The sequence below is a fragment of the Psittacula echo genome (genome assembly GCF_963264785.1).
Source record: "Psittacula echo genome assembly, chromosome: Z".
NCBI lineage: Eukaryota > Metazoa > Chordata > Aves > Psittaciformes > Psittacidae > Psittacula > Psittacula echo.
In genome coordinates, this window is record NC_137742.1 from 17,267,687 (window position 1) to 17,411,865 (window position 144,179).

A 144,179-nucleotide genomic window follows, 5' to 3' on the forward strand; every position below is an offset into this window, starting at 1 on the left:
TTAGACCATACCAAGCCTTTTTCCACAAAGGAATCTGCTATCTGTTGCCTGAAGCTGGTTTGCGGCAGCCTGATGGATTCACACATAGTTACAGATTTAGAGCAATGTTTGGGAATCATTTATTTATAATGCCTATTATGATTGTCTACTGGAAATTTTGCACATTAGTCAAGAGTGTGTAGGTGTTAGCAAAGAAGTTAGAGCTGCAGATCAAGGTGATTTTATTCATTGGGCCACAGGTTGTGCCAATGTCATAAACTCAAGCTACAGGAAAAAAAAATCTAGCAGGTCCAGTCTCTAGTTCTGATTCATCTCACATTTGTAATCAGACATACATACGCATGTGAGGAGAAAGTGCTCTGAAGAAGTATCTAAGGTTTCTTGATCAAAAAGTGCCTTCTTAATGTTGTTGGGAATTAATATAAGCGGTAAATTTTTCTTGTATTCCTGACAGGCTATGTAAATGTAACTAGGATTATACAGGCATCAGTTTGCTGATTTAAATAAAAGACATCTACTTGGTGCATCTCCAGATGAATTAAGGTAGGGTCTTCAGACCTTCTGACATTTAATGTGGGATTCATCTTGCAGATTGAGACATCTGCCTTTAAGTGGTCACATATAGGTGTGCACATATAAACTGTGTATTTACACTTGTATGACAACCAATGGGGCTCTAGATAACCTAAAGCATACCCTAGCTGACTCTCAGCAATTCAAGACACCGTATAACTGATACTCTGGAAATATCTCTTAATAGATTCCTCACTTCTCTTCCAATTTCAGTTCACATTCCAAACATTTTCCTAAGGCTCATCTCAGGCCATGAACCTGGACACAGTAAATATGCTATGGAAATGAAGAAACATATATGGAGGTTTTGATTTATTAAAGATTAGTGGTTCTTCTAGGCTTGCTTTCTTATTTCTTGTTCTTTCAAACTTTTTTTTTTTGACAGAATGTTAGTTTAAATCATGTAAATTTGAGACAACTAGATGGATAGCTAAGACCACAACTACTTTGGATTATGTCTTATTTTTCCTGTATGCTATCCATAATATTTTATCAGAGGTTGAATTTGCTCTTACACAATGGAAAAGCTTTGTGGTACCAATGAGAATCATTAGAAGCAGCAGATTTGTAAGCAGCTAAAGCTTTTACAGAAACTGCTATAGTATCCTTTCTTATTTGATTAAATGTAAAGTTAAATATGCTTGACTGGAGCATATATGCTTTGACTATAGTGCTTGAACCACATTGCAAGGGCAGAATTGAAACCATACGTTAATGGAATGCGGATATGGATGACAGGAAAGATGTTCTCATAAACAAAGCATTGGAAGCCATATCTCCCTCCTCCTGCTTGTTTCCATCTGCTGGTCAAGTGCATCCTAAGACTTAATCTGTGTTAGTTACTGGAAATAAGTGTAAGAGTACAGTGGACCACAAGAAAGGTAACTACTTAAGCACAGCAGCAGCAATGATGGTGAAATTATTAGCACAATTGTGAATTTGAACAGATGGGTCTCTCCTGTGTAAGTGTAACCCACTATTTTCAAGGTAAAAAACTTTTTTGTGTCAATACACATATTTTTCTGATGTTGCATTTTGTTATGGACAACAAGTACACAGGAAAGCATTCTGTGTCAAGCAGTTAATCTGTCTTCATATAGGTGGAGGAATAGCTGTATAATGTACATTTGATTGGTTCAAGACAAGCCTCATCTGAAAGTAAGAAAATGGTTACTGTGAAATGAACTCTGAGAAAAAATGTTTTACTCCTGACAGTGCAAACAGATGCTTTTTCAAGATGTACTTACCTCCTTATATTATATACAAAGGAGACTGGCATCTATTTTACTGCAACTCTGTCATTACAGGCAATGGAATTATTTCGCAGGAAAACTTTTATTCATTAGAAAAGACTAAAGAGGCCTGGTACATACATACTGTATATGTATGTATGTACATATGTACATATATGTACATATGTACATACATATATACATACATACATTAAACATTATATAAGATTCTTCACCATTTTAGAAACCTTGCTTGAAAGATTTTTCATCTCTGTGGCCCATAACTGCTGATTGACTGTCCTGCGAAATTGACAGTGCTTTAGACTCTTGTGGAGGAAGCGTTATGAGGACCTTTAGCATAAAGTAATTACATGAAATACCGTTTTTCATGTTAAAGAAGAGGCAATCAACGAAATATCCTCATCATATTTAGATAAGCTTTATCTACCATTTGCTAGTAGGTGAGTCTTAACCTTAAGGATAGCTAATAGTTGGGCAGTGATGTGGGTTTGTGTGAACCTAAGTTAATTGTATTTGTAAGTCTATTATCAGATCAAAATGGAAATGGTGGGGCTGGAGGAACTGTAAGGATAGAGAACTGAGCCTTAGATTCAGTTTTTCCAGGTAAGAGGAATGTTTGACATTCTCAGGTGACCTCAGCTCTATATTAATCTCTTGGGAATGGGACGTTATAAAAAATAAAGGTAGAATACAAACACTTCTTAAAAAAAGGTGATGATTAAGTAGCATTTATTTCTAAAGAATTACTTTAAATATTTGAAGGACATACTAATAAAAATGTTCAGACTAATGCATAAGCAGTGTGCCTCTCAGAATAGATTAACAAAATTTATGGATGAGATAATTTTATTTGATTTTGCTTTTAGTTTAATGCAAGTATATTCTGCTTTTCTCAAGGAAGTTTTACTCTTTCTCCAGGCAGTTCTTAATAGAATTAATTTTTTTTTGGATGTCAAAAACCAGATTGGTCCAGTGAGAATACTGGAGGTGAAAAACAAAATTAATAAATGAAGTCTTCTGTGTTTAATGAGCAAAGACCTTTGTGGAAAATTCTGACATCCTAGTCACATATAGCAGGATGGGGGCATGTTTTAGGAAACTCTTTAGAAGGAAGAAAAAGAGCAATTTTGCCAAGAAATGCAGTACAGCAAGAGAAATAACACTGACAATGAGCTGGATTTGGCTAGAACTTTTCCAGATTCTTCCTTGATATCATGTCCATTTCACTTTCTTTCATATGCTTTCTGTTCTGCATTCAGTAAGCTGAAAAAATTCCTAAAGGTAGAATTTTTATTCTTTTCTTTGAAAGTAAGCAAAACCAAGCAGTTATGTTGATTCACAGCCCCAACAGTTGCCCAGATAGCAGAAATATTTCCCAGAAATGGCTGTTGCATTAAGATTAAAAAAGTCATTATAAGCACATCTTTCTATGAACAAACATAACTGCTCATTGCTACCATGTAAAGCAAAACTACATGAAATAACTCAAGCATTTCCTTCATTGAACATAGCTGAGATTCCTGCCTGGGTACTTTGTGTAGAAAGGATCAGAGGCTGTGTCTTCTGTGTCTCCACCGCCACCTCTCCAAAAAAAAAAAAAAAAGAAATAAGACACTAAAACCCCCATGAAACTCAGGAGGTTGCATGGAACAGCTGGCACACACCAAACTGGAGAAGTTTGCTTGCATGGGGGAACCATAATCTGCTTAGTTTTTGGAGCTGAACAGTAGATAATTCCTCTAATGTCTTTAGTTCACCCTCAAAACACAAACAAGTTTTCAGCTGATTTGTAAACATGAATGCAGAAGACCCAGCTGTGGGAGGAAATGACTAATAAGCAATGCATGACAACTTGACTTACTGTTGACTTTTTGAGTGACCAGTTCAAATAGCCAGAGGATGTGTTAACTAAACCAACAACCAGATTCCAGTGGGTGGAGGTTATGACAACATTTGTCTTTCCAATCCCATGCCTGCTGACACAGACACAGGGCAGATTTTTGCTGTTTCTGAAGACTCTCTGACACATAGAGCAGCTCTGAAGTTTGTATAGCTCATTTTATCTTTGGATTGTAAGAAGAAAAAGAGTAAGAGTAAGGGAGAGTAAGTGAGCTAAACAAGTGAATAGTAAATAGCTCTAAAACTAGACAAATTTTACCTATTTCATTTTAATTTAGAATAGATTTTACATTTTGGCGCTCACCTAGCAGGTTAGAAGGAGAAGGCTTTATTTGTGCTAAGTCATTAAGTCAAGAATTCCAGACAAGTTGATGCAAAGCATTAAAAGGAAGTATCATGATTCTTCTCTGGTCTTCCCAACAAGACCAGCTCTTTCTTACTGGAGTATTGCAAAAGGACCTAATTTGCAGGCTCAGAGATGATTATGGCTCTAAGAGACTTGTGCCGTGTTTTAACGGGGTCACACTGGTTATGGATTTTTTAATGGCAGAAGGCATAGCAATCACTTTGAGGACTCCTGTTTTAGTCACTTGTCTCTTGGTTTAGAAGACTAATTAAAAAAAAAAGCTCTGTCATCATGACATGCCAGCATGCTATTGATACATAGCCACAGTTTTAACCCCTTGCAAAATAATGACCATTGTATCCTTTCACTTTAATGGCAAAACAAAGTCTATAGCCCTCAGTTTTGTGGTGTTATAATGTTTCATGTGAATAAATTTTATCTTCAGAAAGCTTCTTAGGAATTTGGAGATGTTGCCTCATTTTTCTTTTTTGGTGAAATTTGAGGCAAGTGTTGTGAGAAAACAGCCTTTGGTTATGTGGAAAGTCTGAATTAGAAATTACGTTCAGGTCACTCAAGTGCCAGAATGCAAGGAAATCATCCTTCCTATTGTGTTATTCTTTGTAATTTTTATTTGCATTTTTTTTCATTTACTGAAATAACAGATTCTGGGTGATCATGAAATTAAGGCCAAGAGCTTTTAATTTCCTTCTGAAGTAGGTTAATATCATTCTGTCTTCAGTCACATAACTTTGAAACTTAGCATTTAACTTTCAAAATCATAAGGAAATTGCTTTTGGCAGGGATATAGAACTCAACTTCCTTGCATATTCTGGTTATTGCTTTTCCTTTCAAAAAAACATTTGGAATACAGAACAGTTACATGGATGCATAGAGTCGTATCATAGAATCATAGAATGGTTTGGGTTGGAAGGGACCTTAAAGATCATCTTCCTCCAATGTACCTGCCATAGGCAGGGCCACTTTCTATCAGACCAAGCTGCTTAGTCCCATCCAACCAGGCCTTGAACTTTTCCAGCAATGAGGCATCTGCCATCTCTGTGGGCAACCTCTTCCAGTGTCTCACTATTCTCACGCTAAAGAATTCCTTCCTAGCATCTCCCCTTTGCCAGTTTAAATCCGTTCCGCCTTGTACTGACACTGCATGCCCTTGTAAAAATTCCCTCTCCAGATTTCTTGTGGCCACTTTGGGTACCGGAAGCTGCTCTAAGGTATCCTTGGAGCCTTCTCTTCCCCAGGCTGAACAAGCCCAGCCTGTCTTCCTAGAAGAGGTGATCTAGCCCTTTGATCATCTTCAGGGCCTTCTCTGGACTCACTCCAACAGGTCCACACCCCTCTTATGCTGTTGTCCCCAGAGCAGAAGGCAATACTTCAGGTGGGAGAGCATCACCACCCTCAACTTGCTGGTCACGCTTGTTTTGATATAGCCCAGGATCCTTGACTCTGAATATTCATTTCAAAATGGCACCTTCAGCTGCCTTAGCAGGAGCTTGAGTCACTTCAGAGGAGCAAAAATACAGCTGCTGTTTCACTTGGATTTCTGCTTCATTACCCTGGACACAATTAATGCAATAATCTGATATGAAATATCTTTCAGACACTGAAAACTCCATTTTATTTCCACCTTTTCCTGATACCTCTGTCAAAATCAAGTCTGTCTCACTAAAATATATGATTATCTTGAAATTCGTAAGATGTAATAAAAGGCCTTCTGGGATTGTGTGTCTGCTGTTTGCGGTTTTCTGACTTCAGGTTTTCAAGGTTTTTCTGCAAAGATATAAATGCTAAAATAAACCTTATTCTTAAAGAAAAACAAAGTTATCTCCTATTCCCATGACACCCCTACCTGGCTCCGTGCCTAAGGAAGTGACAACTAATACTGTAAACCAAATAATAAACTCTGATTTGGATGTATTCTGGAGTTCCCTAGTAAAATTGCAATTTTTAATATAACTTTAAACCGGTATTTGCATATATAAATGAAAACTATACAAAACAGGTAATGATGACCAAATCCTTGTTTGTTTTTTATTATATAGTTGACAATACAGAATATAAACTGCCAATGAATTTAAGCCAAAATATCAGTACTTTTAAAACCAAAAATTATCTTAGTATTTTCCAGCACAAATCATTAGAGTAGCATTTTCTGTTGCTATTATCCATTAGTGAAGTTGCAGGCTTTTCTTTTGGTAGGTTTCATATAAACTTGCATATTGCTCATTAAATTTTTGTGCCTTTTCCTTAAAAACTGTTTATGTATCAGAGCTGCCCCTGTTTGCCAATTTCATTGTTGTTAGTTGACTGGCTAGCTAGTGATAGTCCATATCACTAGAATCTATACCATGTACAATTAACTTTAATCTCTCCCTTTTTTAATGTTTGTTCACAGTACTGTCATACCTTGCTTCTAAACTAAAATAGATGGACAAACCACAGGAATGTGTCTGACAGTCTTTTTTTGCTACTTCATCATGTAGTTTAAAATTGCCCTTTTTTAAAAGCTTTATATAAAAAGTGATGTGTGGTTCTCTTAACTTTGTTATGTGCCCAGCAGTGGATACACAGGCTGAAGCATTTTCAATTGTCTCAGCAAAAAGGAACTTACAAACTTGACAAAGTTGACCAACTTTAGGGTGCCCAATGGGCAGGTCTGTGGTCGATGCGCCCTGGTGGAGGTCCTCCTGCAGCAGGTGGCTGAGCTGCGGAATGCTGTTAATAGACTGAAAGATGTCAGGGAAGCTGAGAGAAAGCAGGACTGCTTGCTCCAGGCCCAAACTGTGCAGGGGCCTCAAGAGTCTGCTGTAGATCATGGAGGAAAGAAGGAGGCCGCTAACACAGGAAGCTGGGAAATAGTAACAAAAAAAGCCAACAAAAAAAGGAGGAAGAGAACAATTAATTGCAAGGGGCTTCCTCCCAAATCTAATGTCCCTACCCAGAACCACTTTGCTGTTCTGCAGGGGGCTAATGAGGAAATGCACTCGCACCATGAGCAACCGGCTGAGGTACTGGTAAAGAAGATCGCTGCCAGGAAAAAGAGGTGGATCATAGCAGTAGGAGACTACTTTGAAAGGAACAGAGGCACCCATCTGTTGGCCTGACCCACTCTCAAGGGAGATGTGTTGCCTTCCAGGGGGTCGGATCAGGGATGTTGCAGAGAGGCTGCCTAGTCTAGTAAGTCACACTGACTCTAGCGCTCCATGTGGGTGCTAGTGATATAGATAGCAGTAGCCTGGAGAACATAAAGAAGGACTGCAGAGCTCTGGGAGAGGTGGTTAGGGTCTCTGGAGCTCAGATTGTCTGTTTGTCAATTCTCTTGGATAAAGGGGAGGACCTTAAAGAGGCTAGGAGGATTGGCCAGGTTACTAAATGGTTAGAATGGAGGTGCCATAGTCAAGGGTTTGGGCATTTAGAACGTGGAACCCAATTTAGGAGGCCAGGTCTACTGGAGGCTGTTGGAGCTGGTCTGACAACGAAGGTGAAGAGCTTTTGGTAGGAGGCTTGCCAGACTGGTCAAGGAAGCTTTAAACTAGATGTGTTGGGGGAGGGGGGCATCATTCCATCCCAATACTCCCAGTCAGTTGCCAGCACCTATAATTAATGCTTGGAGCAATGTAAAGATATTCCAGCTGCTCCAGCCAATGAGCTGGTTTCATTTGGAGCTGGGCTCACATGCCTCTATGCAAATGCCCATAGCATGGGGAACAAACAAGAGGAATTAGAGATGTGTGCACGTCTATGGGGATATGATATAATCAGTATCACAGAAACACGGTGGGATGGCTCCTATGACTGGAGTGTTGGAATGGAAAGTTACAGGCTCTTTAGAAAAGACAGGCCTGGCAAACTGGGAAGAGGAGTTGCTATTTATGTTAAGGATAGGCTGGAAAGTATGGAAATCTGTCTGACTCTGACTCTGTGGATGAAGCACTCTATAAACAGATAGGAACATCCTCACGCTCGCAGGCTCTTGTCCTCATGGAGGACTTCGGCCACCCTGATATCTGTTGGAGGGATGGTATGGCCTGGCATAAGCAATCCAGAAGGTTCCTCAATTGTGTGGAAGACAATTTCCTTCTGCAAGTAATAGAGGAGCCAACAAGGAGAGGTGCCATGCTTGACCTCATGCTCACAAACAGGGAAGGGCTGGTTAGAAATGTGACACTCCAGGGCACCCTTGGTTGTAGTAATCATGAGATGGTTGAGTTTGAGATCCTTGAGACAGTGAGAAGAGCGTGCAGCAAGCTCACTGCCCTGGAGTTCAAGAGAGCGGACTTTGGCCTCTTCAGGAACCTGCTTAGTAAGGTTCCATGGGATACAGCCCTAGAGGGCAGGGGGGCCCAAGGCTGTTGGTTGATATTCAAGGATCACCTGCTACAAGCTCAGGAGTGTTGCATCCCAACTGACGGAAGTGCAGCAGGAGGGCCAGGAGACCTCCTTGGATGCATAAGGAGCTGCTGAGGAAACTTTGAAGGAAGAAAGAGGTTTATAAAAGGTGGAAGCAAGGACAGGTGGCCTGGGAAGAATACAGGGATGAAGCTAGGGACCAGGTTAGGAAAGCTAAGGCACAGTTAGAGTTAGACTTGTCTAGGGATATGAAAGATAACAGGAAAGGCCAATCCCAGGCACAGCTACAGCTTAAGCAGAGAAGAGATTCGGAGCAGCCCTGCAGAGAAGGACTTGGGGGTGTTGGTCGATGAGAAAATGGACATGATTCAGCAGTGTGTGCTCCCAGCCCAGAAAGCCAACCGTATCCTGGGCTGCATCACAAACAGTGTGACCAGCAGGTCAAAGGAGGTGATCCTGCCCCTCTACTTTGCTCTCATGAGACCTCACTTGGAGTATTGTGTGCAGTTATGGTGTCCTCAGCATAAAAAGGACATGGAACTATCGGAACAAGTCCAGAGGAGAGCCATGAGGATGATCAGGGGACAGGAGCACCTCGCCTATGAAGATAGGCTGAGGAAGCTGGGGCTGTTCAGCCTGGAGAAGAGAAGGCTGCGTGGAGACCTTATAGCAGCCTTCCAGTATCTGAAGGGGGCCTACAAGGATGCTGGGAAGGGACTATTCACTGGGGACTGTAGTGATAGGACAAGGGATAACGGGTTAAAACTTAAACAGGGGAAGTTTAGATTGGATATAAGTAGGAACTTCTTCATTGGATATAAGGAAGAAATTCTTTACTGTAAGGATGGTGAGGCACTGGAATGGGTTGCCCAAGGAAGTTTTGAATCCTCCATCCCTGGCAGTGTTCAAGGCCAGGTTGGACAAAGCCTTGGGTGACATGGTTTAGTGTGAAGTGTCTCTGCCCATGCCAGGGGGGTTGGAACTAGATGATCTTAAGGTCCTTTCTAACCTTAACTATTCTATGATTCTATTATTCTATGACTATCAGCACTTTTAAAATATAGTCTAATTTCCTTAATAAAATGTCAAAAATTGTCATGGTCTTAGTCCATAATCATTTCAGTGGTTCTGTTACTGGAAATCCAGATAATGGATGTTCACCTAATCTGTTCTGGGGCAGTCCACAGGGAATCAGCACCCTCTTCCACTGTCTTTGCACAGCCACAGGGAAAATAACGTAATACCCTGAGATCACAATTTATTGCCTCATTGCTGAAAGGGAAAAAGGAAAAAAAGTTGGGCCTGCCCATTAAATTGGCACTGTCCGTTAGAATTCCTTTCATCTTTTCTTTCTATTATATTGGCTTTTCTTAAGTAGATTAATAGTAGTTCCTATTTGAGCCTGAAAGGAAAACTCCCTTATCAACTTCCCAGCTAAGAAAGAAAATTATCCTTCAGTACAAAGAACACAGCAAAGAAGAATTAAAGGTAGAATCTGTCCTCTTATGTAAGTTACACAAGGCATGAATCTTAGAAGATATAAGGAGTGGTCTGCAAATAGAAAAAAACATCTAACTATAGAACTCAGCAGTTTTTATTTCCAGGAAAGGTTGGAACGGATGATCCTTGAGGCCTTTTCCAATCTAGTATTCTATGATTCTTAAGCATCCACACAAGTCATTGTGATTTTATTAATGACTGTAATTGTGTTAGGAGAATAGAAAATACTTTCATGTTCACTGATAGAATATAACACTAATGTAAACAAGGCTGGTTTGCATATACAGAGCCATTTACAGGCATTTAAAGTAGAATTTGGCCACTATTAATCAGTGAAATTCTGACTTGGAGATTTGTTGATTTATTCTAGTTGAGGACTATAGTTGTTAAAATGTAAATCCTTTTTTTTTTTTTCCTGAATTGTTACTTTTTTAGTATCTGATAAGTAAGCTACAACTGGCATATCAGTGGCTTTTGACATGGCTGTATAGTTTATATGCAGAGGCATGACATATAACATACATGTACGTACTCTTCGAGAGTAAGCTCTTAAAAGCATGATTACAGCACTGGGCTGGGAGTCAGGACACTCAAGGGTGTTTGCCATACTTATGAATGAATGAAAACAAAAGCTAGAATATTGCAGGTAGTTATTGCAGCACTACTTTCACTTTCATTTTACTTTCTAACGAAGTCTATCCACAAAACTCAGCTTTTTAACTTGTAAAGACAAAAGACAGACAATCTTGTGTTTACAATACCAGGGGATATATTTAATTTTAAAAATATACCTGAGGGATGTATTTAGAGTTTAAAACACCTGGGATCCCATAGTGATTAACAGAGAATGAATACCTAAAATAACAAAAGGGCTTGTGCATTCTGAAGTTTTTGTATTTTCTGATTAAAGCTAAAGCTAAACTGGAAAAATATTAAAATCAGATGTGCTAATAGATCACAGGGAAATAAGTTATTTTTGTCTGTCTGTCCAGAAATAAAGACATGCAAAACCTTTGGAGAATGCATGTCTTCATGTGATTTTTACAATGAGACCTAAGAAGGAAATGAAATTTAGAAATATACAACAATAAAAAACAGATTAGCAAGCCTGTCACCAAAACCTCTTAAGGTTTGAAAAAGTTCATATTTAAGGTGGCAGTTTGGATTTATTGCTGCTTTATCTGATCTGAGCTGCCATTTCCAGAGGAGTGAGTACATAGTATATATTTGTTTATTTATAATTTTTATGTTTCTCTAATATTTAGAACAGCTATGCAACAAGAACTGGAAAAGAACAAAGTTTTTTTAAATGTGTAAACAGGGCAAAAAATATCCTCTGTTTTTTTGGTTGTTTTTTGGTTGGTTTTTTTTTTTTTTTTTTTTTGTATGGAAAACCGAAGTCATGTATAACCCACAGCAATGACTTTGTATTCCTTTTATTTATATTTTATCTCTTCTCTCATTTTTTTTTTACTTTTTTCTTATTTTTTATTTGATGACTTTTGCTTTCTTTTGCCTTATCACCATCAAATAAAAGTAAACAGTCATCATCAATTCATATTTAATCCTGATTATATGCTTGTACACGACTTTATATATAAATTGTCAGAAAGCCTGTAAAAATCAGTAAAGATTTTATAATGTTTTATAATAGAACCAGGCACAGTAAAAAATGACTGTGGAAACTGATCTGGTTTTGACGTCGGTATGGTGAAACATAACAGATCAAAACTATGGTGTGATCTAACAACCATCACAGAACTCTCTGGCTTGTAGTTTAAATGCAAGACACTTTTCTTTGTCCTTGACTTTTCAAGTGCAAACCAGAGGTATATGCGTGTGCAATATATGTTAACACAAAAACAATTCCAAACCCAAACTGTCCACTCTGCCTACAGTTCAGCTAGAACACCTGAGACCTTCAAGTGTTGATTCTTATTGTGTGGCTAAAAGATCATAGATGCTCACATATAGCACTGAGGGGTTTGACCAGACAATCTTCTGGTATTTATCAGGAGTATAATAGTTTAGGTTATGCCTGTTTTCTGCTTGTGAGATATGCGGTGTCCTTCATGTCCTTTGAGACCATGGCAGCTCACAGTTAAATAAAGAGTCCTTCCATCATTTTACAAACCACAAAGTACTGGACTTGCTGACATTGGTTACTGTCTATACCATCAAGAATTGCTGATGAGTACTGAACGCTCCCTGTATGCAGACGCAATGATGGTTACAAACTTAACTTGCATGTATCTTAACCTTTTGTGTTCCTGTGTGGACTCACCAAATCCTGTGGAAGTGTGAATCATCCAACATGCGCTCAGCTGAGTGATGTTCTTTTTAGCTTTATGCTCTATGGAAGAATGACCCCAAATGCAGGGATTCCAGTCGTCTTTCATCTATGTCTCTTGTGGGTCAGCTGTCAGCTGTCACTTCTGCAGGGTTATAATATGAAGACCATAGGTAAATAGAAGGAAAAAGGATATTCAATCTGTAAAGCAAAGACTAGCTTGCTTATGGGCTGTCTTTTAGTACATGCATGTTTTTGGTAGTAAACAATTGCTATAATCTGGTGTGATCTTGATCCACAAATGTTCAGAGTGTCCTCCTCAACTGATAATATTACAACTTCACTGGAATGGCTGTGAGACATTTGCACCTTACAGCATAACTGCAACTTTGCAAGCAGCTCCATAAGGTAGAGTGTGTGAGGAAGTACGCAATCTGAGTTTAATTTGGTTGCAGTAAGGACTAAAAGTAAGATCAAAGGGAGGAAATTAAGGTCCTCATATGTAAGAATAGAAACGTTGAAAAATGAGAATAAGAATTTGATATAATGAAACTGCCTGAAGTGGAATGGCAGTAACGGAGAAGAAGGATAAGGACAGAAATGAGAAATAGATACATTTTATAGGAATTATTATTGACTGTCAGTTGGTTCTGCTTAATTTCTAATAGAAAGAGAGCCTTTGAATAGGAATGGCCTAAATGGGGGGGGGGGGGGGGGGGGGGGGAGAGAGGGAAATGTGGAAAAGGTAAAAAAAGAAGAAAAATAGGAAGACAAGCAAAAAAAATATCAAATGTTCCATTCTTAAAGTGCTGAACAAAACTGCCTTAAGACATGATAGGAGTATAAAATAAAACAATCCCAAAGTCAAAAACTCTTTTCTATTCCTCTATACAGTTCCATAAGCCATAATGGGATCCTAAGATATTTGCTGTTTTGCATACTCAAGCCGTGCTGGTGCTCTAGGCATGAGTACAGTAATGTAAAGCAGAGTAGAACCACTTTAAAACCTGAGCTTATTTTCCACTCAGTAATAAGACTTTTGATATCTTTCAAAGAATTAAAATGTGATTGTAAAAATGTTTCCCCAGTGTGACACTTAGGTATTTAATCCAGCAGCATATTTATTTTCATAACAACATATTGGGGAAACCTGTTCTATTCTTTTTCAAATTACAGTAGTCCAGATGAATGAACACAAATAAAACTAAAAAGAAAAACCAAACATCCCCCCCCCCCCCAAAAAAAAATACCATCACCACCCGAAAAAAAACCCAGCAAAAACACAACAAAAACCCCAAAACCCAAAGAAGTTTCTGAATTTCAGATGTTCTTCCATACTTGTCTAACTCAAACATTGCACAGTTTTTTGAGATGTAATTTTGCAAGTCCTCCCAATCCACTCTGTAGTGGTACTTTTGACCACTAGGGGAAATAAGCATTTTGAAATAGCTAAATGCATCATTTTAGAAACACTGTTACTGCGCATGTTTAGCCACAACATACCCAACCAAAAATGTCACACAGTTTTAAAACTAGAATATGTGGAATCTGCAATGAGACATGTAATAATAAGCCACAATAAGGGTGCACGTTATAGGTTGTAGGTATACTCCTTGGATGTGTTGTGAGCCTGGAGACCAAAGGCTGAGAGATTTCAGAAGTGGGTTAATAGCACACTGCTGTACATCTTGACATACTTAATTTATCTTAAATACAGTTTGTTGCTGTGATATTTCATTGAACTCTTTAGTTTCATATACTTTATCTTTTCACTATGAACAATAAAGAACAGTAGAAAAATAAGAGAAAAGTTTTTAATAATTTCTCATTTTTTTACAATTTTTCTTTTCATCCATCTTGGCTTATTTAGTTCCTTTTGATGAATTCTTTTTGCCAGTGAAGCTGGCCTGTTGTTTTAATAGTAGTTCAAGATGGAACAGCTATTCTAAAAACTATCAAGAGCCAATTCTGAATATTGAAGAGATCTGCTTCAGGTTTTGCTTGCGCAAATTTAACTGTCTATTAATGCTAACTCTTATTATGGACCTGACATATTTTGGTGTAATTTCCACATGACAGAGATTTAAAACTGCCTTATTCTTAAGGCTCTGCAAATGTTTCAGGTAGATTTAGCTTGCTGAAACAAGTACAGCAAATTCAAATGCCATGTGCCTCTTCATGAGAAGAACAGAACTACCTTTAGCTCTCCAGTTCTTAAGACTGTACATAAGAAGTAGTAGGACAAAGATTTTAGTTTTCAGAATAGATATATGCTTAGAAATTACTTCCACAGGGGTATGCAGACTGAAAACATATCAGAGGTATGGTCCTTTACCCATTCTGCCTGTGTCCAAAGAATGTGTATCAATATATCTGAAAATACACATTTCATTTTGTTGGAAAACTAAGGGTGAGATTTTTCTCTTAGTCTGAGTTACTCCTCCTGATGGTCAATGGAAGGAAGTTGTCACCTCTGGAGAGTGACTCATACCATCTTCAAATATAACTTTGTATACTGAATAAGGAGGGGTCCCAGTTGCCATTTAGATGGCTAAAGATAAATCAGATGACCCTGTATCTAAAAATCTATTCATATAATCTGAAAGATCTGGTTGAAAAATATACTTTAAAAAAGAGTTTTCTACATAGAATATTTTTTATTTAATTAAAATGTAGGAAACCCAAAAATATAACATCTCTGAAAAGCAAGTAGAAACTGCAAATGTAGCTGATAATGAGATAGAACCACGTTGAAAGATGAAAGTAAAGTTTAACTATTTACATCTTTGCAGCTTGACAGACTGTCCATTGTAATTAAAGTAAAATAAAACTACAATTTTACAGTATCATTCCTATAGAAGTGGATACCATTTTTCCAGATGTCATATGCAAATGATAGACAGACTAATATCAGTTTATGTGACAAGGTGCAATATTTGTATGCTGCTTTTCCAGTAGTGTGAAATTACACTAATGAGTGGCATTGCAATGGTACTCCTAAATGGCTGAAGAAATGGCTTGATCTTAAGGTCCTTTCCAACCCTAACTATTCAATGATTCTATGAAAAGTATGCATGTGCTCTCTAATTGTAATTAATTTTTAGCAGAGTACAAACAAAATAAAGAATTTATTTTAAGGTGTCATAATCTACTAAACTAATGTCTAAAAAACATCTTGTGGTCTGCCAGCCTAACTTCAAATCCTTTGTAAGGGTGTGAGTTTTCCTTTCGCCATCTACCTCTGAAAGCACAGCTACATACGGGTTGGTGTGAGCTTGTCACAAAGAATTTTTCATTATGTTTTTGGAATGAAGAATCAAAATCTTCTAAAAGTTGTTTGGTTTATGTAACTTTAAATCTGTGCTGGCTTCATTTTCGTGAATTGCATTTTGACCTTTTTGACCTTTGCACCTTCTTGTGTGCAAAGACAACATCCATTTTTCTTTGGGTGAGGCTAGAAGACAAAGCACATAGTTTCTCACACAGAGATGCCTTTTTTGATACATTCATTTTGTGGCTTTCATTGTGTGGGAGAGCTCAACACAGATTCAGATTCTGTCTTGAAGTTAACAGAGACACACTGAAAGAGATTATAAACAGGTATAAATCAGCATAGATGCCACTAAAGCAAGTGGAACAGTACCTCATGTAGGAGAAGGGCCTGGTCAAAGGTTTCTCTCTGCATTCTTTTAGAACTGAAATCAAAAGCAAGCTTGCTAAAAAATATCCAAACAGAAAACAAATTCAAACAACTTTCATTCTGTTAATCAGGATGAATTCAGCAGGAGTGGCTAACACAACTGTAGACCCATGATCCATGAACATGGCCTTTTGCCGTGCACACATTTCCAGATGGGGGGAGAAGCTGTGCTTCTGAATTGCCGACAGCAACTTTGTGGCTATGTGCAGCCCTGGTACTAATAAGAAAATAAAAAAGAAAATGGTAGGAATGACAGTTGGTGGTTTTTCCTCCTTTTTTTTTTTTTTTTTTTTTTTTTGGCGATGGGGGGGAAGGGAGTGTTTGGATTTTGTTTGGTTGGTTTTTTTTTTTTTTTTTTTTTTTTGTGGGGGTGGGGCTGGTTTTTTCTTTTTTTGTCAATGAGTCAAATGTCAGTATTTTGAAATCACGCTGGCAAAACTAAAATGTTGCCAAGAAAGTCAAACTATGGGTTCTATAAGAAACGATGTTGGCTTCTTCCTCTACTTGTGATCCAAAAGTTAGCGGTGTTGAATCTAATATTAACTCAGTAGCACACCTTTCCAGAGTAGCAAGAAAAGTGATTGTTTATTAAACACAGTGTTTGAGCTGTAATGTTGTCTGTAGCACTCAGTGAAATGAAAGATAGCATTTCTTAAGATACATTCTTACTTTTGAACGTAAAGCATCATAAAGTTTTGCAGAATCCATGTGGATTATTGTTCCTCATTTACTTTCCTAATAAAAATCACTTATAAAACTAAGAAAATTGTCAGCCTACAATCTACAAAAAAGGAAGTCGAGTCTCCTGGATGATTTTTTTTAGGGAGTAAACATTTTTAATAAATGAAAATAAGGTATTTTACAGCTATCCCTTTTTACCATTTTCAACTTTAGCTGGATATTTCTGATCAAATGCTTTCCAGAATTTTCTTTAGAAACTCCAGGGACCTTTGAATCATACCTTTCAGAGAGTGGGCGATTACACTGTACACTGGCTTGCTACAGTGTAGGTAGTAGTTACAATTTTTAGAAGATATTTATTGTCCAAATGTTTTTCTTTATGTTGAAATATGAAACTATTCTTGCACAAGCTACAAAAACAACAGTTTACTGTCAGCTGGTAAGCTTTGGCTGTCATTTCATTTCATATGACTGTGCTGAGCCAGTTTCATTTCATCTTAAAATATTTTATTGATATGTGAAATAAATGGGACATGGTTTCTGCATATAATTTTGGTCAGTATTAGATAGAGAGTATAAATAATTGGAATCTGAGTATACCACTAAGTAGAATATAGGAAGGTTTGTCCATCAGATCATTTGGTTAATTTTTCTGAAGAACTTTCAGCACAGTATTTCCAGGAGTTTCATGTTAGGATGTGGTCTCAATGGGCGACATACTTAAATGTCCTACTGTTGGCTTCTCTGTAACCTGCCCTTTGTTTTAAAAGGGTTTTTCTGTTGCTGATCCTGTTTCTAGATCTAGGTATCATGCAGTAGAGCAGAAAATCCTCTACCTTTGGAGTTGTTTGTAACTTACAGACCCAGAGCCAACAAGGTAAAAAAGATGTAATTTGTCTGGAGTTGTTTCTCAGATATCTCAGATGAAACCACTTTTGATACACTTATTAACTGGAGATTATTTTAGAGTAAGTAAAGAATGCAAACAAGAAAGAATAATTGTATTAGCAAAATCAGAACATCTTGAAATAGCATTCTAAGATGCAAAGCCTGTACTTCTGAAAAGTAGTTCCTAAAAGTAACTACAGTAAATAAGTATTTGTGCCTTTGTGTTCTTTGTGATATATTGTAAGAATCCAGGGGTATCATAATTAACTGCTACTTGCCAATATTTTCCAGCACTGTGTAAAGTTAACTGCACATATAAAACATATTGTCTCCTGCTGCTGACTTTTTATTGTCCTGTGTCTGTATTAAATGCTAGACTGGTATGCTTAAGGATATAATTTTGTGCAGGAAACCACAATAAGGTCTGGGAATAATTGCAACACAAGATCAAGATTAAAAGATACAATTTTGTAAAAATAGTTTGACACTTTTATCGAAAGGGTTTCTCTGCAAACCAATGATCTGTCCATGTATAAAGATAAATGTTAGCGAGAGTAACTGATGTTTAATGTTGCCACACACCAAAACAGTTACATAAGGCTTGATCAAGTCATGACATTACCTTGTCATCTGGTTCAACACTCTGCTTGAAAAACAGTTCATTGTAATATTTTACAATCTTTCTAGGTACGAACAGTTTGATTTTAAAGAGTATGTTAGAGACAGAGTTTGGCTCAGCCTTCCACTGATGTTGGTAAAGCTATTCTCAAGGCCAATTGCCACTTCTGGAGATCTATACAAGACATGGTTGAACGTAGTCTGCCTTCCGTTAGGGCTTGTTCTAATGGGGATTTTCTTTCTGATATATGAGGTCAGGAGAAAAAAAATTGTTTTATTCAGGCTGCTTCCTCTTTGTTTTATTTAGAAAGCCCTCTATCCTTGATGCAAAGTCACCCTAGCTTCCCTGACCCTTGACATTTTGCACAAAATTCCCCTTGAAGTATTTTTTCTTTTCTTTGAGAGGGAGAAAAGTTGATTTATGGTTCCAATGTTTCACAGACAATTCAAACCAAGTCTGCAGCAACAGAACAAGCAACACTGTAATCCATACAGCATGTGCCATCTGCAGAGGATGTAATTGCAACAGTGTTATAACCTCTTCTCTGTCGGCCAAACATGTGGAACATTCTCAAGATGCTATGCTCGGCTGAAAATGTTTAATGTCATGGTATTTTGAATTGGGATGAACATCCAGTAACAATGTTCTATTCCTAAGCATTCAACAACTGTATTAAACATAGCATTTGAAGACGGGCTTGTAAAAGACAAGGGCTTATAAACCCTATACAGACCTCCTTGGGGTCATAACGGAGGAGCTGCACTTTAGAGCTGTAGTATGAGATTAATGAATTATGTTTAACTGTGTTTTGGTAAACTAATCTCATCTTGATCTGAGGACTTAACTCATGCCAGTGGTTCCATTTGGACCAAAATAAAAAGAAATTAGCAGGTACTTTCTTTTTGGAGTGGGCGAAGAATAGAAAACGTGCATCAGTGCTTTTTGCTATTAAAATGGATTGCTAAAAATAATGTGTAAACTTAAAGAAGTCATATTAAGAATGCCTTAATTACTATTTGTTGCCACAGAAGCTTCTATCAAGGTTACAGACATTTTGTGGAAGGAAATGGCACATAATAAAGTCAGTACTTTTCCTGAAGACATAAAAGTCTTAAGATGGTATGGTCCACCTTTAGCAGCAGGAAAGTTAGTATCTAGTCCAAGCTGGATTCCTAGGCTTCTCTTGTAGCTAATGTGGTGATAGCTGACTTCTCAGGACACACACTACAGGCTCGGATAAATTCCTGCAGAGTTTAGTGTTAACCTGTATGGAGGTAACCTCCTGGGAGTTTATTCTTGGAAATCCTAAAAACATTGATTCCATACAAAATGTGTTGTTTGGTTTTTGTTTTGTTTTGTTTTGTTTTTTCTGTTTTGTTGGTTTTTTGTTTGTTTGTTTGTTTGTTTTTATGTGAAGGGTAATAAACCAAAACAAGCTTGAACATGGGTTTTCCTCTTCCTTGACACATGATATAACCTGTAGTTTAGTCTAAGCAGCAAGTTAATCACCAAATGGGCCTACATGGGTCAAGGGCACTGTAGAATTTATATACTAGCTAGAGGCAGGCAACTACTGTGAAGTACCAGAAGCAGAAATTTACAACCAGCTGTTACTCTCAATTTAACCAATTAAATTAAAAATACTTAGTTGCTTCCTTAGTAATTGCAACTACAATATGATGGACAGAGAAAGTGAGTTTGTTCCACAAAGGTAAATGGATTCTTGAAGAGGTCATACTTATCAACATTCTGACAACACTGCTCTAAGTGACAGATAGAAAAAAAGCCTGGCCAGTCACTGTGTTGTGGAAGACAGCACCCATAATTTTTTGTTGATTTTGTTTTGCTGACATGAGATCAGTTGCCGAAATCCTCAGCTCCCAGTAATAGCTCACAGAGAAGAAAATCATGCTTAGGAGGGAGCTTGAAACTGACATGGTGGATCAGAATAAGAGGTAAAACACATTCAATGTAAGGAATCTTGACCAAAAAGAGAAAAATGCCAACACAGTTCAAGCAACAACCAAGTGAAGGCTGTTAGATTATAATTTTTGATGCAGGCAGCTATCATCTGCCACAGACGTACTTCTGAATCTTTATTTTAGCCATTTTTACTTATATCTGCCTCTGCATGCCAAGGTCATATATAGCCACTCTGGCAGCTGAGATTTGAGATCAGAATTCAAGTCCAGTGCCTTACCCACAAGATTAACTTTATGCTTAGACACTAGAGGCATCTTTGAAAAGTTTGGTCTGTGGTTAATATTGCAAACAGATTTCCTGTCTTCTATAGTGAACATTTCAAAGAGGGATAGCTTTTGGTTTGAGGTGACATGAGGATCTAGCACTCAACAGCCGCCCTTCAGAAGTGGAGCATAAGGCTGTAATAATACTTTTAATATGGGTTTTCACATGTTCTCCCCAGCTTAGGCTGGAAAGGTAAATTCAGTCTGTCAAAGCCAAATAAAATAGATTTTTCATACTATTTTACCTTTTTTCCTTATCTGAGGTTCCTTAGAGCTGTGGTGCTCATATGACTCTAAGAGCATGCTGAAAACAAATTGAAATACATGCTTTTTGAGGCAGTAGATTCACTATTAAATGGTTGCAAACCTAACTAGTCATTTTATAATTAAAGATATACATTTAAATCACATCAGGTCACCAGCCTTGGCATATTAGTTTCAGCATCAAGCAGGTTTCAGTAAAGCACTGTTTATATTCAGCAACTCGCTCTTAGCATGCACCATAGCATCAAAGCCTCTCTAGATCTCTAATCTCAAAGATAAGCTAATCTTCATACTGCTCGTTTATCACCAAAACACAATCCAATGTGTTTTAAAGATCTGTCTTACTCCCAATCCCTCCTGTTACCCTGTATCATGAGTATCTTAAGCTTTTGCTCTACTGGAACATTGGCATAGAAAACATCCCAGGCAGTCTGTAGTGGAAATGTGAGCAGGTATATTTAAAATGTTTTCTAAAACATGTCTTGCAAAATTGGAGTCTGCTTTCTTTTTATTTATAAATCTTCAAAAATTAAACAGCTTGCAGCTGATGGTTTACTGTTTTTATTCAATCAGTTAACTGAATCTCCCAAGTATATTTTTAGAGTAAAAAGGAATAGTCTATCACTAAGCAACAGACAATGAAGACATCCCCCATCCCATTTTTGTCAGAAATAATATTTCTTTTGTTTATTTCCAAGGCAAATGGATACACATATACTGATGTCATGGTTTAAGCCCCGGCTGTAAATTAGAACCACGCAGTCTACTTCCCTCCCCACCCCCCAAAGGGATGGGGAGGAGAATTGAAAGAATGTAACTCCCACGGGTTGAGATAAAAACAGTCCAGTAACTAAGGTACAACACAAATCACTACTGCTGCCACCAATAATAATAATGATAAGAGAAATAACAAGGGAAGAGAATACGATACCGCCCGCCGGAAAAGAGAGCCCAACAGAAAGAGGACGTGCCCTTCCGGGTACCTCCCAGTTACATCCCCTGGCATGACATGCTGTGATATGGAATACCTCTTTGGCTAGTTTGGGTCAGGTGTCCTGTCCCCGCTTCCTCCCGGCTCCCCCTCCTCCCTGGCAGAGCATGAGACTCACAAAGTCCTTGGTCAGTCTAAACATTGGTGTTATCAGCTTTGTTCCCAGGCCAAAAGTCAAAACCACAGTGCTGCAACAGCTACTAAGAAGGAGAAAAACTGACTGCTACTGCTGAACCCAGGACAACTGGCAAGAACAAAGAAAGTAAAAGTGGAAGACAACAACATGGATATTGTAGAGGCGTAGCTGCGCCTTTATGAACTTTAGAAGTTCATAGCTGTGCCTATGAACCATGCGAAACCTACGTTCATCATATTTGAAAAATCATGGCAGTCAGGTGAAGTTCCTGATGACTGGAAAAAGGGGAATATAACCATAATTTCAAGAAGGCAAAAATGGAAGCCCCAGGAAATCGCAGACCAGTCAGTCTCACTGCTGTGCCTGTCAGGATCATAGAAAAGACTGTCCTGCAAAGCATGCTAAGGCACATAAAAAACAATAAGGTGGTTGGTGGCAGTCAACATGGCTGCATTAAGGACAAATCATGCCTGTCCAGTCTGGTGGTCATCTATGATGGGGCTACAGAACTGATGAACAGGGGCAAAGCAGTTGACATCATCCAGCTGGAGACCAGTAACAAGTGGTGTCCCTCAGGGGTCAGTGTAGGGACAGACCCTGTTCAACATCTTTGCAGGTGACATGGACAGTGGGATTGAGTGCGCCCTCAGCAAGTTTGCTGATGACACCAAGCTGTGTGGTTCGGTTGATACACTGGAGGGAAGGGATGCCATCCAGAGGGACCTTGACACGCTTGTGAGGTGGCCAATGCCAACCTCATGAAGCAAACGAAGCCAAGTGCAAGGTCCTACACCTTGGTCAGGGCAATCCCAGGCACAGTTACAGGTTGGGCAGAGAAGGGATTCAGAGCAGCCCTGCAGAGAAGGACTTGGGGGTGTTGGTTGATGAGAAATAACACGAGCCGGCTTCAGTGTGTGCTCACAGCCTAGCTTGGAAAAGAGAAGGCTGCATGGAGACCTCATAGCAGCCTTCTGGTATCACAATGGTGCCTACAAAGATGCTGGAGAGGGACTATTCATCAGGGACAGTAGTGATAGGGGAAGGTGCAATGGGTTTAAACTTAAACAAGGGAAGTTCAGGTTAGATGTAAGGAAGAAGTTCTTTACTGTGAGGATGGTGAGGCACTGGAACGGGTTGCCCAGAGAAGTTGTGAATGCTCCATCCCTGACAGTGTTCAAGGCCAGGTTGGATGAGGCCTTGGGTGACATGGTTTAGCATGGGGTGTCCCTGCCCGTGGCAGTGGGGTTGGAATTAGATGATCTTAAGGTTCTTTCCAACCCAAACCATTCTGTGATTTGATGATTCTGTGTATAATGTGATATAACTGATGCACAGTATTCATGTGATATGATATACCTGTGTTTCCAAAAAAAAGGACTTTTTTTTTTTTTTTTTCTGACCGTTTACAGTGATTTCTTTGCTCTTGAGTTACTTTATTTCACCTTGAAATTTCTCATATTTTTCATGAGATCAATATGGAATTATTGCTAGATTTGTTTTGTCCAGTGATTTGTGTTTTCTTATTAAACATAATAACAACCATGGGCACACTCACTAGCTGTATAGGGTGCATTTCATAGATATGCTGCATCCTGATCCTTTCTGTCCTAAGGCAGAGAAGCAAAATATAAAAGACTTTCTAGTGCTTACCTCAATTAATTTGCTGCTCACAACCATGGCAGATGTTACTGGTTTTTTTCTGGAAGTAACATTCACAAAATGGCCTGTTACAGAAGACAGGCTAGCTACCTATTTCCAGAAATTTAAACCATGATATCTGGGATTGTAGGATGCTTTAGATTATTATAGTGGCAGTTAGCTGTCTTACAGACACTCAGGCTTGGCAAATGTTAGAATAAAGTAAACTTGTTACATGTGTTACATGTTAGAGTACGCTAACTAAAGTAAACACTTGCCTAAATAAGGTTTATATGAACACCCAGCCAATTTAGCTTGACTCTTACTTTCTGGATCTCAAGAAGCAGACCTGTTAACTGAATTGTTAGAGCAGTAGCAGGTAGATAGGAGGTAGATAGGAGTCTGTAGAGTAAGGTTGGAGGGCAGGGAAAGAAGATTCTTAGTTTGTATGAATTTTGGCTCTTGATGGGAATTATCAGAGTGTGGGTTAATATTTATCTGCACTAGTTGGATGCTTTCCCTGCATTCCTCTGTTCCATGATCAAGCAAGTTAGAAGCGTATGGTCTCAGTGAAAGCGATATAAAGTGAGGTCACATATGGTAGGAATCCATCTTACCTATTGTTCACTGACTACATGAATAGGATTGGCTGGGCAAATGCAAGAAACAAGCTTGGGACACAGGTGCAAGGGAATGTTCACTTATAAAAGAGGTAAATGCCATTCCAGAAGGTTAGTAAATGCAAGCTTGTTAGATTTAGAATGTCTTTATTTTGTGCTGCCTGTTATTGTTGAGCACTTTTTGAGGAGGGGATACTTTTTCTGAAAGACACAGAACTGGAGATAACTTATCATAAATAATATGGATTATAAGATGTTTAGAAAACATGAACTCCAAAGCAAGTGTGAAATAATTTAATTTGTTTAGTCTGGAAAACAAAAGATTGAAGAAGGATATGATGACAGCCTTCAAATGCATAAAAGGTCATTGCAAACAAGGTGGTGATCAAGTGTTCAAGTGTTTTTATCCCTGCTAAAGGTAGAACATGAGTTAGTTAGATTAATTTGTAGCAAAGACCATTTATATTAGATACTAAGAATCTAAAGCAGGCTACTTGAAGAAGCAGTAGAATTTCCACAACTAAATATGTGGAAAGTGTTGGATGAACTTCTGTCTGGGGTGGTTTAGGTAAAGGATTATACATTAGAAAAAAGGTCTGGAACAGAAAACCATCGGTTTTCTATCTCCAGATCACTGATAAAAGTAATAAGTACTAGGCAAAAATAAAATTAATTGTAAATATTCAAGGAGATTCAGTAATTCATTGCTTGATTATTTTGCTGGATAAGATGGCAAAATTCCTGTGTGACTCATTATTAATGATTCATAATCAACAAAACCAGCATTTTCTTCTTTCTTCTTTGTTATGCTCCTACCGCAAGCCATTGTCTTAATGATTAGGTGAATAGCCTTCAGCCCATTTGCAGATTCAATGGAAATGGAGATGTGAACCTCTGTTCAGCAAATTAGGCATTTTGATGATATGTTTGGTTTTCATAATCCTTTGGGATCTGTCTACACAGAGTAAATTTAAAGCTATTGAATTAAATCAAATTCCTTACACATAGCATACATAATTATAATTAGCATCGGAAAAGCATGTGGGATAACCCAGGGGTATAGAAGCCAGCCAGCATTATATAATTCCTTCTATGGAATTTGTGAACCCGAGAATGAAAACATAGTAATAGCTAATAGGCTTGGATGGAAATTTAGACCTTATGAAGTAAATTAGATTTTCTTTACTAAGATAACAAGTTTGATAAATAAAATTGTGTAGATATACTAAGTTTTATAAACTTTCCATTACGCATCATATTGCAGTTACAAAAATCAGCATTATGAAATAACAATAAAATACATGCTAAATGATATACCAAGTGGCAAAAAGTAGCAATCAGAGAAAAAACAACCAAATAAAGGGTTTAGACAGAAGTTCCAGAAGTGAGCATATTAGGCCTGATGCTATTTAGGATTTTAATCAATGACCTGGCCATAAACATAGATTTCTTACATATCTATACAAAACAAGTTCATAAGAAAGCATTCTGTGGCAAAAGGTGAACTAGTCTCATCCTCAGACTTATAAGTAGGGGCAATAAAACTAGAATTTTTTATTTTGCTTCTGCATAATGGGATACTGTAGGCACTATGGATGCTGCTACATCACGAAGAGTCTTAAACATCAGAGGAAGAGCAATGTGCTTTATGATGAGCAGCTGAGAGTTCTGTCTATTTAGAAATTTTGAGAGTGAATTGATTGTTGTCCTTCACAGAGAGTAAAACATTGGATATCACTGCTTTTTAGCTCCAGTGCAAAAAGATAGAATTGAAAATGAGATTCATGTTAAAGCCAGACAAGCACAAATTTTAATTAAAGTACGTCACTGAGATAAAACTGGACTCACTCTTCAGATACTCCTGTCAAGATAAGGTCACCCACCAAGAAGAGATGCCTTAGTCAAATACAAATTAGGCTGTAATTAGTGACAAACTGATTGAGCTGAATAGAAACACAATGTGAAGATGAAATTATATTCCCTTCTAGCTTTGTGTTTTCAGGGTACATGAGAGAAAGATGAACAAGTTAATTGTTTTGTTTGCAAAAGCGATTACTGAAAAGGTCTATATCTGAATATATGTGTAAAAATATTGGTAAAATGTTGTGCCAAATTAACAAAAGCAGAACAGTCATGGGAATATGGAAGCAGTCATTCATTAAATAAAGTGTTTGCAGTGAAGAACTAGATAATTTATTGAACTGATGGTGTTCTCTTGGTCACTGCAGACAGTATGTTTAAGTACAGATAATTGCACCAACCCAGGTCTGCCAGCTCACCGTGCAGCCAGTTTCCTGCATTTTTTACTTCAGCCTTTTTCCTCTTGTGTCTTGACTTCATTATTTTTTTCGATCTTTTCTCTTTTCTTTCTTATATTGTTCTTTGTAGGAAAAAATGGTTATAGTGGGGTCATTACCTGAATATGTCATATACAACGTTGACTACATCAACTGTACTTGCCCTGGTTCCACTGTGTAAACTACTTTCGTTCTTCCTTTATGTTGCTGTTCTTTCAAAGAGTGTGATCTTCAGTGGCAACTAAAAACAGCTGCTATGTGAAGAACTTCTTCACTAATGGATTTTCTAAAATCAGTGTTAGAGATCTGTTTTACCACGCATGCTAAACTGCTTCAGTATCTCCTATAGAAGCTCCTGGGTTGGTATGGGCTGCATATCAGAAGTCTGGGTTAACACAGACTGCTGCTTAGTCCTACAGTCAGCGCTGTGGCTCTGTACAGTACCAGCTATGTGCGTCTGCAGGGAAGAGTAAGAGTGAGAGTATGTCTTGTTCATTTCTACCTAGGTGGCAAGAAGTCTGTTGTGGATTTCATGCTCAATAAAAAAAGACAGGAAATGGCACAAGATTTCTATGTATTGCAATAGTGTTGCCAGCTGTCCTCTGTTTAATTAGGGCTGTACGTGTCACATGGTGCTTGTTTTAAATGTGATATGGCTCAAGTTAAGAAAATTCTCTGTGTTTACATAAAACACAATAATGTTGCCAGTAAAATGTTTACAACATGTACAATCTGAGAAGGACTGAAACAAACAGAAATCATGTTTAATTTAATAATTACAATCAAATAGCAACTTTCTTCTAGGACTGGATTTGAAGAAAATTTGAACTTTTCCCTAAGGTTCAGGCACTGCTCAAAACTTGAATATTTTCTAGGAGGTTCTACAGAGCTAATTTAAGTCATTCTTCCCAATACCCCTTTTTACCACTGCTGTGCTTTTTGGTGTGTAGCCACACTTAAATTCTTCTGTTGCTTTTGTGATATGAGGCCTGTCCTTGCCCAGCAGTTTTTTGCAGTGATCCTTTATACATAGAACTCCTCATATTACCTTGTGGCACTTAGGGCACTGGTTGCCGCAGGTTACTTAAACTGTTGCTGGTCACTTTCTGGCAGTAAGTACAATTTGCATCACATTCTGCATCTGGACGTGTAATCCAGTCAAGTTTGTTGTGACTTAAATCTGAAGAACGGTTAAGACACTAGAGCAGCCAGGGGATCAGAGGGGCTATGACGGCTTCTGGAGAACTGGCTTTTTCAACTCTGGAGGCCTAGGCATTCATCTACAACTCAATGGTGTCTTTCGGTATAGGTGAACCTTGCTGCAGCAAGCTCCACCTCCCAATTGACACAGAAATGTAACAATTGTGGCTATTCACAAGACTTTTCTCTCACACGATATCGTTCACCTCAGAGCATTTAAGAAGCAATCAGTTAAACAGATGAATGGATTAAATCTTATCCATCTTTGTCAGGCAAAGGATACAGTGCTCATTTAATAGGATAAGCAGAACCATATCTCTTCTTCCAAAGCTGGAATCTTTTAGCTTAATCTATATTTAAGTGAACATAAACTGTGTGCTATATCAGTAGCACTCAGTAAGTCAAATTGGCTGACCATAAGGAAGAGAAAGAGGGTGACCCCTCTTTTACAAGATTGCTGATATCTCTGTTCTATTTCATCACTGAAATAAGATCCAGTCAAAGACCACCACAGGTCATGTATTGGCTACCAATGAACAAAAGCAATGAAGATTTTAAATAACAATAACATATCCTTTCCTTCTATTTCCATTTCCTTGACTGAACCATGGAAAGGTAAAGAAGGGAAAAAAAAAAAAAAAAAAGAAATTTGCAATGTATCTTGTGCACAGATTGTTATAACATTCAAGCAAGCTATTCTCACAATGCATATTCAACTTCTGAACCTAATATGCATGTTTGCTAGTAAGTGTATGGGTAGTTTGAAGGCAGTCAAGGAGTAACAAGACACTACAGTGTCACTGGATCTCTGTGTCATGTTCTACATGGAACCAGAAATGAGTCTTAAGTTTGTAGACTTATTGACAGTTTACTGCAGATATCAGTTTTGCAAGCTCCTGAAGTGAAACATTTAAGAATCTTGCTGTTTGGAGGAATGATTACATGTAAGAGAAGGAAGAAATCATAGGACATTACCATAACTGGTTAAGAAATATACGGGTTTAGCGTGTAAAAGAAAAATATATGCATGGGTTTAGCAGTAAAAGAGTACACTTAAAACTATATTTTTCAAAAAGATAAAAATAGAACTGTTTTGAGCTCACATTTTTAGTGCAAATTTAAAAATTTAAGATACATCATGTGAAAAAAATCACAGATCTCTTGGATTGGAAGGGTCCTTAAAGACATTCTAGTTCCAGACTTCTGCCGTGGACAGCAACATCTTCCACTAGACTAGTCTGCTCAAAGCCCTGGTCTTGAACACTTCCAGGGATAGGGCATCCACAACGCCTTGGGGCAACCTCTTCCAGGAGTTGCTTCCATCAGCTTCACAGTAAAGAACTTCCTAATATCTAATCTGACTCTACGCTTTCTGAGTTTAAAACCATTCCTCTTTGTCCTATCCCTACATGCTCTTGTAAAAAGTCCCTCTCCAACATTCTTTTAGGCCCCTTTAGGTACTGGAAGGCTGCTATAAGGTATCCCCAGACCCTTTTATTCACAACTTACGTTGTGATTTTCTTTACACCCAATATGATATTTTTTTCTTTGATTTGTTAGAACCATTGCCTAAAAGGTCTCTATTATCTAGAAGATGCTGAGGTTTTTTTCCAAGATTCTGCTGTTCCTGGACTAGTGCTTCTACAATTTAATATAAATAAAGTTTTTTTTTTTTTTTCCCAGTAGTTATTTGTATCTGAAGTATGCTACTGATCAGTATCCAACTGATATAGATGCCAGAGGACCAAGCTCAAAACCTTTTGATTGTCCTGGATGGATTATTTCAGTACAGTTTGGAAAGAATGTTGAACTGTATGCACAGGGTCCTGATAAGGCAGTTCGTTTTCTGAATGCTGTCTCAATTTGTTAAAAAAACAACCAAACAAAACAAAAACAACCCAAGCCAAAAAAAAAAAAAAAGAAAAAAAAAGAAAGATAAAAGAGAAACCTAAAATGCTCATGCTTTTTTGTCATGTACACTTCTGAAACATGGGGAAGTGAGAGTTCAGGAGTATTTCTAGTGCAAGAAGGTATATAAATTAGCTGGACATCATGCAAAAAATGGCGTGGAGAGATTCCTTTTTTATCCCACTCAGACATACTTCACTGAATAAGGCAAGTTCCTGCATGTCCAATATTGAATGTAATCTGGCTTTTTTCAACTATTTATGGTTAGGAAGAAAAGTGCAGATTCAGGTGTGGACCGGTGTTTGGCCTTTTTCCATACTTCTGTGAAGATGCTAGCAAATGAAAGGTTTAAAAGTTCTTTTAGCAATTAGTAATACAGTTTCATAATCAAAAAATCAGATAACATAATTTAAACCAGGCCACAGGATAGCTTGGATGGTGAGATAGTATATCTGGATCTGCAATGAATGGCTACACCAAAGGTATGCACACTTTATATTTCAGTAACATTAAAGACCCTGTAATGCTTTGATTCTTCTTTTACTACATTATTGCAAGATAAATATAGAGTCTGAGCTTTGATGTGATTATAAACACTGTTTTTTTTCACTGTGGTACATTACCTATATACCAACAGTGCCCTAAATATTTTTTTGAGAACTATACAGTGGAGTATTTTCTGCCATTTTTTTTTAAGATACTGAGATTTTCATAGCTTCATATTTGGACAATGGTCTGATAGGACATGCATTTCTGATGCCATATTCTGATGGATATGTTGGCATATCCATTTATTCAATTTCACGAATTAGTATTTTGAAATATCGTACAGTGACATCAATAAATTTCCTCATCAGAAAAACTGCATTAATTAATTCCTGGCTCAGTGACTGGTGTCACTTCAGAGTGGTTTTTTTTACCGTGGGTCAGTCTACACAGTACCAGGCCTGCTGGTGGCAAGTAGGGTACGCCTGTCCCAAAAGCGGGAAATGGATTCTAGCCCGGAAGCTAGCCGGTCTTATGGAGGGAGCTTTAAACTACGTTCAAAGGGGGAAGAGGATAACACTCAGCTTTCTAGACATAAGCCATGGGGTAGGGTGCTGCTGCTCGAGTCCAGATCCACAGGACAACTTAAATGCATTTATACCTATACCTGCAGCATGAACAACAAACAGGAGGAGCTGGAAGTCATTGTGCAGCACGGAAATTGTCACATAATTGCCATCACTGAAATGTGGTGGAACAATTCACATGATTGGAGTCCTGCAATGGATGGCTACAGCCTCTTCAGAAGGGATAGGCAAGGAAAAAAATGTGGGGTTGCATTGTATGTCAGAGAGTGCATCGACTGCCTTGAATTCAACGTTGTGAGTGAGAAGGCTGGTCTGTGGATGAGATCAGGGGGAAGGGCAACCAAGCTGATATCCTGGTAGGAGTCTGTTATAGACTACCCAGGCATGATGAGGTAACAGATGAAGTGTTCTTCAAACAACTGGGACAAGTTTCACAATTGCTTGCCCTTGTTCTTGTGGGGGACTTCAACCTACCAGATGTCTGGTAGTACAACACAGCAGAGAAGAAACAACCCAGAAGGTTCTTGGAGAGTGTGGAAGGTAACTTGCTGACCCAGCTGGTGACTGAGCCAACTAGGAGAGATGCATGACTTGATTTGCTGTTCCAAACAGAGAGGACTGGCAGGTGATGTGATGCTTGGAGGCCGTTTTGGGCAGAGCAATCGTGAAATGACTGAATTTTCAGTCCTTGGAGAAGTCAGCAAGAAAGTCATCAAAACATCTACCTTAGACTTCCAATTGGCTGACTTTAGCTTGTTGATGATGCTGGTTGGCAGAATTCCTTGGGAAACATTACTGAAGGACAAAGGGGTCCAGGAAGGCTGGACACCCTTAAAGAGTGAAATCCTTAAGGCACAGGAGCAGGCAGTCACTGAGTGCTGAAAATCAAACTGACAGGTTAGAAATCAGCTTTGCTGAATAGGGAGATAGTGCTGGAACTCAGGTAAAAAAGAGAATCTATCACCTGTGGAAGAAGGGAATCACCGCATGAGAAGTAGAAGAATGTTGCTAGGTTATGTAGAGAGAAAGTTAGCAAGGTGAAGGCACAGATGGAACTAAATCTGGCCACTGCCATAAAAGATAATAAAAAGTACTTTCACAAATATATTAGCAGCAAAAGGAGGGCCAAGGAGAGCCACCATCCTTTACAGAATACTGGGGGAAAGCTAGTAACCAAGGATGAGGAAAAGGCTGAGGTACTTATGCTACCTTTGCCTCAGTCTTCAGTAGTCACACCAGCCATTCCCAGGGTACTCAGTTCCATGAGTTGGATGGCAGAGACTGGAGCTGATTGAAGTCCCCATAATTCAGGAAGAAGAGGTTACCAACCTCCTGCTCCAGTTAGACGTACACATGGGGCCAGATGGGTTAAACCCAAGAGTGCTGAAGGAACTGGCAGAGGAGCATGCCAAGCCGTTCTCCATCGTCTATCAGCAGCCCTGGTCTAACGAGCAGGATTTGATGTTGGCCAGTGTGACACCTCTCTACAAAAAGGGCAGGAAAGAAGACCCCAGAAGCTACAGGCCTGTCAGCCTGAGCTCAGTGCTGAGGAAGATCATGGAGCAGATGATTCTAAGTGAGATCACAAACCATGTGAGGGAAAATGGAGGGATCAGACTCAGTTAGCACAGGTTCATGAAGGGCAGGTCCTGCTTGACCAACCTGATCTCCTTCTACAGTAAGGTGACCCATCTGGTTGATGAAGGAAAGGCTGTGGATATTGTGGGTTTGGATTTAAGTAAGTAAAGCATTTGACCCTATCTCTCACAGCGCTCTCCTGGAGAAATTGGCTGCTCGTGGCCTCAATAGGAGGATTCTTCACCAGATTGGAAACTGCCTGGATGGCCAAGCCCAAACAGTGGTGCTAAGTGGCATCACATCTTGTTGGCGAGCTGTCACTAGGGGTGCCCCTCAGGGGTCAATGTTAGGGCCAGTGTTCTTTATATCTTTATTGATGATCTGGATGAGGGGATCAAATGCACCCTCAGTAAATTTGTGGATGATACCAGGTTGGGTGGGAGTGTTGATCTGCTTAAGTATAGGAAGGCTCTGCAGAGAGATCTGGACAGGCTGGATTGATGGGCTGTCACCAATGGAATGAGGTTCAACAAGGATCAGTGCTGAGTCCTGCACTTGGGCCACAACAACCCCATGCAATGCTATGGACTTGGGGCAAAGTGGCTGGAAAGCTGCTTTGCAGAAAAGGACCTGGGGGTGCTGGTTGACAGAGCTGAACATGATCCAGCTTGTGCCCAGGCAACCAAGAAGGCCAACAGTATCCTGGCCTGTATCAGCAACAGTGTGGCCAGCTGGGCCAGGGCAGTGATCATCCCCCTATACTGGGCACTGGTGAGGCTGCACCTCAAATCCTGTGTTAATTTCTGAGCCCCTCACTGCAAGAGAGACATTGAGGTGCTGGAGTGGGTCAGAGAAGGGCAACGGAGCTGGTGAAGAGCCTGGAGCACAAGCATGATGAGGAATGGCTGAGGGACCTGGGGGGGTTTAGTCTGGAGAAGAGAAGGCTCAGGGGGACTTTATTGCTCTCTACAGCTACCTGAAAGGAGGTAGTAGTCAGGTGGGAGTTAGTCTCTTCCCAGTAACAAGCAATAGGACAAGAGGAAACGGCCTCAAGCTGCACCAGGGGAGGTTTATATTGGATATTAGGAAAAATTTCTTCACTGAGAAGGTGATCAGGCATTGGAACAGGCTGCCCAGGGCAGTGGTGGAATTACCATCCCTCAAAGTGTTCAAAAACCATGTGGATGAGGCCCTGAGTGACATGGTTTAGTGGTGGACTTGGAAGTCCTGGGGTTGGACCTGATGATCTTAAAGGTCTTTTCCAACCTAGATGATTCTATGATTCTATGGTTTCTGCTGAGGAATTTCAGGTGTGCAAATTATTCTTATTTATACTGCAGTAGCTTAGAGATCAATGATCCCATATCAATTACTTGAGGCTTAGTCATGGCTCCTTTATTTTGCCTTTCACCAGAGTGTATTTTCTTTACATTGTTGGGCTGGGGAAAAGACATAGATCTTTTTTTCTGGGACTAGTGAGTGAAAAGACATTAATCAGATATCTGAGATTCACCATGCTTTATTAGAAAATCCCCAAAGTTACTCCAAGAAAGTTTCCATATAGTTAAACATGAAATTCAAATATCTGTGGAGGTTAAGCATAACCATAAATCATAATCTGATAGGTTCAAATCTAATTAATTTTCCATATTTGATTTCTTGCTTACAATATGATGGGAAACAACTTTTTTTTTTTTTTTTTTTTTTTTGCATTTGTTACTTGCAGTTGCACCAGCACTGTTTCAATCAATGAGCTTTTTCTGAAAAATATCATCAGTAATCAGATGTTTACTATCTGCAGCAGAATATGTGTTGTGTTGCACTCCCTTTCTCTAATTTAATAGGAAATTAGGAGGATGAATTCTGTCCCACAATCTAACTTAGTAAAGTAAATAATGATACTTGATACTACGAAAGAGGGGCTGTCTTCATGCATTGGTTACAAGATCACTCCTTGAAGCAGTCATGACTGATAGTGTGAATAGAGACAATCGGTTTCAGCAGGGACAGGAATTACAAAATTGTGCTGATACACTGGTATTCTTTTATTACTAAAACTTACTAACCCTTAGTGAACTTTATAACATGAAATGTCTTGAAAAAGTCTTATATAAAATGTAACTCTTTTTCCATGTCTAAAGTTTACTTTAAAAATGTGAGTACATGTTCTTCTTCCTAAACTCCTTCATTCTTTCATCAAATGTACTTGCTTTAAATTCATTGCTTTTTCCACTTTATAAACTAAGTGGATTTGAATACTTACAGGAAGAATCTAAAGCATTTGGTTGTTATTAGTGTGGAGATAGCTGACTCACACATGCAAAAAATTAAAGAAACTCAGAAATGTTCAAGTGATATTTGTTTTGTTTTGGGGCTATACAGCACCAAACCACATCCTGCAGTACAATGGGTATTTTCCCTTTTTATTTTTATTGTGAAGTATCTTTTCAGGTTAATAAAAAAAACAAGGACATTATTTTTATTCTCTATCCCCACACTGATTTTTTTTTTTTTACTATAACATACTATGCATTGTTGCTCAGTGATTTTTGTTTCTCTTTTTAAAATCCCTATCCTTTTTTTTTCTTTTGCTCAGGAGTCTGTTTTGCTGAGGGTGACGTAAAACAGAGCTTATGGTTGAGGATCTGTGATACTCTAGGTAGAGTGTCTGCAGTTTCTTCCCACTACAGTATATCAAACACAAAGGAACCAATGATTCCTTCAAGGTTTTCTTATTTTGGTTAATTTTCAGAAACCACTAATCATGCCACAAATGGTTCTTGATTCACTTTGGAAAAGTGGTAATTCCTGATTTCGTCCTCTGAGCAGCATGGTGTTTCGAGTACTATGATGATATTTATGCATAATCCTTTCCCTGACCAAGTCATTTAGGTAATTCTGTCAAAAGAGAAATTCATTTGTACCCTAAATGTTCTTTAAGTGGTCATCCAATACTGCATTCATCCAAGCTCATATTGAATGTTCTCTGTGGGTGGTCCTTTAGGTCTTGTCAGTTTTAATTAGTGATTACAAATTTAAACAACAGAAACTTGTTTTTATCATGGTAGTTAAGTTTTGCTATGACCAGCAATTACATTTAAGGTCTGAAATTCTTATTTCCCTTTCTACAAAAATCTCATTTGTGAAGAAGAAAGCTGGAGATAAAGTACCATGAAATACAATACCAGTTATCAGCTAAAATGTCTCTCAAAGAATTCTTGGTTTGAAACAGTTGACTTTATATAAGGACAGGAAATACAATCTATTTTGTATTTTATGGAAAAGCTGGGTTTTTTTTTTCTTTTTGCCTTTTTTTTTGAAAAAAAGAACAGCTAATATTTAAATAACAGATTAAGATTGAAGTGCTGGTTAAACATTGATTTAAATAAGTTACAGAAGATTCCAACTACACCAGCCTTTATAGAGGTTAAACATTCTCAAAAAGACACATTAAGCAAGGCTCTCCCTTGTACCAAAATACAGTTTCCAAACAATAAAAATAGAACCAACTTTTTCACAACAAGAAATATTGAAGATAAAACTGCAGCATCCATATAATCTCATACTTATCAGTTAAAGTATTTAGAACAAAATAATATTATACTACTTTTGTTTCTTACTAAAGACACTGGAAAAGGCTTATTGATTTATTTAGTGGAATACAATGTGAAGACAGTGGTAAAAATTGTTTGATGTACTGTTTTCTATTTACCTGCTCTAACAAAATGAATCTCAATATGGTTACATTGGTGAGCTATCCAGAGCTCTCTAAAATTACAGAGTAAAGCAAAACATAAAACATACCTTATGTACCTTTAATTGAACAGACTTCATATTATGCTTAACTTTATTATACTGCAGTTGCTCAAGTTAAGCCATGGGACTAGTAACACTTCATAAAAATGTGCTGGATATTATGTATTTTAAGCCTTCAGTTACTATGATGGATATGAAACAGGCTAAAGCTGGATAACCAGCACAGCTTTTTGGTTGTGTCTCATATATAATATACATGTGAATAATAATCTCTGATAAATGCATGAGTATGACTTTGGATCTCCTGTCCCTCAGTCCTTACTTAGGTATCTTTCCCACTATATGCATGTGATTCTACAAGCTGATAACAAGAACAGATGTGCTGAATGGGTGTATTAGTTGAATAAGGAGTGCAGGACTGTGTGTCCTTTTTACTTATGTTTCAGTGCCAAATTTTACACTTGGGAGTTACTCACTCTTTAACATTTGTAATCTCAGTGACTTTAACACGGCTGTCAACATCTATGTTCCAGCCCAATGCTTGCTGCAGGATATTTCACTGATTGCAATGCGTCAGATCTTCACACTCTTTAATTTTAATATTTGTAATCTCAGTGATTTTAACAGGGCTGTCAACATCTATGCTCCAGCCCAATGCTTGCTGCAGAATATTTCACTGATTGCAATGTGTCGGATCTTAGTTTTAAATTGAAATCAGTCAGATGAATATATACACAGATGCACTGACACCCAAGTACATATGTGGCCCCTTCTCTCTATTTCAAAATAACAGAAAGACCCTTTGAACAAAGCATTTTTTGAAGTTTGCTCTTGAGTGTTGATAACTAAAAAATGTTCTCCTCTCCAACATAAAGACACCCAATACCATAAATGCAAGCACTGCTTGTTTGGTCTTTTTGCTTAAGTGCAAGACAGTTTAGGAAAAAAATGGATTATACATATTAAATTCTGCCTTTAAAGCCTTGTCTACTACCTAGTCTCAGAGTACTTCTGAGGCTTTGACATTTTAATCTCTCAACCTCTGTGTGAAGTACTGAGAAAAAGGGAAAATAACAGAGAAGTAAATGAGGAAAATATTTCAAATCAGAAAGATATTTAACATCCTATTAAATAAATAACTTAAGAGAGAAATAAAAAGAAATGAATTTAGAACATACAAGCAAACCATACTATTCATTTTGTTAGAACAGTTTTATACTGCTTTGCTTATATTCCTTAATTCTATCCATTCTTCCACAAGGCTCCTCCAGAAATGTCATAATTTGTGCATATGATCCAAGTGCTTCCAGTAAATGCGTGTCTAACTGTTCATTGGATCATTAGGCTTGAACGAGCAACTAAGGTCTTTGATATGAGTTAGTATTCCATAAATAACTTTCCCCATGAAGATCATTCAACAGATTGTCTCATGTTCGTTAAGTTCTGTTGCAGAGATAAAATAAAAAAAAAAATAAAATTGTTCACACTGGCAGTAACTTACATCCCCATTGATCCAGCTTATATCTTGATTATAAGATATGACACTGAACTGATTAAAAGTATTTCATATGCCAGTAATGAGTATAAAACCTTCAAATGCTTCTCCTGCTCTCTTTTCAAACAAGCAGATGTCTGCACTATTTCTTTGTATTTACTCTTCAATAAGATTACTGAATATTCTTGACATAAGAGCCTTTGGTTCAACTGTATCAATAGAATAGTTCCTTCATCTATGACATCACTACCATTGGAAGAAAGTGAGCTGAAGTGTTTTTCCTTCTTGTTTTCTGTCCTCTCTTTGTGGCTCCCCTTCCATTCAGGGCCACAAACATTTGCCTTCCGTTGTGTTTCCAATTTAAGGACGCATATGTGTTATATCCATTTTCTTCTATTCTTTCCTTCAATTTGCAGTCACTGTTAAACTCCTTCTGTTAAAAGAAGAAAACAAATACAAATTCAAAATAAACACAATCTGTCAGAGTTGCAGCATAATGAAGGTAAATAGTTTCTAAAAGTGTTTTGGAACATTTCAAGGTTGTGTATGTAACACACTTTTAGGATTTTAGTGTATTTAAAGAAAAATTTCATTGTGTGCATAGCATTTAAAGCAACATTAATTAGACTGTAAAAGGTGAAATCAACATAGGACATCAATTTTTGGGTGCATAATTACAGCAGTGAAATTATATAATTCACTCATAGCTGAAATCAAAACTCTCTGTGTTGGAATATAGGAACAACGTTAAATCATATTCTCAGTTATAAACTCAAAGTATGAGGTAGCAATCTTGGAACCATTAATCATAACAAATACAACTCTTAAATACCTTGAATGAGATTATTGATACCATATGTTAAACAAACATTCATGGCATAGGCTTACTTCTTATTTAAGTAAGATCCTTTACACCACACTGGTGTTTTTGGATGTGTGCAAGCCACTGTTACACTGTTGTTACGATGCATGTGAGGCTTGTTTACTTTGCAGACCTGGAAAAGGGCTTAGCCTAAAGAAGAATCATGTACGGTCCTGTATCTTATTGACTAAATAAACCTGAACGCAATTTTTTTATATGGTGCTAGGGATTAGGTTTTTTGTTTTTAAAGGAGAACCAGTTGACAGTTCGCTAGAAAAAAATAATAAAAAAATACAAGCACATGGAAGCATGTAGGACAAAGACCATTTTTGTCTATAATGTTAAATTCACTTTTACACATATCTTCTCTACAATGAAGCTAAGAATGCTTTGTTTCAACAAACAACTATTTTCTACTTGTTTGTAGGGGGTATAAAATCCCCTAGTTTTATCAAGTTACTTGTATTCCACTTAGAAGGCTTTTGAAAGTGGCACAATTACAACATACTTTAATTACAACCAAAAATTAGCATTCAGAAAATGAGATGTCATTTCACAGCTCAGGCAGAAGCATGTCACAATCTTACAGTGTGATATATTAACTACATGTGGTATTTTTACCCTGTCTATGAACAAGACAATAAATACGTCTCAATAATAAAACAATTTTCATGGCACAGATAAAAAATTTAGGGACATTTTATCTTTTATTATGATCAAAATCCTCAGATATTCAGCTAATAAAGATATAGAAAGTATCCACATTAATAAAAAAGGGTATATTTTAAAAATACATTTTTCATTCCTATTAATTTAAATCAGAATTTTTAAACTGCCAATGATCAGTTTGTTAGATAGACCAAAGATACAGAAGGAACTTTTGGGTCTGTAATTAATATTTCACTTATTTGCTGCTAAGGCCACAGAATGCTTATATTTTTGTAGCAGAATTTTGTATATTCAGACATAATTTGGTTCCCAAAATGTTCTTTGACTTTGGAATTAGTAGTTAGTTGAACAATGTCTGGCACAATCAAGAGAAGACTCTATATGACCCTTGGTACTGCCTGTATTCATAAAGATACATATAGCTGATTCAATATTCATTTACTGCAACATGCCAGCTCTGGTGTCAAGACATTAAGGAGGCAGGTGACCAGCAATCAGTTCTAAACTGCAGTAACTTCTGTCATCTGCCTATTTTGTTAAAGAAACCAAATAGTGAGTCTTCTTTTCCTCTCTCATTCTAACCAAAGTAAGTCAAATGGAAAAGTATTTGATAAACATAGAAAGTCTTACTTAACTTGTTTTCCCAGATGCAGAACTGTACTCAAATCCAAACTTTTATCTCTATTCTTAGATAATAAAGAGAGAACAGATGATGTTGTGATGTGGTTAAGAAGTCTTATTGGCAGGGGTCTGAGTGTCAGCCCAGTACTGCTTTGCTCATTTCAAACAAATTTCAGCATAACTCTACACCAGTGTCTATTGTGCACATGCTCAAGAGTGTTTTTAAAATTGTTATGGGTTCTGGCTTTCATATTCATCTGCAAGCTGCCACACTGTAGTAATACGAGTCTAACTGCAAGTCTTGGGAGGATGGGAAATATAATAACAGAAGGATTCTTGAAATCTCCAAAGTATTATGGAATAGGTTTTGATAAGCCATTCTGTTGTGATTTTATGATGTGAATATTGAAAAATTATCTCAGCTGGAATTAAAAAAAAGGCTTTCCACATTCGTATCCTCCTGTCAACACTATTTCTAATACACTACGAATTACTGAATCTTATGGCAGCGGTTTCCACCTAGATACCTGAAAGCTGCTTTGACTTCTTTTGTGTGCATATAGGGTTGGGATGGATTCTCACCATATACCAGCTGTGGCTAAAACATGGATAGAAAATCTTTTCTCAAGCTTTGGGACGGACCATCACAAATGACTAAATCAAACACTGTAAATTGAGATGTGTCAATTGAAGATGGTGATTTATGCTATCATCTTCACATAAGTACAGATGCATATCCATGATCTTAAGTTACAGAAGGTCACTTTGTCAGCAACTCAGTATATCTTATACCTCCCAGTGGTACAGGACTGAGCATTGATCATCCTGTATTTCTGACTAGTGTAATGCTAGAAATTAAAATACACATTTACAGGAGTTTAAGAAAAATTTCTTTGTTCTAGTCTTTCCTAAATGTGATTTTTCGACAATGTCCAGGAGTTTAGAAAGGAGTGACTAGCTACAGTGCAGATCAAGGAGAACAGTTTATATAGTTTGTATGAACTACACCCAACCTATAGAAATGCTTCCTTAAAACAGAAGACCAAATGACTTTAAGCCCCTGGAGTCTCAGTTGAGACTGGTATTACTTCATTCTTTTCAGCAGAGGTATGAGGCTTAGCTATATTGCCTGAGGATAAAGCCAGCCCCAGTACCTATCTGTGACCTACTCTTTTTAAAGCATATGGGTGTTTGAGTAGTAAGCAATCTGAAGATTGGCTCATAACCTTTGCATATGACTTGAATAAGTTTACATTTATGTGGGCTCATACTCACTGGAACTGGCAAAACCAGCCTAACTATGGCAAAGTTACAAACCAAACCAAATGTAATAACAGAACAATCTGGTATTTGTGTAGTCACATGGATATGTGAGGGTACACTTGAATTTAGTAGTCAGATTTATAGATTATTATATTGGACAATTTTCAAATTATATCCAAATTCTGCTCAGTCAAACCTTATCTGCTCATATATAAGTTCATGTCTGTCTGTACTGGCCATAATCTTGTGTGTTAATTGATACGCTCAATTTGAAGCTGACTACTCTAGAAATCTTCAAAGTTGTAATTTCATATTGGATGCATCTGCTTCAACAGCTGAAGTTTCCAAGATTTCAGGTACACTTTATCCACACATCGCAAATTACTGGTACATGTGACTGCACTGCAGAAAGCCAGAGAAAAACAGCTTTAAAGATTACGTTTTGTAGGATCCTCTCCATTGGCCACTACTTAATAAGAAAACTGACTGAAGCAATAAGCACAATAATTCCCAGCAGCTGCTTTGGTGTGATACAAGTTTAACAAACAAAAGGGAGATTGTGGAGAGTGAGGCTGCTGGTTTACCAGAGGATGAAACAGCTTGTTTCAGCTCTCATCAGTCATAATACACAGACAAGTAGGGTTTTCAATAAGTAAAAAAGAAAACTATGTGGATAACTGAAATCCATTTGGAAGGTTAAAAAGTACTTACAGAGCCGTAGACTTTTCCTTTCTTGTTCATGGCTAAATAATAGTTGCTCTTAATAGATTTAACTGCCACAACTCCAATTTCTACAGATGTTATCTCCAATATGCCTAAAAAATAAAAATTGATCTATTTAATCACTTCATTAGAAGATTTTCTTACTATAGAAAAGTCAATAAACCTGAAGAATATTAAACTTCTACTATTCGGAACCAACTGACCACCAAACTTTTGCAAAATTCTTCTTTAAACCATGGCAAGAATATACACAAACATTGTTTCAATTAATGTTTCCTTTGCTAACCCTGCATTTTAAACCCCACAAATACTGAAACAGCTTCATTCTTCCTAGCATAGATCTTACTAAAATTTATCATAACAGACATCTGAACCACAGCATTAAATTAAATCTGCAGCATATGCCAATAGAAATGTTAGATTTCCCCCAATCTTCAAAACTAGTGGTAAACTATTTATTTCTTATAGGACATTTAGATAAACTAAATCTCTTGGCTGAACTGAGCTGATAAATTCAGTTTTGGCAAGTGTGTTGACATTCTGGGATATAGTAAGACTAGCCCTAACGGCCACACTATCTTTGTCTTTCAGATATCAGAAACATTTTGCTCTGTTTGTAATAAATAAGATTTTTTTTTTTCTTTAATACAAACTCTTTCTGGTATACTGGATGGCTAAAGGGGCCAGTAACAGGAGACACGACTTTTCATCTCTATATTTTCTGCCCAAGAGCATACTGATTTGAGAGTAGTAGAAGTTACTACAACTTGCATATGGACTTTCAGAGATCCCTTTTCAAATATTGCTAGAGTAACTGGATGACTATGCTGTTTTATCATTGAATCCTAATACAGGATAAGTATGTCTCCAACCAAATAACTTCTAAATGGTTTATCCAGGTAGTATGCCTGGCTCCAACAACTCTCCTGATATTAAAATAGTAGTAGTCAGAACAATAATCCATCTAAATCAGTAGTCACTAAGGGTCTATCAATGGGGAAATTACAGGAAGGGCAGAAATGTTTAAGAACTGCAAAGAACATCCTAGACCAAGCAGACCAAGCCAACAAATAATATGACAGATAGATCAGGTGGAAAAACACTGATGAATTGCTACCTGCGTAAACAAAAAGAAAAAAAAAAAAAAAAAGAATCTGCAATAATTTCTTCCTCAAAATATTCTATGTTTTTTTTTTTTGTCTGAGCAAGGTAGTACTGGAAAATCCATATGGTTTTGCATTTACTTAAAAATTCCTTTTGATAACCACAGATCCACTGAACCCAACAGTGTAACTTGGAATTCAGGGCTTTTTCTGGAAATGCTGATTTTCTGTCCCTGAAAACTGAATGCAGTCTGTTCAGAATGTGGAACCATGTGGGCTTTAGTGTGGAGAAGACGTGAGGGAGAAATTCTTTCATTGCAGTATTTTTTTAAATGGCTGCTTTATATACAATGCAAAAACTGTTCTGTATGGGCATTGAACTCAGGAGAGAGGGTGTTTACTTCTTGTCTGACTGGAAGCAGAGACTTCCATGTTAGTTGGGCAGCAGCTGTGAGACAAGCATGAGAAAGCAACAGCTGATTTTTATTGGGAAGGAAACTGATGACACAGTTTATGTGTATGAAGAAGAGAGAGAACATCAAACTAGCCAATCTTATCATGAAAGACCTTTTATTGTCAAGAAGGAGCGGTGGCTTTTCCTGGATGCATTTTTAAATATATATAAAATTCTATATTTATATAAGCTGGATAAGTTTTGCTATTAAGATATATAAATTCTAACGCAATTACCAGAGGCTTTGTTTTTCCTTAGTGAGAAACATTAGGTTGGCAACAGCTACAAGGTCTATAGTCCTTACATATAAGAAAGACTTCCGTGAGAACTGCAAGATAAACAGTAGGTCTAGGACCTATTAAAGCCCTTCAGAAAATGGAACATATTAAACCAGAAATAATGGGAAAAAAAAAAATCTTGATCAACCCTATAATGAGACGAAAGTGGAGGATTCTTTTGTTTAAATATTGGTATAAAAATGCAAATATAAATGTTGACACACATCAATCATGTGCAATTAAAAAAACCTCAATTGATAAAGTCTGCTGCTGCAAGATTTTTATGATATGATTCTTATTTGCAGCATAAAAAACCCCAACATTGCTAAGGATAGAGTTGCATATATAAACTACGAAAACTTTACCGTGAAATATTTGAATATCCACTGAGCTTCTTATAGCTGTGTGAGAGCAATTCTGCACTAATGGCCTCTCAGTCTTGAAACTCAGATTTGAACAAGCAAAGTGAATGCACAGTTACATACAGAGCTGCAAGTCTGCTACTTGTGAGGGAGTAAAAACACTTCCCAAAATCAGCTTATTCCATCCTCAGTGGTACCCAACTCAACAGCAGCAAAGGCCTCTTTGGTAGCTTGAGTTGCTTAACTACTGCCAAGCAGAAAAGATATGGCTGGTTGTCTAGATGAAAACTCTAAACATGACTTCCATTAGTTATATGTAATGTTAACTTGAGAATTAGCACAAGATGCTTAGGTGGAAATACGAGCTACAATTTAGGGGAACTCTGTAATATAAGAAGAGTCAGAAAATGTGAAGAAAGAGTCAGTTAAGACCCATGACCTACTTTTAAGGCTAAATGGTCTACTTTTGCAAAGGAGCCATATATAATTTTTCATACATAAGCTGAAAAGAATAATGCTGTCTAATCTCAAGAGAAGTTGTGAAGGCTCCTTAAATAGGTCTTGATAGTCAGCTCATATATACCAATGTTATGCCGTTGATATAAGCAGATCAGAGAGTTCATACTAGCCAATGCCTATCATGTTTATATTAGTCTTAAATTTACATTTTCATGTTTTCTCATTTTCACGGTAAAGAAAACTCAAACTTGCTTTCCTGATTTTCTCTGAGAGTATTAATAGAGAGCAGTGGACATTAATATTTCTCCCACGTGAGACATAACCTGAAGTATTTGTGCTCAAAATGAAAAAAAGTTAAGTGGGGTGCCTAAAGTTACGTGGATAACAAGCTATCAGACAGTAAGAATGCAGTGCAAACACTACCGCAGTGTTTTGCTGGTTTTTTTTTTCTTTTCTTTTTTTTTTTTTTTTTATATTTTTCATCCAAAAAGTGGTGAGAAGAATTTAGTTAATTCTTTCTACAGAAATTTATTGCTGTATCCTGAACTGTGGCACCAGTATAACTAGGTTGGGTCCATCCATTTCTAACAAGGGCAGCAACCAAAAAAACCCCTACAAAACCTCAAAGATACTGACATAAAATGTGCCATTATTAAGTTTTATGTTGAAATGGATGTTATATTTTGAAACGAAGTTATATTTTGTCATATCATCCATGACAATAACACCATGTTAGACCATTTCAGTTCACTGTTACACTTTAAGCTGAAGGAGGACCATTCTTAAATAAGAAACTTGCACTGAATAAACGCATTTTAAGTGTCTTGCACTTGAATGATGGAAATTATATGTCCTCTTCAGTACAATACCTAAGCTAACACAACAGAAGTATTCATATAATAAAAGATAGTAATTTTTTGTGGTGAAGTTTGTTTGCAATCTTATGTTCCATTATATCCTCAGTGGAGCAGCTGAAAGGAGGTAATGAGGAGTAATGTTACTACATTTACATTTTGTCTTCAGTAACTAGCTTAATTATACCTACTTATTAACTGGAGCCAAATGTAGCTGAATTCTTCAGAACTATTATCAGTTTGATCTCATCACCAGGGTTCCTGGATTTATTCTGAGTGTGTTTTGTGTATTTGGAAGTTGAAAAGTGTATAATTTTCAGTGACAATTTTGCATATTCTAATGTCTGCAGTATTTGGCTGGGAGAAGGGAAAATTTTATTGGGTATTTTTCTTTTAACTTAGTTTAATACTCTTGATCTATTACCATTTAGTAACAGGGACCTAATAATGCTAAAATGGTACTTTTCTACCTCTGTATGTCTCGGACACCCCACTGGAATTACGTGATAGTTACAAGCACAAAAGTAGCTTTTGCCTAGATTGCAAATTATTCAGTATTATTTATAGATTTTCTCTGGAGACTTTCTTATGAGTTTGATACAAAACTATTTAAGACAAAAGGAATCATTTCCTAGGTGCCAGTGATTTAGACAAAAATTTCAAAGGTCAGCATGAGAGCACCAACTCATCTGACATGGATCTACAAGCAGAAGTCATAAAAACTTTTCAGAACCTTGAAATAGACTGGATTGAAATCAAATGCCTTTGACGAAAGGGTGAAAATATGTATTTGATTATTTTTGAGTCATTATTAAGTTCAGCAGGAATGTATAAAAAAAGAAATTGAGACATAACAGTATGAAGTTTAAAACTAGTGTTTTCACCATCTAATGAAACTGACTTCTTTGAGGGCACAACAAATTTTGTATTTTCCTTAAGGTTTATGCAGTAGTCATTGGCTGTGATTAGACTTCTATACTACTGCAATAAAAAATATGATTTCCATGGGCTGTCAAGATTAACTCTCTAAAATTTCATATTTTTCAAGCGCTACAGGCTTGGTGGTAAGAGCCTATGCGTTGTCATAAACAGTATGTCTGAAAGGATGACAGACCACTGTCGGTACTCCCCTGGCCTTAGTTAGGAGAACAATGCTCAACAGATGATTGCTGTCAAGACACCTTCAAAAAATTCAATTCTATGACCTGCCAGGTAAGCTCTTTACTGTCTACATTAGAAAGTGTATTAGAATCCAATCTGCAGGTCAAAGGAGGTGATCCTACTCTACTCTGTTCTTGTGAGACCCCACTTGGAGTACTGTATGCAGTTCTGGTGTCCTCAACATAAGAAGGACATGGAGCTGTTGCAGCAAGTCCAGAGGAGGGCCATGAGGATGATCAGGGGACTGGAGCACCTCCCATATGAAGATAGGCAGAGAAAGTTAGTTCTATTCAGCCTGGAGAAGAGAAGGCTGCATGGAGATCTCATAGCAGCCTTCCAGTATCTGAAGGGGGCCTACAAGGATACAAGAGAGGGACATTTCATCAGGGACTGTAACGACAAGACAAGGGGCAATGGGTTTAAACTGAAACAGGGGAAGTTCAGGTTACATATAAGGAAGAAGTTCCTTACTGTGCAGGTGATGAGGCACTGGAACGGGTTGCCCAGAGAAGCGGTAAATGCTCCATTCCTGGCAGTGTTCAAGGCCAGGCTGGACAGAGCCTCAGGCAACATGGTCTAGTGTGAGGTGTCCCTGCCCATGGCAGGGGGGTTGGAACTAAATCATCTTAAGGTTCTTTCCAACCCTAACTATTCTATATTTCTATGATTCGAAATGGCCTTCTTGTAATTTGAGCCCATTAATTCTTGTTTAAATTCTAAATGAACTTGAAAAAGAGATTTTTTTTTCTTTGCAGAAACCTTTTACATATTCAGTATTTACTATCACACCTACCTAAATAGCTACCGACTTCTGCTCTCTGATCAAGCACAGTTTTTCAATGCTTTCCTTAAAGCCTTCAGGTTTTCTAGACCTTTGGATACTCTTGTGCTTGTGTCCACAGCATGGTCATAGTGCTCTTACTGAAATCTTTCCAGTGTTAATACATGAAGGAACATATCATATTTCCTGCAAAGAATGTATACATGCTCATACGTTTATGCATGCTTACTTTTTCTTTTACATTAATAGGATAATACTGATTCATGTTTAATTTGTGATCCACCACCCTAGATACATGGAATAAATGTAAGCGATTATTCCTCATTCTGTAGTTGTAAGTTTGATTATTTCTGATTAAAAGTCGTGCTTTGAACAGGTCCCAGTTAAATGCCCATTTTTTTATTTCATAGTTCGTCTAATTTGTCAATATCATTTTGAGTTCTTTTTCAGTCCACCAAAATATTTGCAGCTACTATAGGTTTCATATTGCCTGCAACTTCAATAACCATATTTTAATTCCTTCAGTCAAGACATTAATGAATTTTTGATTAGGAGATACCTTGAAGAGAGTCTTGGAACTTGGTGCCTCTGTTCAGGTTTGCAGTCAAAACCTGTTAGTTCCCTAGTATGGTTTGTAAGATTTTGCTTGCTGATCTTAGTTAAGAGGATATCATTAGAGAGATTAGAGTCAAAAATCTTTCTGAAATTTATGGTGTCTACTACTTCTTTCCTATAAATTAAGATCTTTATCTAACCACAGTTGAAAATTAGGTTGCTATGGTATTACTTCTCTTTGATTAATTCTTTTTGGTCAGTAATTTCTTTTATGTTTATAACCGTGTATTTAAAAATTATTTTCCCTGTATTTTTCTCAGGATATGCTGACTTGTCTCTAGGTCTTTGTTTTTCCCTTTTTAAAGAAAGGTATTATATTTGCTGCTTCCTCAGTTATCTGAGGAGTGGGGTTTTTCCCTCAAGTTTTCCAAATGAATCTCTAGACTTTTGGCCAGCCTACTCAATAAAGTGAGGAAATTTTATCAATTTAAAAACAGATAAATCATCTAACTATTTTTCATCTTGTTCTTTTTCTATTCCAACCAATATTCACTTTTCTTTGGAGCTCCTGTTTCTTTGCTGTGAAAACTGAAACAAAAGTGACACTTCAGCATACTATGATGTTTGTTTCTTGTATCCTCTTTTATAACATTGCTTGGGCTCAGGCATATCCATGACTTAAAACTTTAAAATCCAAGAAAATGTGTAAAGTAAAAAATTTCCATGATACAATATGACTTGGAATTAGGTGTGATAATAAAAGCTATCAAAAATCAATATTCTTGGAGGAAAATTCTTGTTATTAGTTACTTATTTCTGGTTCCATGCTTTTTAGGAACTTGGAAAGAAAAATAAAATAATTATAAAAGAAATGCTGTGGCCTCCATTATGGTTTTAAAACAGATAGCACACTATTATTCTACAGCCATAATTCTGTAAATTTCAACAATTACAACTAATCCCCTTTGACCACATCCACTCTAAAAGCATAGCTTTCAATACCCAAACCATTTCCAACTCATTATAATTAGAAACATTTCAAACATCAACTTGAGATGTGCCCTGTAGCTATGCATGTGCTGTCTTTACTGGTCCCAAAGGCTAGAAACATATTCCCAATAGAAACCAAATATATTTAACTTAAATAAACTGTATTTTTATAGTTTATAAAAATGACCATTATATAAATAACAAGGCAAGAGAAAGCTGACTGGCTGTCTTGCTCTGCACAGGGGGACTGTAAAATATACTAGTGAAAAATTGCTCTTACATAATTCTGTACTCTAATTCCAAATGCCCCGTGTTTTTATAAAAATTATAGTAATTTGAAACAAAAAATATCCTAGAAATATGCTAGAATATGAGAAAAAAATATTCTAGAGCTTGAGTGAAACTATTTCAAGTAATTTGATAGGAAAGACATTTGACAGAGAACCAGATGCATTATGAAGGCAGTACTGCAACGGATCCAAACATACCCTGCAATGAGAACCACTTGATCCTGTGACCAAATACAACTTGTCTGCAGTATGAGGCAGTGACCATTTCTCTATAGCTGCATCATTTGTGTAATAAGCTCTTAAAAGCACTTTAAATGTCTGTAACTCTAGTTGAAGTCCTTTAATATAGAGAAACAGGACCACTTTGCATCTTCTTTTCCTTTTCAGAGATTAGTCCATACATGAGGCAATCCACAGGCAGTCCCTCCCTCCCTCCCTTGCCTGAAGAAATACCACAAATAAAGAGTGAATTCAGCTGGATGGAATGTGATGATGACTGAAAGCTTCCAAAACTTTCCAGTTTCCCAAATGGTGACAAGAAGCTGCTGCTCTTGGTGGGCAACTGGAGAGAATGGAACTTGGTAACATTCCTGTGAACTGATTTTTCAGAACTTTGGTTTGTGCACCCTCCAGTGAACTTCTCTGAAGAGGTAGCTTTGACTGGCATTGGTTTGCATCAAACAAAGTTGCTGAAAAGGCAAAACGTTAAAGATTTAGTAGTTCAAAAAGCTCTGTTAGTAGGTAGCTTGAAAAAGAGTGGTTTGAAAACAATAAGAAAATAGGTTGGATGTGGTTCAGGAAAGTGAAGTGCTAAGGAATGAGAGGCCACTGACACTGTTTCCACTCTGTTTCACCGTTGACACCTGTGCAAAGTAAGTTGAAAACATCTCCAAGTGACAAGTTATACTGTTCTTCCTATCTTTTATTTGTTTTGTATAAGAATTACTGACAACAGAAAAACAAAGATGATGGAGTAGAAGATAGGAAACAGAAGATGGGCTAAGAAAGACTTGCCTTTGGAAGTTTTTTCAGCAAGAAAAAGCAGTTCCATTAAAATGTAATCTTACAGATTTTATGGTAGCCTTTGGAAGGCAGCTTAAGATACAAACATGTTACCACGTAAATGATGCCACACTTATGGACATAAATACCAAATAATAACCAATGTGAACCTTAACTTGATCCTTTACTTAAAACTAAAACTTCATTTGCAGATAAAATCCGTTCAGTGCTTTTCTGAAAAAAAAAAAAAAAAAAAAAAATTAATATTTTCTAAGACCTCCACCCTTCCTGCTCTAAATCAGAAGTGGAAGTACTGAAAGATTGCAAAGCAAGTTGCTAACGTGTCATCTTTTGATCAACTATAGCCAAAATTCTAGTGTCCCATGAGGTTTCTAGTCCAATTCCCACATCTGATGCATTTGGATAAGACTGAGATATGCATCCAAACTTCTGGAAGGCTGTGGGAACAGGACCTCTGAGCCTTCCTGCATTAGCACAGTATCAGCATAAGATGTGAAATCTTCATGGTGCATACATACCATGTAAAAGACTAAGTATTAGAGCCTTTTCTCAGACCCGCAAGAGGATTATAGGAAGCTGAAGTGCTTCTCATTTCCTTATCTACTGCTTTTATAGCTTTAATATCATAGCATAACAAGGACCACTTAGCAGTGCTCTGTAGACCAAGTAAATAGAAGGGTGTCAGAAGCAAGAGTACATAGGAAGAGAGAACTTCATTAGCAATGCAATAGTGAGAGCTGTTGATTATCAAATGAGGAGTTTAAGTTTAGCTACAAGAATGACAGGAATCATTTTAGCTAGTATACATCCTGACATGTAACAGAAACAATCCAGGAACAGTCATCCTACATTTTTCCCTCTTGTCAGTGAAAAGAGGCATCTCTAAAGAACAGTTCTAAACACCACCAATCTCTGTAAAATGTCCAAAGTTAGATGAGATAATCCTAAGTAAAGGAAGTTTGGGAAGTGACTCTGGGGACACAACTATGCTGTCAGTTGAGTTCAGATCTGCACTCTACGATACCTTGTCTGTCACTTTCATCACTAACATGTAAGCATGTCATCAGATTTAGCCAAAGTTCTAGAGCTGTCTTGCAGGAGGGAAGAAAAACAGTTTGCTTCCTTCACATGGATTTAATTTATGCAGTGGAGATGGGATGGTTACAGGTAGAGCCAACTGTACTGAGCTCATTAATCAGAGCTCAGATTTCTTGAGCTCTATGATTTGGTGGAGATTAGACATAGACACTGTCAGAATTCATTAGCTGATCTGTTTCTGGGATGGAGGTTTTATAACTTATGACTCATACTGACCGAAGAATGGTAGCAGTTCATACACCAAGAGAAAAAAAAGAACACCCAACCCAGTATATATGGTTGGATGCAGGGTTGTAGTTATCTGATTTGTTAGATTTCTTGACAAAGATGGCTTAAGGACTTCCAGCCCTCCCTTCCCCCAGATGCATTTTCCTGCCTCTGTGCTGAAGTTCACCAACCCTTCAAATATAACTGTTTGTGGAGCAGCACTATAAACAAAATCATTGGAATGATCTGTCTTGGAAATAACTCTCAATAGAAAACAAATCAACCTAAACCCCTAAGGACTAAACAATCCAAGTTTTTTGTAGTCATTCCTAGTAGTATATGTTTTCTAGACCTCCTATTGCTCTCCTTCTGGTATCTTTCCAATTGGCCAATTTTTTAGAAATGAGGTGCCCAAGATTGGACTGATGTTCTAACTAGGGCCTGATGGGTACTGAACTGAACAGAAAGATTACTTCACGTGTTTATAAGGAAACTTGGATCCCAATCCAAATCCTAATCGAAACTTGGCAGTCCATATATGTTTCCATTTAGTAGACAGGACTAGGCACTCAGGATTTCTGCCAAATCTTAAATTTTTAGGTCTCCACAGAACTACACAGGAGAATGAAAAGCGTATAAGAGACTAGTAGGAGACTAGAACTCAGTAAATTTTCTCAGCTGCCTATTTCAGCTTGGGTAGAATCCTGAATTACCTTTCACATTCATGATCATTACATTTACCTCTTGCATTTTATCATTTATTTAAGTTTCAATGTGAATATTTGGCGACTGGAATAAACTGGATAAAGTTAAAGCTGTTCATTGCCCATCCTAAAACACAAGGAAGGGATAATACATAGGTAGTGGCATTGCAGAAGAAACCGTCAAAATGCATGGTGACATCCAGGAGAAGTAGCTGCCATCACCTGCAATCTCAGGGAAGGGAGGTCTTCTCTGTTCAGGCAGTCAGCTGTTGCTCAGTCAGGAGCTTTTAGCAGATACAGTAAATATATTCACAGTTGGGGTACAAATTATAATTAAATGGAGCCAGTTGCTATTTACCACTTGCACGTATTAGTAGGTGGAAGTGAGACAGGGTGTTAAACTGGTCAGAGTATGTATAAACATGAAAAAAAGTATCCCGGTGAGACATATGGAGGTTGTGAGGCTTAAGAAACTAAGTGTGCTGCTGATGGCCTCTGTTACTTGTCTGTCAACAATCTTTATTCCCATTACAGGTTTGTTGCCTCCTACTGAGACTGTCTGACACATATGGTAACTGTTCTAAGGCTGCTCAGCTTCACATCGAAATGAGACAAGTTTCTTTCAGCAGTTATGTTTAATTTTGGGCCTTATTTGTTCTTATGATGAATCTCAACTTGATTCCCCATTGTGCAGAGGAACAGGACTGGAAAAATATAGTCTGTCATTTGCTAGTCTCAAATACTTATCTTCTTGTGAAAGGTAGGAGAGAGAAGGAAATTTACTGCATAACTGTATAACAAAGCTTGGCAATGTGGGTCACACTGTCTGTGGTAGGTAGGATCCTCTCCTAAATCCGTATGGGCTTAATTACCTAATAATAGGGTAAAATAGAAAAATCACAAAGTTCAACAGGCTCCTCTTTAAGAGACTATGAGTAGGTACAGCTCCTAGCAATATCTTGTTGCTGCTATGGTGGTTTTTTTTTTTTTTTTTTTTTTTGGGTGGGGGAGGATGTTTTAGTGTTTTTCCTGCAAATCAGAAATTTTCCAAACACACTAATCCACCACATGAATTAGTTGTTGGTTCTAATGGTTTATGCCTGTCTTTGCCTCATACAGGCAAAAGGAATTCATGGTATTTTAAAATATGGGATCCACATGTTTATAATGCAAGACTACCCTGGACAGCTATAATGATCACTCTTTTTCACATAATTATCTTTGGTGGCAGTTACTCATCAACACTTCAGCAGTTTTCTTCTACAATGCCACAAATATTCCTAATACTGCTTGGTCACAGTAATCACTTTTCTTAAAACAAACTTAATAATGACTCTGAAAACAGAATTAACATCTGAGAAACGTAGATGAGGGTTGTTGCATGGTCTGGGTAATGAGCATTAAGAAAATGACTGCAAAAAATAGTTCAGTATATCTTAAGGTTCTTAACTGTTGCTTGTCCATTGTAGCTTTTTTTTTTTCTTCACAAATTCTTTTCTTAATGGACATGGAGGTGATCAAATTAAAGGCAGGTCTCTGACCCTAATACTCATATTTACATAGTTTGGGTCAATGTTGTATATGATTTTAAGATGCCCAGTCACAGACTGTAAGTATCTCATAACCCTGTGGACACTTTGCAAACAAGCTACTGTCAAAGCCATTTCAGATAAAATATTTCTTGAAAGACACAATTATTATAACAATTGTTATTGGACAATCTTGGAGTAAATAAACAGAGATTAACTGCAAGTTGTTACTATATGAGAAGATGTTAAGGCCCACAGTTTAGCAGCTGAAAAGAATTCAGTGACTTCTGATTACCAGTTCACTGCTTTGTCCATTCATTTTTTTGTTTTCTGTGACACAAATATAATACTTACAACCAATCAGAAGACACCATTTATTAACTGCATTATTCTTGTTATAATGCTGTGTGATCAGCTTCTCATATTTTAATGTGAGGTTTGTACTTTGTCTTACATATTTTGTACTATTCTTTCACCATCAAAGGTATGCTGAAACACCAAAGCAAGTAACAAGGTCTGTTCTCTTACACACATGTAAACTATTGCCTGCTACAGTGTGAGCACCTGATGTATGTCTTTCACAGTGTTTTCATCTTCAATACTTGACTGTCTCCTAACCTGGCTGGACCTGGTATCTTCAGTCCTCTAGTACAAACAGTTTTTTTAAAACTTTGATGAGCAATGATAAGTGCTGTCTTCTTAAACATTCATTCAACACCTCATCGAAAAGCAGGATGACAAAATCGTCAATCTTTCACAGAAACTTAAAAGGCTGATTTGAAAGAGCACAATCACTTCACACCCTTCTGCTTTCATTATCGTCAAGTCTCCTTCTATATTGCTTCCTATCTTCTCTCCTGACATCCTCAGCAGCTAACAAGCGTATTTTGCACACAAGATTGTATGATCTAATTGCACATGGTTGTGCCACATGTCTTGTTCTTTTACTCAAAATCTGATTCTCTAGCCTGGGTTGCTGAAATCTTTTTCGTTTTCCCTTTCCTTGAACTATGTAAATCTCTTGCACAAATACAACACTATGCTTGTGACAGTTAATGGACAATACAATTCAGAAGGCTTGATACATTCTTTCCAGCTTTTTTATTCAACCTTCTGTATTTAAATTGAGGTTTCTGCTCACAGGAGTTAACAGCACAAAATACCACTCAGCCAACCAAACCCAACCAACCATTCAATTGACAGTGAGTGCAGTTTCTGCTGTGATCCCAGTGGAATCCTTGTCAGGGGATGTGTAGAGGGCAGGCAAAGACCCTCCTATCTTTTCCATATACTTTTATGTCAGGCTCAGAGATACTTCTGCTTACACTACTGTCTAACATTGCAAAGAGCACCTGGTCCCTAAACCATTTGGTGAAAACTGGCTGACAATCATATTTGCACCTTCTAGGGTGGTCTGGTGCATCCCTGAGAGTGCTTGGTTAAATTTCCCTCAGACTATTACCTCTAGAGACTTTGCCTATAGTCCTCAGACACGTCTGTGCTTTTTCCATTCTGAGTCTCTGACATATCGTGGACTGTGTGGTAGCCCACCAGTTTGAAGTTTGTATAGTCTGGTGCCAAGGTCAACGCCAAGGTCATATAGACATCCTCTTGCAGGGCCTGGCATGAGAGTGTATAAAATGAAAGAAACCAAGCTTGGCTTGGTCTTGTTCATATTTCTGCTTAGTTTACTTCCCTGCAATTAACTATCCTGAGAATTCCCTGCAGAGAACTATCCTGAAATGCTGAAGTTCATTCCAGAAGGAAAAAGTTCATGCCAAAAAAAAAGCAAAGTGTGAGCCAGCATAGGCAATACGAAAGGTCAGAAGCACTGAATCCAAAAACCACCTGGGGAGCTAAGTTATTTAACAGTGTAGACCTAGTCTTAGACTCTATGGAGATGAGCAGCTGAAGAACAGAGCTGCCATGTTTCTGTCTAGGATTTTGCATGTGGAGACAGATTCTTCCGGGCAATGTCAGGGCAATAGTGTGTGTGCTGCTTCTATAGCCTGGCTACAGAAAATAAATATAAAACTATGTACAATGTCTTATTGCTTGTGCATGACTTGGCTGCACAATTACATTCCAAGAAGCATCAACTTTTCTACACACTCGTTATATAACTGATGCATGTTAACAATAAATAAATAATAGGTTAAAAGTAGGGAACAAAATTAACCATTTTTCTCAGGAAGGTAATCAGCAAACTACTCTGTTTTCTGTGCTCAACATATTCATTAAGGAACAACAGTAATGCCATGACAAACCCTGCTGATTATACAAAACTATTCAGGGTAGTAAATCTGAAGGAACTGGGAGTTAACTGCGGAAGTATCTCAGGATCCAAGCTGACAAGGCAATAAAATACCAGATAAAATTCAGTGTAGGTGAATGTTGTAAAAAGTGTTGCACAGAGGAAAAGTAAAGTTAGGTTTATAAACATGGAATGTGTTACAGAATGGCTTATGGCCCTGATGTCACTTCTTGGTCTTATGATAGGTAGTAAAACAAAAATTAGGAAGGTAGAGGACTGGGCCAGTGAATGTTTAGGAAATGGAAAGTATAGCAACAAAGTTTAAATGCATCTGTGCCTTTATTTTGAACATTCATTCTATTCTAGTCATCTCATAAAAGATTGAACAGAACTGGAAAAGCTACAGGAAAGGACAAGATGCTTGATCAGAAATAAGGATTAACTATTGTTTGAAGAATAACTAAAACCTAGGACTTTACTAGGTAGAGCAGAAATGGTTTGAGGAGGGGGAATCTATAAAATTGTGGACCCACCTTGAGAAAATGAAGAAGCAACTATGCACTGAATCTTAAAAAAAATAATTGGTCAGACATTTAAAACAACAAAGTATTTTTTCACACTTGTTAAATCACAGCAGTCATTGGTGGCCTGTCAGTTTATAAGAACTGAAAATAATCAGAACAATTACTTCAAAAAATTTGTTTCTAGGACAAGTAAATAGATAATGTCATTAGTCTAAATTGCATACCAATGGACACTAAGAAAGTATAATAGGCAGTTACCACTGTATGTTTGTTCTTCCTCCTCTTTAGTCTTCTGCTGATACTGTCAGAAACAGGAAACCAGACTGACCTTTAGTCTGAAGCAGTAGACTTGGCCTTTAATTCTCATGCATACATACCCTCATATGGAGAAATGGAAGAAATCGGGGGAAAAAGCTAACAAAGATTTGCCAAAAGCAAATTCTGTTAAAACTTATTTCATTTTATGACAATGTAATAGGTCGTATAATGAAAAGAGCTATGTAGTTAGGCTTTTGACACTATCACATTACATTATCATAAATACACTAGTTTCATATAAAACTGTATCTTAAGTGGGATGAAAATCAGGCTAGAAAACATTATTTACAGAACCATTCTCAATGATTTACTGCCAAAACAGAACGCATTACTCACAAATGTAATTTGAAGATGAAGAATGAGATAATAGTTTTACAGAAGAGTGTCTGGGTGGCTAGTGCTCCACAATATGAGCTTGAGTGAGCAACATGGAAAGCAAACATATTCCTAGCATGTCTAAACATGAATATAAGTGCATGAAATGCGAAAGAAAATCCTTCCACATACTCCAGCATTTGGAAAGCTTCTTCTGGGCTATGGACTCATTTCAAGATATGTCTAAGGAGGGTAAGCAGCACGGTCATAAGCCTAGAAAATATTATTTACAATGGAAAATTAAATAAATTCATCCTGTTTATCTTAAGAAGATGAGAGTTGGGAAAAGAAATACTTAAAAGAATATCTGGAAAGAGGAATGGCATACTCCATGCAAAAGGCAACAGAAATAATGAGCTCAACGGCACAGAAGAATAAGAGAGGATAGTAAGAATAATAAGATTTTAATAAGGGTAGTAAAAAAAATCTCTGTATTCACTAAACTCTTTTGGAGTGTGTGCAGTCTTTAACAGCAGGTGATAAAGGGGGTTGGAACTAGATGATCTTAAGGTCCTTTCCAACCTTAACTATTCTATGATTCTATGATTCTAAAGGTGTCCAGCAGAGTTGATGACAGGTATTATCCATATGTAAAATGTCAGACATACATGGATGATAGGGATGCACCAAAAGATCTTTTGAGATTTCTTCCAAACCTACGAAACTGTGTTTCCATACACAACAAGTCAATCAAGTGTTTCTGAAAATGTTGGACTTACTACACTACAGAGTAGTAATCTGTACAGTGTTGTCATAGAAAGTCAAAAATTTCTGGAAATGGATGGACTTGCAGTGCACATGGTGTGCAGCAGATGTCCTGAAACATTCAGGATTTTTGGTTACACAGAAACCAGTAAGAACTACTCCATGATATTTCTGATCAATGAGCTGGAATTCAAGAAGAAATGCAAAGGATCATTAAAAAGGTCCAGGCAGCAGAAGAGGTCAGTCCAGATATGTGTTAGATCTAGGTGACAGTAGAAGTGTGATCATTTAGATTTCTCCCACAAAAACTTCAAGACTGTAAATTATTTTATAGTGCATGGTCTTCGTAGATTCTGTATAAACCTTAGAGATCTTGCCCCTGAACTGTGAACTTTATGTCCCTCATACTAATGTTCTTTATTTCCAGGTTTGTACTTACTGATCCTAATTGATATCTGATCAAATGCAACACTAATCGTAATTCCTTTTTGTTTTATTAGAAACCATTCAAACACTGTAGTCAGTGGTGATTAGAAATCAGATACCTATTTATTTTTGTCATGGAAAGCATAATTATGACAACAATACTAGGCCTTTTACACTGAAATCTGAAGGGAATTCTACTTACAAAATAATGAGCTTGCATAGTGATGTATCCTAAAGAACCTGGGATTCAGAATCTGCAAGCCGGACTCCTAACTGCAGTTCCTACAAGTCTTAGAAATTTGTGTGAAACATTTTCACACATCAGGCTCACAGACACCAAATATTCTATAAAGCAAAGCATGAAGATAACAGAACCACTTCTGAAGATGTGATTCTTAATGTTCATTTTACTCTGCCCACTTCAAATTAATTATTTTCTTTATATTCCTAATTTTCCTGTTGCCTCTTTTTCCCCTCAATCCCACACTGTAATCTCTTCCTCTCACCTTGTGGTAGACACTGACAAAAAAACTTGATGGAAAAAGAGTATGTTGAAACATACAACTAAGAATCACAGTGGCTTCCTTTAAACTGTCAGTGTATTTATTTTCTTTATTTATTTTATTGGTTTGAAATCTGTGTGTGCCAAGACCACTCTTTGGGAGCTCCTTGCTGTGTATAAACTAACACAATAATCAACAGTTACAAGTCACTGCTAAATCTATTGTAATGCATCCGCACAATCATAATTCACTTCCATGCAACTACAAAGCAATTGGACTGCTTGACCCCACTCAGTCCCTGCATTGTCAGCTGCTTATGAAAAAATGAAAGCCCTCAGAGGAAAGCAGAAGATAATAAACCAGTCTCTGATAGGAAAAAAGGAAGAAATTTTTGTATCAGGATAAAATTATATTGAAAATATTTCCTTTGTTATGGCTATAGAGTAAAATCAATACATTACTGACACTATTTAGAGGTGATTTTTGATTTCCATGTCTCGTATGTTTCATGTACATACTGAACAACAGCTAGTGTTCTCTAAAATCTTTAAAAGGCCAGTTGGTAAACTACCTTCTCAGTTGTCCAGTATCAAAGTGTAACAGTTCTGGTAAAAGGATTTCTAGCATGCTGCCTGAAGGTACTCAAAGCTGTCAGTGCCACTTCTGCAAAAAGTGGGTCTTGTCACATCACCCACTGACCTCAGAAATCCCTTCTATTTGATCTTCACTTTTTGAATACAATCTCTTATTTCCAATGTAACAATTCTAGTGCTGAGGGACACATAAAAAGGAGATCTATGGCCACATTCCCAAATTAAGGCACACTACCCACAGTAAGGAAGACTAGAAGTTTCCAAAGGCTGACTTAAGTTTATGCCAGATCTACCCTTCCTCCTTAAATCCCATTTCAACAGGAGATATCAGACAAGTCAGTAAGTGACCAGTCTGGCACAGTTCTCAGGTGGTTTACCATTATTTGCTCAAAACCAAGATTTAAGTCCAGTACTCAGATTTTAACAAGCAATACGCTCTAATTTGCGAAGGCTTATCTCGTCTTAGTTAATGTATAACACATAAAGTCAGTGATCAGTACTCTTCGGAAATACACTGTAAGCATCTGCTAATACTTCAGCAACTCCTTATGTCTCAGCTGCTTCTGACAAACTGTACATAGCTCTGAAAACTAACAAAAAATGTTCTTGCAGATCTGTGGCCTGAGGTTGATTAAATCTATCATTTTTCTTAGCGTAAAACTAATAATTTGTCACTTCCCTGATTGCTTGCCTAGTATCTCATAACAGCTATATCTTCGTTTACATGAAAACTCTTGAGCTTTCATTAACAAACTTAAATGAGAATTTCCAGCAAATGCAGAAGTTATTGGGAGATGACAACTACCATAACTACTTAAACATTACTTCTTCAAGAAACCTGGCTTGCCTTTTAGTAACAAGTGGGCTAAAGCAAATCACTGATGGATTTGTTATAGGACCATTCTGTAATGTCTTCCCACTCAGCCCTCATAAAATATTTTTTATCATGTACATTAAAAACAGGCTCTTACTTGTTTACTGTTAACAGATATACTCCTGAATGCCATTTCCACTTTATATTTGTATACATGTTACAATACCCAGAGTGAGTACGACCCTCATTCCAGGACTGTTAGAGCCAGTAAGATAATTTGAGAAGTGAGTAAACAGTGTTGATTCAGGAGATTGATAGCTTTGCAGTAGCAACCTAGCAGAATAATAGCTAAGCTTGAAAGAGGACTCAGCTATCTAAATCCTATGTCAGTGTTTTATCGACTGAGACTACAGTATTTAATGAGAGCAAGCTTTCCTAATTATCTTAAAAGATTTGAATATCAACCAATGATTTCCAGCTTAATATTTCCAGTGTTGTGGGACATAGAAAAGATTTGTAGATGCCTTTTCAATTCAGAAATAATTTATGTTGGAAAAGGCTTTTGGAGGTCATCTGGTCCTAACCCCAGGGACAAATTCAAAGTTTTGTTAAGTTGTTCTGTTTCTTCTTTTTGGTATCTTTGTTAACTCTGATGTGTCTGTTCTGGTAAAAAGTTGACTGACTTCATGTTTGAGAATCATTAGAATTCATCTCCATCAACAATTTCTTCCAAAAGCTAATCTTTCATGTGCTAACCGAAACCTACGTGGAAGTCACTCTAGCAGAACTGGCATCAGATTCAGAATCTGGTCTTGATTCCACTGTAAATGAATTAGAAGCATTAAGCTTGGAGATCATTGACTTTTGACAAGAAGGTGGCTAATAAGGCACTAGAAAACACGCAAGAAGACAGTGACAGCTGATTCTGATTTCTTTTCCAACATGTGGATTATGTTACATCCACCCAAGCATTAAGCTTTCATCTCAAGCAGTTGTGAAGGTGAAGGCTTCTGGGGTCTCATTCTCTAATTATACCTGACTTAGAAATCACTTAACTTAGACTAACATGGATAGGAAGTCAAGTTTTGTTAGCTGTTCCACCTTTCACCTTACCACACATCTGGGAAATATTCAGATCAAGATCATAACCTAGCATTTTGGCATTAGCTACCTAAAAAAACATTAAGATATCACCAACAATTTGCCTTTGACTGGGAAAATTAGAAGCATATTTGAGATGTAAACACTATTGTGGCACTAATTTTACTGGTAATGATTAAAGGCTGCTACTTTAACTATAATAGAATAAAGCAAAACTGACAGTTGTAGTCCATGCCCATTTTCAGTTTAAACAAGATAAGGAAATCCCAGTGGTATATCATATTCTGACTGAAAGGGAAAGCTGGGAATATTTAGAGATGAGTATTTTCAATGAGGTCTACAAATGGAAAGCAGTATGTGTAAAATACTGTAACAAATTTGTGGTTACAAAGCAGAAATGGGGATAGGACCCAGCTCTTTCAGCTCTAACAGGCCTCTCTATCACTTGATCTTAGGAGTTGTCTTTAAATGTAAACAGGGTAGATCAATGCATACCCTAGAGCTGATGCAGTAAAGGGCAGCATTCGACAATTTATATTAATTAGCCAATTTATTAGATATCATTACCATTATTGTTTTACTTCAAGAAAAAGTATCAGAAGTTAGAAGCTGGTAATACAGGAGTTCAAGGGAAAAAGCAGCTGGGGCTATCCAAATGCAGGAATAAGGAGATCCAAATTCCCTTTCCCTTACTGTTTCCAAATCAAAAGTCAGAACTCAAGTCTAAAGTTGGGCCTAGGTTATGAAGGACTTGCTTTTACTATCATATTGGCAAGCCTTGTTCACTTTGAGGATTATTTCTGTGTGGAGGTTTCTGCTCAGAGGTGCAGAAGAGATCAAATTGTAAAAGCTGAAGCCAGGAAAATTCATTAAGGATGAAAGCACTTTAATGAAAAAATTTGATGAGGCTAAAGTACCAGCTATCAAAGCAAAAATGAAGATTGTCTACACCAAGACTAATGCCTGTCTGGGATATAGGATTAGCCAAATATTAGTTATGTTCAAATTGGAAGTTACTATTCTCTCTGCAGTATTCATTGTAGGAAATGAATAGGCTGCAATATATGTTATAAGAGATGCTATTGCTCTTTCGATACAGTTAAGATTTCTAAGATTTGCTGTATATTAGCAATTTGCTATCTATTTATTTTTTATTTTTCTTCTATTTATTTTTATTTTCTTTCTTGGTTTTAGGTCAGAATTGTCATAAAAAAAAAAAATAAAAATCCCTCTCAGAAACAAGTGTTTCCTACTGTATCATATTTTCACATCAATAAGCAGCAAAATAGTAATTCTGTCAAATCATGAAGCTGTATATGCTGCTAAAGATGGTGAAATGAGATACAGCTCAGGTTAAGAAAAGCATCTGTCTTACATGTTTGGTTTCTTAAGCCTTTGATGTTTTTCAAATATCAGTAGAGCCTTTTCCTCATCTTCCCCATTGCAGTCTAAGTTCAAAGAAAATACATCATGAAAAAGCTGGATTGTAACAAAAGTTTCCTAGGAGCTTTGAATAGCCACATACAATTTTAGCCTTTACAAGAAATGCTATAATATCTGACCTGAGATCACTAAACATTTTTTGTTAGTTTGTGACCACTTATCTACCACAGGAAATATAAATGAGGGTGGTGGAAATAAACTATATGTGCTTGGTGACATTAGAAGTATACATACAGGCCATTTACTGGCTACAGGATTTGCTGTGAAAAATTCAGTTCCATAAGCTGTATATGCTTTAATTTAATATCAAATTTAGTGTTTGCTTCTTTGAGATAAGTGTGTCTGATTCTGCCATCTTAACACTTTAAGATTTTCCTCCACTCTCCTTCGGTTGCTTTGCCTGAAACCACAGGATGAATCAGCATTGTAAACAAAGCAGCACATAGAATCATAGAATCATAGAATAGTTAGGGTTGGAAAGGACCTCAAGATCATCTAGTTCCAACCCCCCTGCCATGGGCAGGGACACCCCACACTAAACCATGTCACCCAAGGCCTCATCCAACCTGGCCTTGAACACTGCCAAGGATGGAGCATTCACAACTTACTTGGGCAACCCATTCCAGTGCCTCACCACCCTTACAGTAAAGAATTTCTTCCTTATATCCAATCTAAGCTTCCTCTGTATAAGTTTGAACCCGTTACCCCTTGTCCTGTCACTACAGTCCCTGATGAAAAGCCCCTCCCCAGCATCCTTGTAGGCCCCCTTCAGATACTGGAAGGCTGCTATGAGGTCTCCACGCAGCCTTCTCTTCTCCAGGCTGAACAGCCCCAACTTTCTCAGCCTGTCTTCATACAGGAGGTGCTCCAGTCCAATTACTTCTAGGTACACAAGGCTAAAATAGTGAATACTGACTTAAACTAAACTAACTTTGGCATTTATTTCCTTCAAACAAGCATTGGTTTTGAATACAGTTTTTTGAACATCTGTGACAATAAAATTCTGTCATACATACATATGATGTGCAGAAACAACATGTATAATCACATGTGTAGGTGCTGAAGGTAGAAGTTTTCCTTCTAGAGAGAAATGAAAATACCACAGTATAAACTTAAAACAGCTCTTCTGAAATCCTTGGAATTCATTAGAGTTTGTGACTAGAGAAACTTGTGTAACATCACTTGCCAGAACAATTGAAACAAAACTACAGAGTTTTTGCAACTGTTGATTCAGTACAGAAATTTTTTCAAAAAAGAAACATGATTTGTCTGTTTGTTAAGACAACTCAGCACATGAAAGAGCAGCCCTGCCTCTGTCACAGGCTCCCTCACAGGCTAGGAGCCTGTGCTGATTTATTCAAATAATTTGATTTGAATGGAATGCCTTTAGAGGCATTACACTGTATCTGATAAAAAATAAAACTCAAGCAAATAACACGTTTAATGACATCACTTTTTTCAGAGGAATTTTCACTTATTTTATACTTGCACTGTGTTCAGCATGACAGCATTGGCACCATGGAGTTTAGGTGCTCTACAAGCAATGTTGGCTCCACAGTGATTCAGATTAGTAGCTTGATTGCTGCTAGGTAGTTTAAAGCTAGCTTTAACAGCTCTGCAATACCATAGTGAAGAAATAATTTGTGTCTTCTCCAGGATAAACCTCACCCTTTGTGTTTGACTCATTCTGTTTCTCGGTGCTTAGCCACTGTTTGGCATTTGATGTTATCCTTTTATGGACCACTTGTCCAGTTGACCAGCATTGTTTCCACTTTTTTCCAATCTTCTTGTGTCTTCAGATAGTACTTATAAACTGGCATCTGGTTGTAAAGACTGAGTTGCTGTGAAAAATTCAACATGCTCCTTTACTTAAAAGACATCAGAAAAAACAAATTACCTTTAAGTTCAGCCACAAAACTGAACTGATAGAGGTCAAATCTTTATCTGCACACCTGCCAGCATCCACATTCATCTTGTTCCTACCACATGTAGGAAAAGGTTTATTTCACATGCATTTTTTTGCATAGGTATTAAACATATGTATCACTGTATACACATGTATACCTCACTCTGTCTCTGACGCAAAAATACAGATCCAACCGTATGAATGTTAGCTACTGAAATACTATTTATGAAGACTTCTTATATACAGAGAACATTTCATATATAATTTAGAAATGTATTTCCAAACTCTGAACTACCTGTAACTGGATGTGAAATCCCTGGTATATTTCCTATCAGAAGCCAAATTGCTGCATAGAAATCAAATTGTTCATACACTCAAATTATATTGAACATGAACATGTATAAAGCACACTAGTTATTAATATTTCCGATGCAGAAAATGCTGTAGAAAAAGCGAAGTTACAGGATTCTACATGTAGGCAAAATTATGGTGACCTCTTGTAAATACTTCATGTAATCCAAGGGGAGAGGGTGAATTTGCTTCTCTTAAAATTTGATTTATTTCAGCACAGGCATGAGACACCATTCATCTTCCCTTCTCATATTTCTACCCACAAGACAGATGTCAATGATGTCTAATGGATAGATCTCGTCTAAGCTATTTCCCATCTGGAGGCAGGCCAAACAAAAGAAATAACAGCTAAAACCAGAGAAGGATTCTTTCAGAAAGTATTCCGAGCTTTTCACTAATTATGGATATCTTTTCGGCACAGCTGTGTTTAGCCAGCTTTTAGCAAACATCTGTCAAAAATATGATTTGGTTTTGGTGACATCAGATGATACATATATTTACACTAATATATCCCTAAAGATAATAAATAATATCTACTAGTAATAATCTAGTTGATTAACATTAAGCTCATTAATGCAGGTGTTTGCAACTCACTCCACACCACAGAAATTTCTGCCAGTTGTCCAAATGAATGATTTTTCTGTATAAGTATATTAAAATAAACAGAAACATCATCAAGTTCCTGTAAAAGAAAATAAATACTGAAAAACTGAAATTGATGGACTATATTGCAACGTGCAGTTCTGCACAAGGCTGAAATGTATTCACACAGCATGCTCACAGACTAACTGCAAATGCATCACAAGTGCATCATCAAAAAATTTGTCTGTACAGGGACACTTCATTAATAAAGAAGAGATCGCAATGAAACATTTGGCTGGCTTTGCTGAAAAGAATTGTGAAATGCAATTATGAAATGCAGTGTCCGAAAATGGGTCCACAAAATGGCTGAAGTTTATAGTTTTTCTCCCTGTGAGCCATGACCAGAGCTGGCAAATGCAGTGGTGACAGCAGTTTTGTAGAGATGTGTCAGCTATAGCTAAATCTCAAGTTTGCTCTCTGACTTCTCCACATAAAATACTTTCACTTTACATCCTGGAAGTCTTGCCAACACTGGAAACAATCTACTGCTTGAAAAAAGGCTCAGGTCCCTGAAAACATCATGAATAATAAAAATCAGAGTTTAGTGAATACTGCAGAATCAGTAGATATTGTAGTACACAAGAACATTTACAGTTCATCATACAACAACCAAGGCAACATTATTTTCCTTGCTTATTGCAGTAATATTTTATTTGTGCCAGTAGAGTGGGAAACAAGATAAACGCACAGTGACATTTAAGACTGGCCTAAATCTAAACAGTTCATTCTTGTGCTAAATCTGCTTCCACTAAAATCAATGTTGAATTTCTTTCAACCCTATATGCCACTATCCCTTTATAATATTATGCCTCCTCAGTATCTACTGATGGAGCTTTTGGCTCTCAGATACATGAACAGATATTACTTTGATTGTAGTAAGATGTAGAAAAGTCTAAATAAAACACTGGGTTTTGAACTGGTTTTGACTGGAGTAGAGTTAAATTTCTTCATAGTAGCTAGTGTGGAGCTGTGTTTTGGATTTGTGCTGGAAACAGTGTTGATAATACAGGGACATTTTAACTATTGCTGAGCAGTGCTTACACAAAGCCAAGGCCTTTTCTGCTCCTCACACCACACGACCAGTGAGCAGGCTAAGGGTGCACAAGGAGTTGGGAGGGCACAGCTGGGACAGCTGACCCCAGATGTCCCAAGAATTATCCCACACCATATGGTGTCATGCTCAACAACAAAACTAGGTTGGAGAGTGTATTTGGCTAGGTCTGCCATCACCTGGGGACCGGCTGGGCATTGGTTGATTGGTTAGTGGTGAGCAATTGTGGGGTTTTTTGTGGTTTTTTTTTTTTTTTTTTTTTTTTTTTTTTTTTTTTTTTTTTTTAATCTAGCACTTGTTTTTCTTGGGTTTATTTCTTTTCTTCTTTATTGTTTTCTTTCTTTTTTAACTTTTTAAAATTTTTTAACTTTTTAAATTAGTAAACTGTTTTTCTCTCAACCCATGAGTTTTGTCACTTTTACCCTTCCAATTCTCTCCCTGTTCTATTTGGTAGGGGATTGAGCGCTATATGGAGTTTAGCTGGCTAATGTTAAGCCATGATATTTTTGAATCATGGAAGCTGGTCAAGTAATTATTCCAGGCAATACTACAGCACTCCCCATTACTAAACTGTCTACCCTCTCTTTAGTATATAAATGGCAAAAAACCCCAAATCTATAGCTTTAGATTTAATTAAAAAATAATCAATTATTAAGACTGCTACTATAATCATTATTTTAAATCATGGAATCGTAGAAAGGTTATGGTTGGAAAGTACCTTAAGATCACAAAGTTCCAACATTGGGTAGGGATGCCTCACACTAGATGGTGTTGCCCAAGGCTCTGTCCAACCTGGCCTTGAACACCGCCAAGGATGGAGCATTCACAACTTCCTTGGGCAACCCATTCCAGTGCCTCACCACCCTCACAGTAAAGAATTTTTTCCTTATATCCAATCTAAATCTCTCCTGTTTAAGTTTTAACCCGTTACCCCTTGTCCTGTCACTACAGTCCCTAATGAAGAGTCCCTCTCCAGCATCTTTGTAGGCCCCCTTCAGATACCGGAAGGCTGCTATGAGGTCTCCACGCAGCCTTCTCTTCTCCAGGTTGAACAGCCCCAACTTTCTCAGCCTGTCTTCATACAGGAGGTGCTCCAGCCCCCTGATCATTCTCATGGCCCTCCTCTGGAGTTGCTGCAACAGCTCCGTGTTCTTCTTATGTTGAGGACATCAGAACTGTACACAGTACTCCAAGAAGTATCTCATAAGAGCAGTGTAGAGAGGCAAGATCACCTCTTTTGACCTGCTGGACACGCTTCTTTTGAAGAAGTAGTACACTTGCTGAAGTTAGGTATCAAACACTTGAATTATAAAGCACATGGATGAAACATTCTGTACCAGAGGTTTAGCAGACAAAATTATGATATTTTTTATTATTGTTTATTCATTATGATTTATTCAACTTACGTTAGTAAGTCGTCCATTCAAAGTTAAGAGGTATTAGAAATTTGAAAGATAACGAAATTTGTAACATGAAAGAAATCAATGATTGCTAGTAAGATGTCTGGAGATGAGTTCTACTACTTTTAAAAAGCTGTACAGTAACCAGAAACAACTAGTTTAGTACACTAACTGCATAAACTTCTTTTGCTTAATAATTTAGTTCATACTAAATGCAAAGCATGTTTTGACAAATTGCTCTACGTTTCCAACATAATGTCACTTGGTGTAATTTAACTAACAAAACAATGTTAAACAGTTGGGCTTGAATTTTTTAGTTACATGCTAATTTATTTCCAAATGTGGCTTGACAAAAGCCATATGTAAATTATTATCTTGTAAATGACTAACTTATCACCCACCATTTTCTAGCAATATCAAAAAGGAAAAATTTCAAATCTGAATAACTCTTCATTAAGCCACATAAGCATATACAAATCTGCAGATACTTTGTGGTTAGCAAAGAGGAGTGTTAAATGGTACCGAGCAGTGAGAAACAACAAAATGACTAAGACCAACAAATGCAAAATGATTGTTTTTAAATTAAATATTCCTGTTGGATGCTTTAAATCATGGCAGTATGCAATGGGTTAGTAAAGCTGAGTTACTTGTCGTGTGAAGCAACTGCATCATATATACATTTCATAAACTTATAAACCTTAATGCCTGCTTATTTTTTGTTGAAAGTGCAAGTCAAAAATATCCTGTATGGTAGTGTTAAAAAAATACAAATTCCAGCAACATTTTATAAGGGTCAGCTTTTACCTTTTTCTTCTGCATGAGTATTTTCTTCTATTTTAAACAGTCATCTTGTCTCTTTTCTCTCAGCCTTTTTTTTTGCTTGGTTAAGCAATTTTTTTTTTTTTTTTTTTTTCTTTTCAGACTCGCTGGTAAAGCTGTTTCTCTCCATTGAAGAGCTCTCTGCAGGTTCATATACACCTACCTCAGCTCACATTTCCCATTTTTTCTTGACTAGAATAATGCATTTTATTTCAAATGAGCTCTTAACAGTGCCAGAATGGAACTACAATTACTCCACCTTTGCAGGAACTCTCTAATACAGAACACTAGAGGCATGTGTTGGTATTTTTCATGGCTGCATCACATTAGAAGTTCTTATTCATTCTGTGAGGAAGCTATATGCCAAAAATCCTGCTTTCAGATTAACTGACAGTTGCCTGTAATATATATTCTCGTTACTAGCCTGTAATGATATGTCTTACTTTCAAAACTATCAAATTTCCTCCCCAATCTTATAGAATACTTTCTATATACTGCTATTGCTATATATTTTTGAGATTTCTTACTGTCACATCACCAAATTTAATTTAGTTGTTGTCCAGCTTACTACTGAAAGCACTGAAAATGTATCAATTCTCCTGAGGTTTAGCCAGATAGATGAGATGTCATTTATTTTCTTTGTTGAGAAAAAACACTCATCGAAGAAAGATATCAGATTACTCTGACATTATGCCTTTTAGGAAAATCAATGTTAAAATTTATCCCATTTTGTACTTATTTCCCTGGATTTAAAATGAATATTAAAGAAGAGAATAATTATATCCTATGATTTTAAAATTATCTGGTTTTTAGTTGCGTGGATGAGTCAAAAAGGAAAAAAGAATGGAATGAGCAGAAGGACCTCAAAGCAGTCAGAGTCACTAAGAGCAGTCCTCCTTCTTCCAAATCAGCAGTAGATCCCTACAGAGCTGATTTTTTTTGCCTGATAACAGCCAGTGGCAAAGCATTCCATTTCTTCAATTGATGCCTTGCAGTAAGGAATATGTAATGGACAGATGTGGCCAACTATGTGGGACAGAAATCTCAGGGTACCAGTTTTTTTGCTAAAACCTTCCTTTAAGACCTTATGTCCCTTGAAAAAGAACTCAGAGTGGTGTATCTCGGGGAAAAAAAAAAAAAAAATAGGAAGGGATCTTAAAGATCATTGAGTTCAAACCTCCCTGACATAGGTAGAGATACCTTCCACTACATCAGGTTGCTCAAGGCCCTGTCCAACCTGGTCTTGAACATTTCCAGGGATAGGCATTCACAACTTCTCTTGTCAACATGTTCTGGTGCTTCACTGTTGTCCCACAGTAAAGAATTTCTTCCTTATATCTAGTCTAAATGTACCTTTTTTCAATTCAAAGCCATTCCCCTTGTCCTGTCCCTACATGCCCTTGTAAAATGTCCCTCTCCAGATTTCTTGTAGGCCGCTTTAGGGTACTGGAAGGCTTCTTGAAGTTCTTCCTGAAGCCTTCTTTCTGCAGGCTGAACAACCACAACTCTCTCAGCCTATCTTCACAGGAGAGGTGCTCCAGCCCTATGACAATCTTTGTAGTCTCCTCTGGGCTTGCTTCAACAGCTCCAACATTCTTCTTGTGTTGGGGACCCACAGCTGGCTACAGAACTGCAGGTGGGGTCTCACAAAAGCGGAGTAGAGGGGGAGAATCACCTCCCTCGACCTGATGGTCACATTTCTGGTGTAGCCCAGCATATGGTTGGCTTTCTGGGTTGCAAGCACATATTGTCAGGTCATACTGAGCTTCTCATCAATCAATACCCCCAAGTTCTTTTCCTCAGAGCTACTTTTAATCCATTCTCTGTCATACCGCACATCATCCTATAATAGTGTTAAGAACTACTGTTTTAAAAATAGACTTGTTCTGTGAGTAGGAGATCTCCAATGAGCTCCATGAAATGAGGGAAAGCTCTTAACACACTGATGCCTACAGTCTTCTTAAGCCCCATGAGTTTGATGAAGAGTGGAACAGTGGTACTCCATGAACCTTATAAAAGAAGGAGAGGTAGTTGCCTGCTGTCTCCAGCCACAAGATTTTCCTTTGGACCAGGCTGCAGTGGAAGCCCACAGTGTGCATTAAATGCCTCTTGCACCCTAGGTCTCAAGTGACGGCAGGATATATGAACCATGCCTTACTATTTCCCTTTTCCCCCACAATATAATAATATTTCCTCAAAGGAAGAGAATAAGCTACATTTGCCAAAAAGGCATCTTCTAATTGAGCTCAGATCTTTATCTACTGGACTGGAACCAACAGTCTCCTCAGCCCCTTGGAGCATATTAATAACAAAAGACAAGTACACACGTGGAATTCCTGGATTCAGCTCACAAGCTAACAGGGCAAGATATGTGATGCTCAGTCTGGTTCTGGACAATCTTTATACAATGGAAGACATTTCCAAACTGGTATTTATCAATTTCAGGATGACCCTGTTGCTCTCATGCTTTTGTGCCATGAATTTCAAAGCAGTGCTGACCTCAGAGCACACAAAGATGCCAGAAGTTGACTGCTGTCTGCCCCCTGCTATGTACACAGAGCACTGCAGTGCTCTCATCTACAGGAGTCAGCCAGAGGACTCCGCTTTTGTTGGTTCTTTGCTTTCTGCATGGCTGAGGTTTTCAACCCTTGGAGAGTCACCGATTTGCCTTTAGGCCAGAGTTTGTAATGAAAGTCTGGGTGCCAAGATTTTGTACTTCTATTCTGCCTCTAGTCAGGATGAGGAAACTTTCAAAATAATTATCCAATTTTAAAGACAAAAGTAACAAATGGGTATCCAAGGAGCTGTAAGGTTCAATATAGGCTATTTCCTCATACAGTTAATATCGGCCTACAAACACCAGGCCTAAGTTTAACAGTGATTAAGATTGTAAACAGCAGAGCAAAAGAGAAATAAATCTGTATTGAGGAAATCTGCTGTGGTGGGAAAACTACCCTCTACACATTACCACCCACAAAGTCATATGGGGATTCCACGGATAAACATGTGACTGCTACCGAGAGCTGGGTGGGAAACCATCTCTCTAGCCCAGGAAAAATTTTAAGATTTCAAACGTGTTCCCATTCTGCACCAAGGAGTCTGACCAGGCCACTGCTACCAGAGAAGTGTGTATTTGAGTCCAAAATAAAATATGCTACAGAGCAAAAAAGATAGTGGCAAGATAGTTTTCAAAATCTACAGAATTGGGGAAAAAAAAAACAAATCAGACTTTCTCATCACTGGAGTTTGAGAGTGAAACTAGAATAGGAAAAAACTAATCAAAGCCTTGATTTGTCAGATTCCTGACAAAAATAATGTACAGGAGAATGGACAAAGGCTACAAGAGATACAGGACACTTCCCTTTTCCCTTTTCAAATGTAAATTCTTCAGTTTGAAGCATCTGGTCATTGTATAGTTTAAGACTAGGGTGAGAAAAACCTGAATATCACAGGGCAAATCCAGAGCACCATAATATACCTGGTGGCTGGTGCTCTGCTGCTGCTGCCTTCTTTCTTGATGGCTCTCTGACAGTAGCCACAGCAAAATGTGACTGTTCTTGATGAATACTATTGATCAAATCATAAACACAATTCCATTCTCAGGTCAAAGAGATGGTGATGTGAGGTTCTTCAATGCTTCTCTGCTTTTCACTAACTCTAACCAAATGTTCTCATTATGGATTGACATCTGCATTAGCAGACTGTTCATGAAGTATTTGACACCACATCCTACGATCACTGCCAATGAACAAATTCCATTTCATATTACTTATAAACAACTAGAATGTTTCCCTAACATGAAGACAACCTTCAGAATGACATGAGAAATGAAAACTTTCCATGAGAGCTTCACAGGGCTACTAGGTGTGAAGGGCAAATTCCATTTACATCTGTCATATTCCTATGATTTTTCATTGATATCAGATAGCTCAAGGAAGTCTGGAAGCAGAATAGCCCATAAACTGGGAATGGTGCAAACAGCAGTTATGCTACCAAGTGAGTTTTCTACATTTTGAACAGATATTGATGGCAAAAGCCTGAAATATGGAACACTTCATAAGGAAAAATTATGGCTTCAGTTACCACACTATTATTTCAGCTAATATTCAAGACTATTTCTCATGCAGACATGTAGGCTGATTATGTTATCCCACTACATCAGATTCAAAGCACTACAGGACTTTTATTGCTTCCTGTGCTTCCAGAACATTAATTAGTTTATGTTGCTATAGCTTTGAAAATATGAAGTACAAATTATAAATATTATTCTGTTCAACAGGTTGATTAGTATTACATTTAATTTCACAGCTTTAATATTTCAAACAAAAAACATGTAAAATTCAGGATGAAGAGGTTCTTTGGCTGGTGAATTGTACTTGCTCTGTATTTCTTTGGCACACCTTGTACAGAAAAGAAAACAATACTTTCTTTAAAGTCTCCTGATCTATAAAAATGAAGAACAGACTGAAGAACAGCCTCCTCTAAGGACAAATGACACCTTGGAATGCTGTGTTTGAAGGCAGTGCTGCAGTATCATCTCAGCTAAATGTTCCTCCTGTATATATAGGAAAGAAACCATCAAAGCACATGGATGAACTTGAGTGTCTGATGTATACAATGCAAATATTTTAGTAGCAGTGAAACATTGTCCAGCTGTCTCTTCTAAGCTTTCAATCCAGTTTAGCAGGAAGCCAAATGGTCCTAGGCTGTTACATAAATTTGGTGACATCTGAAAGAAGTGGTGTGCTCAGTTGGACAGACAGGTTTTGCATGGGAATATGTCGTATTAGGAAAGTTATAAAGCAGCTGGAGATTTAATACAGAATCTGTGATGGATAAAATCCAGGGCTACTGGCTGTGCTACTGCCTGCCCTTAGTCACACCATCTCTACTCAACTAACACATGCGACATATTAACAGTGCAATAATTAGTACACATTCCTGTCTGCTACTTAAAACTTCACTCCCAGATGCTGCTTTGGTCTGATCTCAATTTTATTACCTTTGATGATTTCATGCACTTTGTAATGCCAGGCTCCGTTGCTATTCATTAGTCTCAACAGTGGTTAGACAGACACTAGCTGAAGCCAGGTTTCTAACAAGAATGCTCTTGCTTTTATTTCATGTGGCCAACTTTTGTAAATTACTGTAAATCCTTCCTCCAAATCCCCTGCAATGTATGTTCATGTATGTTTGTGCCTAGGCAAAACAACTGCAGCCATGAGAACAAAACCAGGCAGCTAGACAACAAGCCAACTGATTAATTAATAAAAAAACCTAAACCAAGAAGAAAACCAACAAAAAGGCTATTCTGCAGCAAACCACCTTGAGTATGATAACATCTGTTATTTAACTTGTTCTTTTTACACACATACACACACACCTACTCTTTCCAATTCTTATGGTTTCTCTACACACATAACACTATAAAACACATAATACTCTACTACTGCTGGGCAGTCAGACCTAGTCATCTTAATTTCTGCTAGGAAAATGCTCACAATATGTGTTAATGATGACATTTTTTATTTATAATTTTTAATAACCAGATCTCTCATTTTCTTTTCTCATTGTCCCAGGCCTTGTCTCACCTTTCTTATCTACTGACATATCTTTCTGGACAGCAGCTATAAATGGTTGAATGTGCAAGAAATATGCACATTTAGACACTATCAGTGGATACCCAAAGGCTTAGCTTCCAGCATCAAATATTTTGAAGTTTTTTTAATTTAAAATAAATATGGAGGGAAAGATTTCATACAAATACAAGCTATCAAGGTTTAGCTTGACTTGAACCACAGGAAATAATACTTTAAAATACCTTTATCTGCCTCCTTGCTTATTGCTACAGCAAAATATGCTGAGTAAAAGGGAACAAAAGCCCCAATTACCTAGTTCGCAACAACTGGAAATATTCACTGGAAAGACAGAAATTGTGAAGCTTAGCAGACTTTGACTTTAATGAACGTTTTGGGATTGAGTTGTTGCAAGTGTTTATACAAATCATTCAAAAAGGAACAGGGCCGGTATTTTTGTCTGTGTGGAAAACTTTCTACAACTTGAATTTTCTTTCAACATTTTTATTCAGTGAAGCCCAAACTACAAAGCTAATACTTGGAAGAAAGAGCAGTATACATCTAGACTGACAGCACAGGCCCTTTACAGCTGCCGTTGTTAATTTTCAGACAGTTTTATTTCAAACTGGCTTAAATATGTTCTATTCTCTATTTTCAACTTACTTTCTTTTTTCCTAGAATAGCATTTAATTTCACCTTCAAAGTTCAGAGATATCCCTAGCTAGAATTTCAATCCTCCCTCTCTTTTGCTGATTTAATTTAGAACAGTGTCATCTCTCATTGCACAATCAACATGAATTTAAGAATGGTGCAATGGTTTAACTTCTGTTACCCATAATAAGGAATTTTTCAGCATGGCTATTTCACATCATGTTCTGTTTCAGGATGCATCTTACACTGCTCTGCTTACTGATGGGATGGAATAAACAAACAAAATCAACAAGCTACTCAAATTCCTCTGACTTGACAATGACTAATTAAGTGTTAGCATCCAGGAAGGGTGTCAAACCAAACGGACGAATGGAGCTTGTTTGCCACACTCTTGATCAAAAAACTACTTATGAAACATATAACTGGTCATCTTGATAATGGAAAAATAAACAAGAAACATAACTCATTATAGCTGGGGTGTGCAGAATTTGTCCAACTGAAAGCGCCTGGGCAACTTGCAAGCAAACTAAACCTGATCCTGCAAACTCCTGCATCCAAGTGAGATTTAACCTCAAGAAAATTACCCAAGTAGCTACAATACATTTTTGATATAAAGAATGAAATCCTTTAAATGGTACGTGCACTCTAATTTACAAAAGAAAGGAAAAGGCTGCACTCATTCTGAGAACCAAGGTCTTATTTGAGAGAAGACAGTAAGGTGTGCTAATTCTCATGGGCCTCTTCCTACCACTGATTATTTAACTCTAATTTCTTTACTTTTGCTATGAGTTAAAAGACCTTTTTCCCAGTGCATTGTTCTCCCGGGATCAGCATCATCTCACCTGTCCAAAAAGGAAGTTTGCTACATGGACTCTCATTTACATGGAATAAAAGTTCCACTTTAGACTATTCTGTTTTAAAGCAAGCTCTTTCCAAGTTGTCTTCTTAGAAAAACTGCTATTACATAGCAGTTAATTCCTATTTACAGCCATTATATTATCAACATCTTAGTCTGTTTCAATTAATATGAAGTAGAATTCAACTCTCCTTCCACCCACTCTCCCAAATCCGATATTAAATATAAACTCAATTTAACACCACTCTGCCAAAATTTAATAATTTAATTAACTGGACTACCTAACACTTTTATTACACAATATACTACATTATATAAACATAATTTTTGGCACATGTATTTTAATTCAAAATCCGAGTTGGACAACACAATGCAACAATTGGCAAATCACAGTCTTATCTTGGCTTTTGTAGTAATAATGTCTAAACAAAAGTAGACATTTACTGGCAACAGCAAATAACCGAACTTGTGTCTTTTCCTTTTCACAATTCACAGTATCATGTTGGCAGTTGTTATACATTTCTAAGCACATTTTGACAGCTAAAAATTTACCACATCATATCTCAATGTAATGGCTGTTTTACATTATATTTTTGCATCTAATCCACTTAAAAAAATGATGATCCAATTATTTTTGGCACAAAAGAATTCCTTAGAAATTCTGGTAATTATATCTAGCACCCTGGAAAATTCCTTGAGTGTCCTATGATTTTTCTTTTTTCTGTGATCTCATATGGACAAATTCAAGACAGCTCCTATGCAAGCAGTGTCCAAGTTGCTTCAAGCATACGAGCCTTATCAAACAGATTTAAAAGATTATTGTGCTGCTGCCCTGAAGAAGCAGGAATGAGGTGAGACAGAAGTGAATTGCCACACTTCGAGCTCACTGGCTGACCTTCCAACCCTTCCTCAACTTGTTTCTGCACACTCCAAAGCATAAAGCTGCTTTTCTCTTCAAAAAGAATACAGAAAATGGTGTTGGAATGTAAGAAAACATCATAATAAGAGAGAGAGGGAAGCAGGTACTTGCACTTTAATCTTTGTTTTGCATAGGAGTTAGCCGATTTCAATGGAGTTTGGTTTGAAACAAAGTAATCTTAATCTTTGTTTTGCATAGGAGATAACCCATTTCACTGGAGTTTGGCTTGAAACAAAATAATCTTAAGCGAGACATGACTGCCCTGAGACTGCTTTTGTTTGAAAACCTTATGCTTTCTGTTTTTAAAGTAACACATATAATATAACACATACACATATTAAAGAGAGAGCAATGATTTATCAGTAATTTTTTTTTAGTACACGGCAATCTTGACAACATTTCTGTTTTATTAGGTTTACGATTTTCTTAATGAAAGCTTCTGGCTTAATATGGAATCTTCATGGGAAAGCACAGAGAAAAGTATTTCTTATACTAGCAAAATGTAATCACAGAACCTTGGAGGTTCTTGACAATATATGCACAATATATGCAGGTGTTCTACCAATACTTCAAGCTTTTATTAAAAAAAGAAAGATTAGGTACTCTAAATAAAAAGAAAGCTTTTAGAAAGGTCTATTTAGGTGTTAAATTTTTGTAGGATAGGTAAGAATCTCTTTCCTTGTATATACAAAAGAAATACCACATAGCATGTGCAGCTGACCAACAAACTTATTTGGATGCATAAACAACTCATGCAAAATGTACAACCACCTGTGAAGATTTTGAAATGCGAGAAGATAGTGCAAGGACTGGACAAGTGTGGCACTCAAGCTTTGCTAATGATATCTTCTCCCAGATTGCTCATGAAGTGTGCTGAGAGTGTCAACCAACGTGGATAGTACTGGAAACTTTCAGGCAGAATTAACCTCTATAGCCTCTTAATGCAGTTTCACCTATAATCCTCAGGTCCGTATCAGAGAAGAGCAAAGAGTTTTTTCAATTGCAACATTTCACAGAGAAGTCACTGATTAGAGCCAGACATGCAAATGGTAAAAGAAAAGGAATATATGAATAAAAAAAATGTCATGTGTTGCCCATTATCTCCATGTCCATGTATCTGCTGCAACAGTCCACACTTCTTCTGTGACATCTTGATGCATCAGGGGAGCACTAAAAATAGCTTTGGTTGATATATCTTTCTTAGAATGGCAGGAACAAGTGAAATTATACATAAAGGCCTCAGGAAATATGATATTGAAAAGATCTATCACAATATGAAAAAAACAAAAATAATTGTCAACACATTCTTTTCACCCCTCTTCAACACAGAAGCAAGAGACCTGTATGGATTATATCAAATGCAAATACACAGTCTCATAAAACAGTTTTCTAAAGTCCTTTCTAAATCCAAATGTGTGTTTCGCATACGGAAGAATCAGCTTCATGAAAGAAGTTGTGGTTGCTCAGATTTCATTGTATTCAGAGCAAATGGCAGCTGTAATACTACTCTAAAAAAGTCAGGAGAAGCAATGCTTTGCTTGGGGAGCACATTTCCTAATGTTAACCCTAAACTCATTGACAACACTGGGGAATGAAGTAAGGAAGAAAAGGTAGAGCCCTTTTCCTTGTATATGTGAGACAAAGAGATAATGACCCATGGGTAGGTTTCTGTATGAAAAGAGACAGTCCTCTGCACAATGTTAAGCCATTATGGGTATATGCCTTAATTCTCAAGTATTTCTAATTCAATAATTCAATAACTCCTAGGGACTGACGCTACTAAGGACTAGCTGGAACCGTTTATTCTTTCAGTCATCCAGACATCAGTGCCTTGAGCCTCAAGTATTAACTTAGACATTTTACAGATGGTCAAACTGCTTGTCTGGACCAAGAACTTGGACACAAGCCTGTGTGAAACACAACACAGTCATTCTCTGTGTTTAGCATCATGTCAGTGAAGGCCTAATTATTTTGGAAAAGAAAACTACAACTCTTCTGAGCATTTATTTGCTCGCTCTCCAATTCTTTTCCTATTTTGAAATTAGTAAGCTATAGATAGAATTTTTATGACCAAGTATAATTTCATTTGAAAATATCACAAATTTTATTTTCCTACAGAAGTAACAGGCTTCAATTAAATTTTAAGTTCAATTTTCTAAAAATTAAAACAAAAATATTTTTATATTTTTTAAATGAAAAAGAGAACTCTTAAGCTTACTATAGCAAAAAAGAAAAAAAATAGACAATTTTCATTATATGTTTCTAACTAATTCCCACAAAATGTCATACTTCATCTAAACTGAAATTATTTTGGCCTTTGACTTTGTAGGAAAGTTAGAAACATGCAATATTCAATCTAATTGGAAAGTGCTTTGGCATTTCAACATCTTTAAGAAAGTGGGTAAAATAAATTCATTCCACAAAACTTTCATAAACCCATATTCTTCTATCAAATTTCAAGAAAAGTCTTGAATTAATGCAAATTAATGAGAGTAAAATGCCACAAGATAAATTGTGTCAATTCACCTTTTCTACATCAGCTGTATTCTGACCATCACTCTTAGCAGAGTACTTCAACCTTTCTACACTCTGCCCAAGTAACAAGCACATTGTAAACCATGCCCATTTCTACAGTTCACATTTCTTTTGATATTTGGGCAAAGGCATCTTTTGCTAAGTGGCATATGGGAGGTCTTTTTGTGTGTTTGCTAGTTTCATCAATCTTGGAATTCTTTTAGGTCTGTGACATGTTGTTCAGTTCTGGTTTAAGACCAGGCATCTAGAAGCTGCTCTGAAAATGCAAGATAATGAAAGTATCTTATAAAAAAAGAGCACGTCCACTTAGAGTCAAACAGAAGACCCACAGAAACTACTTCAAATTAAATTGTCACAGTAAAGTTATTAATCTTGGGTATGGAAAGACATATGTTATGGAAAGACAGCTATGTTTTCCGGGTGCCACACAGGACCTGATATTCTCCATCAAGGCACATAGCTTATTAGCCTGTGAGGATGTAGCTAGATCCTTCACATCCAAAGCCAACAGGAAGATGGTGGGCTATGTCTCAGCTCACTGTTCTCAGTTTAGCAATGAACTTGGCAATCTAAGTTTAGCAGAGGGAAAAAAAAAAAGCTTATTAGCTTTTTTATATTTAACTGCTTCCTACGTGTACTTGTGGCAGCGGATTCTAAAGAAGAAAAGCTGTGGAACAGCAAAGGATACTACTGGGCCAAAAGAGCAGGAAGAGTAGTGCTGATGATGAATGTATTTTAATTGAAAATAAGAATTATCTGTAACTCTTCCAGGCATGACATTGTGGAACAGACTTCAAATAAACAGTATGGTAAGCAAACCTACCTGGTGCCAACTGAAATTGATAAACTTCTGGACAAATTTATATGACCAGCGCTGGTGATAACAGGGGCTATATTATGGTTCCCAGGATGTTTCCTTGGCCCTGCTTTTCTGTGACTTCACATATTTTTAATTAACAGACACACACCAACCATGTATAACATATGCCCACGGTGAGGCTGTGCATGCAGAGCTCCCCTGCAGTGCTGGCTGCTTCCTGATCCTGGGACACAAGGCCTGCTAACCACTTTGAAGTGGTCCACCAAAAGCTGATGTTAAAAGAAGCCAGTGAAGAATGAATAGAGAGGTTCTTGGTACTATAAGTTCACTGATTACATGGCTTTGCAAAACTTCCCTGTTCTAGGGCAAAAGACACAAACCACTCCTCAGGTACCTACAGATCTCAGTGTCATACGCTGAATGTTAGTAGGTGGGAGAGGCCATCTGGAAGTGCCTATCTTGTAGATGAGAGAGTGCTCTGGAAATGTAGTGAAGATGTTCTTGAGACTGTGCATAGAATCTAGTTCCACAGAAACTGTCTGCTAAAGATATCCAGTAGGAATGGTTCCAATATTAATGTTTTACTTTTAAAATTTATGTGGATAAGGAGAAGAGAAGGTTTCTAAGGTAGCTGTAAAGCACAAAACATGAGGAGCTAAGTCAGAATTCAGAGTGTTCCTGCCTCCTCACTGCAGCTTGCGGCATGAAGAATTCATTTTTAATTTCCTTTTCCTCTTTATCCCATAACTGACCTTTTCCTTTGGCTATTTCAGCCTTCTGTAAAGCTGACATCTGCAATTTTTCCAGAATTGGCACAACTCATAAAATCAACTGGTATTTTCTCCTTGACTAGGTTCTAAAGTGGTATTATTACTTTTGTAAGGTGCTGAAATGATACTCTTGATAGCAACTGAAATCACAGCGTGAATAAATTTGTTACTTTACATTGCCAGTTTCAGAGAAATATGAGGAACACATTAACTGAGATCCTGGACTGCTGCTCTTAGGTACATGGTGAAAACTTCATCCTCTCTGCTCAAAGTCTAAATGATTTTGGTCATTTCAAATGTCACTTCTTTTAATACTCCCTTTATTTCTTTTTCCATTTTTTTTCTTTTTCTTCTAGAACATCCCTGTTACTAAGGAGAAAAAAATAAAAATCTATATCAGCCGGTTTTTATGTGATTTCCCCAAACAGAGCTTAGCTGCTCTCCAAACACTTCAGTGTACACTTGCTTTAGATAACATAAGCCAGGATAGTTGAAATCTTGTATTTAAGGCAGTAAAGCAAAGATGTGTGATTTGGGATGGGGCAAGTTATGGGATGCTAACATGAGCTCATAAAATTTAGCAGCCTTCAGTAGAAGAGTTAGAACAAGTTGCTGGAGGGTTTCTCCTCTAACCAATCACTTCAGGTAGTGATTCCTGCTTGCAATAGTATTTTAATTTTTTTCAATGTCAAACATGTTTCTCCTGCCTTTCTGTAGGCAACTTTCTTCTGTTCCTGAGTAAAAAACTTTTCAGTTAAATCTCTCCCAAACCCTTACTCATACATAAAAGCTTAACAGCCTCAGAAGAAAGCAACTAAAATTAGGAATTTAGAATCCATATGCAAAATCAGCTGGTTTTCAGAGTGTGTACTTCCAAAAGGACACACTCTCTCCTGCTGTTATCTATAGTGAATACATTAATAGCACTTAAAACATTTATCTTTCATGATAAACCAAACTCAGTTCTCAAACCCTTCCAAAAGATAGCTTATGGGTTCCCAGCAGCTTTAACTTTGCTCATGAAGAACAACTCGTTTTCAGACACTGACAATTTTCTTGACTCCACTGGTTGACATTTTTAACAAGAGAAGACATTTACCAATACATCTGTCTTCAGAAAGAATTGTGTGCTGTCTCTTCTCAATCACTTCTGTAGACTTTTATTATACTTTCTGTATCTTCATCTAGTCTTAAAGTTATCACTTAATATGTCATACATCTACATCTATGTTGGAGACATATGCTGCTATACAAATTAAATAGTATTACATCTTACCCTGCAATTTCCATAAGAACATGAATATCATCCTTTGTATTGTGAACATTAAATAAGGAACGGAGTAGAATAATCTGTTCAGGGATTTGTGGTGGAATAAGCATGAATCAAGATAAAAGAGAGAAAATCCTGGTCTTTAAACTTTCTGTTAAAATTCCCTCTCTTGAGGAAGGGGAAAATAACACAGCCATATTTCAAGATTTGGTTAGCTAATTTCTGTGGAGAAGAAAAAGTCTAACACTGAAAAGCAAACCTCAGATCTGTAGCATGATATTTCTAGATTTTCTTTAACACTTGAGAATTTTAACTACTCCTTGCTTTCATTTTTGCTGCAACTCAACAAACATACTGCCACTACTTATCAAAAGCATACATGGAGTTACTGTTCCAAGTATCAGTGTACCACTACATTAAAACAGTCTGTTGGCCTAACATAGGACTCTGTAACACTGTCTTTTTCTAGAGTCCTTATCCAGTTGAAAAGTTCACCTTACCATATCAGTTATTTTTGTTTGGAGATATTTTAACTTTTTGTTCCTAGTGGAAGCCAGTTAGAAAAATGAGGGTGAGGGGTTAAACATACATCTGGTCTCCCTATTTAACATAGAGGTTTATCTTTTGCATGTTGCTGATGATAATTTAGAAGGGGGGGGGGGGGACACGACAACAAAAGGAAAAGAAAAACTTCTCTGCCATAGCACTTGTATATTTTTGTTATGAAAACGGCAGCCTCCATTTCTCATTTGACATATGAAATAGCTCTGCCATAAACCTCTGTATTTTTTAGCTTTCTGTTTAATTGTTGGAGCCAAGAAAAGGAGGTGAAGAAATAAGACAGATCTTTCTTCGGCTGATACTGTTTAAAAAGTAGGCAAGCATGGCTCTCATTATATTTAAGTGAATTAGTCTGTTTCCTTTAAAAAAGAAGGGAGGGGGAGGGTGGGAGTAGGAGAGATTAACAAGCCACCAAGGGCCTGCTGTAAGATTTTGACACTTTTAGTGGCTTGTGACATATGACTTGTGAGTATCAGCTCTCCTTCAAAATCAGAAAACAAATCTACAATTTGGATAAGGAATGAAAAAAAGAAACAGCAAAAAACTCCGCTACAAGCTCATGTTAACCAGGATTCATTAGCAAGGTATTTATTGGAACAAGGGAATGAGATAGGTTCTTTGATTAAACTCTGAAATTATTATTAAATATCTGGAAGTCTCTAACATTTATCATCCTTTGCTAGCTAAAGCACATGCGATGGACCTCCTGAAGACATTAATCTAATGTGTTCAAATACTGCAATAATGACACAAATTTCTACCTATTCTCAAGATGTTTCACATCATGAGCTTTTACATTATAAAATCAATAGAGAAAGGTCTCAGAGGTGCTTACAGCAATAGCTGCACAAGGATTACACCTGAAAATGTAAGTGTACTTTTCAATTAGGGCTCTTTCAGGTTCTCTCTCATCTTCAGCAGTACCTTACTTGCATCATCATACAATCTACTCTTCTATTATGCCTGTGAGTTTGTAACAGGAGTTTTGCAAGTAGAACTTCTATAGCTTGGCACACAAAACACATATATAAATGAAGAGCTTATATAGATATTTATGACTGGGTACTGTGAAAAGCAGAAAGATTCTGAAACTACCATGAAAATATATTTAGTTGAAAAAACAACAATATGAATATTAGAAAATGCCAGACTAAAGTTTACTCAAACACCAAACTTCTATTCCCATCACCATTCAGGTCTTAATGAGAAGCACCTGGTAACCTCAGCCTTAACTGAGGTAACAGGAAGTAGTTAGAGGTTTTACGTACTGTTTTTCCTGCTCATCATCACAGATATATCTTGAGTCTGCACTGGTGTGTGAGCAGAGGTATCCTGACATCTGTGGTTCCTTTTCTAGGGGTTTTAAACTGATTACGGTTTGGAGGTCCCTAGACAAAAGTGCTGACTAATAATTCCTCCATCCACACAGTGGCTGGTTGGGATTGTTTTGTATTATTGAATTCGATAGTTGAGACAGAACTAAAGATATTCCTAAATATAAGCACTGTGGTTTTGCCTTTTTTTAAAAAGAATAATTTTTAACACAGGAGTTACTACAATTCAGTCTGTACTAAAAGCTACATTAGTCTTGCTATGTCCTGAGTACAGCTGGAAACAAAAGGTTACATCTTGTTGACCTTTATGGTCTACTGTTTACATTTATAAAATCAGAAAAAAAAAAAAGGAACAGTTCCACAGAAAAATTATTACAGATATTTTACAATAGTGTTTGTCTCCAAATCCTCATCTTTACAAAATGTTTCCTGTTTCATAAGCAGAATCATCTGCAAGCAGAATCCACAAATGCATGTGTGGTAGAACTGAAGGAAAAAAGCAAGCATGGTGAATTTTGAGCAAATCTGGATAATGCTTTGAGGAATTATTTGGTGTGTGGTCTGAGGCAAGAAGCCACAGAGAGGCGGAAGTTAATCTTATGTTCTCTCCAGCTGCAGATATGTTCTTTTCAGAGCAGACTGCAGCAGGAGACATAGAAGAAATGACCAAGAGACCAGATTAATTCCACATGAGCCAAGTGTCAGCCTCATTATATGTGTTTTCACTGAAGTTGAAAAGACTTTAACTTGGATGGCTGTCATTTCAAAGAGGAGTTGTGACATGTAAAAGTAACTGTAATAAATTAAGCTGAAAGAATAATGTCTGTGACACTAAAGAGCAAGTATCAATAATAACAATAATAATAATAATAATAACAATAGTAATAACACGGTAGCAAAAGAATTAAAAAAAATATTCCAGTAGTTTAACAGCAACACATAGGCAGCATTTCATGGAAATTAAGGCAGTCTTAAAAATATATAATAGGGCCAAGTACAATAAATATGAGGTTGAGCTCATATGTTCAAATTTCTTTGACCAATAGGCCTACAGTACAGAGACTGAAATAACAATTACATTTTAAGTGTTTAATCATGGAGATAATACAGGTCCTTGAGCTGAAACCTCTTAATATTCATACCCTTAAAGCAAAACAAATGTTGACATCGCTCGTGACTATAATGTTCATACAGCACAATCGGTTCTAGAGCTCAGCTTGACAGGACAGATCCAATTTGTGCCTAGACTCATGCTGTTTGGTTAGAAGCTATTTTGTCATTAACTTTAGTATTATGCTATGCAACAAATTTGTTGAGTAATCTTGACAGAGTGCTTGCAAGAGAGGCTATAGAATGCTTTCTTTTCCGCCTTGGGAATCTTAAGTTTTTTCTGGTCAATGGACAAACATTTAAGTCTGCTAGAGTTAAGAATTAAGCCTTCTCTTTCCTGTTCTATAGGATGACAAAACTGCCCTTGCTATTCCTTATATCCAAACCTTTCTGTAAAAAGAGAATGATTACCCTCTGGGCAAGCTTTTTTTTCCTGGCACTCATCACAGTGTAACTGGTGTGTTTCACAAATAATTTGCTTTCATAATGCCCTTGCTCTTGTAGGAAGTATTACTATCCTAATTTTGTAAGCAGCAAAAAGCCAGAGAGATTAGAGTCAAATACATTGAAAGATTTTGAGGTACAACAGATAACATATATAGGACCTGATATTTGATAATATTAGTACTTTATGGCACTCTCTATGTTCAAAGTTTAGTTCCCTCAAACTATCCTTGTGCCAAATTTTCAGTCTTCTTCCCTCTCCCCTAAAGAAGATTCCTCCTCTGTGTTGCCTGATCATCATGAGGAGCACATGGAACTCAGAAGAGTCCCCCAGCTGCCTTTTTATGCCGAGGGTATCTTCACAGTACATGATGAAGGACATGAGCCTTTAGTTTCCCACATCCTAGATCATTATTCCAGCCCTTAAGCATTTCTGTCTTGTTTTGATTAAAAAAAAAAAAAAATAAATCACTGTGGTCATCTTTCTAGATCTTTCAGAATTTTTCGGAAATTCAAAACCTCCACAAACTCCTACAAACTTGTGTCAGACCTTTTCTTTCCCAACCAATTTAGTTGCAACCTTAACACAGCAGCTGTTCTATGAGGTATGTGCAGCTGAAATGCATTTCCTCATTCAAAGCAATGTATTTTATACACTGTATTTACTAATCGTAAGCTTTCTGTCTTCCATACAGTGACCTAAAAATGTTTTAGCAATGTCAGTAAGTTCAATCTTATAGCTCTTAATACACAGTTATCATCAGCTTTGAAGCAATCACTGTTCTTGACTGGTTTATGCCATATAAGAAAAGGAAGTACCAAGAATAACTAATTAATATATAGCTGATACATAATTTAAATACCATGGAATGTACAGACTGGGTTCCAATTACTACTCCTCAGGTTATTCAGGTATGTGAAGCTGTGAAGAAATTTTCATTATCTTTACATAGTACTTTGAAAAGAGGTTTTTGTTAGTATTGTCCCCCTCCCCCTGTCCTGCAGTATCTCCCACTGTATATTGTCACTATGAAACATCACCATTGCCAGGATAAACAGAATTGCCAGTCTGGGTCCCTGCCCATGGCAAGGGGGTTGGAACTAGATGATCTTAAGGTCCTTTCAAATCCTAACTATTCTATGATTCTATGATAGAACTGCCAGTCTGCATGGTGTCAGTATTTCCCTTCATGCTCCTTAGCCTAGGACTACCCACAAAGCAAAGCCTAAGGGAAGGAGCAAAACTGCTTGAATCAAATCTACTTTGGACGTCAGAAAAGGGCTAATTTTCACCTTCCAATGCTAACCTTAGTAAATTTTGTTTTATCTGTTTAAGTGGTGTGAACTATGCATTGCCCTAAAAAGTGAGTCATCGCTTGTGTGCACTCATGGGTGCTTGGAAGCAGAGGTGATGCTGGTCTGTGAATAAAAGCAAACAGGCATGACAGTAAATTTTACTGTTGGTAATAATCAGCGTACTTACATATGTGCCTTCACCCAGCATCTTCACCTGTAAGAAGCTGAAACAGTTATAACTTCCTTCCATTTCTTACATGCTAGTCACTTTCTGAACTGTTTTTGTCAGAACCAGGTGAAGTGATAATTTAAAGAGTTAGGATGTCTGGTCAGAATACCCAGTGAAATACAGCTCTTACTAATGTCTCTCTTCAGTTACACACAATGGAGCCTTAGCCTAGCCCTCTGGCCAAATTTCCTGCTGCTGACCCAGCCACCTGGTAAGGGTACCACCAAAACCAAATATGTAGCTTCTACAGGAGAGGGTTATCTTTTCAGCATCTAACAAGCAGATTAACAAAAATTGGCCACAGCTTGGCTCATGTGGTTAGCTCTAGACTCCTTCTGCTGCATCTTTATACTGTCATTAGTTTTGCAGTTACAGATCCTCAGTGAGCACACAGTTTCTGTATTGCAGTTATTAGTGAGCACACAGTTTCTGTATTGCAGTTATTAGCACTAGTGTTTTGAAAGGAAAAGTGTCCTGTCATCAAAACGTGGGCCACATGCACCATTCTCCTTCCCCCAAGACAGAGAAGGGCACAATGAAGTCAGCTAAGGTTATAGTTCAGGGGGAGGTTTTCATTAGCCTCCTTGCCTCCACAAGTACTAAGCAGAGACTAAGCAGGTACTCAATTTGGCTGAGAAAGGTACTTCCAGATGAATATGGTTTACATTTCTGATGTTTACATCCAAGAAAACCACAGAGGCAAAACGTGTAATTGGGAAATCAACAGAACAAAGTTTGTTCTCAATGTAAGTCAAAAGATTGTTTCATTGATCATCAGGAATTTCAGCATCTCCTAAAATATCATAAAAATGTATGAAAAAAGGCATCAAAACTGCAGTCTTATAAAATACACTTCATATTACAGTCATCCCATGTTCTATTCTCTTCTGTATATTCCTTTTCTCACTGTAGTAACAAACTTTTAACTATGTAACTACTTTAAATCTTAAAGATAAGCTTACAAAATATGACTCACTTGATAATACATCAGTCACAAAAATACCCTAGTCCACTAGTAACCCTATTCCATCCCCAGAAGATTAAAACACCTAGAAGTTTAGAATATCTTTCTGTCCTTCATATATGTTTCTCATAATATTGTTGATAGTACTGGCATAGTAAAATTTGAAAAAAAAAATTGAAAAAAATTTGAAGAAAATCCAAACAAAATACCAACTTTTTCTTCAGTAACAGTGGTTTGCTTGTGGCTCTTTCAAATAACTTATTATATGTGAGGGCAAATTTGCCCATCTTTCTGCTTGCAAGTAGTCTGTACTGACTTTGACATTAAGAATGAAGTAGGTTATTAATCCTCTTGAAGAGGACAGTGTGAAGAGAATCCCAGAGCATGCACCTCATAGTATCTAGTATCTATAGTGCTATAGATAGTACTGTAGATATCTATAGCATCTATCAGGGAAGACAATGAAATTGGGAGTGGGAAGAGTTTATATTCCAGTTCCAAGTACCCACTTTCAGACAAATTCAACAGGCACCTTAATGGCTTCATAGATTCAGTCTGTGAGCAAACCAATGATGCAGTGAGATGATATAGGGCAATTGCACATCACCAATAGTTCACTGCTGCCAAAATGGGTAAGTCACACTCCCCCTCTCCCCACTTCTCTTCCACTCATGACACATGCTACCCCTATTTCTTTCTTGTCATTCTTTCTAGTGTTGCTCTGGGACTTGTCACACTTCTCATCCCCTTCCTCTAATGCAGATACAATATAATTTATTTATACCCAGCCTCCACTTAGCACCGTAACTTAAACCCCAACTAAACAACATCCTGGATGCTTCATCATTCTCTTCCCAACTCCCACACAGACTGCCTACAGTTCACAGATGTGCATCAGGAGCCTGAAAGAAAACTTGTATTTTCTTTATTTCTATCAACTATTTGAACCTCTAATGTCAGTGGCAGAGGAAGGAAGAGCAACTGGACTCCTCAGATCCCCCATTTGCACTTCTGCTCCCACGTAGGAAGAGGAGTCAGGAACTGTGAAAACCAACTAAGTTTATTGTCCTACGCATATGTTTTCCACCATGAAAGGAGTAGGCATCATATTGCTTTCTTAAATCAAGGTTTATGAAAGACCTGATCACTCATTTTATATAAGATTTATGAACATTCATGTTTCTAGTGTCTGTAGACTTTTTCTCTTTTGCACAACACCAAAATTATGGAATGGGGAACTGAGAAAATGAGTGAAATTTTTTTGTCAAGTTTCAACATTTTCTTTTTCTTGGAAGTCACCTTCAGTGTGTGTGAAAATTCCTCTTTAACTGTAGAAGATATACACTACAGAAAGATTATTCAGAGGTAAATGCGAAAGGGGACAGACTAATAATTCTTTAGGCTAACTATAAAATACAATTCTTTACAGCTGACATTGTGAGTATATCAATCCAGTAATTGGATGCACGTGTTAGGAGCAGTAAAAAGGGACTGTCCAGTTGTCCACCTTACATGGGAATCTACTTTGAGTGTATTCTTTGATTTACTGTTGCAATTAGAATGGAATGTTCAAAGTAAGAACACAAGTGACCTAATTTAAAAACAAAGAGTGCCTTTAAAGCCATTATTTAAAGTGTGACCTGGCCCACTTGTAACTATTTCTTTCCCCTCCAACTTCCATTTGTTGTACTGTCCTCATGAAGTAGCATAATCAGTTTTAACAATCTACTCATCTAATGAATTCAATTTTAATATCCATTCAGTGATTAAAGGTTACACCGCTTCCTTCTCACTCCTGCCCTTGAAATTTAAATTTTCTTCATGAACACACAGAGTTCTCCCACACTGACTTTTCAAAACTTCATGTAACAAATACTGTTTCCTATCTCCTTTTTACTGTGTTGCAGTTTTTTTTAGGGCTGTTTTACAACAGACTGGCACTACAAACAGAAACAATACAGCTAGGGAAGGGTATTTCTAGTTAACAGAACTAGTGTTTACAAGTCCCATTGACTACTTTCCCTTGTTCCAAGCATCTGAGCAATGAAAGGCTGAAATATATTAAAATACTGTATCAAAATAAGTTGTTGAAACATAAGAAGGAGTTGTTTGGTAGGTACACACCAATACCAACATACTTATCAACCAAAAAAAACATACATGTGCTGACATTAACTAAGTGAATTCTTTATTTCTGAACTACTAATTTCATTTTTATAGGCCAAAGCAAACAAAGGTTACTCTTCCACGCAATCTTATCTAGCTGATGGTGGTTGTTAATGCTGATAAAAATTCAAACTATCTGCACTATTCAACATGAAAAAGAGGTCATTAGATGATAAATCCAGAATAACAGGCTAAGGTAGCTCAGTATCTTACGGCAACTGCAAGCAATGGTAGCAAGTGTTCAAATTTTACAAATTAAAATTTCAGCTAGGTGATATTTTACAGAAGGCAGCACTGGCTCAGAAAGCTCTTCAGGAAACTGGGAAAACAAATAAAATGGGACATGAAGGGAGCATTATAACAAATCCCAAGTCAACCAAATAATTTCTTTGCTTTGCTGACACTATAGTCCCAAATATTAAGCTTAAGAATAGAAGCACAATACTGTTTACAATGAGGTTTTTTGGGGGTTTATTTTTTTTTTTTTTTTCCTATTTAGAACCTTCCTTGTACAACTGTATTACTTGCTCAGACTAAAAGTCAAGAATCCACCATGACAGGAGATGTTGCTCTATGTTCATACACGTACCTGCTATTTTTAACTTAAGACACACAGGTTAATAAGATTTGCTCATAGAATGGTTTTTCTTCTTCCAAAATGAAAGACTCTGCAGAATAAATGAAAACTCCCCTATTGCAGGATCTGATCTGACTCTCATTTGAAGGGAAAAGGCCCCTATTCACACACACAGCTCAAAGACATCTGAAAGTCATCTTAGAATGCCTTATTTCAAAACAGAGGATCTTATCCTATGAGTGAATGCATCCAAGATGTTTCAGAAGTGTAAGCACATTCTATAGTGCTCACTCAGCTAATGCCATCTTCAAGGGAAGTTTCACCGAGCCACCTGAGAACCCTCCTATTAAAACAGCCACACGGCATCTGTATGCCTGCATGCCCCTTGAATTCTTTCTTCTGAGGTTTTAAGATCAAACTTCCAACTACCTCCATTTTTTTTTTTTCCTAAAAGTGGCTATAAGTTAGATTTATGAAGACAAAAAGAGCTCTTACAACTGTGTATTTTGAACAGATTTATGACAGGACTACAGTATCAGCATGGAGGGTCCACAAGGCAGGAATGCAGTAAGGGTAACATGAAAGTGTCATGTAGATGTTAAATAGCACAATTCTTTCCACATTTATAAATCCTAGGTGTCTAAGGTTGTATATTGCTGGTTATAAATTATGTAACTGAGTTCTGCAGAAATAAAAAGAAAAAGCCTTAAAGTGAGAAATAATCTCCGTGAGAATTTACACATTTTGTATTAAAGAATTTCCAATTACTTCACTAAAACGATATTATTTCCTATTTAAAGTATTTTGATTGCTTAAAAAGTAAACCAGATATCTATGGAGAATAAAACAACAAAACACATATGCCTACTAATCAGTCTTCAGAAACACAGGGAAAAGTTCTCACATTAATTTATAAACATGAGCTCATAAGTAGTTGATAAGCCCAAAAAGGCAGTTTAAAAAATGTTTAGTAGGAAAATAGCACATTTTACCAAGTATTCCAGTCTGGTTTGAGCTTTACAGCTGAGGTTAAGGTACCTAATAAGCTTTATGATTTCATTACACCTGAGGTATAGTAAAAAAAATTAGTATCAAACTGAGTATACTTAATCAAAACACATTTAATGCTATTTTTATGTATATAACCACAAATACAACACTAACCTGTATTTATATGTCATGTATATAAACACACACTTAAACTCTTGGTAATAATGTTCAGCATTTCTAGAAGACTGGTTGTTTACAATCTTTTGGGCTACACAATGGGGCTTAAAATTTTCTTGCTATTAGTCACTGAGTTGCTAATCTGATCCCACACTAACTAAAGTAAAACCAAAGACTATTAGGGACTTCAGCAGATCCTAAAGCTATATATAAAAGATAATCACATACTCAGGGAAAAACCTGGAATAGGTTAGCTGGTGAGAAGTAGCTAATCATTTCATGCTAGCTCCCCCAGTAAACATTCTTACTCTGCAACTGCAGTGCCTTTCACTGTTTGTATTAATTCACTTTGGATGCTTAGAAGGCCGATTAATAGAATCTTGGTTGGTGTAAGATCTTTTAGCTTTCCTTGGTGTAAATTAGCTGACACAGTTGAGGCTCCAACCCCTTCCTGTCCACCTTCCTTGAGCGAGCAGAGGTGACACTAGACAGTGGCTGTACCGCCATCTACTGTAGGTTTTTAATAGCACTACTTGGTCTAATTCCTGCAGGAATCGCTGCACCAATTCTTCCCACTAATATCCAAGCTCAATGGCATAGACTCCATTCCCTAAACACGTACTTAAATAATATCCTGATCCTGCAATCCTTGCTCAGGCAGGACTCCCCCCTACAGACTTCTGGTTGGCTTCTACTAATCAAGCATTGCATATTGTGTTACTGTTCTTCAGCTAGTAAGATCTGTTCTATAAATTAGAAATCTGTGCTTCATAGCACTATAAACAGTTGTCTTAAAAGTGAACTGAAAATTGTATAATGCTTGAAAATACATTCAGATTCCCCTGAACCAGCTTATCATGTGTTCCGTAGCCTGATGAATGCTATTCATTAAACACAAATTTTCACTATCTTCGATGAAGCTTTCTGCGAAATGCTTCAAGCGAAGTCAGAATCTGCACACATGCAGTTCTTTCTCAGTTTAATATATGGCTTAAGCTTCTCTTGGTCATCCCATGTCTCAAGTTATATTGAAAACTTCTGTACTTGCTTTTTGGAGGTTTTTTGGTTTTGTTTTGTCCCCCCCCAACTACTTAAGTCATAAGAAAGCAGTACAGATCTCCTTATTCATGCATACAAACGACTGTCAACAAGAGGGGCAAGAGACTTCACAGCTGTGGTGTTGAGGGATGAGGTAGTCTCAAACTGCATTTTGAGGACAAAACTTGGTATGTAAGGAACTATAAACTAAAACCTAAAAAGTGTCCTACTTCTATCTAGTGACAGACACCCTTTACCTATGCTAAATGCTGTAAGTTCCCCCAGCCTCCTGACAAAGCACTCAGAAGCCACCTTTGTTCCCATTACCCGATAGGTAGAGAAAAGCTGATGGAATAGTTCCTAGCAATCAAGTTGGAAAACATCTGCCAGAGTAAACTTTAATTTAGCACACTCTACACAATATTTATAAAGAAAATCTATGAATGCTGCTTGAACCATTTAAAAGCTGGAGACTAAATTCTGTTTTCTGAATGTTTATTCTGACTCTCCAACTGTTCTTCTTACTTGATAGTACTTAACTGGCAGACAGCCATGAAAGCTGTTGTCTAATTACACAACATATAGTGATCTTACAGCCCCACAGATAAGGTTTTACTGCAGCATAAATGGATTTTAAACACTAGCTACGAGAAAAAGAAAATTAGCTTCCAAATGAGGATATTTCAAAGTCTTGTGTGTCAATAGCCACTATTACTTATTTAAGAAAGCCTAATTTTGAAAGAAGAACTTAGAGATTAATAATTTTAGTGTTAAATGGGCTACAATTTAGTTGGCTGGGTGGCTAACTTTATGTATGGTCATATCTAATTATGTATTTTAGACTATCTCAAAGATACGATATATTTGCACGGATTCAGTCCAGCTGGGGGTTATGGCAGTGTTATGATGACACAGCTACACATGAGGTTACGAAAAGCATAGCTTTTGTGAATCACCTGCAACATTTTGCTATAGAGACACCATTGAAATAAAGGCACATTGAACATATTCTTAAATTATCTCAGAGTAGGTACTTTTGCAGAATACACAATTTCACATTGCAGATTATAATGACCACTGAGGAACATAAGTCAAACAGGTTTATCTTCTGCTAACAAGATCCTAATTGTTTTGTATTAAAAGATGTTGTACTCTGCATCTGACCCTGTGATTTAAGTGTGGTTAGCCAGTTACAAGTTTTAAGATGATGGGAGTTCTTTCTTCACTGCACATAAACTTGAGGGACAGGACACAACTATGTATAATAAAGGCATTGTTTTGCTTTCATATGAAACAAATTACATTCTCCTCTCTTTCAGCAGATACTCTGCAGATGTGACAACACTGATGACATCACCAAGAATGACAATTCTCTTTCTGATGTGCTGACTGGAAAACTAGGAAAAGAGAATCACACCACACAGTTGCAGGGGGTTGCTCTTGCATGCAGACTTAACAAATAGAAACATGTATATGTGAATTTCAGTGTAGTCTACCTTTTCTTGGTAAGATCTTGCAGAAGCTCTTGCATGTGTGCAACTGAACAACTCTGCTGGTTAAGTGGGACTGCTCAGAGCATTAGTTACTTCTCTGAATACACTGTTGTCAGATTTGGCCCCTTACACAGAATGGCTTGATGCTCTCAGAGAAGTTTTCAGAATCCCACTTTAGGGAAATTATGACATCCTCCTCCACAAACAAAAGTAATCTAAGAAATATGGTGCTAGGATCTCATTCCAAACAAACACAAAGTGAAGCCTTTGTCAAACCTCTGTTTTTAAAGAACTTGGCTTCCTACGAAATACAGACAGGGAGGTGGTAAGATTCAGCTGCTTTGACACCTGAAGCTTGTACAAACTTTAAGCACGTGATAAAGTATGAAGCTGCAAGGTGGAGCAAGTGAAGTAGTGACATATGATACTGCAGCCTTCTCCTCCCTGTTTCTAAGCCTATACTACATGTATTTAATAGAAATACAATTGAATTAACAGAAATGTCTATCATGAGGCACAGCAACCTGCTGAAGAACTCCATACTTTACACATTAGCTAACAAGGGATCTACTTAAGTTCCCAAGTTTATCTGGATTTATATAAACCAACCCAAGAACCAAAACGTGGTTCTCCACCAGTGAAGTGAGTCAAGAGAGTTTCCTCCAACAGTGGCATAACATCATGCTTCTATAGTGGGATGCAGTCACATGAGAGTTACAATACAATATATTTTGGTTTACTACAGTTACTTCAGTTTGAGATTGCACAGAAAGGAAAACTGAATAAAGGTTACATTTTTAGCACTGACAGTAAAAAATACATTACCAGAAGCCAGCTAGTACTAAAAACCTGGTTAGTGCTACAGAAAACTTCAGCCACGGAAACAGCCATACGACTTTTGCTTTGAAATAACTTCTAAAAAAAAAAAAAAAAAAAACCCCCAAAACCCCCACCAAAACACCAAAAAACAGAAAAACCCCACCCAAAACAAAACAAAAAAAAACCCAAACAAAAAATTCCTAACCAGAAACCCATCCGACAATGAAACGCGTGTGAGGTCTATGGGAACGCCGCCTCGCATGTTTACAATGGGGCTGCAGCGGTACGGCGGCGCTGCCGCCCGGGAGCGGAGGGGCGCACGCCAGGGACGCGGCAGGCACCGGCATCGTCGCACCGCGGGCGGCAGCGCGGCAGAGCACCGGCTGCCGAGCCCGTCGGGACTCCCACGGCGAACAGCACACTCGTGGCAAAGACCCAGCCCTCGGAGCAGCCCCTGCTCCTGGCTGGAGAGGGCAGCGGGGGAGACAGACCTTGTGCTGCTCGGGGAAAGCGATGCATTGTTTCAATACAGCGTTCTCGTCAAGACACTCGAATGACAGGGGATAATGATTTTCAGATTCGGGAGACAGTGCCCCCCCCCCCCTCCGCGCTACATCCTTACAAATCTTTCTAATTTGCATTTCTGTCAGGTAAAGAAACAAACCATGCTCGGTGAAAGCCATTTGCAGAACAAATGTAACCGGAGAGATCTGCAGATACGGCCTGGCGAGGAGCGTTGTCCCTGAGGAGCCCACCCTCCGTTCCCCCGCCGTGCCGTCACCTTCCCCTTCCCTTCCCTCCCCGGCTCGGGGGCTCGGGAGTGCGGGGCCGGGGCTGCCGCCGCCGGGCGCTCGGCTCGGGAGGCAGCGCAAAGGCAGAGTTGTACTTACTGAAGGGGCAGTTCTCCTTCTTGGTGCCGCTGACCTTGCCGTTCTTCTCGATCTTGAGAAAGTACTTGTTGTAAGAGTAGAGCTTCCTCTTGCGCACGTCTCCTTGGAGGTGATTGTAGCTCCGCACGTGTCTCCCCGCACTGGAAGGAGAGGAGAAGGACGAGGGGAAGGAGGAGGATGATGAAGAAGAAGAGTTGGTGGCCTCCGGGAACAGCATGTCCTGGCTGAGGTCATGGCAGGTGACAGGCACAGAAGACACCAAGAAGAGCAGCAGCAAGCAGCAACAAGGCAGGTGGGAAGAGGCTGAGGCACCATTTATCAGTATCCATTTGCACATTGTACTGAAACTCTGGGCGCTGGAAAATGTCTTATCAAATGAAACATACTGGAAGGGTAAAACCTGGTGAAAAGCAAGTGGCGAGCCGGTGGTTGCTGCTTCTGGTTAGATTCCTCTGAGCTCTGATCTGGCCTGAAGTAAGTGCACCAACATCCATAACTCAGGGGACAAATCGCCTCAGAAGCTGCTGCCTTTTAATCCTTCGAGTCCTCCCTCAGAAAAAAGAGCTGTTGGATTTTTTTTTTTTTTTTTTTTTTGGGGGGGGGGTTTTGCTGTGGTTAATCCTCTTTCCTTTTTCTCTTCCCTCTCCACCCCCCCACAAGCACACACACTCCCCAACCTGGTTGGAGACTTCCCAGTAGTTATTTTGTTCTCTTCCTCACTCCTTTCTTCACCATCTTAGATGCAGAAAGGTCTGAAAAATAGATGACACCAAAGTGAACAATAATAACAACAACAACAAAAATAATGAGAGGAAGGGGGTGCCAGGAGGGATTTTTCACACATACCCCCTTACAAACGCACTCACACTTTGTGGCTTTGCACCTTCTTCTGATCCCCACCCTCTCGCCTTTGCAAATCCCAAACCAGTTGCACGATACGTCCTTTCTCACTGACAACCCCAGAGGAGGGAGTTTCTTTGTTTTGCTTTGAATTCTCCAGAACAGTATTATAAAAAAAAAAAATAATAATAATAAAAAAAAAAAATCTAGAGAGAGAGGGAAAAAAAATCTCAACTTGTTCCCCCCTGTTCCCGTTCTATTCCCCCCCTTTGGTTGTAAACAGGTTGGAAGCTGTAGCCTAAATGTCAGCGATTACAAGTCAGAGGTGGGATGTGCCTCTGGTGGTCAACCCTTATTTGCAGGGGGTCAAGCAGCAGTGGGACATCTGAAACCCGTTTGCAGCTGGAGCGAGCGGTGCCTGCTGCGGAGGCAGCCCCGGGAGCTGCCCTCGCTTCCTCTCGCGCTGCAGCGGCAGCCGCCGCCGCTGCCTTCGGCTCGCTGCTAATTGCTCCTAAAGCGTCCTTCTCCTCGGAGAGCCGGCCACCAGCATGGTTTAGAGACTCATGCTTTACTAATTTCCCTGTTCTCCAGGCTGAACCAATCCCCTCCAGAGAGACTTCCCTCCCCCTCCACCCCTTCTCTCCCCCCCCTCCCCCCCCCCCCCCCCCCCCCGAAAATAGAAACTTGTTTCCTAGCGGAGGATTTTATTTTATTTTTTTGGCAGTGAAGTGATTGGGAAAGCCACCTGGAGCTTGTTGCCTGCTAGATCTCCCCCTCCCCCCCGCTGGAGGAGGGGTTGGGTGGAGAAGTTGGAAAGAAGTGTGTACTACAGGCAGACCCTGGAAAAGCAGATTATATGCTGGTCAGAGAGAGTAAAAAGGGAATAGGCATAATTAGCTCCTTTTCCCTCTTTGCCAGCTTCCATGGAGGTCTTTCTCCCTCCTATAATGAATCACTGATTTCTCGCTTCCGTTGCTGAAATAAAAAGTTCACACTTTAGCCTGCTCTTCCTTTTAAGCCTCTCAAGATTTATTGTGTCTCTTTCCCCACCCTCAGCCTCCTTGTCTCAAAAGAAATCAAGGCCCTAAGTGACCATTTTCTAATTGCTAACATGAGTCATCTACTGAATCATGCATCCAACTTCAAAGCAAAAGGGGCTTTATTGGAATTGCAAAGGTTTCCCCATAAAATCTGACTGAATATTTTGCTTATTTTTTTTTTAAACTAATGCAGTTTCCTATGCCAGAAAGAAACAAATTTTCCATTTTCAAGGCTATTTTAAAGCGATTTTTCAAGCTATTATTTTGCTGGAGGGGCATATGTTGTTGTTTTTCCCTTTGATTCCATCTTCCCTAATGGATTTGTCATTTCACATACTGAATGTTATGACAGACTCATATTTCTAGCCTGTCACTGAACTGTCAACTTTCCCAGTTAGTAACAGGCATCTTCCATATGATCTTTTCACACCAGAATAAGGGATCAGGGACTGACAGGATATGGGCAGCATGCAAACCAGTAGATTTTAGTTCAGTATTTAGTGTTGTAAAATAACTGTTTTGGAATGCAAGTAGGTGGAACTTTCACTAACAGAATGGAGTAGCAAAGGAATGAAGTAGTACAGAAACACAGTGAGTAGCTCAATATATAAAACCAGAACTTTTTTTGAATACAGGCAGTTTAATAATGCAGCTCAGTGGAATGCAATGGAAAATGGTCTATGCAGTTACATTTGGCATTTGGAATAAATTTTAATTTAAACAACAGAAAATACAGAAAAGAACAAATAGTTCTAAAATTAGATTGATTCATTAGATTAGGATGTTAAATATATTGATAACTTCACAACAGAAATTAGAAATTATCTTCTCCAATTATGGTGTTTATTCTGGAGAGAGTCGGTTCCGAAATTTATGTGTTCGGCTTCTGGAGGCAACATTTAAACAGCCTTAAAAATGAAACAATTTAATGCTAGAATCAATATGTTTTATGGTGTTGTTTATAATGCTTCAGCATGTATTTGCACTGAGAAGGATTTCAGAATTTTTTTTTTTTTTGTGAATCTGATTTTAGGCTTTCCTTTTTTGGCAACTAATAATAAATTAAAAAACAAAACAAAACAAAAAAAAAACCCCACACCCAAACAAAACCAAAATGAAAAGCAAAAGCCTACTTTTTGGTGAATACCAGGCAGCTAACATGTGACTACAAAGCCAATGCCAATGTTTGCTTGCTGCCTAAGTCATGAGGGGTAAAATACATTGTTTCTAAACCTGAAGTTCCTTTGATTCCAACCGCTTATATCATAAATAACCAGTGTAATGTCTTAAAAGTATACATCTGAGGAAATCTTTCACTTTTCTTTTCCTGTCAAATGCTGGAAAATATAATGAATTGGTATTTAAGATCTCTGGTGGCAGAAAAAAATGGTAGTTTGGGGGTCAAACAGATATATTTAACACCTACTCATTTAAAAAATAGGTACTGTCATGAATTCACTCAAGAAGAGTTCTGCTTAGACCTGTTTCTTGTACAGCTTGTGATTGGCTGTATGTTGATCTTGTGGTCAAGAACAAAACCCACATATCCGGAGTTTCATATTAAATCTGCTTCTGGCAGGTGCAGTATTCAGTGCAGTTCTTAAAACAACTACAACTCATAGAGTCCTTTTTTACCCTGTGCGATGACAGTGAGGGCATTTACAAAACAGAGTCCAAATGAAAAGCTGACATAGCTTTTTAGATTGTATCTCATTCTTTTTTCTACTTTCTGTATAGCCTTTCTTTTATAGCACAGTTGAATCCCTAAATACCCCACTACTTTGTATTGTCAGGTCACCTTTTAGGTTAGCCTGAGAAAGCCTGAGAAAAGTTCCACAGGAAAGATGCACTATTTAACGGAATTCAATCTGTCCCAATAGATTTGAATCACTAACATAAATGTATGAATGTAGATTATATCTCTGTAATGAGGCCTGAATCATTCTCAGTCACTTCAAAGGACTGAAATTCAACCTTCCTTTTTAGCAGCAACAATCAGACCTTAATGGGTTCCTTTATTAATTGTTCCATTGCTAAGCTTGAAAAGCAACTACCTTCAGTACAGGTCCTAGACTAAGAATGGTACCTGCTGCTTTTAAAACAACGTTTCTGCTTTGCTTTTTACCACTCTAAGTTTATGTGAAAAGCTTCTGGCACTGCAGTTTTATAAGTGCTGAATTATATTGACCAATGCAGAATGAAATAATAAAACCCCTTTTCTAAAAAACTGTGCAAAAAATAGAAAATATATTTTAAAAATTTTCTTTTGGGGCTGTTTTCTTTCCAAGGAATATTCAGAGAAATTACTTGCACAGATGAATTTTAATGAAAAATACTCTAAACAAAATTATTTTTTTTATACTTGTAGTAAATGTTTTTGTTTTCTTGATAGGCAAAGAGGAATTTATTTTTTTTCTTTTGTGTCAAGTAGGTAACCTGAATCAGAGAAGCAACATTTTAAGGCAGTTAGAACAGATTTTGCCCGTTGGAATAGATTTTGCCTTGTATGATTTCTCTTAGGCAAGGTGCTGTCTTTTCTGGTGTTGGAAATAAGTTCTGTCTATGCCTTTGAGTGTTAATATGATCAACTCACTCTCAGATGTTACCATCCCTTAGTTTGAATTTCTAGATAGCAATCATGACCATTTGCTCCTTACAGTATGGTGAGAGATGCACATGCATCTTGTGGTCATGGGACCCAATTCTGTTCTTATTCAAGGTGCTGGGAAATTTGCCAGTGATTTCATTGAAAGAGAAGAGAGATTTGAGACAGAAAAGTCACTGCAAGAGAGGCAACCCTGCCAGAAATGAGGTGAGGAATGCCAAGTGCCAGTGATGGCCTGTATGCCTCCATTTGTATGTCAGTTCTGAACTCCAGAACATGGTAGTGTTATAAAACACTAATCTTGGTTATAAGAAAAGGCAGTGTTACATAGTACACACAATCATCAGCCAGCAATGAGGCAAGCTCTTTGATTTGAGATGCGTCACTTCTTACTGAAATCTTTACAGTGTGGAGTTCATGCCCACCAATAGGAAGGACTGAAGGCCACTGTATTTTATCAGAATAAAGTCTGTCTTGAAGCTTGAGACAAAAAATCATTATAGTTGTTTTCTTCTGAGAAATCTGAAAAATTGCTATGATATTATTTATCCTTATTATTCGCTATATCATGTACCTCCATGTCATTTAAAAAGTGTCAAAATACTAATATTATTCTCATTTTATGTACAGAATTAGGTATAAAATAAGCCCTTAAGTGGTCAAAGATCAAGACTGAAGGCATTGTAACTCATCTGTGAGTTGAAGCTGAAATAAGGCTTATAAAATCAGAATACTATTTCAGCTGCCTGTAGTGGAATTTGGTGGTGTGTGGAGCACACTGCTTGGCTCCTCTGTGCACAGTCCTTTTCCAGCTCAGCATATGCAACTGGAAAAGAACTCTAGCAGAGTTTAGCAGAGCATTTCTAGGTCAGATGTAACAACAGACATGTGCGAAATGAGTCTGAGATGACCAAAATGCAGTTCAGCCAGAGCTGCTTCCACCTAGCTTACACAGTCATTAGTGAGAATGGCCAAGAGCCCTGTCCAGGATGAGGCTAGTCCTCAGAAGAAGTAAGATGGTACCCACTCTGTGAGATCTGGTGGAAAAACGAAGAGTTGGCTGGGCTAGCACTGCCACTGGTGATAAGTAGTGATTAGCTGGAATATACCTTATTTTGTGTTTTAAGAAACAGAATCAAAATATGGCAGCTCTTAGGACTGCACAGATCATCTTGTGAACACACATTTGAATTGCGGGACCAGGCAGGATTTGCCCCATTGCTTAATACTATGTGTTTCTCTCTCATGGATATATTGGCAAAATTGTCTGAATGCTGTGCTTGAAGTAGACAATTAAGGGAATTGTTTATTCTTCTTAAAATGCTAATTATGGCTATTCTCTTAGAATATATTTATAATTACGCTATGTCTGAAAATAAATTACAGAGAGATGTATGACATTTGAAATATCTGTATGATTCTTGTCTGATAAATAGAGCTATTAAAAAAAGAAGAAATAAGTAAAAGAATGCATTCTATGGAGGTCAGCTAGAGGAGACTACAGACCCCCAGACATGGAGCTGCAGTGCCATAAATAGCTATGTGCACAGTTTGGACACTGACTGTGTTTAGTAATGGTCTGCTCACAGCCAATTTTGCATACTCTGCAGCACAAACATAATTAAAAAGGCAATATTTTCAAGGAGTTACTTTAATCTTAGAGCATATGTTTTTCTTTCTCATTTTGTACAGGACTGCCATGAATGCAGGCCACTTAAATACTCCTATTAATATGAGTGATTGAGAACAAAACTATCAGAAACTGTCAGGAAGAGGCAAATGTTAGTTCGGCCTTTGTAGATTCTTTCTTTTTTTTCTTCACTTAATCTCATCTAAGATTACATTTTCTATGGGGATAGTAACCTGGATGCCAAAGAACTACTTTGTGCATTCTGATATACAATCCCCCTCCACATAAAACTACACACCTGTGAGTTTTACTTGTAATTGAAAATGCTGATGGTAATGTTTGTTGTTTTTTTTTTTGTTTGTTTGCTTCTTCTGAAGATACACTATAAACATTTTCACTAATCATTCCCAGGTTTCAAACCTTCAGCTGGAACAAAGTGTTGGCTCATTTGTGGCATTGAAGCTCCTATTCCCTGGAGAAAACTTTCCAGAAATATTGATAATTTGGTACTTAAATGTCATAATTGTACCTATAAATTTTCTGAAAAAGGCCTTTGTGTGGGATGTAGCAGACAAAATCCCCAAAAAAGTTATACAAGTTTTTTTATGAGCAGGGCTGTGTAACCCGAAAGATAATTTCTGGTACTATTCCTGCATCCAACCCAAACCCCTTTTAGAAAGGCAAGAAAGCCAAACCAAAACTCTATGTTCTGCTAGGCTCTATCCTTCTTGAGTGCTTCTGGAAGGGGATGAGGGAGTCACTTGTAGGCATTGCTTGTGGAGCTATTTGAAGCTATTTGAAACAGAGCTGACAGCTAGGAACATCAGCCCAGCAGCTGAACATGCTTGCCTCACCACAGGCAATCAGGGTAGCCAGCTGGGCTCCCTCTGAGCTAGTTAATAGCTCACACATTGCAGGGGGAGCTCACACATTGCCTCTTCTTTGTCAGTTAATTTGTAGCAGTGACTAGAATTACTTCTGTGAGTAAGCACCTCTCAGCGTGAGGAACGGTGATGGAAGTGAGTGTTTCACAAGTAGAAAAGCATGGGGTAAGGCTGGGAAGCAAGGGACATCTCACCATGGCTTCCCCTGAGCCGGCAGTGTCAGCTACTGCAAGCCTGGTTGGGCATCCATCAGCCTTCCTAAGTGTGATGTCATCCGGGAGATGTGTAACACAGCATCTACTATTGGGTACCTTCTACCTGTGTTTCCACAGAATTGCTGTACAGAGTTGGATACTACCTTTCCTAGACCACACCTTTTCACATATATGTGACAAACATGTCTCGTTGAAGATACTGAGCAGACAAATGCAAATGATGAGTCAGTTCATATATATGGGACTTTTTCCAAAGCACTTCATAGCTTAGGGCACACTAATACCCCTAATGTTATTAGAAAGAACACCATGACTGAGATATAATTGCCTAGCTAGATACACCCTTCTTATTATTTAGTTCCAGATTTCAGAAAGAAAAGCTAGGCTCTACTGCTGTTGTAGGCTCTTTTTCAAAGAATGAGTCCCTCAAAGTCAGCTTATTGCTGAGTTGTGATCTTTTAAAAGATTATTTTCTTCTGTTATAGGGTACTCTCCACCTGCTGATTATGGTTTTGGAAATTCAACTTAATTTGTTCTATATTTATTAGCAGATTGTTTAGCTTTTTATTAAGATCAGAACATAGAGACAAAGGATAATGATATGGTATCTTCTTTCTAGCATTATTTAAAATGTTTACAGCATGTTAAAGATTTAAGCAACTCTCTGAAGAGCAGTCATCTATTCTGTGAGGCTTAAAGAGATTATTTTTCTTTATAGCATAGGGGTAACAACTGGCCATACAGATACAAATTGCTGCACATTTTAACCATGTTGCCAGTTACTGATGATAGTGGTTAGCTCCTAAATGCCAGAATCAGTAAACTTGACATCACATTTCATGTATCCTACATGTAGTTAAAAGCAAGAAACTTTTAAAATGACATACATATTTTTTTTGCATGCCAGTAATTGGTAAAATAGCTTCCTTTGTGTTTCTAAATGCTAAAAAAGCATGCTGAAGTTTTTTTCAGTTCAGCTCAGGGACATGTACCCCCTAAACCAGGCTGGAATTTGCTAGACCGAGAGACATTACAGACAATAACAAGCAGCAGAAGCTAATATATATATGGTATGAGTTCATCCTGAGCAGTTTTCTAAAGCATACAAAAGCTTCTTGCACCCAAAAATGGAGGCAGGAAGCCAAAGAAAGTGGGACATCTCCATTTCTTTCTCTTCTATTCTGCTTGTGATGCTACCTTGCCTCTGGTACTCCTTCCAGCCCTGAATCACCAAGTTACCATGCTCATGTAATTACTGGGAAAAGGATATCTGAAATATAGAAATACAAACAACAAAGAGCAAGTTACTTAGTTGTGGCAAATATTGACTGTTGCCTGTGGAAAAGCACTACTTAATGAAAAATGCTGCCTGAGAGCATGTGAAAGGGCTGACTAGATAGGCCAACCTACAGTATCCACAAATGATATAGGAGTAAAAATACTTGGTTAATTTCTGAAATATTCAATATTAGCGCTTTCATGTCTTTTGGATTTCTGCTAGTCTGTTGTAAAAGCAATTTAAAAAAAACAATGGTAACCCTTGCTTCAGCCTGCCCCAGGGCAGCTTTGCTTGCTGGTGCTTGTGTCAGGCACGCACCAAAAAGTAGAAAACTTTTAAACTAATTAACAATTCTATTATTTATTTATTTAGCCAGTTGCCTAGCTAGTTAGTAGTTAGTTAGTTAGTTAGTTAGTAAAGTGGTAGGTGAGCGCTCCCTACAAAAGATTTCAGTAGGCCTGAGAGACAGCTAGTTAAAGTCATGGTTACTGAATGGTAATTAGTTGGAAAAAAATTTAAAAAGCATTTACAAATGATGCATTAACCCAGACCTTTCAGTTTAATCACCGAGCAGTCTTCCTGGTCTTGGTTCCTTGTGGACATGCATTCAAATTTGTCAAGATATCACATAAGCAGATAAGCCACCACAAGTCTGCTCTCTGAGGAGATGGGGGTGAGAGAAATAAAGCTCTTTTTTACTCTCCACTTTGCAGTAAAAGGTTCTTCTCCAGAAGACTAAGACTGGGAGCTTGTGCACAGCTCCATTGGACAAGTTCGTCCTGGTGACCTTCAGAAGAAATGTCCTTCCATTCTCTCGCAATTGGTTATTATCCTCAAATGGGAGCTAGTGAGAAGCCATGTATTCTCCAAAAAGGAAACTTGGTATTGAAGATCTGTTCAGAAATGCACAGTACTTTGGACCCTGAAAACAGCCTATCTTATTCCCAACATGGAACATCTGCAGAGAAGTGAAGGCTGGGACGTTGTCTACCAAGCTTTTTGATTGATGGCTGACATGTGTAGATATTGTTTCTGAACACAGTGTAGAACTGGGAGTAGAGAGCAGCCTGGCACTAAGAATGACTATGTACATCCTGGGTTTATGACAAAAGCAACTCAATCAGCATCAGCTAATGTGTAGAAAGTATTGTCCTCTACAACAGGATAAAATGTGCAAGTCTTTGAAGAGATACTGAGGGAAATAAACATAAGTCAGCTAACCAAATCATGACATAGAAATCACTATCCATAAATAAGACCCTCTAATTATTCTATTAGCAATCTTCAAGCAAAACTGGGCTTGGCCCTAGAGAACTTTCAGCCTTTTGCCAGGTATTCAGACAATTTCTTACACCTTTGATTAAGCACCCACACCTTCCAATAAATTTCAGTATGACAGCACATATGTTCAAACCTGCATGTGTGTTTAAGTACTGTTAGGGCAGATTTATTTGATTTTTGCTACACAGACTTCCAGGTGGCCTATAAAAAGTTCCTCAGGTGTGGAATTCTTCTTATACAAACCTGGGTGTCAGGAGTGAGATTAACAAGATTTTTAAGGGATTAAAAACTACCCAAAATATGAGAATAAAACCCTATTTTTGCATGGCACTTTTGCAAGTCTGAAAGATACTAATGTTTTCATAACTAGAAAGAATGGTACCAAAGCAGCTGTTATGTATCCTCTCAAGAGAAGGCCATTATTATGAACAGAATGTTAAGTGCTTTTAATGAGCATTACAACCAACCAGTAGGTTGTATGAACTTTTTCATGAAAAGTTTCAAAAGTAAGTTAGAAAGGAATTTGTTGACTTGTTGTACCTGGACATGATCTGATGCAGGGATCAGTGGTGGATTCTTTTCCTATAGCTTTTGTGATTTTGAAGGAAACAAATAGATCTTGATTGAAAGCTCAACAAAATGTTTGTATTTCTACATGACATCTGCTGTGAAAATACAGCATAAGCAAGAACTGAGCAAGCTGTCTCATCCTTTCACAATAATTTATTTTCCATTTCTTTTTATGAGGATCCTCTCTAAAACTCTATTTCTGCAAAACTTAGAGAATAAACAGGACTCAAATTTCAGCTGATTCTGGGCAGCTGACTTCAACAGATTCTATGTGGTTTTCCTGTGCTGACCAAACTGAAGAAAATACATCAGGGTGTGGCAATTCTAGAAATTCCCTGGAAATTCCCAGTGTAGACTAAGGAAGTAATTATTCTTCCTATATTTTTTCGAGTGTAGTATATTTGTGTTATGTGCACACATCTACTAGAGCCTGATTTAGCAGTTTGTTTTACACGATTCACTAAACACCTGTCATAAAGTGTGATTATTTGATCCCACCTGAGTGCAAGAAATCAAAAGCATAGCATCAAAAGGCTTTTACTTTTATTTCTAATCCTTGGAGGTTTTTAGCTGTGCTATGCACTCATATAGAGTGTTTGCTGTCTGGTAAGAGAAAAAAAAAAAAAGAAAAGAATGCTAACAATCCATTAAAAATTCTGAGATATAAATTTTCCCTAGATTGAAAATGACTTTTGCTTTACATACTGTTGGGGGCTTTTTTAAATAATTGCTGGGTGATTTTAATTTAGAAAGACAAGTGAACAACATTTAAAGTCTTCAAGACTTACTAGTGCATTACTGTAACATATGAATAACTTTGTTAAGTGAACATTTGTAACCAATTATTCTGAAGAATGCATCCTTACAGCTGAGAAAAAAAGACCTCTTCAGATACCCTGGTTCCACTATCTTGGATATTGGTCTGCTATGGTAGCGGTAAGTAGGGGCTATGTGTGCATGGCTTGGAGCACCAAGGTATTTACCTGGGAATGGTGGTAGCAGGGAATAGGCAGAGTTAATTTTACTTCTCTGGTGCTGAGTTAGAGGAAGGTATCTTAACAACCTGCACAGAAAGGAGGTGGAATCAGGAGAGGCTGTCTGACTCAGAAGGGCTTCTTCTACCATGATGCTGGTTTTTCGTCACTCTTACTCAAGGCCATGTTAACAACTCAGATTCTGTAAATGGTCCTGGACCAATTCTGCAGCCTGTTTACTCATACAGCTCCTGCTGGTTTTAAATTGCTTCAAGAATTTATCTGTGTAAATACTCCATCAATTTGAAGCAGTCTTGCCTTTGTGTTTTATGGAGTCAGATTTTGTGGCATTTTCTGTATAGATAAAAGATAACAGAAACAGGGAATCATACCAAGAATAATATGCCCAGATAGTCAACATTCAATCAAATAATTCAATAATAAAAATTCAGGAAGTTGTAATTTATACAGCCAAAAATCCTGACTGAATCAGCTTTTTTGGAGACGTGTGCATACACACACCTTCACTCCCCAGCCCTTCCATCAACAGCTTTTTGCAGCATTCTTGAAATTAGCTGTAATAAATGTGACAGTGGGTTAAAATACTAAGGACCTGAACAAGACATGGGCGCTGTTTGACTCATGTCAGATTAGTTGCTGATTACTCCTGATGACTGTCAGAATGTAGTTTCTTACTGGTATCTGTAAGGTACTTAAACTGTTCTTCCTACACATTTTAATGAGAAAATGTGTGAGCTAAAAAGTTGGAATCTGAACTGAAAGACTGTAAGAACTGACAAAAATTGCTGTGTGTCTGGAGACATCATGATGACTACAAGTGAGCTCTTGTTTCTGTGCAATATAACTACCATGAGAATCTGCTAATAATAAAGGGTTTCAGTACTGTGATTGATGTTCATAATCACAATCCCCAAGTATGCTTGGCTCCTCTACAGGAAGCTACAGCCTGATGCACCTAGACTGTTGCCTGTGTATCTAAGAGAAAACATTCTGACCTGGTTACTACACTGTGGACCTGTTTCTGTACTAGAGGAAGATGCCTTCTTCTCCTTTGAATTTATAGACACTGTTCAAATGCAGTAGTAATCAGTACCTTGAAACAGAGGTGAAAGCACAAGTAGTGTTTGCTTTTCAACCACAGATTATTACTAATGTGATGGGACTTTTTATTTCAGATCTTTCTGCCTGAAGAGGATTTAGGTCCACATCTCCAGTCCAAGAAAGTGCTTGAGGCATGTTTGGTGAAATAATCTCTCTTCTTCCTACTCAATTCTAATGTTGTTTTTTCACTTTGCATGCGCTTGTGTCCAGAAAAGCACCAAGTGTGGTGTAGGGTTAAAGCTTTCCCTTTGAAAATACATATGGTCTAGTCATTGCTCCATGTTTATGCATTTTATGACTGCCTAATGCAAACTAAATGAACAGCAGTGCAACCAGGCACTGAAATAAAATTCTCTTTTCACACAGTCATGATTCTTAAGACCCACTGGATTGAATCCCTCATGGAAATAAGCAGATTTATTTTCAGGATTCCAGCTCGCCATGTGCTTACACCATGATATAAAGTATGCACTAGTGTGCAGATTTGCTTAATCCTGTCTAGTTTTAGTTGCTTAGGTGCTTTTTTACACACTAGAAGTTGATCTTTAAGTGCCAGTGTACCTTTGTTGAAACCTGAGGACCCTGTGAACTTTAAACAATCTCTGAGAAAAGGTTTTTAAAAGTCCAGTTGATTAGATTCATAAGTCTGCCCTAAATCCCAGTTTGATTATTGCAGATAGCCCTGGATTAAGATTAGTTGTCCAAGGATAGTGCTACAGGATAAATGATATCCCACATGGCCAAACTATATTTTGCCTTCAAAAAGGATAAAATCACAGTCAAGTATGAAAACAATACAACTTAACAAAGAGACCTCAAAATGCTTTTCAGAGGAAATCCACATTACATACTGTGAAATTGAGGTACCACCTGTGGAAGTGGCTTGCTGGAAACAACCCAGAAGGGTCAGTAGCAGACATGAGAGCCACATCTCCAGAATACTCCATCTATGCAGCAAATTCTTTCTACTCATGTCACGTCCACTTACTTTGGATTTTAAAATAGCTGACAAAATAAGATTTTATTCTTATTTGTTCATTTGCTATTTTGCTTATCTGATGTAGTTTAAAATTTTAAGAAATAAACCATTAAATGTGTTTTTCCATTTCTCAATTGCATCTTGCCTTTCTTTTTTAAATTACTACCAGCTTTTTAGCTCTGTAGCTTTGTATGTGGTAGGCTTTCCTTAAAATATGGAATAAAATTTACATCCATTACTGATAAATATTCTAACTTTTTTCATAAACACTAGAACCAGGAATAACTATTATGACTATCAGATCCATCTTGCTTTCTAACTTATGCTACTGAAAGTTCCTGTTTCCCATATCTATCTTCCATGTAATTCCTGTGCTAGTACAATAACTTGTGATTGAAAGTAACTTTCCAGAAGCCTCCAATAGTGGAATCAAGTCAACACTGTGAGGAGGAGCAAGCTCTGAGGATGACAACCACTGGCTTTTGGACTAGAAGTTTGTGAATCTGTACAATAGTCTTACTCCCAAAAAATCAAAATTGAAACAAAGAAAACATGTTCCAGTTATATAAAAGTGAAGCAATTGGTGCCTAAGTTCAGGACATTTATTTTTGGATGAAATGTTGAAACCTCCATATTTTATTTTATGCTTTTACTGTATTTTTGAGATTTTAAACTTTTCCGTTAGTTAAAGAGAACAAAAACTCAGCTTAATTTGTTTTCATAACCAGCAGATACATTCAGAAACAGCTTTTTCTCACTCTTTACAGTTTGTGCCATAACAATTAGCTTTTAGCTTTCATGAAAGAAAAATTAGTTTTGTGAACCTTATAGAATGCTGTTGGTTTTTTATTGAAGCTAAAGATAGAAGAACTGATTCTCTTGTAACTTTTGTCTCAGAGTGTCAAAGCTGTGGAAAATATGCCATATAAAATGAAGGCTGACTTTTCTACATAACTGGTCTTTGTGTTAGAATGGAATTGAAGAAGAAGATGTTGCAGTGAATCAGAACTTACAGTGCTAAAGTTTTCATATGCTGTTGCCTTTAGAAAAACATATTTGCTTCATTTTTGTGAATAAAAAAAGAAAAAAGAAAGAAAAAATAGATGGACATGTGTAGGCTTATGGGTTGTTCTGGAAGGTTGAGATATTAGAGTTGGTTTTTATTTTCTTGCCATTGAAACCATAGGGACGAAATTTCTAAATACTGAAAACAAAGCTGAACAAAGTTTTGTGTTTAAAGTTTCTTGCTGATGTAAGATTAAATGTCAGCAAACATTAGGAAAAAACTTAGAAAAATAGTACTCTGTATTAATTACTTTCTAATGTTTTTGGCTGCCATATCCCAATGTGTCCCAGGTAGGTGGTGCTGTCATAACCTTTATGATTTAAGTCCTCACATTGAAAGACAACCTACTCACATGTTTAAGGCTGTCTACAATTCCTCAGCCAAAGGTTTGCCACATCAACAGGGAGAAAACCTCCATTAATATCAGTGTTTTCAGTCTCAAGCTAACAGAATGTTAATCTGAGGTTGAGTACAAGCCTTTTCAGTGTAGCGACCCGATTGCAGTATCTCATCCTGTTGTTAGTTGTTACAGCAGTGTAACTCTGTTGGCAAATTCTGACATCTTACTGTGCCAATCTCAAGATTTCAGTTTCCACTGTATGGCTGGCCTGCCATGCTGTTGGCCAAGGTCCCCTGGAGCTGCAAGAACAGTAGCCACAGAAAAGGCATTGACAGAGAATCTGAAAGATTTAGAAGGGAATTTGTTGTGAAGAATGGCTATTTTTACCCTCCTTCTTTCTTGTGGGTACTTGATGACAGATCAACTACCAAGCACTTTTCTAAAGTGGAAGAATCTCTTTCTTGCTTAATGATTATCCAAGACATTATAATATGTTAAATATTGCATATCTGTATAATAAATGATAGGTCTTGTTCCACAGAGGAACCTATATTTCCTCGGTGGATGACACAAGCAATCACCTTTTATGTACTATATTTCACCATCATTAAAAACAAACAAGCAAGCAAACAAGCAAACAAAAAACTTAAGCTGTTACAGTCAGATGTATCCTTGAATCAGTAAAAGGGTCTACTTTGCGCATCTTCAGTGCAGGTCTGTTTTAAAGAAACCTGAGACCACACTAATAGGCAGCACTTTTAGGACAGCACCTATAAATCTTTGAAGAGATTCAAGATACCAAAAGTTGGGAACACCACAGCATATTCTGTGGTTCTCACTATTGGCTCTGTGCTGACAGCCTGAGAAACACTTTTTTACTGCTTGTTTGAATTACTGCCCAACTTTCTTTGCCATGCTGGCACAGTTTGGGTAAGAAGAGCCATGACAGCTTGATTATTTCATCTGGGGAAAATTGCAGAGGTAATTGTGTAACATTGGCTGTAACATTGGTGTCACTGTTGCTCAGAAGAGTACCCTAAAGAACCTGTTGTAAGTGATAGCCGAATGTTTTCTTATATAAGCATTTATAGATGACAATGAGAATTGTTCAAGCCTCTGAAGCCTGGTACTGGTTTAAAATATACTAGATCATTCTCTTTAATAAGTTTGTTTATAACAATATCTTAAATCACAAAGTATTAATAAAAATGGATTTGTCTAGAAATGATTGGCTGTATCAATTTTAAGAACACACCTTTAACTGAATGGTTGCTGTTCATTGTACAGGAACAGGTTTCCTTTCAAGTTTCTTTTCCTTTAAAATCCAGCTTTAACATGAAGGGGCAATTTGCCTTGTTGAAGCCCAAGTGGGATTTCCTACTTAAAGTGACTATTTTTTCTTTTCAAGCAAACAAATAACTAGACACTACCAACACAAAAGCCGGTTGAAAACCATCATGTGCATGGAGCTTACTGAGTGACTATAAGGTTTTTTTGATCTTTCAGCATAGACCTCTGAACCCAGCAAAATAAACATCCCAGATTATGTCCTAATTGCTTCTTGTGAGCCGAGCTGCAACACCTGGGTGTGTGGTTTCCCTTTATAAATTAAAAGGTCAAGCTAGCCCCTCCTCTCTTTAGGAAAACATCCTGTGCCTATGCTCTCAGTGGCCTTAGGCGGCTAATCAGTTTTGAGCTGGTGGGTTAGCTGTGTGTGGGGGGATGTATTTCTACCCCCTGTATTTCATTCTGTGGTGCTAGTTCCCTTTGGAAACATTCTTATTATTTAAGCATTAAAGGTATGAGCTTAACAAATGGGAATACTCTTTCATCAAGCCCTGAGTTCTGCAGGGGTATGATGAGTCTTTTGAATTAACTGATGTGATCTGCATAAATAGCTATATTAGTGTATTCAAGGTATCTTGCCTCTCCTAGGTCTGTAAGCAAAGACTCACCCAGTGGGGATGAATTCCCAATCACACCAGCCTGCCGTAATAGAAATAAAATAGGAAGGAAAAATAAAATGTTCTTAATTACAATACAGCAACAAGGTAAGATATTAATATGCATTTAAACAGAAAGTTGAAAAAAATGTGAAAAGAAAACATTCTTTGGGTTGCTACCTCGTAGCATTTCCTTTCTAGAAAGCTTGAAATAAGCAACTAAGGGCAGAAGGGGAGCTCTGCAAAGCATCTGACATGTCTCCATTCCCACGTTTCCTATCAACTGTCTTTCAAACTTCATTTTTCTTTCTGTTGGTAAGTCTAAAGTTAGGATGATTGCATTGGAAAACACACAGAATGCTACCACCATTTGTATATTTTTTTACAAAGGTAAAAACATCTTATCAGACTATAGTGTTGACAGTTTGCTTTTGCACTTTTCAATGTAAAACCTGCTAGTCTTTTTGAAAGTACTGCAGGTATATTTAAAAAATAACTATTCTTACAGAGTACCATTTCTCTCTGGAAAAAAAAAAAAAAAAGTGTTTTGGAAAAATAAATAATCGAACAGTCCAAGTCCTGACATGAAAAAAGAGAGTATCATGGATATGTATTTAGCGTCTGTGTCTAACTCAGCTGAACAGCTGAACACTGCGCCATAGTTGAAGCTCAAAAAAACTTACGTAATACCACTTGTAATAAGCAGATAACAAAGTATGTCTTTTTACTGAGGGAATGCACTTGTTCACTGGAAGAAAATCACCTAACTATACAGCACTTTTATACTAGGGCTGCTTAACAGAGCATTGATTTTGAGATAGTTACAAGTAACTTTATAGTGGCTGCCAAACAGTTATATTGGCATAACTTTGTTTATTTTTAACATTTTAGCTAGATGCAGAATATTCTTAATTGGTTTGTTTTGCATGTGTTTCTATGGAAACAAAGTTTGCTGGTGATGTGTCAATATCTGTGTCTCAACATTAGCTTTCCAAGCTGGGTGACCAGGCATCTAGACTTGGTGGGGTTAGTTTTGCTTCAGAGGTATTTGTTTACCTCTTTGCACTCTATTTTTTTTTAATCCCAAGAAAACTTAGCTGGGGTGGGGGAAGAATTTTGATTCATGAACACCATAATATAGGGTCTTGCAAGCTGTATCTTAAACTTACTGTTCTAGATCAATGAAAATTTTCTCAGGGAACATCCACACAAAGTACACAGAAACGGGAAAAGAGTGGCAGATGAAATCTGTTTGAAAGTCACCAAGGCAGTAATAATTTTTCACAATAGATTATGTCTTCAGGGGCTTTCTACTGAAAGATTCATAATCTAATTATAATGCCTGTGATATAGCTAATTCCTCTGTTTTACACAGTATGGAAATTATTTTTAGCTATGGGGCAAAGTTATGTTGCCCATATCTGACTCTTGTGCCAAAAAGCTGCTGTGGCTGAGCTTCTAATGATAATTCATCTCACTTCTCTTTCTCTGAGCTCCTTATACTACAGTGTCTTCCTATCCTTGTTTGGACTCAAGTTCTTTCTAAAGGCTTGCTCCTAACAATGGTGATAATTAATGACTGTGTTTCAAGGCTTCCCAGTACATCCTGTCATCTCAGAGCCTGTCTTCTATACTGTAGGCTCTGAGAGGCAGTATTTGTTTTCATGTTTAGTCTTATGCAATGCCAAACAATTCATTCTGTTCAACAAACAATAAAAGTGGGTGAAATTTCACTCACTGTTATACTTTTGCAAATCTTAAGCCTTTTTAACTCCATATTCAGAGGAGCAAATGAATATATTTCATATGCATTGTTACGTGTCAATATATACCTGTGCAAAGCAGAAGTCTAATATATATCAGTGGTGGAAATTTATTTATTAAGCCATGCAAAGCACATATTTCTCTCTACTGGCATAAGCAAACATTTTCTTTGATAATCTAAAGCACCCTAGTATTTTATATTGCTTTAGCAATTGTAGAACCATAGAATTTTCAGGTTGGAAAACCCAAGGATGACCTTTAAGATCATCAAGTCTAAATGTTAACATAACACTGCCAAGTCCACCACCGTGTTGCTACATGCCCCATATCTATAGGTCTTTTAAATATCTCCAGGGATGGTGACCCAATCGCTTCCTTGTGCAGCCTGTTCCAATGCTTGACAACCTTCTCTGTGAAGAAATATTTCCTAATATCCAATCTGAACTTCCTCTGGTGCAACTTGAGGCTGTTTCCTTTTCTCCCATATCTTGTTACTTGGGAGAAGAGACTCACCCTCATCTCACTACAACCTCCTTCAGGCAGTTGCAGAGAGTGATAGGGTCCCTCCTGAGCCTTTTCTTCTCCAGACTAAACTCCCCCAGGTCCCTCAGCTGTTCCTCATCATATTTGTGCTCCAGACCCTTCAGCAGCTTCATTGCCCTTCTCTGGACCCACTCCAGCACCTCAATGTCTCTCCTGTAGTGAGTGGCCCAGAACTGAACACAGGATTCGAGCTGAAGCCTCACCAGTGCCCAGAACAGGGGGATGATCACTGCCCTGACCCTGCTGGCCACACCATTGCTGATACAGGCCAGGATGCTGTTGGCTTTCTTGGCTGCCTGGGCATAAGCTGCCCATGTTCAGCTGGCTGTCAATCAGCACCCCCAGGTCCTTTTCCATAAGCAGCTTTCCAGCCACTATTCCCCAAGCCTGGAGTGTTGCATGGGGTTGTTGTGGCCCAAGTGCAGGGCCTGGCACTTTGCCTTGTTGAACCTCCTACCATTGGCCACAGCCCATTGATCCAGCCTGACCAAATCCCTCTGCAGAGCCTTCCTACCCTCAAGCAAATCAACACTTCTGCCCAACTTGGTGTTGCCTGCAGACTTACAGAGGGTGCACTTGATCCCCTGGTCCAGATTACTGATACAGGCATTAAACAGAACTGGCCCCAGCGTGAGCCCTGGCAAACACCACTTGTGACTGGACATCAACTGGATTTAACTGCATTCACCAAAACTCTTTGGGCCTGGCCATCCAGCCAGGTTTTATGAAGTGAAGCATACACCTTCCCAAGCCATGAGCAGGAAATTTCTCCAGGAAAATGCTGTGGGAAATCATGTCAAAGGCTTTACTAAAGTCTAGGCAGACAATATCCACAGCCTTTCCCTCATCCTCTAAGCAAGTCATCTTCTCACAGAAGGAGATGAGGCTAGTCAAGCAGGACGTAACTTTCATAAACCCAGGTTGACTGGGCCTGATCACGTGGTTGTCTTGTATGTGCCATGTTGTTGTCCTGTATGTGACATGTGGTTGCACTCAAAATGATCTACTTCATAAGCTTCCTGGCAGCAAGGTCAGACTGAGAAGCCTAAAGTTGCTCAGATCCTCTTTCCAGCCAATCTTGTAGATCGGTGCCACATTTGCTAATCTTCAGTCCACTGGCACTTCCTTGTTTAGCCAGGACTGCTGATAAACAATTGAAAGTGACTTGGTGAACTCTTCTGCCAGCTCTCTGGATCCCATCTGGCCCCATAGGACCGTGTTTGCCTACGTGATGTAGCAGATTGTTGACGATATCCCCTTGAATTACGGGGATGTCATCCTGTTCCCCATCCCTGTCTTCTAGGTCAGGGGCCTGGGTACAAGTGGTCTTACTATCAAAGCATGAGGCAAAGAAGGTATTAAGTACGTCAATATTTTCCTCATTCTTTGTCACTATATTTCCCTCTGCATCCAATAAAAGATAGTCTCCTTAGCCATCCATTTGTTGTTAATGTATTTATAGAAACGTTTTTTATTGTCTTCCTCTACAGTAGCCAAATTTAAGTTTTACTTTGTCCTTGAAAAACTTCACATCCCTGTAGTTCTCCTGAGTTTATTTCCCCTTCTTCCAAAGATCATAAACTCTCTTTTTCCCCCTTGAATTCTAGCCAAAGCTTTCTGTTTAACCATCACTGTCTTCTTTCTTGCAGACTCATCTTTTGGCACATCAAGATGGCCTGCTCCCACGTCTTTAAGATTTCCTTCTTGAAGAATGTCCTGCCTTCCTGGACTCTTCTGCCCTTCAGCACTGCCTCCCAAGGGACTGTGTCAATTAGTCTGCTACATAGGTCGAAGTATGGCCTCCAGAAGACCAAGGTACCAGTTCTGTTGACCTCCTTCTTTTTCCTCTGAGAGTTGAAAACTTCTCTCAACTTTTTATAGAATATTTCCTCTTCATCCTGGTTGGGTGGACTATAGCAAACTGCCACCATAATATCTGCCTTGTTGGCCTTTCCCCTGATTCTTACCCACAAACACTTAACCCTTTCGCCATCATTGTCAAGCTCTAGACAGTCAAAACACGCCCTAACATACATGGCTCTCCCACCACCTCTCCTTCCTTGCCTGTCCCTTCTGAGGAATTTACAGCCATCCATTGCAGCACTCCAGTTGTGTGAGTCATCCCACCACAGTTCTCTGATTGCTGCTATAGCACAGTTTTCCTGCTGTACAATGGCATCCAGCTCCTCCTTTTTGTTGCCCATGCTGCATTCATTAGTGTAGATATATTTCAGTTGGGCTATTGACCCTGCCACCTTTTTGTGGGGAGAAGCCCTAGTTCCTATGTGACTATTTTTGAGTGCTTCTGTGGTTTTGAGCACATCAATATTCCACATGTGTGTTATGCGGATCTCTGCCTTGCCTCCACTGAGATGGCAGACCGAAGGACCTTGCTAGTACACTGTCCCTCAAACACTGGCATGGCTGCCCCTAAGCTTATATCTAGTGAGCTTGGTTTCATCCTTTTCCCTCTTCAAATCTGGTTTAAAGCTCTTACAATGAGCCCTGATAACTCCTGTGCAAAGATTCTTTTCCCTGTTGAGATAGATGTACCCATCTGTCACCAGCAGGCCTGGCGTCATGTAGACCCCTCATGGGTCAAAACCTTCAAAGTTCTGCTGGTGACACCAGTCTTGGAGCCAGCTATTGATCTGCTGATCTCCCTGTTTCTTCCCTCATCATGCCCTGAAAGGATGAGAAATATCACTTGTGCTCCTGATGCCTTACACTATTGTCCCAGGGCTCTGAAGTCTCTCTTGATTGCCCTGGAACTTCTTGTGCAAATTCATTGCTGTCTACCTGAAAAATCAGTGATGGGTAATAACCTGAAAGATTACAGGGTAGGAAGCTTTCCTTCTCATCTTCAACCCAGGACCCAGAGAGGCAGCAGACTTTCCTAAGAAGTGGGTCTGGTCTGCATATTGGCCCATCTGCTCCCAAAAGACAACCTCTTGCTGTTCCTTCTTCCCATCTTCGTCAAAGCTTCACACTATCCATGTATTACAACTCAACACTGCATGAGTAAATGCAGCCCTACTATTTCCAGTCTTGGTTCAGCCCTTTCAAAGGAGAGTTTTGTCTGATACTTTTATTGTCCAGGTGGCTTGTGATGTGTACAGATGTTATATTTGGTAATACACTAATTATCAAAACAGTGATTATCAGAACATGTCCTGTTGCTCTCTTGAGGGTTACAACTTGATGCATAGATTTGTTAACAAAGATTGGTAAGTTTTAATAAATGCTAACCTACTAATTCTGTAAGTGCACAGAGACTTTGTTGTTTTTTTTTTGTTTTTTTTTTTAAGATGCTAGATGGCAGTGCTAGCCCAGGCTTTAATTTGAACAGCTGGGTTTCATAAAGCTAATTCTGCAAGCTACTAAAAGGGCATGTAAGGTATTACTTTAACTTGACAGCTAACGCATTCTGAGAAATATACACCATGATGCATACAATAATGTTTCTACTATAAGATATTCAGGTTTAGGACTGTAAACTAGTCAACTGAACTCACAATTATAAAAGTGTCATTTTGTTGCATTTTGTCCTCTGTGTGTGTTTCTTCTTCACATGCCATCTCATTTCATAGCTCTTGCGTTGTGATAGCATGGAACTTGTTACATATTTTATTTTTCTATTCAAATGTTGATTATGGTACTTTAAATTTAAGAATTGGAGCTCAAACAGTGGGAAAAATATACTTTTTTAAAAACTGGGATAATTTATTTCATAAACATTATGCCACCCATGTTAAAAGTCATAATTATTTTGCAGTTCTGCAGAATATTTGGATATCTCTGTAGTGATAGTACTTTCAGTTTTCTTTGTTCACTTTAACTGCTATTTAGTCTATGGTTTAACTTTCTTTTATATGTCAGGGATTTGATACTGTTATCTGTCAATAAGTGAGGGTTCATTTTAGAAAAATACATTTTACACCTAAAAAATGGACAGAGGCAACAAAAAAGCAGCCTTCACAGTAAAAGACTCCAGTAACATGCAAAGTCACTCCTGCTGCATAAAGATTTGTGACTTGAAAAAGTTTATACAATGTTATTGACTATTCATTCTCTGTTTAGTTAGTATCAAATTCCCTTCTTTTGTTTATTGTGCAGTAAGCTTACAAAGAACCTGCAAATTCTCAGCCTTTTGGGCAGACAGTTGGATATCGTGTCTAAGCGTTCAGAGCAACCAAACGGAACCTGCACCGTTCTGACCACTGGCTGGGTCACTGGCTAGGGTTTAAAGACTCACCTGAGTAACTCGAGAAATCCCTTCAATCTCCCCTTTTGATTTGCCTTTCACAGGCCAGTACTTTTTATTTCTTCTCATCTGTCTGCTATCATGTTAACAAGCAAAGGAGAATCTCAGCAGTTCATTAACAGTATAATAAAATGGGATTTAGATTTCAGTATTTGAAGAATGGCTTGCTTTTTGGGTTTTAAGCTTTCGTCTCATACTCGCATTGCCCCAGTGATCAAAAAAGCCCCAAATCTCACAATGTACGTCATCGGCCTGTAGGTGAACAAATTGTTCATCTAAACTGTCCAGTTATAACTGGCAGAACATTCAGTATATAATGAACATAATGCAAAATTTTGCCTATTTCTCTGTAATACTGTAATATTAAACAATGAATATTCTGTGGGCTTTTCTCAGGTAATTATTTCCATCTAAATAAAGCTGAAGATGCAAAGTCTAATTCAACACAGTTGAATAGAGAATAGCCCAAATTCATTCCAGACGTGAATTAAGTGAACTGATGAGGTGAATTTGGCCTTGTGTGTCCGCATAGGAAAACTCATACTTCCTCTTGGAAACCCAATGCAAATGTAACCTAAGATTATTGCTTTGAAAATCTGTACTGGGTGATGCTGTCAGGTGAATATTGTAGTAAATACTTCATGACTGTTGAGAGATGTTGCTTGACAATTTTGTATTTAGTTCCTAGATGAAAATAAACACTACTTGTAAAAATAAGACAGGAGCAAACATTGGTAGTTGATGGACCAACTATGGTGTAGTGCAGTACTGAAACATTTGCAAGTTAATATACTCTGAAATACTGCAAAGCTTTCTATTTTTATAAGGCTGCATTATTGCCTTCAAAGGATGCTTCTGTATATATTTAATTATTTCTAATATATTTTATCTGAGCAAAAGTAATGAGAGTGCCAAACGTGGCAAATGGAAAACTCCATCTATGGAAACACTCCATCTATGTATAAAACTGTAGATTCTACTCAAAACTGCAGTTCACCAAGTATTCTGGCAACATATACAGTGATATCTACAAGGGTAAACAGTTATGTGTATTAGTTTGTCAGCTGTTCTTAATTCTGCATAATTGAGATGCTATGAACTGGAGAGGTGTGCATTATTTATCAATAATGTATGTGTGGATTAGTTTCATGTGAGAGAATGCTGAGTAAATAAAACCACTGTAATGTGTGCTATCTATTATTAATCACTGCAACAGAATAACCCCTAAAATATCACAGTACACAATAGGCATCAGCAACAATTTTAAACACTTGTGACATATTCTATACTAAGTTTTTGAGAACCTTGTTTAAATTGTTGTGTTGTTATGTCTAAAAATACTCTAATGTAGGATTTGATGGGATTTTTTTTTTAAGAAGAAATATTTATTCATTTTGCTTATTCTAATTTTAATCCATGTCAGCAAGGGAGAACATAAAATTAAAGCCCCCATGCTTCAGAAACTCCCATAACATATTAAGGCACCTGCTGAGATTTTCATTGGTTTCCCATATAGATATACGGTCTACAGGCAGCTTTCAGTGCAAGATCAGGACTGAAACTGGCAGAGGCTGAGCACATCTTAAGGAAGTTGCATTCTTCTTACCAAACTGCTGCCTAGAAAATAACCCAGAATTAATATCAGTTCCATACAGAGGAAAACCTCAAGATGGAATCCAAACCAGCTGGTTAGAATCACCCAAGTCAGTCTGGCTGAAATGTGGTAAACAAAGGCGGGTTTTGTTCTGGTCTTGCATGTTTTATGTATTTTATTCAGGATTTCAGTGAGGGATCTCAATTTGGAAACCTCATGAAGTACCAAGTGGGTGGGACATTCAGTCATGGCCATCTTATGACTGGTGAGAATGTGGGTTTGTGCTGAGAGGTAGGTTGCCTGCAGAAAGAAAGGATGACGCTTTCTTCTGAAGTCTGTTCAGGAGACTGCGGTTTCGCATGCCATGCTACAGAAAGCCTTGCTCCTTCTTGATGTCTTTTTCACCTTGATGAATTTTTATTTTTTTTATTTGTTTAGTGGAATGGTTTCATTGAGAGGGTCTGAAACCATCAGTTTCTTATCTGACATAGTTATCAGACTAGCCAACACCTGGAGGGCTTTGGCGTACATGGGGGCATGAATTCAAATGTCCTCAGAAAATTATTTAATAATCTACATGTTTGTTCTGATCTCTTGGTGTAAAAGGGAAGGTACTTCTTCCATACATCTAAATGAAAGGAATTGCTACTTGCTACACCATTTTATGGAGATACCTCTTCAGCTTGTGTTCAGAAGATGTACTCAGAGAATGAGCACTTGGTAAGAGAAACAGGGTGACCCCAGATACAGAGCTCTTCTTACCTGCCTCCAAGTATCAATGTCTGAGGTTGATAATAGAATGAGTGGAATCTATACCATAATTCTTCTGAGTAAATCTTGGGAGCAGGTGGGTTGTGCCCCAAACTCCATTAAGTACAGTGACTTGATCTCCCTTGTCCATTCAGCAACGTCTGAATAAGACATCTACATTGTAGACTCTCATTGCTCATTGGAAGAGTTTTGGCCCCAAGAGCACTGGGTCTATATCTGGTCTTGGGTAAATGGTAAGTAGAGTAGGAAGAAATGTAACATTTCAGAAAAAAGCTGTTTAGTCTGTGCCAAACTGGAAATAGATGTTCACAATAATAGAGGCACTTCAAGTTTTAGGAAGTCGAAGAAGGATTTTCTGGGCTATTATTTTGGAATTAAATACTGCTCTTAAAATAGTATCAAGCACCTAAAGACTATTTTTTTTTTCTTTTTAAAAACCTGAGCCACTATATGGCTATCCTATTTATTTCCAGATTTAAGCCCAATGCTAAAGGGCTGATCTGCCTGCACTTGAGACGACTTTTGCCATTACCTTCAACAGAAGCAAAATTGGTTTTCATTTATGTGCACCACATAGTAAATCTGAGGTATCAACAAGGCCTTCCTGACACTACAGTACTTTCTAAAAAACTGTTTCATTTTTAACCAAGTTAATTAGTTTCCAAGTGAGTAGGATGCTTTTATACCCTTTTAATATTCTCTTTGCAGTGTGTTGGTTGCCTGGGGTTGAAGTGTTTTTGATTAACTATATGCGATAATGAAAACCATGAGAACGACCTTATGCAGAAGTTCTCTTTTTCTGATGTTACATATAAAACAGCGGAAGTCTTACAATATTTAACACATAGCTTTTTGTCTCCTCCTGCTCATTCCCCAGCACCCTCCAAGCCAGAGCTCAAGCTAATTATGGAGTGTTAGAAATGGTGGTATACCAAGACTTCAGCCTTCTGTAAGGTATGTCCAAGCGGAGAATTTGACTATTTTTACTGGGAAGAAGGGACAGCACTGACTGATAAAGACACAAAGCAACTTCAGTGAGAGCTGCTTTGGCTACTATCATGTCCTTCAGTCTGATCATGCATAACATTCTGCTGAGCACATGTATGCTTTGTGCTTGTTAATGAAACAAGCAGAACACCCTGATCCACTTGCACATTTGTTATTTCTTCAGATAAATGTTGTTGGATGTTGGATCTTTCCTGAAGCCTATGAAATGTAGTATAACTAGCCTGATGGGACTAAATAAGATGTATAAATGCTAAGGGCTGAGAAAACAGTACTGACTGACTGTTCCGGATTCTATGTTATGGGCCTCATTTTTCATGTTAATTTACAGTGCAAAAATACGTTTGAATACACATGATTCTCATGTAAAAACGTGCATGGGAGGGTGCAGTCAGTGATAAAGATCTGAAGTGATCTGATTGTTCTGCCAGTGAAATGGGCAGGAGTTTTGCAATTTCCTTTAATCAAGAAAGGACTGAATTCCTTAAAATAAGGAAACAACTTTGATAGATAGACATATTTTGCTGTTTTACATGGATTTAAATTTGTATTAAATAGGTGAATTACAATGGTATTCAAATTCATCTTTAAAAGTATTTTAAGGCTATGAGGTTTATATCAGACTGAAAATCTCTACCTTTTTTTGTGGGTCACTAGTGGGAGAAACTCTGTAGACTGCTGATATTGATGGCAATATGCCAGTTTGCTCTGTATGAAGTTCTGAGCTCTTGGCAGATATTATTCCAGCTGAATCTGGGGAGCAGGGGGCAAATCTGATGGCCAGAGTTCCTTACAACAACACAGAAAGGCTTAGAGAATTAGATGTCTAAAAATAGTTGTGGCTGTGACGTTGAAATATATTATGTAGTGTATTAAGCTTGCTGGATATTGTTATATGTTGTGTCAAGAGGCTACTTTGCAATGTGGTTTTGTACCCATAGGAATTTTGCTGCAGACTGTCACTTTAAGCAGGAACTGAAACCCATATATTACTATTTGGCATAAGCTCAGAGAAAGATTTGGGCATATGTTTTATTTCCTTGTAATTAATTATTTTTTTTTTTTCCTTTTTGGGAGCAAAACTATGCCCAGAATGGAAAAGAAGAATCAAGTACAACTGAGAATTCATTGATTCTGTTTTATGCTAACAAAATGACCTCCAAACTGAAGCCAATTTAGATCAAAACAAACCCTGTTGGAGATTGTAGATTATAGATTTGAGCATTGCAAACTAAAACTGCATGTACTCTGGGCATAAACTGTTTTGAAGTGAAAAATAACTCTACAGCAATTGAAACTGCTGTGTATACTCCTGCCAAGGCCATGTTATTAGGGCTTTGTGAAATGTTGCATTGGGCTAAGAACTTCTTATAGCTTGTTGGCTTTTTACAGTTAGGGGAACCAACTTTTGTCGGTGTGTATTTGTTAATTAATTTCACATCATTTGGCAAATGGGCAAACATTTCAGTACAGGACTGTATGTAATCACGCTCTCTGTAGAAAAAAATCAAGAAGGTATTAAATAAAGCTGAAACAGCCTTTGTCAACACCAGGAGAAGAATAGTGGGTAGTACAGCAATTTGTAAGAACTGGTCCTACCTTTTTTTTTTAAAAAAGCAGCATCTCCCTGTTGCATTAAAATCCTTCCTTTGAAACCACAGTTATCTGTTCCTTTATGATTACTCTACTACAAAGGTGCTAAATTGCAGGAATCAAATTAACTCTCCATACATTCAGATTAGTGTTTCTCTGAAGTAAACACTGCATAAATGTTCAAAGTAAGCGCAGTGGCTTTGAAAAGGTGTTTGGGATAACTATAATATTAGTTTTTACTACAGCAGTATTCTGATGGCAAACAGACACATCACAGCGTGTCACCTTTTGGCAGATAACTGCTGGGCTGTTTGCATCCCTTACTGGCTCTGCTTAGGATTCCAGATTATAAATCTGGGTAGAATTTGTCCAATTGTGTAGAAAGAACATTTCTGTGAAAGTTAATGGGAAATTTACTGTTGGGAGGGAAGATAGGAGATTGTGCCAAAAATTACTCAAAGCCGATTCTCAAATTTCCATTTAAATATTAGTAGCCTGATACAGCTTAAAACCTTCTATTGCTTTAAAAATCAGAAGTAACACTTTGTCAAATGTGAGAAGTACGAGTCAGCTTTCTACTGGCTAATTGTAAATGGTACAAAACAATATTTTAAGAACATTTGTGACTAATTTAATGTTACATACTTGTTTAATTAGATGACCTTTAAATACAAGCCCAAATTATTTTATAAATATTTAGCTTTCCAATAAAGCTATATCCACATATCAGTCCTTTGATAGGAACCATCTGCAACACTTGAATTTTCTGCATGTTCAAATGCTTATTTATTCTTTTGCTTTAATACTGAAAGCAATGCTTTTTTTTTTTTACCGAAGACAACAATGTGTCACCTAGATGAGATCCCAGCTCTATGGCATGACACAAGGCACAAAACTTAGATGATTAAAGGCAAGGCAAACATGGATAACAACTTGGAATTAGACAACTGCTAAATTTCCTTGTTGGTCATGCGCATTTTGGAAATGCAAGTGCCGTAGGAGTAAGACAAAAATCACAGAGACAACATACTGATTTAGAGATGATGGTTCCTTCATATTCCATGAAAATTATTTTGAAACTAGATAATTAATCATTTTTGTAAGAATAGTAAAACAACACATGACTAGAAAGGTTCTAGTGGTAATAGTTTTTCATTTGTCAATAAGCAAAGAAAAATTTTGTGGGAAGCTACTGGTCTAAAGCAGTAACAAATATATCTTTCAGTCTCTTACAACTTTCTTTATCTTTTATGCCCTCTGTTGATATACCTTTAAGCTATAGCAATGCCATCTGAATTTTAAAGTTAAGCTATTAACTGAATTATTGCTTACCATTTCACCTGTTCAAGTTAGATTTAATAAACCAAAACATTCCATTACAGGAGATGAAATGTATGTATTTCCTGACAATAATAAATACAGTTCAAAAGGGCTCTTGTGTTTTCTCTGTGCTTTGATGTTAAACTTTAGGATAAACATTTGTTGTCTGTGTGGATTTTCCTTGATGGTTTGAAGTCAGGTGCACAGATTAGGACTTAATCCTGCTAACTTCTGCTCAAAAAAATAACCACCAGTAATCTGTGGTTACCCACAAGCCACGATTTTCAGAATAGGGCCTTCTCTGTTTTCTGAATAGAGAATATAAATTGTTTAGTCTGAATAGCTTTTGGCATGCAGTTGCTTCATATATAACTCATATGTAAATGATATTTGACACTAAGCAAACTGTTGCATTAAATGTAATTGCTCACATTAGAAATGGAAGAATTTTTTGAAAAGACAAAGCTAAAAATCTAGCTAGGCACTTTGATTTTTCTCCCTCAGACACTTTTGTTATATTTTTCAGCTCTGATGCTGAGATGTACAAATACAAAGGCATTTCATCAAACATTTCATGAAAAATACATTTTTAATGTAATACACAGTACACACATAGAAACCACTTTCATGAAGTATGTTCAGAGCTTAATGCATCCTTAGCTTTTTTTGCTGTTGTTTTTATTTCCAGAATGTTGACCTTATCAGAGAAACCCCTGTGTCAGCCCCCTTATGTGTATGTTTATTTTCTTCTGGTTTTGGTATTTGTAGAAAGCTTCTGTTTCTCTCGTCTTAATGAGTCTGTCTGTTGAAAAACTTGGTGAAGCTGGTGTACCTTTACAGCAGTCTCTCTAAGTTTGATCTGCACAGAGGAGTTTTACAGATTCTTATTTTTGCAAAATTAGGGGACTAATTTCTCCTGTTTTCCCCTCACCCTGAGCAATTGCGTGGGGAGAGGAAGCATTATAAAGGGATGAAAAGCTTCAGCATACTCACCCTGCAGGTCAGAGGATATGGAAGATCACAGCTGTGTCTACCTCTTGGATCTGGATCTTATTAATGTCGTCAAGCAGTGAATCCTCTGTAGCTGTAGGCTGGACTTTTCCTGCTGTTAACAGGCCTCAGAATGAACTGAAGTTCAACAAACTTTCTGCAGCTAAGTAAACTCAGCATTACTCAAAAGTTTTCTCCAGAGCCTAAGACGACAACAAATGGGATAGTGTTAGTACAACAACCCCATGGAGCTGTTTGATGTCTGCAAATTGACTGGAGTGCGAAAGTGTATCTCTTGGGGGCTGCCCCTCCTCCTGGCCATAACCTGCCCCTCTCTCTGTAAAGGAGGCGAAGTTGCGCAGGCTGCAGTGCTATGGAGGGAGGGCAGGCATGGCTCTGCTCTCACATTGCCCCCTAACTCTTCCGCTATCTTAACCATAGCAAGCTCTGCCTTTGCTACCTGGCACATTCTGATTATCTTTCATGTGAGATGGACAAATTGGAGACCAGGGAAGAGGAGCGCAAAATGCCTTTCTGCAGAATAGAATATATAACAAAAGAGCCAAGCTACAGAGACGGGAGTGTGTGGGAAAAGAACAAAACCAAAGTCAAGTCATTCTGCCTCCCCATTTTGAACTGTTTCTTTGTTTCATTTGGTGGTTAATAAAGAGTGAGATCCTTTCCATGAAAAGTGTTCATGATAAATCTGATACCTTTCTATTGTACTGTATTTTGCTATCTATAAAGACAGTCTAAACCTGGGAATGCAGCTTCAACAGATATCCTATTATAACAAGCTGAACCTAAAATGCTTGGGAAAATATTGCTTTAATGTCTACAGACTTCTATGGCTTTCCTGTCATGAAAACTCTGTCTGTTATTAGAAGATTTTTTTCAATAATGTGCAGCATTTAAGAACATCATTGTTAATTAGCCCAATCACATTGCTTGCCTAATGCCAAAAGTTTTCAGAATGTCATCAAATTGCCAGTAAGAATGGATGGCAAGAAATAAATGTGAAATAGCTTCTTTTTCATTAGAGGTCCCCAGTGCTGCTATTTTTAAAAAATCTTGGCCTATAGTAAGAAGTTGAGCTAAATACAAGAGACTGGCAACCCCAAGGGTATTCTGGGGAGACATAGGAATTCCAAGTGACTACAGATGGAAGTATCATCTGAAAGTGATACTACATTAAGCGACTGCAACACCAAAACAAAAAGAAATTTTGGAAGATCATATGATAAGGAGGTGGGATTTTTTTTCCCCTCACTGCTGCTTTACTATTTTTTTTGAAAGCAAATCTGCTTGCCTGTGTATCTTATCTCTTTATCTGTGAAATATGGGAGCGATAATAAAAGACACTTGGATGCCACACTTTGGTAATGTCAAAACATGTCATAAGCATGGAAAAATATTGACATATATTTTCTTCTAGGTGAAACTGAGGAACACAGATTAAAAGTGTCAGAGGATGTTAATGATGCATTTGGTATATGTATAATGATACACTGCAGTCCAAGTTCCTGGCTTTCATTTGCCTAAAAACAGTATGTGTCCTGCTTCAGTGGATTCTTGTTCATAGATCCTTATACAGCAGTGATGCCCACAAAGAAAGAGGAAAAACGAAGGTATGAAGGGTACACTGTGAAGAAAGAATATCTTTATATTCTTACAGCAATCAGCAGATTAGGGAGCAGGGCAGCATGAGTCTGAACTAATGACAGCACAGAGCAAAGATTTTAAATTTTGTGTCATTAAATAATTCTTTCTGCAGATCTGGAGCCTTTATTCTAAAGAACCCCACAGAATTTTGACAAATAAATACTCTATTGAATTTTCAAAGGTTTCCTTAACTTTAGTGGGGCCCTACTTAGAAAGCAAAAGTATCTTTAAAATATACATGAAGACCTATATTCTCTATAACAGCAGCAGAACATAAAGTTTGATGCATGAACCAAGCCAGGCTTGTTGAAATGGCTCTGGGACTAAGGTAGTTCATGCCCTGGATTTGCCAAAGAGTAGGTTAAGGCCACAATCCCAAACATAACAGTGGTATTCAGTGAAACATTACAGTGGTATTCAGCAAAAAAGTTACATTTTATTTGAAAATGAGTCTGCTCACAGAATAATGCCACCTACCACCATATTAGGACATCAGTCTGTATGGCTGGAGAAAAGAATGTGACCCATCCACCAGCCCTACACACCGCAGAATCGTAAGTTGGAAGTCTTCCACCCAAGAGTTGGCTAGACATAGCTCTAACATCCTTATGAAATGCCAAAGTCAATCTAAAATGAGGGTAGTTTGTGAGTGTCTTTTAATTCCTCCCAGAAGAGCTCTCTACTTGAAGTTTGATTTAGCAAAAAGGTAGTCACGGGGGGGTGAAAGGTTTGGCCTTTGTAATACAAAAGCCTGTTCAAGGTTTCAGTGGTGGGTTTTGTGGCATGTAGTATTTTGGTACAGACTGGTTTTTGAGACTGGATTTCTATTAGCAAATTAAAAAGGGTTTGGAAGTCTTAGTGAAGTTCTGAATTGATATCCCCAAAATCAACCTCAGATACTTCAGTATTTTAGTTTTACTTAGCTAATTTATGATGTTGTTGACTTTTAAGTGCTCTTGGCCTGTTCTGGATCATGAACTTGGAAGTCTTTTAGCCACTAAGTAAGAATTTTCTGCTGGAACTGAAAGCTGCTTTCTTAGGGGGGCTTACTGGAACTGGAAGCCAGTTTACTACAGTTTTCCAGACATCCTATCTGTAAGAAAAAATGAGTTATACAAAGAAAAAAAACCAAACCAAACACACAGTTATAAACTACATTTTTAAAAGAACTATGTTTATTTTTAAAATATAGTTGTGGGTTCATATAAAAATACATTATTGGTCTTCCATAGTGTTTTTTGTATGTTTCCTGATACCTGTTGGAGTGATAAAAGCAAGAAAAAATATGTCTGCCACCTATTAGAACATAAATCTAAAATGCCTATTCAGCATCAGTTTAAAAGTTCTTGTAAAGAATCTAATTCTGATGTCATTGCAACCAGATGAAGTAAGTTTATGTAGAGACAACATTATGTGCTGTTATCTGAGTATATTCTTTGAAAGATGTGCAAATGAATTGTGAGATCTGAACCTATATCTTCTAGAATATCTTGGAAAACACTGAATGGCCTGTACTTCTGATAAAACTAAAAGTCCCAAATCAGAAGCCTGAAGAGGAGTAAGTCAAGATGGTCAAAACTGGTTTAAGGAATTTAGACCTTCAATTTCACTTGCTTTTGTGAAAGTCACTTATAAATCCTCAGCTTACATATGTGTTTTTCATAATCCTCCTTAACAGTCTAGCTAGATGACCAAAGAGTTTAATTCCACTCATTTCACATTGTTATCACCTGCTTCAGGTTTACTTCAGTTTTTCAGCTTTCTTTGTAGATTTGGACTGCAGATTAGGGTAGTTCAACACAGCTGCAAAATGAACACTGCTATAATATCTCATTTGGACAGATCAGATAATTCTGGAAGGATTAAACTGGTGATAAAAACTGCTATGATTTTGAAGAAGGTTGTGAGGAACAAATTATCTTTCACATTTTCTATGTGAGAAGAGAAGAAGTACTACTGCAGATTATTTCTTCAGCTATTCTGTGGCCCTAGGGTGTTATCCTTGTGATTTCTTTCAGGGAAGTTTCTTTGGTGACAGAGCAGTTTGGAAGAGTACAAATGAGATGAACAAAGAGCAGAACAAAAGTTGTTCTCATGAAATACCAGCAAAACCAGAAGGCTTGCATCTTCTTCCTCTATTGAATATTCAACTTGTTAGACACCAACCTCATCCCAGATTCAAAATGAGGAAATTTTTGTGCCTTTTCTTAAATTATTATTTTTCTATACAAAGCTTTCTGCTTTTTTGTTATTAATCTTAAGAAAGACAAGGAAAATAGGAAAAGTCAGGGGATGTTAGTGCTAAATTTACTTAACACCCTCACAAAGCAGTGAGAAGGAACAGGGTTAAGTCAGGATTTTGATTACATTCCTATTAGATAGTTGCTTAATCTGATAACCCAGGCAGTCTTTTTTCAGGCCACCTAAATTATTTATTTTTATTTTTTTTTAATTGTTCCCTGTCTTGTGCTTATTTGTGTTAATTAAAGATGTTGCCACTGACTTGAAGGAGAACATAAAGGCTTGGTTTTATATCCTGAATGAAGTCCCTGAAAGCATAGGGTCAATAGAGTTCTCAAGGAAGCTAATATTTCCTTATGCTCACCAATTATGGAAGCCAAAGTCTAAATACAAAATATGATTATAAATGCTCATCCCATTTATCACTGCCTTCTATAAATTTGCCTTCAGAAAGACCCTTGACATCTTTGAAGGTAAAACATTGCACAGGGCAAGTGTTAATAGCCACACTAAGACAAATTCAGCTTGTAGTTCTATCAGCATAAATACAAAGTTATAGTGTTGCCTTTCAGTAGGCCCTGGGGAGGAACAATGCACATCCACTGAGACTTCACAATAATTCAGATTGCTGTTGTTGTTCTTGAAACATTAAAGTGAATGATGAAAACGAGGAAACGAGTGCTGGCAAGAGATTAGCAAGAGGCAAACTGCGTACAGCCATGTCCATGCAGCTGCCCTGCTTCGCCTCCTTTGCTCATGACCTGCAACGCCCTGAACACTCTAGTCCCAAATCTTTGCGGAAAAGCAGTTACTAGCTGTGCCAAACTGTGTGATGCTTTTGTGCTCTGAATACATGTCCTCCAGGGGCTAGGATGAAACCACCACATTCATTTGCACTTGAGTAAAAACTACATTGTTTTTGCAGTCATTTGGCATCATGTTCAAAAAATATAAGGTCAAATTCAGCTCTAGTGTTGCAACTCAAATGATTTCAATGGCATTTTGCCCACCTACATCAGAGCTGAATTTGGCCCATCATCTGGATCTACTTAGTGAATACTGTGCTAAATGTTCAATGCCCTGCACAGGGTTTTAGTTATGTGCTTACGATTGAACTAAATGGGAATTGTATTCTTAGGATCTTATCCAGATTATGAGACTGTAAGACTGTGAAGGGAACTGTATTTTTGTTAGTTTGTAAAGCACCAAGCACACTAGAAGTTAAATCCTTTTTAAAGGGATTTTATTTTAAAATTTTGACTAGATTTATTAGTTAACAGTTATCTGCAAAGTTTTGATGATCAAGGGAGCAACACAGTAAGTCAGAAGCCTTCAGGAATGGATTCATTACATATCACCATGTGTCCAGCCAAAAGTGATCAAGTGGTCTTGGTCATATTTGTTTTTCATAGAAAATTAAGTTTCCAAACACAGGATATTTTTCAAAAGCATTTCATTTTCTAGGAACCCCCCCTTGATTTCCTACAAATATATTAGGACCTTGGAAATGCTTGAATTTCTGGTGGTCAAAATGTCTTCCTCTGACAGAGAACTCTCTCACTGTCTCTAGCCTACGTAAACCAAGCGCTTGACATGCCGCCCTCCAAGATCTTTTCAAGACCAGTATGCTAATGGAGTCTTGGAACAAGATTTTTCTTTGCATTTCTAAGAATCTGATTTCTCTAGGCATGAAAGTTTTCTAGAAGATAAATTAGCAAATATTTTAGTTGAAGAAAGGAATCTAATTTCTTACTGTCCTCCCACTCTTGGCTGATATTATTTCAGATTTCATTAAACCACATAAAAACAATGACGTGAAATTACCTATGCAAGGCACACGGCTTTAGATTTATTTAGCAGTTGTCTTCATGTAGTTGCAATTTGTCTCTCCTGTTTATTTTTAAATAAAGCAATGGTGTCCATAAATCTTATCATCTGGGACAGTTTCATGATTCTGTAGCCTTTTTGAAGCTCTAAGTACATGTGAAGTACTTGTGCTGACTCTTTTTTCTCCCCTGGCTGGCAGCTCAGTAGTTACGGGGTGTGTGAGAAATAAAAGAAATGGGGTGGGGAGGAAGGATGCGGTGAACATGTCAGGGGCGAATTCTGCAAGAATTACACATACAGAATACTTCTTAATCATGGCAAAATGATCCTTTAAGGTCAGTGGGACAACACATGGAGAAAGCCAACTCTACATGAGAAGGTTTTTCAAACCAAAATAAATGAAGTAGAAATGCAACTGCATAAAACTAGCATTGGATTGTGGCAATGAATGAGCTGGGATTTTAAATTAAAATCTTTGTAGAGAGGAGCTATACTCCTGGGGGATGTATGGTTGAGAATACTATGGGTGACCAAGAATTAGTTATTCAGAAACCAACACAAGGCTACTGGGTTCATTGCAGTTTATGCTGCAAAAGTTAATTCCAGGAGAACAAGAACTATGAAGCTGTTGAGTCAGAGATATAGATATAGAGATATAGATATATAGAGATATAGAAGATGCCTTAGAAGAGAGAACCAAAAAAGCAGGAAACGGTAGTTGTAACTGCAGTTCTCAACATTTGTTACTATATTCTCTAAAATAATAGAAAACCAGATTTGATCTGACCAGCTTACAACAGAGCATATTATTGACAGAATGTCAGTCAGGAAGATTTTATGGTGTATCACCTATAGAAGACAATGTAAAACTTTGGGAACAAAGTATGTAATACATTTTGTTTCTGGCTATAACAAAAGTGAGGAAAAACTTTGGATATGGATATGGAATTCACTTTGGATATGCCAGTGAAGATGTTCTAAAGTACTTAGATTATTTTAAATGTTTATATGGAATAGATATTAGAAATAGAGGTATTTGGTAGGAACTGGAAGGATTCTGAAGTCATCCAAATATATATTCCCAATTTAGAATTCACACCTTAACACACAGGAAGAGAAAGCAAGTTTAAAGGAACTTCATCTATGATCCTGCACCTCCAGTTACAGAACTCGAGGTAGCTGGGAAATTTCTTCAAGCCTGTATACAGAAGACTTGTATACAGTTTCAATGAGTGGCCAGTGCCATTGTTGTAGTACCAACTAAATGACTGACTTTTGACAGAAGACCAGCAAAAAGGATTTGAATTAGTGAAGAATGGATTTTTATGAACTAGATTGTATTTAAATTTCCAAATTGATCCTAGTCACTTGCAGCTTCTGTATGGGAAATTACTTTTATGTAATGCTGAAAGTTGCTGTGGGATTTGCACTTGAATAAATTGAGCTTGATTGGTGCAGAGTTTGGAGGCTGCAAATTAAACACTTAAAGTCTTGGTGAAGACTTTAAGTGCTAGAACATAAAAATAACTTTTGTTGTCTTTGTTAGTATTCTATTATCCATTACTTTCACAGAGCTTAATTTTGCACTTCTGCTTTCCTGTGGCCTAACAAAAAGGCACTGATAATTATCAGGGCCCACTCTAGGTAGCTATTGATGCAGAGTTGTTACATCTCTGCCTTCAGCACAGTATTCCTGAATATAAGGCAGTTCTGAGCTGCAATTAAAGACGGCAGAAGCCCAAAAGAAATTAAGAGAATTATGTGCCCATCCAGGAAGCAGAAAATGCTTGGCTCTTGATTAGAACAAGTAGGAAAAGAATTCTAAACTTAATCCCTTTTGGAGAAAGCCTAGCCTGGCAATTAAGAAACTAAACAGTTTATTCTTGTTGATTCCAAAACTAAGAGCTCATTCCTTTGTTGAGGACCTGATGCAGAGATTTAAGAAATGTCCCAGAGGGATGAAGAGGAAATTTGGAACTAATCCAGCAAGTTTAATGCCTAATAGGAGATGGCTTGTGGAGGAGAAATTGCCCAGGACTTGAGAGATCACCTTGTAGCTGACAGATTTGGCTAGAAGATGCTGATAATCTCAATCAAAGAACAAGCAATGCTTTCTGGCAGAAATTTAGCAGAGAGCTAACAAAACCTAGTTAGGAGACATGCTATTTGTATTTCAGGAGTTTGGACAAAAATAAAAGTTTTGTAGATCATTTCCTTTAAATGAAAGGGAAAGGTGGTAGAAAATTGCTTGCAATCAGAAGCCTGGGTATCAAAATCCACCAGTTTTTATACTCTCATCTTTCACAGTATATCTTTTTTCTGTTCAGATTGAGTAGAAAGCGGTTAAAATCTTCTCGTGCTACTGGGAGGTTTACTTGTTATGTTTTAATGAATAATTTCATTTCAATAAGCAAGAACTAGTATGGGTCTGCAATAGTAGACCAATCAGAGGTTTTCTATTCTGGTATTATGGTTGATGTATTTATTGGTCATCAGGACTCATGAACATATTAAGAGATAACTTCTAAGGTTATATACATATACTGCTAGAACAGCATAATGTGCTAGCTCTATCATCACTTATTTGCACTCAATAACCATGCAGTGTTGAAATTGACCATCAATACTGTTTTGAGCACTGTGTTATGGAGGCTTATGTATACATTTTTCAGCTATGTTATTAATATACAAGGCATGACTAGCTATTTTGTATTGCCTCAAAAATGCATTTAAGAAGTGCAGAAAGCACAATGAACAATACTAGTGATAATTGGAAGGGAGTATAAACCCACATTAACTTTTATACTAAGTAGAAGGTAAAATCATATATGCTAGGGCCCACAGAGTTGCATTTTCAGAAATCACTTTCAACCTCTGGGCAAAACTTCTACTGAACTTTTTAGGTACTTGATAATACTTACATTTACATAGCCTATAACTACAAACTTGGAACAAAAAATTCTTCTGTGGGAATAAGATTACAGGTTTTCTAGGGCTCTTTCTTGTCGGTAGTTTATTCACTTGATCAGCATGCTATAGGACTGGTTTACGACTTGTTTTGAACAAATAAACTTTTACATATATTCCTAAATTGGCCTTCTATTTTTTCTTTTCCCAGATGGCTTTTCTTAAATCTGGTTGTTTGTGTTTAATGCAGGTTGCGTGTGTGAAATGGAGGTCTAACATCTCTCTCCCTTTCTTGCAATTTTTCTCCTGCAAACCCCTACAGCCAGGACCCCACCACTGAGGTCCTGCCTTCTCTCTGTGCTCTCCCATTCAGACTCAGCTTGCCTTGCCAAGACTATTGTTACCTCTAAGTCTATATATATATACAGTATTTCAACTCCCTCCTCCAAGCAAGAATGCTGCCCTGCCTTGGCCCTACTTCTGTGTGCTGAAAAGCAGGTTTCAGTGATGGCTGTATTCTTGGAGCAAAAGCTGCAAATCATACAGGCTGCTAAGAGGTGACCTCTGAAGCACGTAAGTGACATAGTAATGATCAGCTGGAGTTGCTTGTGTACAAGTGCTTCAACTAAGCTAAGCCATCATCACTGTTCAGGGAATTCTTCAAGCTCTGCTCAGTAGACCAGTTTGGAAACATTTGCTCCAAAATCTTTGTGTGTGGAAAGGTTTTAATAGTTACCAGCCCATTCAAAAGAATACCTTTCAGGTCTATCTAGAGTTAAATGGTTGGATAGCTCAGCATATGAAAGGCATATTAAAAGCAAGAATAGCTCTTATTAAAATAGCTCATATTAAAAGCAAGAATAGACTAACAATATCACCACGGTGTGTAACTAATAGTACAAGCTTGTAAATGATTATTTTAGGTAAAGGAATAGTTAAAATGTATATTCTAATAAGTACTGCAATAATTGATTCATAACTTTTAAAATATGGAGTGTACTGCTAATACTTACACTAACACCTAAGTTTTGCGGTCATAAGCTCTATTTTTCTTTCCCTACATATCTTTCCTATCTACTGGTATGTGTTATAATGTAAGCACATAGTTATTTTCTTTTTTCCTGGCCTGAAGCTGAATTAGCCTTTTTGCTTCCCATTGTGGCAGGAACATAGGGAAAGTCCTGTGCCTTCCCATGGAGAGTGACTTCTGAGCTAGATATATCACTTGGCATTTCTTAAAATTGCTTTCTCTGTTCCAAAGCAACTTAATTTACAGTTTTCTATATTTACAGTGTTTCATAAAAAGAAATTGTGTTTGGCTTTGTTGAATAAAAGCTGAACAGCTTGAAGTGAGGTATCTTCAAAGTAACAAGAATATTGTGCAAATACTTCAAAAAATCAAATAAAATAATCATAATCAAATGTTGCTCAACTGTGTTTGGATCCTACCAGCTAAACTCTGATCAGATTGTACAAGCAAAATGCTGCAAAAGCTAGCATGGGTTTACTGGTGTTCTGTCTCCTGGGCCAAAAACTTTGAGATCTGTATTCCAGCTAGAATCTTTCCAAGAGCTTTGTGAACAAATTTAATCAAATCTGGTTTTGATGCTACTTTTTTTTTTTTTTCTTTTAATAAGACTTTCATGTCTTAGCCTTGGAAAGGTTGAACTGCCTTTGAGCATTCATACCTATGATTGCTCAGTTTTGTGTTGCTACTCTATATTAGGCAGACCTCTTCAGTTAGTTTTATTTTTCATAATGCACTGCTTCTTAAGAAGAGCGTCTGTCTCTTGAGAGAACACAGATGAAAGAGAGGACCATTATGCCTACTGAAAACTTACAGATATCAGAATATTTTGATACTCTCATTTCTGCTATAAATTCTGTATTGTCAAAAAGAGACTCACTTTTGGAAATCTATGTGTTTGCTACTTCTGTATTCCATTTCTGACATGGGTGTGTTATCTTAAAGATCATCTTTTTTCATCTTTGCTTTGTCATTTGACTACGATAGGCTTGTGTATGGAGGATACATTATACGGGGAGAGACATTTTTGTCACATCAGTGTTCTTTTTCTTCTATTTTTTTTTTTTTTTTCTGCTTAGGCCATCATGGAGGTTTCTCCGTGGGCCTGAAGCTTCACCCAAGGAGAACAGGGTTTTGCCATTTTCATCAACATCCTTGATTAGACTAAGGGATAATACAGTCCCATATGTCCTCTGTCTTGCAGCAGGTGTTCTTCTTAAAGAGGGGCTTTCAAGTATGAATGCGCTATGGAGGGTGGTCAGAGACACGCAGCCAAGGACCAATTACTGTAAGCATGGCCTTGGCACTTTCACTGACACTTCAAAATCGATCCTAGCAGTCAGTCAGCTGATCGGAGCTAGCCCAGCTAGAGCCGGAGCCGGCACGCTTCAGAGACCACGAGGTTCAGCAGAGATTAGGAAAATCAGAGGGGACAGCGCAGAGACATCGCGACTCCCGACATCTCCTGATCCCCGAAGCCCCAGCAGCCCTTGCGAGAGAGCGGCTGACGTGGCAGGGGGCGTTCCCGCGGTAACGGCGACCGCACCCCTGCCCCTTGCCTTGAAAGAGCCTTTGGGAGGGCAGCTCCCAAAGCGACCGGTCGCTGCCTCCAGGCGCAGGGAGGAACAAGCAGGTCGTGTTGCGGACTCTGTTGCTGGTGTCCCAGACTGCTGACCAATATGGTCGCCTCCAGAAGGAGAGCCTGCAGTAAGGAGACTGTAGCAACTCAGACAGAGACCCTGCCCCAAACCGTGGCTGTTCAGGTCTCTGGCTGCAGGGAGTCCCAGAGCCTGCTGCTGCCGAGGGAGGGAGGCCAGCATTCCACCTGTGTGAGGTGTGAGCAGGTAGAAGATCTGCTTAGATTGGTGGCAGAACTTAAGGAGGAGGTCGAGACGCTGAGGACCATCAGGGACTGTGAAAGGGAGATCGACTGGTGGAGTAACTCCCTAGCATGTCAGCAGGAACGGTTCCAGGGAGATACCCCCCACAAGGGGATGGACCCCCTGTCCTCTCAGACAGAGGGGGATGGCCCGAGACAGCCCCTGCTCTGTAGCTGTCGCGCAGAGGTAGGGGACCAAAAAGACAATGAGGGCTGGAAGCGAGTTCCAGTTTGGAGTCGTGGGCAACCCTCCTCCCTTCCTGCCCTGCTTCCCCAGGTGCCCCTCAGTAATAGGTTTGAGGCCCTGGATCTTGATGGAGAGGTAGGTGAGGGTGTGGTGCAAGGCCAGACTACAAGGTCACATAGGAAAAGGCGGTCGACTTCACGCCTCAAGACTGCCTCTGACAAGAAAGAAAGAAAAATCATTGTTGTAGGCGATTCCCTTCTGAGAGGAACAGAGGGCCCGATATGCAGAGTTGACCCTCATCATAGGGAAGTGTGTAGTCTGCCTGGAGCCCGGATCAGGGATATCACCAGGGCGCTCCCCAGCCTGGTGCACCCGACAGACTACTACCCGCTGCTGGTCTTCCAGACAGGTGGGGGGGAAGCTGCTTCCTGCAGTCTGAGGGGGATGAAGAAAGACTACAGGGCCTTGGGGCGGATGGTGAAAGAGTCTGGGGCTCAAGTGATCTTCTCCTCAGTTCTTCCATCTTCCGGTGATGATGTGGGACTGAATGGGAAAATTCAGTCCATAAACAATTGGCTACGAGACTGGTGCTTTAGGCAGGGCTTTGGGTTCTTTGATAACAGCTGGTTTTATAAGGCTCCAGTCCGGATGATGGCACGTGGGAAAGGTTTAACTCACAGAGGCAAAAGGATGCTGGGGCATAAATTAGCAGGGCTCATTTGGAGAGCTTTAAACTAGATTCGAAGGGGGATGGGGTTGTAACTGGGCTTGCCCCAGTGGGGCAGCACTCTAGGATTGATGAAGACTGGGAGGCCTCCTATAATCCTAGGGTGAAATTGGTGAGCTCAGCTCCCTCCTTGAAATGCCTGTACACCAATGCGTGCAGCATGGGAAATAAGCAGGAGGAGTTGGAGACCTGTGTTAAGTCAGGAGATTATGATCTGGTGGCAATTACAGAGACGTGGTGGGACAGCTCACATGACTGGAATATACTCATGGAGGGCTATGTCCTTTTCAGGAAAGACAGGCCAGCCAGGCGGGGTGGTGGGGTTGCTCTTTATGTGCGAGAGCAGCTGCAATGTACTGAGCTCTCTCCAGGGACAGGGGATGAGCGAGTTGAGAGTCTGTGGGTGAGAATTAAGGGGCAGGCTGGCAGGGGCGATACTGTTGTGGGTGTCTGTTACAGGCCACCAGATCAGGGTGAGGAAGTTGACGAGGCCTTCTACAAGCAGCTGAGAGTGGCCTCACAGTCACAGGCCGTGGTCGTCGTGGGGGATTTTAATTTCCCTGATGTTTGCTGGAAGGACTACTCAGCAACCCAGCCACAGTCCAGGAGGTTCCTCCAGTGTATGGATGATAACTTCCTCATCCAAATGGTGGATGAGCCAACCAGGAGAGGAGCGCTGCTGGATCTCATCCTCACTAACAAGGAGGGTCTGGTCGAAGCAGTAAAGGTTGAGGGCTGCCTTGGTTGCAGTGACCACGAGATGGTGGAATTCAGGATCTTGTGTGCTAGGACCAGTACAATAGCAAGTAGAATTGCAACCCTGGACTTTAGCAGGGCAAACTTTGGCCTTTTCAAGCAATTGCTAGGGGAAATCCCATGGGCAAGGCTGCTTGAAGGTAAAGGGGCCCAAGATAGTTGGTTGACATTCAAGAATTGCTTATTCCAAGCTCAAGAGCAGAGCATCCCGACACGTAAGAAGTCAAGGAAGAGGGCCAGGAGACCTGCGTGGCTAAATAAGGAACTGCTGGGTATGCTCAAGTGGAAGAGGAGAGTTTATAGGTCATGGAAGGAGGGGCTGGCCACTCGGGAGGAATATAAGGCTGCTGCTAGAGGATGTAGGAAGGCAGCTAGGATGGCTAAGGCCTCCTTAGAATTAAATCTGGCCAGAGGGGTCAAGGACAACAGAAAGAGCTTTTTCAAATACATAGCTGATAAAACTAACACCAGAGGCAAGGTAGGCCCACTGGTGAATGGGATGGGTGCCCTGGTGACAGAAGATACTGAGATGGCAGAGTTATTGAATGCCTTCTTTGTCTCAGTCTACTCTGCCGGAGGCAGTCCTGAAGAGCCCTGTACTCCTGAGACCTCAGATGAAGTCAGGTCACTGGAGCGGTTTGCCTTAGTCGATGAGGAATGGGTTAGGGACCAGTTGAGCAATCTGGACATCCATAAATCCATGGGTCCAGATGGGATGCACCCGCGGGTGCTGAGAGAACTGGCGGAAGTCATTGCTAGACCACTCTCCATCATCTTTACCAAGTCTTGGGAAACGGGTGAGGTGCCTGAGGACTGGAGGAAAGCAAATGTCACTCCAGTCTTCAAAAAGGGCAAGAAGGAGGACCCGGGTAACTATAGACCGGTCAGCCTCACCTCCATCCCTGGGAAAGTGATGGAGCACCTTATCCTTGGTGCCATCTTAAGGCATGTCAAGGATAAGAGGGTTATGAGGGGCAGTCAACATGGCTTTACCAAGGGGAAGTCATGCTTGACCAACCTCATAGCCTTTTATGAGGAAATAACGCGGTGGATGGATGATGGCAGAGCGGTGGATGTGGTCTACCTTGACTTCAGCAAAGCATTTGACACAGTCTCCCACAGCATCCTCATAGCTAAATTGAGGAAGTGTGGTCTGGATGATCAGGTAGTGAGATGGACTGCGAACTGGCTGAAGGAGAGAAGCCAGAGAGTTGTAGTCTATGGGGCGGAGTCTAGTTGGAGGCCTGTATCTAGTGGAGTGCCTCAAGGGTCAGTATTGGGACCAGTATTATTTAATATATTCATCAATGATTTAGATGAGGGAATTGAGTGTACTGTCAGCAAGTTTGCTGATGACACTAAGCTGGGAGGAGTGGCTGACACGCCAGAAGGCTGTGCTGCCATCCAGCGAGACCTGGACAGGCTGGAGAGTTGGGCAGGGAGAAACTTGATGAAATATAACAAGGGAAAGTGTAGAGTCCTGCATCTGGGCAGGAACAACCCCAGGTTCCAGTATAGGTTGGGGAACGACCTGTTAGAGAGTAGTGTATGGGAGAGGGACCTGGGGGTCCTAGTGGACGGCAGGATGACCATGAGCCAACACTGTGCCCTTGTGGCCAAGAAGGCCAATGGCATCCTGGGGTGTATTAGAAGGGGGGTGGTCAGTAGGTCGAGAGAAGTCCTCCTTCCCCTCTACTCTGCCCTGGTGAGACCGCATCTGGAATATTGTGTCCAGTTCTGGGCCCCTCAGTTCAAGAAGGACAGGGACCTGCTGGAGAGAGTCCAGCGCAGGGCAACTAAGATGATTAAGGGAGTGGAGCATCTCCCTTATGAGGAAAGGCTGAGGGAGCTGGGTCTCTATAGTTTGGAGAAGAGGAGACTGCGGGGGGACCTTATTAGTGTATATAAATGTATAAAGGGGGAGTGTCATGAGGATGGAGCCAGGCTCTTCTCAATGGCAAACAATGATAAGACAAGGGGTAATGGGTACAAACTGGAACACAAGAGGTTCCACTTAAACTTGAGAAGAAACTTCTTCTCAGTGAGGGTGACAGAACACTGGAACAGGCTGCCCAGGGAGGTTGTGGAGTCTCCTTCTCTGGAAACATTCAAAACCCGCCTGGACACATTCCTGTGTGACCTTATCTAGGTGTTCCTGCTCTGGCAGGGGGATTGGACTAGATGATCTTTTGAGGTCCCTTCCAATCTCTAACATACTGTGATACTGTGATACTGTGTGATACCAGAAGGATTTTATGGCAACGTGGTGACATTGCCTTTGGGACTGGTCCTTGCACAAAATTCTCTGCTTTGGAGGTGCTGTATGTCCTAGGATGAAGCTTCCTTAGTTTCCTAATCCTACACTTACACTTGGGATGAATCATGGTCCTTTCTATTTAATTTTCACCATTCTTGGCTCTTGCTAGTGCAAACTGGTCAGCTCAAGACGGAGGCAGGTTAAGATGGGATTTTAAATAATTGCTGTTGGAAGGATAGCTTTCATGTCTGTCCTAAGAAGTAATAACATGGTATATGCAGATAGGACAGGTTTTTCTTCTCTGTAAAACTACGTAAACAAAATTACTCCTTTCTTGCTTCACTGACTCCCAAGCGGCTACTCATCTGAGCTAGAAAAGTAGAGTTTTGCCCATATGAAATTTGACTCTTAGTGATCTCCTTCTGATTCAAAATTGTTACAGTCCATCTCAGTGTATTTACAGTTCCAACTAATTCATTGCAGGTTCTTTAAACTACATTATGTAATGTGTGCTTTTACTTTTATTGCTTTTCCTGAAACTCTAATGTTCCTGTTAATGCTGTTCTGAAAATAAAACATTTATGTAACAAAACTATCATATTTTACATTTTTTTTGGATAGTTTCAAATGTAAAAAGCATGTCAAGGTGAATTGTATAATGGAATGAGGAATGTAGACCTTCCTCATTTTCCTCATGGGAAAATAATAATCATGGTGCCTAATCTGAAGCCAACTGAAGTGACCTTGGAAAGGGAAAAGTAAACCTTTCCACTGGCTACGGATTCATCGTGTTTCAGTTTGAAAGCTGATTGTTTTCATCAGCATCACTTTGCATTGCTTATTGAAATCTTGGGATCATCTATGTTATAAATTAACATGTGGGGATGTAAAGTTTCTTTTGGTATGCCCATACAGAAATTTCTGAGAAAACAAATACTGCTTTTGGAACAGTGTGCCCTGAAGAAAAAGATCTGGAATCCTTGAAGTAGCTTCAGGGGATGATTGCGTGAATTTGAGCTAAGACCCCAGGAAATGCATTAATAATGACATATGGTCAAACTCCAGGAACCAACTGGATTTTACATAAGCTTATTGTGAGCTGCCAAAATGAATCAGGACAATAGCCATACAGTCTTCTACATTTATCTTTGATTTTGGCCATTTCTTAACGCAAAAATAATAAATTGGGGTTTTGTGCCTGTTTTTCAGGGGTCAGTGCTGAGGGTACCACAGAAAAATAAATGCAAAGGAACAGAATAAACCAACAACAGCCTGCAGGCATGCACACAAGCCTTCTCCATGGTCAGAAGAACTCTTGATTTCCTAGTTAATTTTTTGGCCACTGCAGGAATATAGAACATGTTTTGATATTTGAAGAAATACACAACTTCCATTAAAACCATCGCAGTAATCAGAAAACAAGAAAGTGTTTAAGACTTTTTATGTTGGCAAAATCATCTTACGGACTTTTTTAAGTTCCTGTTGTTAATGATGAATCTATTCCAACACAGACTTTATCCAAAACCTTCTGGTGAGTATTTTGTGTAGGTTTGTCCCTTTATTTATCCACAGAGGATAAGGTGTTGCAGACCTTGACCACAAAATCTTAGATCTCTGCACCCAGTTTGTAAGTCAGGATCTCAAGGTCATCTTTTTTCTTTTTCTTCTTTTTTCTTTTTTTTTTTTTCCCTTACTTTAAGAATCATAGAATCATAGAACAGAACCTCCCACTAAACCATGTCACCCAAGGCTTGATCCAGCCTGGCCCTGAACACTGCCAGGGATGGAGCATTCACAACCTCCCTGGGCAACCCATTCCAGTGCCTCACCACCCTAACAGTAAAGAACTTCCTCTTTATATCCAATCTAAACTTCCCCTGTTTAAGTTTGAACCCATTACCCCTTGTCCTATCACTACAGTCCCTAATGAAGAGTCCCTTTCCAGCATCCTTGTAAGCCCCCTTCAGATACTGGAAGGCTGCTATGAGGTCTCCACGCAGCCTTCTCTTCTCCAGGCTGAACAGCCCCAACTTTCTCAGCCTGTCTTCATACGGGAGGTGCTCCAGTCCCCTGATCATCCTCATG

General features: G+C 38.1%; 1 protein-coding gene across 1 annotated transcript; it reads right to left on the minus strand.

Moving 5' to 3' along the window:
* Positions 1-37,551: 37,551 nt before the first annotated feature.
* On the minus strand, positions 37,552-97,123 carry FGF10 (fibroblast growth factor 10; the record flags this gene model as incomplete). Its single annotated transcript, XM_080637188.1, has 3 exons — positions 96,013-97,123; positions 41,443-41,546; positions 37,552-37,749 (listed from the first exon to the last, which is right to left on the minus strand). Exons 1-3 carry the CDS (start codon positions 96,347-96,349, stop codon positions 37,552-37,554), a joined length of 639 nt encoding a protein of 212 aa, XP_080493314.1. The 5' UTR covers positions 96,350-97,123.
* Positions 97,124-144,179: the final 47,056 nt, after the last annotated feature.